The sequence below is a fragment of the Lycorma delicatula genome, chromosome 3, assembly GCF_047948215.1.
Source record: "Lycorma delicatula isolate Av1 chromosome 3, ASM4794821v1, whole genome shotgun sequence".
In the NCBI taxonomy this organism is placed as follows: domain Eukaryota; kingdom Metazoa; phylum Arthropoda; class Insecta; order Hemiptera; family Fulgoridae; genus Lycorma; species Lycorma delicatula.
The window spans coordinates 207,077,580-207,221,758 of NC_134457.1; the positions used below are offsets into that span (position 1 = coordinate 207,077,580).

Below are 144,179 nucleotides of genomic sequence, written 5' to 3' on the forward strand. Positions count from 1 at the left end.
TGCGAAACGTACATCTGGAACTGTTAGATTAGGGACAGGATGGGTAGATCCTTAGCGGAAGAAAAATGTCGGTGTGCCCTAGTGAAGTTGGGGAGACCCCGGTGGGAAAGCCCCAGAAGGCGGCTTGCTAGGGCGGACAGAGACTGCTTCCACGACACTCCGAGGAGACTGTGTTTTGCTTAACGACGAGAACCGGTTGAATTGCGGGGTGTAAAAAAAAATAAAATAAAAAAAAGGTTCGTCTTTTCTTTTTCTTTTTTTCTTGATTGCTCCCCAATACTTCTTCATTCTGTCAGATCTTGCTTTTTTGAGTTCTTCTGAACAAACCCTTATTATTGTTTTCTTTTCTTTAATTTTAAATCTGGAGTTTGCTTCTTTTAGTATTTTAATATTGTCAATTTTGTTTGTAAATCCCCTATTGTGATTTCTAGTTCGTGTGTATCTTGTTTAATTTCGGTTATCCATGTCGTCGGTGTTTGGACATTTTCCAGTATTTTTCGACCAGTTTCCTGACGAGCCTGTTCGGTTCTGTTCTTATTATGTGTCCAAAGAAGGAGATTCTTTTCTTTCTAGTCTAGAGCTGGTTCTACGTCTTTATGTAGCTCTTGGTTTTGTATGAGTCTCAATTCTCCCCCATCAGAAAGTCGTCTTTTATTTATGCATGTATTTTAGATTAATTTAGTCATTTATTAAGATTTATTTATGCATGTTCTTAGAATTCTTCTTTCTATTCTTGACACCTCTGCTGAGTAGGAAATGCTGGATTTTAGTGTAAACAGTGTTTCGTTTCCATATGATATTATAGGTCTGATTACAATTTTGTAATGTTTGAATTTGGTATCTATTCAGATGCATCTTTGGTATATATTGCTTTTGTGGTATTTTGTGCATAATTGAACATTTGTATTCTTTTTTTCCAGTTTATTTTTTCTTTGAGGTCATGTGTGATATATTCTCCTAAATATTTAAACCATTCGATTAGCTCGACTTTGAATCCATTTATGATTAGTTGGTTCAATACCAGGGGATTCATGGCCATTATTCCAGTCTGTTAATATGATATTCTTAGGCCTATTTTTCCTACTAGTTCTTCCAATGAAGTTATTTGGATTCTAGCTTTTACGATGTTATTGGCTAGAAACGCTAGGTCATCTGCAAATCCTAGACAGTTTTACTTTGATATGGTTTATATATTTCCTTGCTTCAATTGTTTACGTATGGTTGGTCTTTTTTGTACCACTTTCTCATTACATATTCTACAGCGCAGTTGAAGAGCAGCGGGGAATAGTCCATCTCTTTTTCTTAAACCTGTTTTGATTAGGAATGGTTCTGATATTTCTCCTTTGGATTTTATTTTGGATTATGTGTCAGTTAACGTTAGTTTAATCATTTTTACTAGTTTCGGGTGTAATCCCAGTTTCTTAGTATTTTAAGTATTGAAGGTCTATGAATACTATCATAGGCTTTTTGGAAATCTATGACTGATATTATTAGTAATTTTGGGTACATCCATTATTAATTTGAGAGTGATTATTTGAACATAGTTATTATAACTGAATAGAGTGAACTGAGGAGAATTATTATAACTTTATTAGTAGTAGTTTATACTTTGACAAGTTTTATCATAAAAGTTTGTCCAGTAGATACGTCTTCTGGTGGAAGAGAAATAACCCAAATAAAGATAATGTATTAGTAATTAAATAATAATTACTTAACTAATTATGGAGCTGTCTCTATTATATTTCACTGTATAAATGTGTTGAGAATCATACTAATTAATTATTACGACAAGATTTTAACTTCAAGCTATGCATTTCTGTTGATGTTTTAAGTTATTACCAGTAGGAGGAACGAAATAAGGAGATAAGAAGACTGTACAAAGGACACAATCCCTGTTTAACCGTAAACAATTTATACAATATATTGCTTCGAACAGAAGAGCTACATTAGTTGTTCCTTCACATTATCTACATCAGACCTAAACTGTAACCCATGACAACCATCAAAGGAATTATTAGCACTATGAAAAACAACTTTCTGTAAGATTAATGATTTCCATTGTGCTGCGAGTCCTTGCGGTGAATCAAATGAAAATGTTACTTGTAGATTTGAATTTCGGTTGCTTTTCTGTGGGCTTGGCCTGTCGATTCGCTGAAGAAGGCAACGGTAGCGTGTTCGCGGATCGACAAGAATATTAAGAGACTTACACACATAAAAAGTTCTTATAAATACAATTTATTATTCTCAAATATATAGAATAAATAATAATAGTATTAAAATTATAATATATAAACTAGTAATACAAATTAAAAACAAAATTGGTTTAATAAAAATTAATATATAAATAGCAAAATACAGTAAGATAAATTAAAAACTTTATAACGACTGATAAAAACTAATATTGAATTCACAATAAGATAAAAATAGAAAAACTTACAATTCACTTTCTGCAATTATTTATTTCTACTGTTTACAAATGAACTACTCTTGACTTTATTTATTAATGAACAGAATAGTGTCACTTATACTAATGTTCATAAATAACTCACCGAACAGGTTCTTGTTTCAACCACTGTCCGTAATAGAATATTTTCAACGTACTCTTCATTCTTGTCGCCAAATACACTGTTATAGTTTTTATCGCACTCTGCACAGTACTCGATTCCGCTGGTCCCGGGCAGCACTTATACCTCCTGGCAGTACTTGACCCGTCCTTTTGATTGATTAAGCGTAATAATTTTCATTGTCTGCGCCTTCTACGCTTTTCTATAAACTTTTTTTCTATAAAGAATTCCTTTGTCGTTCCTACTAGATTCTTCTTTCTTCATTTTCTCTCTCTTTCTTCTTTCTGGAAGCTTCTCTACCCGTTACAAAACACTTATCTCATTTCCCATGATAAGCGTGATGTAGGATTATTATTATTTATTAGGAATGCATTGGATGAATAGTAATTAACTAACGTTAAACATGGATGAAACTGTTGTATTGTGCCTCGTACGTAGACATAAAATTGCTGATCGCGTGGACTAAATTTCCTTTAATGATAACAATATACAAAATTACAAATATACTTAAGTTGCTCACAAAGCAAAGTTTCTGTGTTTTATTAGATACAAGTTTGACAGGATGATCAAATTGATCATTTTACAAACTTTTTTTGTTCTTTTTTAAGTTTAAATAAGACTCTAAGCTTGTCATTAAATAAAATATTTGTTGTTGTTACGTATACCCCGCGTCTTACGTGTAATCTCAGCTATTAAATCTAATAAATCAGAAGAAGTTTTTAAGATACAAAACGGTGGACTGTCATATCACCATTTGGCGCTCATAAGCACTAACATTTAGAAAATTAAATTTGTTTACTATCCTTGCACTCCTTTTTTTATTTATGAACGTGCAATCTTAGATAAAAAAATAGAGACTAATTCTGAAAAAAATAAAATATTCATCCTTAGTTAACAAGACAATAGAAGTGTTTTCATGTAACACAATCCAGTACTTCAGTTTCTGAGAAAGGGTCTTATTATGCTTGTTCATATTGGACATTATGCGATGTTCAGATGTTGGACGAGTCCATTTCAGTAACGAGTAGGGGAGTAAGCTTGACTTTTGAAATTCCATGGATGAGTGATTGATTAATGGGTTGCATTTTATATGGGACATTCTGTATAACGTAACAGTTGTTAGACAACTTAAAATGAGATAATATAATAAGTATCTTCGAAAATGATATACTCATTTCCATAAATAAAACTATCCTACGTTAGGTTCAATAATAAAGGTTTCATCCTTTAGTTGTATTTGTATATGCATTATTGACCAACAATATGCCAAGCGCTATGAAATATAGGTAACATTCTGCACAACAAATCATCCTGTTCGCTACAGCGACTTTAGGTATAACACCATTATTTTCAGAGAAAGCAATTCCGATCAGTAGCCGCTTGTATATGAGATGTTTTACATGTCTAAGTCATAGGGAAATACGATTTTTCTTAAAACTGAGATCTTGTCTTAAAAAAGCAACAAATTCATGTAATCCTTTGTTTAGGAAAAAATATATTGTATAATGTTGACCTTGTTTCAATAGCGTTAACATTTTTCAGAAAATGTAATATTAATTGTAAAACCTGATTAGTTTATTTATTTAGAATTTACAGAAAGGAACGTCGTACATTTTACTCATGATGGTATGCCGTAGATATTAATTTTATTAAATGCTATACCGGATGAGCCGGCTGGTTTTGTTGTACACAGTCCTTTAAGGAAATAGGATCTCAAACTTCCACGGGTGTTTGTTGCGTTAGTCTGTTTTGTTGCTTGTTAGGTTGCTTGTTATACCTTCTGGCGGTAACGCTTTTGTTTTAGCTATAACCAAGTCTTAATTCACCAAAATCCGTTCATACTGTAATACTTACTACTATATCCTTCAATCTGGCTTTTCTAACTGATTTTCTTACTTTCCCTTTTGACTAGTCTTTGTGTCCAGCTCAGATTCAGTTTTCCTACCGCTACCCCGAGCGTTACCTTAGCACTATATTCTCATTATCTTTCCCTTCCTTCTGGTTTTCATATGGTTTCATTGTTATAAATCTAATCTTTATACAAGATTGCAGATTAGAGGCGACATAATATATATTATTTTTCACGTAAGACAATAACATTCAGTTTGTGAGCCGTTGACTAATTTGTTCTTGATAAAAATATTGCTTTCATTGTAAATCAGACCTTATTTTGTAAAATAAATGTCATTAATGCACATTTTTTTTTAGTTGAATGAAGTATTTTACGTTTACTAACATTTAAATTATTTATTTTTCAAATAAAATAGATGTCCCTCGTTTTTTCATGTTTATTAGGAAATTAATACGAATATTTTTCGACATATTTGTTTTCCGGTATTTTTATAAAGTGGTTTGCGGTTGTTTTTATTTAATAAGCTATTGAAGTATTACATCAAGCATGAATGTATTTATCGTGAAACATTTCAGTGCGGTTTTATTGAGTTGTATAAATCGAACCTGTTTTTAATTTATTTTAAAAGGATTTTTTTATATATTGAATAAAAATATTTTACTGAAATTTTTTCATTTCATTTTTACATAATTTTTTAAGTGATTCGGAACAGACGGGTTTGATCATTACCAGTGATTTATTTGCAAACTTCACAAAACATTTCACGTGTTAAAACATCCATTTATTTGCGTAAATAAAAATTTTTTTTGGTTTTTTTATTTTTTTAGGTATCGTTCCTGAACCACTTGTCACTTTTTAATGAAACAAATAGTTTTCTTCTTATCCTTGAAATATTTGAGCTTGCTTAATTAAATCATGAATTTAGTAAAATTAAACTCATGTTTAATTATTTACTCTACTATTTTAAACGTTTAAGGTTGTAAAGGATTTTAAAATATGATTTTTAGTCTATGTTAGTTTTAATAATTAAGATAACAATCTTAAACGATTAAAACTTTATAAAGTTAGAAATTTTATAGATTCAAAAACTTATTAATATAAGCTTATTAATTTACATAGTATGCAAAGCTGATTGTATTATAAATAATAATTTATTGTAATCTAATAAAATTTGAAAAATTCCTTCGATTTTTACAAATTATATTCATACATAATTGTAATCAACATGCATATGAACAATAATATTAATTGTGATAATACTTCATCACTGGAAGGGTTAAACGAATTATCATTAATCTTAGAATGCCTTGTAGATTTTCTAATTTGGTTAGTCTTCAAAGAATCGTAATTCATTAATTTAGTCATTATATATTAAAATGAGTAATGAGATTTTTATTGAATAAATTGAGCAAATAAAAATCGAGATTTTTTACCTAATATTTATTTCATGTGTTTACTTTGAAACGCAATTTAATATTATTGCGTACTCCAAAAAAATAGAATGGAAATCAAACCATTTGACCGAAATTTAATAAAATTAAATATTAAGGAGAGATACTTGTATTTCATGCCGCGGAGGAGGTATAAATATAAAATTCTATACGTCCGATCAGACGTTAAATTCAGTGCCGAGAATCAGAGAAAATTTTACGGCAAATAGCTTGTTCTATTTATACATTTACATACATACAGAGTGTCCCATATAAAACGCAACGCATCAATCGCTCATCCATAAAATTTCAAAAGTCAAGCTTACTCCCCTACTCGTTACTGAAATGGACTCGTCCAACATCTGAACATCGCGGCGACGCAGAAGAACACAACCGATCGTAACAACCATGCAATCATAACGTTCAATGTATTGCTAGAGACAAGATGGTGTATTCGCTAGATGAACGTGTTTTCATTGTTGAGTCGTACTTCAGCACGAAATCAGTGGTTGCAGTGCAAGATTTGTTCTGTTAATAACAAGGAACACAGATCTGCGTCAGTGTTGAATACAGATACAGTCACTGAAATCAAAGACCGATTACTTGCCTCACCAAATAAATCGATCAGACGTTTGTCAGCTAAAATTAATTTGTCTAAATCGACTGTTCATCGGGCGACCAAGCAATTACAATTACGACCTTATCGCATTCAAACGGTTCATCAACTTCTTGAGCCCGACAAAGAAAAACGGCTACAATATTGTCAATGGTTCCGTCGATTTCTGCGTGAGGGAATTAATGTTATGGATTCGTTATTTGTCACAGATGAAGCACGGTTTCATTTGGATGGCTACGTAAACAGCCAATACAATAGAATTTTGAGTGCTGAAAATCCCCACGTTTATCACGAAAAACAATTACACCCGCAGAAGTTGGGCGTGTGGTGTGCGATATCGCGGAAGAAAATAATCGGTCCTATTTTTTTCGAGTACACCATCAATGCAGAACGATATCAGGATATTTTATTTCAGTTCATCGCACTCTTGGAAGAGGAAGATAGACACTGCTGGCTACAACATGACGGTGCGATATCGCACTACGCAGGTTCAACTTCTGATTTCGTCGAGGAATTCTTCGGTAATCGTGTTATCGGTCGAGGCTTGTGGCCACCAAGATCTCCAGATTTGAGTGTGGCGGATTTTTTTCTACGGGGTTACCTCAAAGAAAAAACCTACAGCAACAAACCACGAACACTTGAACAATTGAAAGTCAATATTGAACAAGCTGTATTAAATATCCAGCCACAAACTTTGAAAAAAGTTGCAAGAAACGCTGTAAAAAGAAGTGAAGATTGTATTCAAGAAGATGGCGGCCACTTCCAACATTTACTCTAAATGTAAGGTAATGGATGGTAATAATAAAAAATACATTTACATTTACACATGCCTTTTTATTATTTCAATACCTACCAATATAAGGTTGGGTTGCGTTTTATATGGGACACTCTGTATATTTCATTTATCTTGTGCATACGATAACTGCCGTAGTTTTGCGCCAATTACTTTCAAATTGTTTCCTAAAAATAAATCGTTCCAAAATGTCGGTTGAGTTCGCTAACGGCCAAAATCGGATCATGGGGGTGGAATGAGGTGGCTTTTTCGCATAAAAAATACCGCTATAACTTTCTTAATAAGTAAAATATTAATTCGTTTTAAGTTCCTACTATTCTTTGGATAAGCAAGTAAAGTTTTTTTATATCCCCCAACCATTGGCCCAAAGGGTGAAAAAAAGGGGTTTTGAAGACCTTCCTTTTTATGCACATATCGAATCGGTTTAAAGTCGTCGTTAATCCTCTAAATATTACGTAAAACATTTTTCTGAAACAAATTTTGATATGACCAACCCTTACGGCAAGGGATGACTAAAATTTGCTGAAATTGTAAATGGGGCTTGTCGTATGCTAAACAAGTGAAACTTTTTTCACATGTAACCATTGTCGTATTGAGTAAATTTGAAGTTTTTCTTAACATTTAGGTTTAAATTTTTTAGCACCGATGAAATCTACGATGAAAGGGATTTTTTTTCTAGAGGATTTTTTTAGAGGATAAAACTAGATTGATTTAGGATTAAAATATTATCAATATTTATTAGTGGCCCCCTTATAAAAAATCATATAAAGAATGAGATAAACTCAAAAAGAAAAAAAGATTATATGAATATTAAGGTTTGACCTCTTTCATCGTCTTGAAATTCGTTAATAAAATAATTAAGTCATGAATTATTTATTTATTTGGTAGAGTCAACAAAATCGGTCCTAGTCGTTGTGAAGATATAAGACCTTAATTAGGCGAAATCTCGAGATACTGAGAGTGACCTTGCTCTACATACAGCCTCATCCCCTTGACATTTTAATAAGCCCCCATATACAGAGATAATCTGACAGTTTGTTCAAATCGGTCCAGTAGTTCTGGAGATATAAGATTGAGACACACAACACACACATGTACATACGAACATCCGAAAAATTTCCATCCGGTTATTTGGGTTCTTAGGTATCAAAATGTCAAGAGCCGGTGAAAACTGCATATGCCAAAATTGCACCGATTACAATTCTTTCCTTCTACAGCTATAGCTCTGTTATAGCGCTAGACGGGAAAGTAAAAATATAAAAGTAGAATTGATCTTTTTGTATTGTGGTCTTGTAAAGAGATATTAACAAATTTTAGAATCAAAATATTCAATATAAACTAAATCCAGTGTCATTGATTAATTTACTCGAAGGTAGGCGGCCTTAGTTTTTTCATCATCTTTCCCTATCATGAGTTCAATCTTTCTTCATATCCGTGTAATTTCCTTCTTCATTCAAATCAGTTAACCTTTTTCATATTTCTCCGCTTTTTTATCAGCTTTCTTTAATTGTATTATTCTTTTTTGTCTATGATAAAGGTTTAACGAAATTAATAAAAATACTAAAAGTTTTTTACTTAAAAAAAAAATTGGAATAAGATAAATAAAAGATGTTTTTTTATTTATACATTTTTAGTAACACAAATCAAACTCCAAACGTCTTGAAATTATGTAGAAGTTAATATTTTTCTTTTTTTAAATGTAAAATAAATCGCAAACATTCTAAATTATTTGATGAACATATTTTTGTTATCTTGAGATGTACTACGGAAATATATTATAATAAAGAAAACCCATAGGAGATGCTTGAAGTATATTTATTGAAATACTGAACGGTTAAAAGGGTGAATTTTTCCCGCCTGTTCGGTTACAGTCAACAAAAGTAGTCTCGCTTTATCAACGTAAGTACAATAAAAGAAGAAAACTTGTCTACTCTAGACACTAGAGGGGAAAAGTAAACACTAATAATAAAAATAAAAAGCATAGTTCTCTTAAAAAAAAATGAATTTATGCATTCTCTTACGTTATAGAATGTGCTTCTACAATACACTGCTATGTAAAGAGATATATATTCTTCTTTTTTTTTAAATACAGGTAATATTATTGCAAGGCAATACTTTTCTTAATATTTAGACGCCATAAAATTCAACAAGACGTTTCATATAAAAATTGATTTTATGAAAGTAGCCATATTTATGCAGACCTTAATTATGTGATTTTTTTCTTAATAGTTTAATGTTACGAAAGAAGGTAAAAATAATATTAAATTTTGTTTTATAAAATAATATAGTTTTAAAAATGTATAAACAGTTTACAATAATAAATTTTTTGTTTAATTTTTCGATCTGTAGTAAAATATCTTTTTAAATACGGTAATTATCTTGTACAAAATTAATAATACAAAATAAATAAATTATATGAATAATATCGGATATATATATATATAAACCACATTTTTTCTTTAACTTTACATAAAATTGGATAATTGTAACATATCAAAAGAAATAAAAATATTTATTTACGTAATTATATGCTACTAAAAATGGATTTTTCAAACATTTAAAAAACACTAAAGAAATAATTAAATTATTACATATACGCATATTGTTTTACACCGAATCTATTATCAATTCCGCCTGGTAGCTGTTGAGCTGTGTGTCTGCGGGGAGGTCCAGTCAAATGAACACCTAGTGTTTGTTTGCTCTGCTCTTGGGGGAGCCAGAGACCGAGTCACTCTGGAACTTAGAGTTCAAGAGGAAATTTGGCCATTCATAAGCGGCGAGTCAATGTGGCAAGAGCCGCATTGTCGGTCCATGTGGGAGTTCCTTGATGCGGTTGCTTTGTTCAACCGATGTCAGTAGTTTCCCTAAGGGAAAAGACTCCTAACGCGCTGCTGCAGGAAGCTAAACGAGAGATATGGCTTGCAACCAGCCAGATTACGTTTTTCTAGCGCTTTAATGGTAGACAGGTACTTGCTGGCATTCAGCGGCCTAGGCGTGGCAGCGAATTGCTGTCTTTGACGAGATAAATTTTATTATTGATAGTCATACATGTTTTAGTAGTTGACGGGGTGCGCCTACCAGTTTTAGTGATGTATGACAAGCGGGCGGTGGGATTCGCAAGCGAATGGTGTATGGTAACATGCTTATTCCAGTCACGCTTTTAGATTAGCTCTAGGAGCTATTTAGGACACTGGTCGCTAAACTGATTCGAGGTTCAGTAGCCATTTTTGGCACAGACATTCGTCTTGCCAAAAGAAAGTCTTATGCTTTAGGGCGACCGAATGGGGTGGTGGCGGGAAAAATGCCAAGCAAACCAATCTGTTATCAATTAAATGGAAATTTTATGAATACATTACAAATTATATAATATTAGATTATTTGTAGCCAATGTTTTTATCATTATCAGTGAGAAAATATATGCAAATTTTAAGTTTTTAAAATTTCTCTGTACTCTTAAAATACTCAGTTTATTTTAAATTGAATATGTAATGTAAAATCAGTACAATTAAAATTGTTGAAATAAATGGTTTTATATTTTTTTTTTTTTTTTTTTTTTGTTTAAAAAAAATCACTTTTTTGCAAAATCATCTATTAATTAAAGTTTTTTGTAGACTATTTATAAAATTATTTTAACATTAGTTATGTTTGAGTAAAAAAGTCATAAAATAAATTTTTTTCATAAAATGTATTAATATTTACAATTATAAATTTGACTGTGATTTCTTGTGTGTTCTATCTTTTACCTGGGGATAATTTTACCTGCTATTTTTAATTAGTTGATTTCCAGTTTAGAAAAAATATTTAATTACAGAATTCTTTAAAATAAAAAACTCTGACTTGTAATACTTTCCTGCATTAGTTATTTATTCTTATTTAGAGGAAAAATAACATTATATGAAAAAATATCTAAGATTTTTTTTGGGGGGTTAGGGGTAATTTATGATAAAATATTATTGTAAAGTTATCATTATATGTTTAAATGTATAAAAAAAGTTTAAAAAATTAAATAAAAATAATCCGTATTTTTTTCTGCTCACCATCTCTAAAATCATCTTACACGAAAATATTTTGATTTTTGACGTTTACTATGTTAAATTGAAGAAACTAAAAAAAATCCAGGAGAAAAGTGTAAAACCAATAAAAAGTTACCTAACATTTCTTCTTAGAATGTGAGGGTGTATTATGAATAAAATTTTATCGTAATATTATTATTAAAAGTTAGAATAAACCAAAAAATATTTTAGAAAATTAAAAAAAAATTGATAGTTTAACCTTTGATCAGCTCCCCCATCCCTAACATTGTCCCCAACGTTTTTTTTGTCACTTTCACTACTTCTATGCCTGGGAAGACAAAGACAATTTGTTAAAAAATATATTATAAATTAAAAAATAGCTTTTTCAATTTTGGAGGAAGGGAAAAATTTGAGGCAATTTTTTTTTAAATGTTAATGTATATACACTCATGTACTAAGCTAAATATAAAGAAGGGTTATATGTGTAAAATTTGGAAAAAGTGATCACCAAAAATCCCTACCCCACCCCACCCGTAAAGATATTGACCCAAAAATTTTACCAATAAATTTCTTCATATACGAGTCATTGTAAAAAATTTCACCCAAATCGGTTTATCCAGTCAAAAGTTATTACCCTTCAAACATGCCTTGATACGTACATACGTATTAGAAAAATTACCCCTCACTTTTTTTGTTCTTGGGGTCTCTGAGTCCGATTTGTTATTCCAGACACCCCTTCTATTTTGCAGTCAGAGACGCGCTGATTTTCATAGAATAACTCATTACACACGTTCGATTAAGGAATAGACCTTGCACACAACCATCAAGTTTCGACTCGATCACCACTGTGACTCAATGCATCAGCCTGTATAAAAAATATACCACTACACAGTCAACATAATCTCAAATTGAAGTTATATTGTCAGTTGTTTTCATTAAATTGAGTGTAACTGAAGAACAATTTAACCAATCTTCATTAAATTTTCACAGGCACAACTTCAGATACACTAATACAGCATATCTAAAGTTTAGTGAAATTGATATAGTAGTTTTGGAGATTTTCGAGCCACAACTTTTATAAATAGGCATATATATATATATATATATATATATATATATATATATATATATATATATGTGTGTGTGTGTGTGTGTGTGTGTGTGTGTGTGTGCGTGTGTGTGTGTGTGCGTGTGTGTGTGTGTGTGTGTGGAAACCTGATTTTAAGTGTATGGTATTTTCGTACTCCTGATACCAGAAAACGTCCTTTTCTTTAAAAAGTCGGTAAAAAACCCATACCCCAATTTTTGACTGTTACCATACATTCCTTCTTGCAGAAAAGCTCTATAGCTACGATGCCAGGAAAAAAATAATAAAATGCATTTTTTATGTTTAATATTTTTAATTATAGATTTAAATGCGGTTGCACGTGGGTTTTATTTTACTCCTGGGTTAGTTTTACCTGTTATTTTTAATTCTTAGTAGATTTCCAGTTTAGAAAATATTTAATGCAGTATTCTTTTAAAATATAGAATTGAAAATTACGTTAAAATGTTAACGGTTAAATTAATAAATATGATAAAAGAATCTTATTTAAATTTGAGAAACCATCTTGTTACTGGTCTACTGGTAAAATATTTTTTTAGAAAATGACATTACGTACATATTTTTATTACTTTTTTGGTTTGTTAATTTAAATAACGATGATGCGTCATGAAAACGTATTTCATAATTGTATATTTATTTTATGTTTCCACTAGAAATATGTTTTCCTAAACTTTAAATATATATGGCAAGATTTTATGAGAAACAAGAATATATTTTAATAGCAGAATAGTTTTTATCATTTTAGTAGTGTTAGATTACAATTATTAAGTGGTTTATTTGTATACATATTCAATTAAACTTTATTCATGAAATAATTGTAGCACTCAAATATAACCTTGTTTAAACACTCATTTACACATATTTTAATTTTTAAGAACTGCAAACTAATTTTAGATGAAAATTATTTTTTAATAATCAAAAAGACTGTTATTTTATTCTGTTAAAATTATTTTTATATATTATTTTTAGCGAAGGTTTATTCCCAATTTTTTTCTTATCTGAAGTATTACGTTTATTTATTTTATTTTAAAAAATTACGATTTTTTTATATATATAGCTTTTTCACACATGTCTTTTGATAATATTAATATTTTAAATTAAAATAGTAAAAAAATATTAATTTAGTCGAAAATATCATCTCGATACCGGAAACTGCAGTATTTTTACTTATACATATGTATACATATGCGTATGTGTATAGGCTTACACGTATATGCATACATATATATATATATATATATATATATATATATATATATATATACGTATAATTAGCCCTATACAGATACAGAGTGTGTCAAAAGAGTGACTCACTGTACGTTAAATTTAAACTTACTTTTTTACGAGGGTTTCTCGTAATCTATTTACCTTAGAAATTGGTATTGGTTAATTTTATTTAAATTTCTAATTATCGTTTCGGCTCCCCACCAGAACTTATCTGTGTTTTTCGATGTATCGAAGGTTCAAATAAGCATATATTTCGATATTTCACCGACGTTTTTAGTATGTGTCGACATTCATCGAGAATATCAATATTTGTGGGATATCGGCCTTTCACGGTAACAAACACACACACACACATTTATACTTATATAAATTTATATATATATATATATAAAAATTCTGTTAAAATATTGATCTTTTGTTGATTATCAAATAAGTCTTTTTGATACTCGTAGTTTAACGTCTTCCATTTGTTTCATATGTAGATCTTCCAAGTTAAGCTGTCGATTTAAGTAAAGGCCAAGCAAGATATTTAGCCTTGTCGGAATGTGAATTTCAGTCTTGATTATAATCAGTGGTGGTTCAATACATAGGCACTTTTTTCGAAATAAAGACAAGTAGGCGATATTAAATATTTGATTTTATTGATAAATAAAATTTTATTCAAAATTATTGATATTTTTTAAATGTTTTAAAGTAAATATTGTGTAGATAAAAATCATGTGAAAATATTGATCAACGTTCAATCTGTTAATCAAAATATTGCCAATTAATTATTTATTAAAAATGTTATCTTTTCTTAAAGGGGCAATTAATTCTTAGACTTTTTTTCTATTAATAACCTTTAAATGCATACCATCAACAGCGCTTAATATAAATATTTTTGGATTGTTTATTGGTGGTACTGCAGTTTTCTCTGATATCTCAAATCTAAATTGTGATAAAAGTGTAAATAGAGTCAGTTTTGTCTGCATTTTTCCAAATCTTGTACCTGAAAATTAATTAAATTAATACGTGTTACTTCTATATGTATTTAAGATAAACTTTTAATGTTTTACTTACCTTGCAACAATATGTTTTTGTCCATAACGTTCGACAATGATAAAAATTAAAAATACAAACTTCTAAAACGACAAACCTTACCAAACGTTTAACAACGTATTCCAAAACATTTTATTTTCTCTTTGTGACCATCTTCAATGACTGTTTTGGTGTTAACACACTGGCATTATATGATGATACTACTGACGGGTGTTTTTTTTTTAAATTAACCAGAACATATCTTTGGAATATGGTCAATAAATTTATTGTATTCTAATTTTTTTTTTTTTTAAATAACGTCAACTATTACGTTAGCATCAACATCCTAATTCTCAGAAGAGGAGACAGTTTTGTTTTATTTTTCATTAACCTACCGTTCACGTGCTTTTACGAAAGAATTCCTGTTAGCACAAAAAATGTACTAATAGGAACATTTTTAAACATAAAAATGTTTAAAAACATTTTAATGTTTTTAAAATATTCACCACATCCCTCTCAAGCGGGTCCCCAGGGGTTCCTATTGTAGAGTAAATTTTAAATTGAAATGATAGGTTTCTTACAGATAATTTTAAAGGTAATGAAGGCAACATTTTTGACATAAAAAGCTTCGGACTAGGATAACACTAATTAAAATGGCAGCCATTTAATGCTTTTCACAGTTACGTTCAAAAGTGATCTCCAGTAGCTCTTAAAAAACTGTCAAACAGAAAAACAAAAAAAAAGTTTAAACAAATTGCTCATACCTCAAAACGATCTACTTTTTTCTATATGGTACTTGTACGCCGTTTGTGGAACTAATGTAAGCCATTTTTGAAACTAGCTGTGAAAAATATTCAACGGAGGCCATTTTGGTTATTATTGCAGCCTGACGATTTTTATGTCAACATTTTTTTAAACTGTTTTTTCAGTTCTAATTAAAATTATGTGCCATTACCCTACTTCTTTTATTTAAAATATTTTGAGTTGCACTTTGTTGGAGATCCCAAGAGGTTTAGAGATTTTCATTTCATACCAAAATATAGATCTTTTTTAGGGAAAAGCAATTGCTAAATTTTACTTTTCTATGTTTGGCAATTGTAATCATATATATATATGTATGTTTTACCTTTTGTTTAATGAGGGAGTTGACAAATGTATTTTTTATGTAAGACAAATTCTATTCATTTTATAATTAGATCCATTAATTTTATTGGTTTATCTCTCGAAAAGTGCTAGTGAGGTGGAAATCTATACTAAAATATAAAATTTATACAACTCCTTTGCATAAAATACAATGAAAAACAAGTAAAAATTATTGATTGTATCCCCAAATGAACTAAAACTTGTTAACATGTATAAATCAAACGACACGTTTACATATTACTGATTTTTCTAAAGCCATATTTGAGTTTAGAATGTAATTAAGGTACAATTAAAAATTAACTTTCGTTAAACCTTCCAGAACCCGTAAGAGTAACTAGAGAATTTGGTGGGAGTTTTCAGAGCTCTTATAATTGAGGATAAGTCTTTCTTTTAATTTTTATTCTTGGAAAATTTGAATTTTACATTGAGAAAAATTTCTAAATATTATACCTTATTTCAGAAAATAATTTTTTTGAGTATTAAGTAAATTCACCAATTTAAAATTCCAATGTTCTGATTGAATCTTCTAAGCTGATGTTTTACCAAGGTTATTTTTGTATTTTAACCACGACTTGAAGTCATTCTTGTAATTTTAATCATCAGAAATGCAATTTTCTTTAAAAAAATTCAGCTTCATTTACATACATACAAATATACAGTTGGTCAGGGAGCTCCGCTTCCTGGCCTCCAACGAGTTCATTATCCTCATGGCTGTGAGAAATTATTGCATTTATATATAAATATACGTAATGTGTTTATGATAATAAATAGTGGACTGCAATGAATATTTTAACTAAAGTTTATTTAACAAATAATACATGACAATAAGTAATGTAAGGTAAGTTTAATATTCTTCAATGATGATTTTATCAGAGCCTTTTTATGTTCAATGTCATCAATAAAATTTTTTAGATAAGGAATTACAATTTTTATACTATCAGATTAACAGATTTTTTTAAAGATAGAAAACAGAAGTACATTTTTTAATAAGGAAAAACGAAGTGATTATAAAAAGGTAGTACAATGAAAAAAATGAACCAATAAGAAAATAATAACCTACAATTTTACGACTGTGTACTGAGTTCTTTAGGATATACCACCTTAATTGTTTTCTCACTTCTTTTCTTCTCTTCGCCAAGAGAAAAAATTCATGAGATCCGGTAATTCTAGAACAGGTAACAGTTGACCATGGAAAAAGTATGGTGTTCGAAGGGAGATGTCTTCAAACACCATACTTTCCATACCTTCACGAGACATGTCATGTCCCGCGATATTAAGTGTTGACTTTGAGCCTTCCTAAATTCGATCTCTTCTTAGAAAGCATAATCAAAAAGAGTGAAAAAACTACATGAAAGGAAGAAGAAGAAGAAGAAGAAAGATGTATAAATGAAAGGAGACGTTATGTACAAAAAAAGAAAATAGGAAAAGAAACAAGTAGACAGACTTTACAAACTTGAAAAAAAACTAGATTACAAAAAACAGAATAGTAGTAACTATAGGAATGTGAATATGTAATATTTTATAGATATTGATAAAAGAAAAAAGAATTATTAATCATTCAATTTCATTTGTTGCCATGATGAAAAAATATTATGAAGTGAGAGGGTTAATTTTTGTTTCTTTAATTCAAAACTTCACCCTGAAAGGGGCTAGGGCCTCGATCTACGGCTTAAAACCTTCCCTGTTTAGCAGGAATAGTATACATTCCTACCTGACAGTTTTTTGAAAGTAATTGGTCGATTGGTTCTCGCGTGATGCTGTTGCAAACGGATAGACAGACAGAACCTGCCACAAACTTTCTCTCTCACTCTCCCCCCCCCACACACACATACAGAGAGAAAGAGAGAGAGAGAGACGCGCGCATGCATACATGCACAACATTGTTTCGAGTGACCTTTTCGGGTACTTTATGTAGAACTGGTCATGTATTTTTGGAGAATATGCTTGCGATAATATCCACCTATATTCCTATAGAACTGTTTTCTTTTTTCTTTTTTCTTTTTTTGCGAACTAAGAATTCTCAAATTACATCACATTTTCTTAATGAACTCCCTAAATCAATCAAAAATATAGGATAGGGTTGATTTTCTGAAGTCAGGAAAAATATAATCAACAGATTTGATGATGCAGACTTTCTGAAAGCTACTCAGGAACTTCCATTAATTTGAGGTAAAATTTTAGTGTGATTTTCCACCTTTTCATTTTAAAACGTTTTCTAATTTCTGGGACTAATTTAAAATTTAATGATGACAAAAACTTGATTCCCCTTACGCCAGATCTTTAAACTAGATTTTTATAAGAATCGCTCTTTTGTAAAATATAATTAGTTGTGGAGAGAAGTAAAAGTTCTATGAAATCAAGCACTCCAAGGTCTCATACTATTCCATACGTCACCTTCAAGTTATAAAATCTGAGGGCTTGGGACTTACTCAAAATTAAATTAAGAAAAATAATCGTTATTTGACAATATTGTATTACTTTCTCAATTTTTACTGAAGATTTATCCACCACACTTCAATTAATTTATAATACTCAGAATTCAATTTTCTTCTGATTCACAAAAACTAAACAATATAGACAGCTTAAAGCCAATGTTATTTTAATCTCAGTTTGTTTTTTCTCTTCATACAATTACAACGGAACTATTCGTAATAAAACATTCATGAAAATCTAATTTTATCCATGGGTAAATGCAAGAATATTTAAGGGAAAAATATCTTCTTTTTTTTGAAAGATTTATTTTTTGGGAAAGGAATTTAAGTACTCGGAATGCATTTTAAAAGAAAATTATAAGTATATAAAATTTTCAATTTTTTTAGAGAATGTTTTTTAATTTCTAAAAAATCCTGCTCCATTTTTAGTCACCTTTATTAATTTTTTATTACTTAAATCTACTTTCCGGATGGATTCTATCAAAAAGATTAAGTAGACTAATAAAAGCCATTTTAATTAACTATTAAAAACGTATTTTACTGTAATTTTCACCGAGGGTTTCCTCTTTAATGTAATTAAATTTATCTCAGAATTGTAATCTTTATTTGGATCTAATTTTAAAAACATTTTCTTTATGGGAATAACAGTTAACGTCTGTAAGGAATTGGTGATAGAATAGCAACCACTGATTACTATTTCCGAATTTTCTGGTGTGAAACATAATTTCTTCAGAATTTTAAATTACAAAAACATGTTTATAGTCCTTTTTACACTTTGGCTTCCCTTCTAACTAACATTCTAACATACACTCTCATGTATTTTTCCGCTTCCAAAATTCACTAAAATGTAAAAACAATGTATCATTTGAAAACTCTATTTTTAATTTATCATTAATTTAGTAAATAAAAAAATTATTGACGCGTCGTAGTTGTGATAATCAAGAGTTATTGAATAAACGGATTAATTATATATCAGAAAGTTATGATGAAACTAAAATATCACGATGAAGAATAGATGAGAGATTAGAACACAACCAACCTCTACCTCAGGATAAAGAAAAAGAGAAAGGGATTAATTTGTACCCTTTCTTTTGAACTTGCTCATAAATGAAAAAATAAAGAAATTAAAAGAAAAATTTGAAAGCAGAGTAATAATCCATGAAGTTGATTTTTTTTAAATTACCTGTATAAAATATACATAATGATATGGATTTATTTCTGAGAGAGAAATTCAAATTGAAAATAAAAAAGAATATGTATCATGATGTGTTAAATAGTATAATTAAAATGAATATTATAAGTCAAAAGCAAACTACTTTTTTTTAAATTAGTTTTAAAATTAAAAGACCATGTAGAAATAAAGAAGGCATCAAAAGCAGATTAATATAATCAAAAAGAGCTCTCTAGCAGGAAAACGTTTGGTGAGTACCGGTTTCATTCTAGGAATTAGAAGAGTATTTAAAAATACTTGTTTAAAGTATAGTTTTTTATGGTAGCGTTAAGATATTATGAAAAAATCAGAAAGGAATAAATCAAAACGTTTGAATGTAGTATTACAGAAGAATATTGAAAATAATATGGGTTAATAAAAAGGAAATAAGGAGGACTTACTATGTACAAGAAAAGGATAAATTTGTGTTAGAATCTTGTAAATACATGAACTAGATTGATTGGTCACATATTTTTATATTCACTTAATTAATTTAGAGTGCTTGACGAACACTGTTGAGTAAAACAAACATTAGAATATATATATATATATATATTCTAACAAGATAACTAAGATCGTAAGATGTAATAAATATTTAGGTTAAAATTAAATAAAAAAAATAGAAATGAGTGGAGGATATCGTTAATCAAATCAAAAATATTTATTATATTTTTTTTTTTTGTGAACAAAAAAAGAATTAATAAAATTATTATAAAGTAACCATGCTTACCGATACAGAAACGCGGTCCATCACCAAAAGGTAAGTAACTAAAAGGTTTAACTATTTGTGATGGTGAAGATTTGTTGAATCTTTCAGGATCAAACTTATCCGGATCTGGAAAATGTTCAGGATCCCTATGAAGTCCATACAATGAAATAATTGTTGTTATACCTTTTTCCAAAATCTTTCCATCTGGAAGTTTATAATCTTGGGCATTTTCTCGTACCAAAATTCCAGCTGGAGGGTGCTTTCTCCATGTTTCTGAAATGAAATTAACAAAGTAATTGTGTAAATAGTAGTAATGTATTTATTGCTGATAATAAATTAAAAATGACGGAAATAACGAAATTAATATAATTATATTGATTTATAAACAGTTTATTTAACCTGACCACTTACATACATACAGAGTGTTCTAAAATGGTGGACTGGCTATAATTTTTCGATTCTACTTGTAAAACTAAACAAAAAATATGCTTAGGAAAAACGGCAATTTCTCCTTCTTTTTCGCCTGTCCGCCATTTTATTATCTTAACATAAAAATATAATTATATATCTCACGTTTCTGATAAACGAATCACATTAATATTTGATAAGAATCTTGGTAATAACGTTTTAAAATTAGCAAAAAATCAAAACTTGAATACCTTCACAAATTACAAAATGGCAACCATGTTTATTTTTCAATCGTTTATATCTCCATAAATATTACTTTCATCAAAATTTATGTTATTTGCTAAAATATAAAGCCTTTTATTTTGACCAAAATGACGTTTTATTTTTTTAAATCGGTTTGCAAATAGCTGAATTATGGCAGAAAATTGATGTAATTTTGTGTCAATTATTAGGTTTATTATTGTAAGAAGATTATTACTTAATTTGATACTAATTTACAATACTAGAATTAACAATAAATAAAAACAATTAATATTTAATCAAATTGAACGTAAAGTGGAGGAAATGAAAACGGATATAAAATTACAACACCAACTTTCTACCATAACTCGGTTATTTGTAAACCGATTTTAAAACATGAAACGTCATTTTATTCAAAATAACAGGCTTAATATTTCAGCAAGTAACATTAATTTTTATGAAACTAATATTTATGGAGATGTAACAGATTGAAAAATAAACATGGCCGCCATTTTATAATTAGCAAAAATATGTAAGTCCTGATTTTTTGTTAATTTTAAAACTTTATTACCAAGACGCTTATCAAATATTAATGTGATTCCTTTATCTGAACTTGAGATGTAAATTTTTATATAAAAATAACAAAATGGCGAAAGAAAAATTAACATTTTTCCTAAGGATATTTTTTGTTTATTATTAGAAGTAGAATTCGAAAAAGTATAGCCAGCCCACCATTTTAGAAACACTCTGTATATACGTATACTGTATTTAATACTAATATTTTACATTTAAACATTACTTTTGAATCAAGGCAAAAATATTTATTTTAATTTAGATGCATGTTAGAAAAGCTTCTTTTAGATTTTTGTGAATTTATTTTCTAACTACCCTTACACTACGTGGTTTAGTTTGAACTTTGAAAATGAATTACTAATAACGGTAACTCAACTACTGCTAACAAACTTTAGGACATTGAATCCCTTCCAAAGTTCTAATATCTTAACATCTTAATTATGTAAATAGTTGGAACAAGGTGTAGATTTTTTTTTTAATTTATCATTTACCTAAAACAATCGTATAAATATTTAAGGTTTACAGCTATATTATTATAAAGCCAAACTATAATTATTAGAATAAAAAATAAAAATAATGGAAGAATAATAATCGGACAAAAATATGTAACGCAAAATTCACATAATTTTGTTTGTGTGTCTGTCTGTCTGTGTGTGTGTGTGTGTGTGTGTGTGTGTGTGTGTGTGTGTGTGTGTGTGTGTGTGTGTGTGTGTGTGTGTGTGTTGGGTGCGCGCGCGCGTTGATGGAGTGGAATAGCTCGCTTTCTTACTCTTCCCCTCTAAAAAAATTAAATTAATCTTATTAATATTTGGAGTTAACATTTTTTGAATTATTAAAATATAAATAATAAAAATAGAGATATAGGAATGGCACATTCCCTTCTGGGATCCATAGGGCGGAAGAGGTAAATTTTTAAACATTTTCATTTTTTTTTATATGATAGTAAGTATTTATCGGTTTTTTTTAGTGTGGATAAAAGAGTTAGTTGATCCCTTGGATATTTGCGACTGTCATATCAACCCAGGTACAACCTAATAGAACTTTATATGGTAGACCTAATTTACAAAAAAAAAAAAGACATTAAATAAAATATATATATATATATATATATATATATATATATATATATATAGGGCGTCCCATATAAAACGCAACCCAACCTTATATTGGTAGGTATTGAAATAATAAAAAGGCATGTGTAAATGTAAATGTATTTTTTATTATTACCATCCATTACCTTACATTTAGAGTAAATGTTGGAAGTGGCCGCCATCTTCTTGAATACAAGCTTCAATTCTTTTTACAGCGTTTCTTGCAACTTTTTTCAAAGTTTGTGGCTGGATATTTAATACAGCTTGTTCAATATTGACTTTCAATTGTTCAAGTGTTCGTGGTTTGTTGCTGTAGGCTTTTTCTTTGAGGTAACACCGAAGAAAAAAATCCGCTGCAGTCAAATCTAGAGATCTTGGTAACTACAAGCCTCGACCGATAACACGATTACCAAAGAATTCCTCGACGAAATCAGAAATTGAACCTGCGTAGTGCGATATCGCACCGTCATGTTGTAGCCGGCAGTGTCTGTCTCCCTCTTCCAAGAGTGCGATGAACTGAAATAAAATATCCTGATATCGTTCTGCATTAATTGTGTACTCGAAAAAAATAGGGCCGATTATTTTTTTCCGCGATATCGCGCACCACACGCCCAACTTCTGCGGGGGTAATTGTTTTTCGTGATAAACTTGGGGATTTTCAGCACTCCAAATTCTACTTTTGGCTGTTTACGTAGCCATCCAAATGAAACCGTGCTTCATCTGTGAAAAATAACGAATCCATAGCATTAATTCCCTCACGCAGAAATCGACGTAACCATTGACAATATTGTAGCCGTTTTTCTTTGTCGGGCTCAAGAAGTCGATGAACCGTTTGTATGCGATAAGGTCGTAATTGTAATTGTTTGGTCGCCCGATGAACAGTCCATTTAGACAAATTAATTTCAGTAGACAAACGTCTGATCGATTTATTTGGCGAGGCGAGTAATCGGTCTTTTATTTCAGTGACTATCTGTATTCAACACTGACGCAGATCTTTTGTGTTCCTTGTTATTAACGGAACCGGTCTCTCTAAATTTTGCGACTAACCTTAATACTGATGTTTTGTTAGGAGCCGGTTTATCTGGGTACTTATGGCGAAACAAATCTTGCACTGCAATCACTGATTTCGTACTGAAGTAAGTACGACTCAACAATGACACGTTCATTTAGCGAAAACACCATCTTGTCTCTAGCAATACACTGAACGTTATGATTACATTGTTGTTACTATCGGTAGTGTTCTACTGCGTCGCCGCGATGTTCAGATGTTGGACGAGTCCATTTCAGTAACGAGTAGGGGAGTAAGCTTGACTTTTGAAATTTCATTGATGAGTGATTGATGGGTTGCGTTTTATATGGGACACTCTGTATATATATATATATATATATATATATATATATCTTTTATAATTTTCCTTCTCTCTAATCATTTTTGATACTTTAAACACCTTATTGCTATTTTCAAAAAACCTTAGAAAAGAAGGTGTGATTAATTCACCTGAAAAAGGTTTACAGCTAGAACGTTACAAGCTTTTAGTTTTTCTTATTGATATAGAATAAAGTGTTGTTGTGGATCAGTATATTTTCACCGCCCTAGATTTTAATACGTTTTGAACAGTGGCGGTAACAAACCGATTTCAATTTGATGAAAAATCAACTTTCTCTTTCCCTCAAATTCCTGAAACAACTTAGTGTTTTTTCTATGTACCTCCATTAATTTTTAAAGAAACTTTTATTGTTAAACCCAAAATATTTGTTTAAAAAACCTCACTCCTTTAGATTTGGCGTAAATCAACTTTGTTTAAATTACTGGCACACCCGTGTCAAAGTGGTAGCATTCGTTTGTTTTTCATCTCTGCGATTAATCTCTGGGAAAAGTGATGCATAAGCTAAAACGATTCGTTGTTTATAAAATGGCTCAAAGAATTATTGAAGATAAAACCTCGTGAATGATTTTGTAAAATAAAATAATTAAAAAATATTAATTATTTTCTTACCAAATGAAACAGAGATGAAAATTCTGTGCTCAATACAAATTCTGGAAGAGTTAATAGAATTTTCCATTTCTTTTTTCTATTTTGAATTTAAATCTTATTACACGATTTCAGAAAATTAAAATGTAAGATTAGTAACTTCAATTTTTTTAATTGATTATTTTCTTGTGATAATACTAGCTATAAGTAATCCTGATGGAGGTGACCGAACTTAAAATTGTATTCAGAATTAGGTTAAGACCCATGTAACACGGATTCTTGCAAACATTAAAATTATTATTTGTAATGGAAAAATAATTTTAAGTTTTATTTTTGAAAAGAAAATTGTGTTATTGCTTCGCTTACCGTTAAGTACCATTTCTAAGTACGGTAAATTGTTCAATTCGTCATAAGAAATATCTCCATTAATACTATCAACCTCATCTATTAACTTTTCCTGGACATCAGGATTTGTTGCCAGTTCATATAAACAGTAACATATTGTGGAAGAACTTGTTTCATATGCTCCAAGAATAAAAACAAATGTCTCCGCTGCTAAATCCTTTAATGAAAGTTTTCTGCTGTCTTCTGAAAAAGAATAAATAGATAAATATTTTATTTTCGAAAAAAACTTTTTCTTCGAATTCATATGAATTGATAATTTAATTAATAACTAACTAATAATTGGTTATTTAAGTAATAGCTATTTCTATCCTTAAATATATATTTTTTCTTTTTAATTTAACGTAACAATATTTTAACTAAAATAATAGCATCGCACCACCGGGTTGGTCTAGTGGTGAACGCGTCTTCGCAGATCAGCTGATTTCAAAGTCGAGAGTTCTAAGATTCAAATCCTAATAAAGGTAGTTACTTTAATACGGATTTGAATACTACAAGGTGATTTTTTAGTCCTGTTACCCAATTGTTAATGTCTGGTAATTTTTTTCTAAAAAAGGTAAATTTTGTTTTTTCATTGGTAGTAGCGCAACTACCGAAGTTGGTAGCGCTACTCAACCGGTATAGATACGGCAGTGTGAGTTGATTCTCCTTGAGCTATGTAAACTTTTGTGCCGTTTCCAGTCGTGTTACGAACAGAATATATTTTACCATAGAACTAGTTTTCATTCTTGAACGATATTTCGCTACGAAATCATACACAAGTGTAAAAGAATCATTTCAAATTAAATTTTTTGGTGTTCCTCCGCCAGAAAAAATGTCAATTTCTGGGCTAGCAAACCGATTTCGAGAGACAGGTAGTGTCTGCGACAGAAAACGTAGTGGTCGACCAACTCGCTTGACAGATTACGTTTTAGAGAATGTGAGAACAAGATTGCTCAATTGTCCACGGAACAGTTTACGAAAACTTTCCCCGCAAGTTGGTTTGTCATATTCGAGTGTTCAGAAAGCTGGTAAAAATTGAAATTGTATCCGTATCGCGTACGATTAGTCCAACAGTTTCAACCTCCAGATTTAAACAAACGATTGCAATATTGCCGTCAGTTTAGGTCTCTCGTAAATGATAACGGAATCGAATTTTTAAACACAGTGTTCTTTATTGATGAAGCTTGGATCCATCTCGATGGTTATGTGAACAGTCAAAACTGTCGAATTTGGGCAGTTGAAAATCCTAACGCTTTACAAGACAAATCTTTGCATCCTGAAAAAATTGGTGTGTGGTGTGCGATATCTCGTCATCATATAGTCGGACCCATATTCTCCGAACAGACAGTAAGTAAATAGTGAAGTATACTGGAATATTGTGTGCCAATTTGTGTCCTTCCTGGAACCTCAAGAACGGTTTCAGCAAGACGGCGCTACATGCCACACGTCTCGAGAAACCATGGATTTTCTGCAAGAGTTCTTTGATGATCGAATAATAAGCAAGGGCTTAGGGCCACCAACGTCCCCAGACCTCACATCTCCTGACTACTTTTTGTGGGGCTATATTAAGTCCGAGGCCTTCAAAAACAATCCTCACACTATTAATGAACTTAAGTCAATATTACAGACTTAATCACGAATATTTCCAATGCAACTCTTAAAAAGGTTTCTGCTAATATGCTGAAAAGAGTCCGTGTGTGTATAAGCGCAAGGGGTGAGCATTTTGAGCATATTCTTTAACAATTATGTAAGTAATAGCTTTTTATTAAATGTCTTTTGTAAGTAATAAATACATTTTTTTATTCCACCTAAATTTCCCTTTCTTAAATTACATTTAAAATTGGGTAACAGAACTAAAAAATCACTCTGTATATCACGGATACCGGTGTTCTTTGGTGGTTGGGTTTCAATTAACCACACATCTTAGGAATGGTCAACCTGACATTGTACAAGACTACATTTCATTTACACTCATACATATCATCCTCATTCATCCTCTGAAGTAATCCCTGACGGTGACTCCCGGAGGCTAAACAGGAAAACCAATAAAATCAACACATCTTTGACGATCCGTTTGAAGCTCAACTTGCTTCATAATAAAATTAAAAAATCTAAATTGATTTTATTTTAGTTCAAAAAAACATTTCTGCAAACTTACATAAATATACTTCGTTACTGAATATATTCTTTAAACAAGACTATCCTTTTATATAAAATTTAATAACTCAAATTTTTTAAACGTGCGAACGCGCAATAAACCCAAAAAGATTATACCTTTTTCGATCTCGTTGCTTTTCCTTTTTTCTTTTTATTTTCTTTCCATTGTTACCAGTCTTTTTCATTCTTTCCGAGAATGTTTATTTTTGCTGTTCTGTAAATTTTTTGGAACTGTTCTACGGTTTTTTCGTTTCATGTAGGTTGAAATTCTTATTTGTTTTTCGAAGTATTTTTTTTTGTTATTGTGTTTTCCAATCTTTATTTAATTGTTTTAGGTCTTGGTTTAAGTCCTGGTGCAATCTATTTTTGTTTTTCTTTCTTCGTAAAAGTTAAACAATTGTTTGTAAATTTATTGTCACTTATTTTTTAAATATGGTCAGAATCATTCTTCTTTTCCGCATTTCCGTTTCTAAATCTTTTATTTCTTAATAAATCTTTTTGGTAGACTTTAGCCTACAACCTTCCTTTGTTCTTTTGGGTCCAAAAATCTTTTTTGAGATTGTTTTTCTTCTTTTAAAAGATTTCTTACATTAAACTTTCCTAAACACTGGCTTCTATGTAAGGCTTCTAGACAAATTTCTGTTTTGTAGCGTCGTAATTTAGCCTTATAACTGACTGAAGAATTTCTTATTGTAACCATCCGCCTTTAGTCTATAATGTGCTTTCATTTTACGAATCCTACTTTTAATTCCTTCTTTTTCGAGTACAAAAGTTATGTCCTATTATTACCTAAAAATATTTTCTCATTTTCTTCGCTGATAGGTATTTTTAGCATATTTTATTTTTCGATTGACAAATTGTTTTTCATTTATCAGTAGTAATTCAACTAATAGCTATTTCAGTGGACAATAGTTATTTTTAATATTAAAATACTGTTATGATCATTTAGAAGAGAAATAATGATCATAGTATGAGAATATCTTTAGAAAAAGATATTTTATCACCAATGAAATTAAATTTTAAAAAAATAGTACGAGTATGATACTTTTATTGTGGCCATACATGATAGACCACGTACTTATTTTAGAAATTAATTCACTGTTGTCTTATCTTGCAAACAAAAGGCCACAGTAGCAGTTTCAAAGGGTAATATTTTTAAGGAATTTTACATTATAATTTTCCTATTTTTTAATTATTTTTTGTGCCCGCCTTAATAATGGTTACTTTTAATTGCTTTATAAATTGTCTTTTTCAGCTTATTTAAACCCAAATTTATCATTTTTTTTCTTTTTAATTACCATTTTGGTCTAAAATAGTAAATATATGATAACTGAAAACCGTTAATTCAAACAGTGATATAGTATTAGATTAGCCCTTTTTTTCTTTGGAATTTTTGTTGCACATTTAACAGGAGAAGTTAACAAGTGCTTATTGGGGTTTGGAAGACTAATAGTCCAAAAGATATTTTTCTTAAATTTGTCTTAATTTAATTGTTTTATGAATTTATCATTGAAATTAAACTCTGCATAACAAAAAAGTGATTAGGGGAAACTAAGAAACCCTCAACTTTTTTACCATTTTAATAAAACAAGTCTTTCTTTTTTCCTGTTTAACCTCCGGGAATTACCGTTCAGGTATTACTTCAGAGGATGATGTGTATGAGTGTAAATGAAGTGTACTTTGTACAGTCTCAGTTCGACCATTCCTGAGATGTGTGGTTAAGTGAAACCCAACCACCAAACAACACCGGTATCTTCAATCTAGTATTCAAATCCGTATAAAAATAACTGACTTTACTAGGACTTGAACGCTGGAACTTTCGACTTCCAAATCACCTGATTTGGGAAGATGCGTTCACCACCAGACCAACCCGGTGCGTTTAATAAAACAAATCATTAATCTTTAAACTTAACGCAAATAATGTAGCTTGATACGTGTTTCTGAGCCTTTCTATTCTCCAAAAATCTTGTAATTCCCAATTACTTACCATGCTCTTAATTTTCGGCTATCTCGTTCATATTTTATTTTTTTGTGCTGAAAAAATTAATTAATTGTGAAAGATAACTATCATTAGTCATTTTTATTTACTACTTTGACTTCATCTTCTTTTTGCAAGGTTCTCATCCACTGTAAACTTATGAACATGAGTTATTATTTAGTTGTTTATATTTGATTACATTAAATACAGTTGTTTATATTTGATTTTTGTCTTGCACAGTGCAGATTGTGAATAATAATCCGTATCTTAGCAGACTGTTACATTAAGTTAAGAAAAGAGATTGAAAAAGAAAATCTAACGGATTATATTTTTTTGTTCAATTAGTTATTTAAATTTTATAATAAACTCTTAAGAGAAAACTTAATGTACCAATTAAAAAATCATTTATAAGAAATAAGTTTAACCAAATAAAAATAAAACCTTAGAAAAGTTCTTCTTAGGTTAATATCATTTTCTTTTTTAATACGAGTATGTGTAAACGATATATTCATAACACTACTAATTGCGTGAATAGCATATCTCTCATTGGCAAAAATAATACTTTTGTGACCCAATATATTAGCTCTATCTTGAAAAAAAACGAACTTGTCAGTATCTTCCTCGAGTTGAGGCGTTAGCCATTCGCTCAACATGTCCAGATAAATTACTCCGGTTATTGTCAATTCGTGAAAAAAGAACGGCCGTCCACCCTTTCACGAGACACAGTGTAAAACACGTTCACTTTACGGCAATCGTAAATATGTTGTAAACTTTCTCTTGGGTTTTTTTTACCCCATATTTTTACATTATATCTATTAAATTTTCCACTAATTTGGCCATTATGTCTATTAATTTTTCCACCAAAAATTAGGCGATGAAAAAAACTATCGTCATTTTCAACACATTCCTGTAACTCCACACAAAAATTTTAACGTAAGACTTTATAGTCGACATTTAACTTTGTACTAACTATAATTTTTAAGGCATCATTTTCAAACGTTTCAACAGAATTTTTCTTACAGTTGGTTGAAGAATTTGCAATTTTAAACTTGCTGATCTAGTCGATTTGCCTTGGCTACGTTGATACAAATAATGAACACGATCGATTTGTTTTTCTGAAACAGGAGGTCTTCCAGTACTTTTCTTTTTACACAGATACCTTGTGTTTTGAAACTGTTTATCCACTCATAGATTGATTTTCTTGTTGGTGGTAATTTTTGTTTTGAAACGTCGCTGTATGACAATAACAGAGATTTTTTGGCTAATTCTAGTACACAAAAAGCTTTCTCTACAACAACAGCGGTCATATTTCCAGACTGTTAACATGGCACCAATCAATGACATTGAGAATCAATCAATCATGCATTAATCATCGACATTAGCAGCAGAGCAGATATACCTACATAAACTTTAAAAAAATTCCCTGTAAAACTATATCATTTATTGTACTCACATACACCAGTTTAATTTTTCATAAGCTATAGAAAGTGTTTATTTCATTTTTAATCACTTTGTATTATAATTAACTTTTAATTTTTTTTCATTATATGAATTGATTTTAGTCATTTCATTTATTTATAAAACAATTACATCACTATTATCTTACATAATCTGTAACCATTAGTTTTTGTTTTTTTTGGAATTTAATAAATTTGCCATTTTTAATGTTCATTTAACAAAGTAACTTTCAAGGAAAAGTTATTCGTTTTGTTAACCAAGTGTAGTAGCATACCTATCAATTTTTTATGAATATGTATATATAATTAAATTTTAATAAGATTTTTATTTATAATACGAATATATATTGTATACTTTTTGGTTCTGTTTTGTTTTTCTAGTACAGATCTTTTTAACCCACCGGGTTGGTCTAGTAGTGAACGCGTCTTCCCAAATCACCTGATTTGGAAGTCAAGAGTTCTAGCGTTCAATTCCTAGTAAAGTCAGATATTTTTACACGGATTTGAATACTAGATCGTGGATACCGGTGTTCTTTGGTGGTTGGGTTTCAATTAACCACACATCTCAGGAATGGTCGACCTGAGACTGTACAAGGCTACACTTCATTTACACTCATACACATCATCCTCATTCATCCTCAAAAGTATTATCTGAAAGGTAGTTACCGGAGGCTAAACAGGAAAAAGGAAGTACAGATCTTCTTACATTATTATTTTTCCCAATTGTTACAGTATATAATAAGTGAGATTACTTTAAGAAGTGAAAATTTTGGTTTCATAGTACTTATATTCTTAATGTGTTAAGGTTCTTTGAATAAAAATATGTACAACAAAACTAGGACACAATTTTTACTTCTTTACGCCTTTTGGTATGCATGTCTCTTGTTGCCGTCTATTTTACTTAGGATTTCTGTAACGGGTGGAAGGTGTAATGAAATTATGAAATATACTAACGTGTTCTTGCTCATAAGGCACAAACGATATTAAGTTTATATAAAAATTGGACTATAATTGGAATATATGACGTTTTGTTGAAAGGTTTCCTGGGTTACTTTTAAAAATTTGCTTTAGTAATGTAGAAAGAAAATAGAAACCTTCTCTAACCCCAACTCAATTTGCACCAATTTGGGCGCATATGTTGGATAGAAATAGAGCACTACTTCAAAATTTAAGGAGTGCCCAGCGCAGAGCTTTGATAGTATGCACTGGTGTTTTTAAAACAACCTCCTACAAGGCTACCACCGTATTGGGAAAAACTCTCCCGATCGATTTAGCGGTGAAAGTTCGGGCAGCCATGTGGAAGTTGCGAAGAGGTCGCGAAGCCAAGGCATTTGGGATGCGGTTTCGAGCCGGGCTAGAACCGGAGCGGAACGGCGATTACAATGCACCGGATCTAAATTTCGTTCAGTTGCCCATTTCCCGCCTGCGGAAGAGGCTATGGAGCCTCGCGATGGAGGCATGGCAGCTCGAATGGCACACCACGACTAAGGGAAGATCCTTATATAGGTTTATACAGGATCCGGGGGGGAGGGTATATGCCTCGAATTCATTTTTAAGGGCAGCGGGTGCCCAAGTGCTCACCAACCATGTGGATTTGAAGCAATATCTGTTTAGGTTTCGCCTAGCGCCTGGTGAGTTGTGTGTCTGCGGGGAGGTCCAGTCGAACGAGCCTGCTCTTGGGGGGGGCCAGAGACCGGGCCACCCTGGAACTTAGAGGTCAGGGGAAAAACTGGTCGCTCATAAACGATGAGTCAGTGTGGTGAGAGCAGCATTGTGGAAACGTGAGGGAGTTCCTCGATGAGGTTGCTAAGTTCAACCGTCATCGCTAGAGTTTTATAATTAATCTGGGTAATACTGATTCCTATAGCGCCGCTGTGGGAATTTTTTCTGAGATAATGGCTGGCCACCAGCCAGATACAAACTCCAAGCGCTTTAAATGGTGGACAGGCACTAGCTGGCATACAGCGACCGAGGCGTGACAGCCTAAATTGCTGTCTATTATTATTATTATTAACTTTAATGACTTTTAGTAATTAGTAACAAGGGGTGCGCCTCCCCGATCTAGATTTAGTTTGACAAGTGAGCGGTTAGGACACATAAGCGGGTGGTGAATAGCACCCTGCTTAATCCGCTCACGCTGATAGGTAGCTCACTAGGAGCTTTTAGGTAACGAGGTCGCTAAACTGTTTAAGAAGCACAGTAGCCGTATCTTGGCACTGACATTTGGTCTATGCTCAGGGCGACCGAATGGGGTGGTGACGGGAGAAATACCAGTTAACCAATCTAACCCCAACTCAGAATTCAACAAAATTTTAGGTAAAATTTTCATTATTTAAAATATCGTCCAGATTATTCATAATATCCTTTTAAGGATAAATAAGACTGCGGTACTGTATGGGTTCCTGGCCATTGTGGCATCCTCGGGAACGAACGGGCTGATGAGGCTGCCAAAAGAGCTGCAATAAATGGCATCGGAGTACAATCGACATGTGATAGAGACTTCATGAGATCAGTCCAAGTAAATTTGCGGGCTCAGTGGAATAGGTTCTCGCTGCTGAGTCCTCCCACGGCATTACATAACATCCGGGGGAATGTGCTCGAGAAACCTCTTTCCCCAAGCAATAGAAGAGACCAAGTCCATCATCGGCTAAGGATTGGGCACAACAGGCTTACTAACGCTCATTTATTTAGTTCTCCTCAGAAGATCTGTGAGGCTTGCAAGGTCAAATGGTCCATGCACTATCTGCTCTTTGATTGCCCAATCTTTGGAACAATCCGACAAAGACCTGGGTTCACATATAAAATTTCTACTAAACCAAAAAGAAGGTATAAAACGTCTGTTACGGTTCCTGTCCCGCAGTGGAATGAAGAATATAATTTATTAGTTTTGTCTGTTTTGTGTGTTTTAGTTGTTACTTGTCTATATTTATTCTTTATTGTTTATTTTTTTATTTATGATTTTTGTTGTTTTATGTAACACAACATGATAGTGTTACTTTAGTCGCTAATAACTGTGATTGTTTATGCGGCTGTAAATAAAAGCAAAAAAAAAAGTTAAAATTTTAAAATATACATTTAAAAAGTGGTATACATACCGAAATCCCCTATTAGTTTGTTTGAGAAGTGTTCATTTTTTAATTTTTGATTATTGCTTATTTATTTTTAAAGAATTTTCTAGAATGAATTTTTGAAATATTATCATCCCTTGTTCAAATATGTTGTAAATAAATCCCAGCTTTTTTCCACCCATAATTATCAGCCTAAAAGCACTGGAGTTTTTTTTTGCATATTCAAACAGTAGTCTTCCACTGTTATTAACTATTTTAATCTACGAAAACTATAACTACATTGCAAAAATTTAAGAAAAACTTGAATAAAATTAAAAATAAAATAAAAACTCGAAATACCTGGTATTTCACTAGGTTGTTCATCGTAGTTGCTGTTCTTATCCCATACCTCCATTAATAATTGCATGAAATCATTTCGTACTACATTATTTTTTGTCCTGTAATCTACTATTTTTTTAGTTAAATTTAAGTAATAATTTTCCACTTCCTTCGGAGTAAATCTTAATTTAAGAAGTCTTGCTATACTTTTACTGACCAAAGGTAATGTAAATCTAAATGATTGAATCAAATCCGGTGCTGTCACTTTAAAAGCTATTTTGCTTAATTCACTATCGTCTTCCAGCTTATGTCCTTCGATTCCAACTGCTGTATTTGCGATTACATTCACTCCATGTCTCGCTAATAAATATTTAAAACCGATTATATCTTCATTTCTATCTAATAAATCGATTATATAGTTTTTCAGTTCGAGAGCACAAATTTTCATGGTACTATACATAAGTTTCATTTTTCCGCTTGAAAAAGCTGGACTGATTACATTACGGGTATTTTTCCATTTCACACCGTCTAAAGCGAATAGATGAGCGGATAAAGAATCAACATTATCGTCATAGTATACTCCTCTGTTAGAAAAATACTGAAAATCTTTGACTAGAACGTTTTTAATTAAATCTAAATCTCTTACGACCAAAGCCGGTGATAAAAATGAATAATATCCTATATATTTATGTCCTTTTCCTTGTTTATAAATATCAGCTATTGTTTCAGCAACCCACTTTTTAGCTAGAATAAAATCACCTAACGATCCAAATGGAAATTTTCCAGTAACGTGATGAAAGCCTTTGCGATTCCAGTACGAAAATTGATATTTAATATAACCGTATGATATTATTATAACTGTCAATAATAATATATAAAATTCCATGCACCAGGAGGTTGAAACCATTATTGAGTTTAATGCCCTAAAACATAATTTCATATTTGCATAAATATAAATACTGTAATATGAAATTAAACAATCATTTTTTTAAAATTATTACATGAAATAAAGTAAAAAAAAAATCATTACTGTGCTCCTTTTATGTCCTTTTTTATGTTGAAAAATATTATTTACGTTCAGAAAGTTACTGTGCATTGAGTTATGGAAGTGTAATGACGAAATTCTCTTAATTATTACTTTGTATTTTTATTACATTATTTTATAAAAACGGATATTAAAGTAACTGGATTAATTTATAAAAGGTGTTGAAAATTACCTCCTACAACATTAATACAACACTGCACACGTTTCGATTTATTTTCGAACACTTTAACCAGCTGAGGTACTGGAATGTCTCGTACGTATGTCTTTGTTGTTTGTAGTTCATTAATCGGGCGCGGTTTGTTGCGATGCACTGTTTGTTTCGCTACCCCCCCCCCTCATGGTAAAGCAATCTGATGGGAGGTGATTGTACAGGCTGCAAACCCCTTGAAATGATTCGTTTTCCAAAGACATTTCGTAAAAACATCATTGACCTGTGTTAGCAGCGACGACATCTTATTGGAACCAACCGTGATTGATTTTCACTATTGTTAACTGACTAATGATGTTTTTTCAAACAACACAATAACGATAAATTATTTTCCCACTCTATTTTCAAAAAAGATTGGATTCACAATGCGCATTCGACTCGCAGCGACCCAGACTCCAATTTTTGCTTCGTGTAATTCATGAATATTAGTTGACTACAGTCGTATATTTCGTGAATTAATATATCCTCCCACAAGAAATCGCAAAAACCACGCTTTATCTGCAAAAAACCTACGGAATTTTGGTCAATAAAACCTTGACAATAATTTTGTCTTTTGGCATGATCTGTAGATTTCAGTTCTTGAATACACATTGCTTTGTAGAAGAAAAGTTTCAGTCCTTTTCTTATAGCTTTAGTGCTGTAGCAAGTCCGATATCTTGCTGTTGTGCTAATTTACGCATTAACTTTGATGGACCTTTAGCCCTCGAATCCGAACTATCAAGCAGCTTCTTCAGCTTATTTTTTGATCATCGATCAGCGTCTTCAATAGAGCCTGTTATCCGAATTCTTTTGATAAGAGTTCGAACTGCATTGCGGCGAGGAACAGGAGTTTATTAAAAGAAACTTTTCAAAACTTGTGTTTCAATAAATATTTGTCAACTTCACGAAAGCAGAGTTCAACGAGAAAAATGCGTTTCTCTACCGAAAGAACAATTACGTTTCCGCAACTATTGATTGCGATAAACGAAACGAAACCCGGCACGTTAAATTATAGCACAACACCTGACGTCTCTCGGTTTATTTTTGAGTACCGCCAAACGAAGAATTCACAGGGAAACAAACCTAATGCCGAAAGAACCGAATGCACCACATAATTCTAAAGCACAGCGACTTTCCGAACGCACTGTATTTAAAAATATTATACATGTCTACGTGCATCGCAACTTAGTACCCAAAAATTATGTTGATTAATATATGTAGAGGAGTCTTAATGACTATAAATAAAGAGGAAATATTTAAGACATTCATACTAGAAGAGATTTTGACAAAATCTCAGCTTTTGTAGTTCTACCGCAGCCACTTTATTAAATTTAACTAGAATTTAATTTTATTTAATTTATCTACAACCAACAAAAAAGAATTAAACAAAAAGGATAAACCTAGAAAGATACATAGTATTATTATTAAATCTATTAAAACAAAGAACATGCTTTACAAAACTTGGAAAAAAGTCCTCAAATGGTGAATTAAAAAGAAATTATACTTGTTATGCATACAAATTAGAAAATTACTGAATTAGTTAAGCTGAAATATGATAGTGATAGGTAAGGATAATAAAACAAAAACGTGAAATTTTGTAAAGGTAAAAATAGATTACTAAGGCTAAAAGTCTCACAAGAAAAATGATTTTTTGAAGTTAACTGAAGTTGTTAAAGTAATATGGGAACCTGCTTACAATAATGCGTTATCACCCATATTTAACTTGCGTAAAAAAATTTAATAATATTTAAATAAAACGAAAATAATGACATCAAAATGGTATTAAATCACGTTAAACTAATAATCTACGAGTATTATTGTATAAGTACGATAATTTAAAACAATTGCATAACTTGTCTAAAAGCAAAACAAGAAACAAATCTATTGCTTTACCATTGGTTGCCATTCGAAATGGGCAAAAAGCACTTCTGCAATGCTACAAAACTATTTAATAGTTTGCCAGAGATTTGAAATTATTAGATACAAGTAAAAATATACTTAAATCTAAACTGCGGAGATGGCTATTTGTAAGTAAATAGAATAATTTAAAAAAATAATTTTTTTTTTTATATTTGTAACAAATTATATAAGAAGTATTTTTATTAAGTTAATTTTAGGTTAAATTGGAGTTATATGGACTTCTGATATGAACTGCAGTATACATAACTTTTTTTTTAGGATAAGATCCTTATGTTTTATTTTTTTTATTTTTGATTCTACATCCAGGCACGAGCTCAGGTTTATACACTTCCTACCAGGTTTATAACCCTACCAGGTTTCGTATAACCAGGTTTATACGAGTTCCAGTGCTGATTATGTATGTGTAATAGAAGGTAATATTATTATTGTGTATTGGAATATTGCAATAATACCTGGTAGATAAATAAATAAATACATTTCTAGATTTTTATCTCAACTTTACATTCTTTAACTTGTTAAGATCTTGATAATAAAGATACGATACCGATTTTTTACCATGAAATTTGTCCACATAAATTGTTGCTTCTTTTCTCTTTACTGTTGGTTCTTTTCATAGGCTTTTTCAATAGGCTCTTTTTCAATAGGAAAATATGAATGTTTTCTTCACTGTCTCCAATTTTAATATTTATATACAGACTGTATCACGAAGTTCTCCTGGGATTTTCATAACCTATTCTACTCGTGGAAATAATTGAAAAAGACCATATAAACATATGTTTTAAAATTCTTCCTTTGTGAGTTACGACGAGTGAAAGATTTCGCTAAAATTTCAGCTACCCTAGAGAAAAAAGGTCGTACTAAAATTTCTATGACGCTAATTAAGGGGAAGAATTGGTGATTCCTTATAGTTTTTTTGACCTGAAAACTTAAATAATCTACGTTCCAGAACCAAAGCCCTCTTGAGGAGAGTCATCATGGCAACTGGGAGGGATCTTGTGATGTCTCAATAATCCAAGAGGGACCTCGTCGGGAGATAAGCTTCAAGCTGCACTAAGGGGGGGCTAGTCTTCAGCCACGAAACTTGGGACTGACCAAAGTAACGTTTTGTAGGCGGTTACCGGTTGCTCTCATGTGGTTAAATAAATAAATAAAAAAGAGGTTCCAGAACCGAATCTGCCATAGTTTTTGAGAAATTTGGAGTGTAAACCAATAAATTAGTGTAAAAAACCCTTTTTTTTTGTTTAATATACTTTGTTAAGTGGCTAATAAGCACATAAAACTTTTAAACAAAACATGTACAAAATTTAATTCCGAACAAATTGGTTTAAGTTAAGTTGAATAAATCAAAGAAAAGTTAAAAAAATTAGAATTTTATCGTAGCGAAATCTTTTACTAGCCATAATCGTAAACGAAGCATTTTAGAAAATATATTTAACTTTTTCCATGATTTTCACAAATAGAATAGGTTACCTAAGTTCCTGGAGAACTTCATGATACACTCTGTATATATTTCACTTAAGTGGAAAATCTTTTAAAAAAAAAAGAATATTTTATCATCGCAGACGATTTGAAGTTCTTTTTTTTAATTGTATTTTCCAATAAAAATTTGTAATCAATTGTATGATTATCCTAACATGTTTTCGAATATTAGAGTTAAGTAATACTCAAAAATACCTTAATATTATATAAAATTAAAACCTAATATTGCATGTAGTATTATAAAATACTATATTACATATAAAAAAAAATGTTAGGTTAGCTGTAATTGATGTAGACCAGTAATTATGGGATAGAGAAAAAATTAGTATGTTTATTTTATTATATATTCGAACGCGAATATATATTAATAATTTTTAATTTCTATCTACAATGACAAAAAAAAATTATCTCGTTCATCGGAACAGCTGTCCAGTGTCGGTTTTTTCTATTAATGAGAAATATTGAAAAAGTTATCTGTTATGTGTAATGTATGAAAAATAGAATGCTACAACTATGTTTCTAATATCGTGAGTGTTTGGTAAACAGATTGTTTAAAATAATAAAACAAGCTTAATTTTATTTATAACGATAATTTTACATAATACATATTTTGAGGCAGCTGTATTGCAACATTTATATTTGTTTACAACTGGAGAGATCATACGGTGATACTGTATAATTAGTTTACATTTCGTAAAAACTTAATTTTTTTATCTCTAGGGATTAACAAGATTTATTTTATTGTATTCTTCAAAAGTAACAAAGAAAAGCTTAATAAAAATAAGTTAACTAATACTACCTATTACTTAAGATAATACTATCTCAACTTGAAGATAATGTTATATTTTACTTGACTAAAAGGTCATTGTAATGTTTTGTTTTTTTCTTTCTTTTGCTACTTATTATCATACGAAACATATTTTAATAGAAGATTAAAGTCTTTTTTTATTTTCAAATTATCCTACCTTATAAAAGAGTTGAAACATTTTGAAACTATAATGAATACCAAATTAGATTCTTTTATATATTATTTTATTTACAACTCGTTTGTATAGAATTAAAAGTGTTATTGCCAGAAAACCATTGGAAACGGTTGTAATTTCCATCTGGTGTTATCTTATTGGAATATTTTTTTAATTACAGAAAACAATTTTACTATATATAATAAAAAAAGATTCATAATCTATTATCTTATATGTGTAGTTATCTTGTATGACAATTCTAGTTATGATTTTTGATGCATGACCAGTTAAACTAATTGTTCTGTATTCTTCACATTTATCTGCTCCTGCTTTCTTTGGTATCATGACTATAACACTTTTTTTGAAGTCTGACGGAACTTCCCCTTTTACATAAATATTACACACCAGTTTGTATAATCTATCAATCTCTTCCTCACCTACACTGCGCAGTAATTATACAGGTATTCCGTCTATTCCAGGAGCCTTTCTGCCATTCAAATCTTTTAATGCTCTCTTAAATTCAGATCTCAGTATTGTTTCTCCCATTTCATCCTCTTCAACTTCCTCTTCTTCCTCTATAACACCATTTTCTAATTCATTTCTTCCGTATAACCCTTCAATATATTCCACCCACCTATCGACTTTACCTTTCGTATTATAAATCGGTGTACCATCTTTGTTTAACAGATTATTGGATTTTAATTTATGTACCCCAAAATTTTCCTTAACTTTCCTGTATGGTCCGTTTATTTTACCAATGTTCAGTTCTCTTTCCACTTCTGAACACTTTTCTTTAATCCACTCTTCTTTCGGTAGTTTGCACTTCCTGTTTATAGTATTTCTTAATTTTCGATAGTTCCTTTTACTTTCTTCATCACTAGGATTCTTATATTTTCTACGTTCATCCATCAGCTGCAATAATATATATATGTATATATTTGCTTATATAGTTACATTTATTTTTAATAAATGTTCGAAATGTCCTGCTTCTGTTGTTTGACAGTGTACCAATCTGTTGTAAAAGATATTGCATTAATCAATGATTTACTAGTGATATTTTGTACTGGTTCTAGAATTATATTTTGTAAATCATCGATATCATGAGCCTTATTAACAATACTTTTTAAGTGGCCCGTAGAAAATAATCCGATGGGATAAGTCGGGTGATATCGCTGACCACTCTATTTGACCCCTTCGGCCAATTCATCTTCCAGGAAAAATTTCACGTACCTGAAGATCAAAATCAGGCGAGGCAATATCTTGTTCAAACCGAATGTTTAGGAAGTTGATTCTCACAACGTTTTTGAATCTTTGGAATGATTCTAATTGTTTGGACGCGAAGCAAAGCTTCTCAATCATATCAATAAGTTTACGTTTCCATATAAATAAGTATATATGGAAACCAGTAATGTCGTATTTCATAAATATGAATTTCTTAAGTATGGATGGAAATATAATGCAGTTCCATTTTTATGAGAAGTGCTGCTTTACCTATGTCCTATGCGCTGGTACATATCAACACCAGTTAAATTTGGATGTATAAATATAGAATTTATTTGAGATCAGAACAGGCGATTTGCCTATACTCTGATGATGAGAAGAAGGAGAAGAAGCAAAGCCTCAATTTCATTGTGTTTAAATTTCCATCAATCGTCCCTATTAATCGCCTACTGACATTACCTGCCCAAACATTTACTTTGACTGGATTATGTATATTTGCCTCACGATACCGATTTGGATTAATGTCAGTCCATTATCGACAATTATGGCGATTTACATTACCATTTAAAAGAAATGTGAACTTATCATTAAAAACTATGTTGTTTAATAAATTAGGATCTGCACAAATATTGTTCATCATAATTTATCAGAACTCAAGTCTTCAATCGTAGTCATCTCCATTAAGTTCTTGCACCATACGAATTTCGAAAGGTTAAAATTTTCATTTTTTAATGTTCAAATGACTGAACTTTGGCTCTAATGTTATGTTTTTGTGCTGCTGTTTGAGTCGAGGAATGAGGATTGTCAATAAATTCTTGCATAATCCCTAACGATATGTTATTATTTGCAGATTTAAGCCTTCCTAGTTTCCCCATTATTAATGCTTCTTGTTTCCTCAAATCGTTCTATGGGTTTTGACATTGTACCTTTTGAAATAGGATTACGATTATTAAACGTTGCAATGAACAATTCACAAACTTCATTATATGATCAAACTCTATCATAAAACCTTTCCATCATTAAAAGTGTGACCTTCTCCTGTTTTCTAACTGACGTGTTGATAGCAATGTTAGGAGGACAGAAAAAATTAATTAAGTAAAAGCAATTACAAAAAAAAGGTAAAAAAGATGCAAATAATAAAAGTGGCTTACAAATGCAATAAAGATAAGCAAAATCAATTATCCAACCGATTATAATAAAGTCTCATGTAGTAATGAAGACTAAATAGACTATTACACAATAATTAACTAAGCGTCATTTTTACAACATGGATAATAGACCATCAATGATTAGCTGATCAGTATAATTAGGTGATAATTTTTTTTTTATTTTCTCATTAAATTAAAACAACAATCTTTAGGTTAATTATTTCTTTTATATTTTAAAATTGAAATTTAACTTTTAAAATAAATTTGAATGTATTTCAGTTTAAATTCTGTTTATTTAATTTTATTATTCAAAGTTACTACTTTTCAAAATCCAAACTTTATTACTCCGCCATTTTGGGTTTAGAAATCGTACCGACCTTCTATTTATACCATTTTTCTTGACTTAAAGAGACCTTTAAAATGATTTATTACTAAAAGAGTGTTACCATTTAAAATATTTGATTTACAACTCCAGAGCCATCTCTCAATAAGGGATTGAAATTCTATTTTACGTCAAAAGGTAAAGTAGTTGACCGATACCTTATCCTGGAAGTTACAGTATTCTATCTGGAACGTTTTTAAAGTTGATGAGAGGTTTCCATACTTTTGACTCATTCTGTATATATATAAAATATTATATAAAGAGAAAGTTTTCTTGTAGTTTTTTTGTTCGGGATAAACAAAAAACTACCCGCTCTATCGCAACCAAATTATATATATATATATATATATATATATATATATGTGTGTGTGTGTGTGTGTGTGTGTGTGTGTGTGTGCGCGCGCGCGCGTGTGTTTGTATACTGCAGTTTCCGGTTGAAGCACAAACTTAATGAACTGTGAACTGTGAGTGTCTATAACTTTGTGAGCTGGGTATGAAACTGAATGATTATGAATATCTAAAAAGTAATTTTAGATTTTTTTGAAATTCCGAGTTTCAAAGGTTGAAATGGATTTTTTTATTTATTTTCGAAACTCTCTTGTTCTTTTAATTTTTAGGTAACAAATGAAGAAATCAACCTGATTTTTGGTCAGTATAATCTTCATGTCAATAAACAAATTTCTACGTTTTTGAAATTCGACCATGAAAGAGGATGAAGAAAGATAAAAACAAATTTGAACAATGATTGTAAATTTTTCCAATCCCGACTGCAGTAAACGAGATATTCATTAGATTTGGGCTTGCATATTCTCTTCCGATAAATATTTACAAACCATTTTCGGAGTTTTTTTTAATACCAATTCTTTTGGGGTGCGAAGGTATATGGGGCGCTGTGGCTTTTCTAACACAGCCAATGCCACCGTTACTGTATGTGTGACTGGCTACACCTGCCTCCGGTTGCTTGACTAAAAAACATATGATAAAAGATTGATCGCTACGAGATACGCAAGTAACCATATACCTCGGGTAAAGTTGCGATAGGTTGCTAGTAGCTACATATATATGTTACGGTGGTTATAATACAATATCTTTTTATATTTAATTATTATTTTTTCATATGCCCTATTTAGTATATATAAAAGTTTCATGCTATTTGTAGATTAGTCGTTACATGTATGTTTAAATATTGGTTGAGAAAGGTTAGAATTTAGTTCATTTTTATCAAATACTGTTGACCTACAAAAGTTGTTCAAGCAGTATAACTTTTCAATTGTATAAGAGATAATGTTCTTGAAATTCATGGCAATAACATCAACTTAAAGACAAAAAAAGCTGATACTTACTTACTTATCGGTAACGCATAAAATTCTTAGTTGGGCAATAATTGTTATCGCTTCAGACAAAATTGCAAGATAAAACTATTGTTGTTTGTAAATATGATGTTAATTGTTTTCTTGACAGCTGAATGAAGTATTAAGTTATTACGCTTCTAATAGCGAACTAACAGATTATATCAACAATGTTGATTATTATCTTAGACTACAAACATTTATAGACTGCAATTTACGCAGACAAGGAAAGTACTTCAGTTAACCGAATAATCATCGGAATTTAAATTTTATTTAATAGTAACCTCATTTATGAATATCTATTGTAGAACTGTCTACTGCTTTAAAAAAAACGTTGATACGATCACTGAAAAATAAAGAAAACAATTTTTTTTTAAATGTACTGTGTCGCAGTAAAATCTATTTTTCCAGTGATTTTCTGCAAATATAAACGACGCCTTTTTTGCTATTTAAAGAAATTATAATAGACAGAACGAGAGTTAATCTATTACGATTTTTATTTAGCTCTTAATTAAAAAATTTAAAAAACCTCAAGGTTAGGTTTTGTCCTGTTGCCACGTTAATCACATTTATACAATTTCATTCCGAAATCAAAATTTCTAAGATGTGTCGTTTCATGAATCCGAAATGCTGACCTAAATATTGTAAAAACCTTCAATTTAAAATAAACTGTATACATTATAAAATTAATATGAAAATAAGATTGGATACTTTCAATAAAAGTATTAAAGCTTAAAATTATACTTAAACAGTTTTAGAAAAATTCATTTAAAATTTTTTTTTAATATTTTATAATACATCAATAATTTTTGGAAAATTGCTTGCAGATACTAAAAACGTACAATTATATGGACACAGACTACAATTCAAATAAATGGTGTAACATCGAGAAATAAATCTGGGCATTAAAATATCAAAAGCTATCGTAAAAACCTCACTATCAATATTTTTTTTTTAAACAAAGATGCTATTTCAAAAACAAGCTGAAAATTCTTCCTACATTTTTTACACACGTTTAATTTTTTTCAGTGAACCATAACCAAATCTATCTTGATAAAATTTTCAAAATTGTGAGAATTTTTAGTTTTTGACTCATCAGTGCTTCGGGAAATATTATTTTCTGTTATTCAAATAAAACTTCAAACAGCTGAGAAACAATGGAGATCATTGAACTGTATTGATACTAAAATTCCAGTACGATAAAAGGAACTGTATAAAACACAGTTACTTTTATACTGATTTGAACACTAGATCGTGGATAACGGTGTTCTTTAGTGGTTGGGTTTCAATCACCCACATATCTCAGGAATGGTCTACTCGAGACTGTAAAAGAATACACTTCGTTTAAATTTATACATATCATCCTCATTCATCCTCTAAAATAATACTTCACGGTGGTTCCGGAGGCTAAAAAGAAAAAGAGAGTTCGAGAAAAATCGAACAGAATTTAAACCAGATCTTCGTTTCCACCACTATATAAAATCAAATATATTTATTCATAAATAAGCTGTAAACATACTACTGTAATAAACTACAAGTCAGAATGTAGAAAAATATTTTTTTACAAGTAATGAAAAAAAAACACTATTTTTTTAGAATCTGCGTGTCAGAATAAGATAATTTCGCATAAAGTAAAATATGAACAATTAAAGACGTTACTGCAGGTATCATTGAATAGATAAACAATACTTTATTCCAACGTGTTGAAGAAATACAAATAGAAATCGAACAGTAGTTACAAGGAAATGTTTGTAAAACTACTTTTTTTTTTAAATATTTAATTGTAGAAAATTTTAAAAATATATATATTACATTTTCCGGTAATTATTATTATTTTTTTTTTTAATTACATATATTTATTGTATGATGATTGATTTATTTTATGATGATGACTATTAAGCCTTTACGACATAAAGATTACATTAAAACATTTTTAAAATTGACCGAATGAATTTTTTATTGAAAATAGAAATGACAGTTACCGTTTAATTATGGTAAGAAATCTGTACTTTCAAACTCTTTGTTAAAGTTTCTTTGCCAGGGACGTCTTGTGACTCCACATGACATTACTGTCGCTGGCTTCTGATTTTCGCCTCCTTGAACCAGACCAGCGCTTCCTTGTGGCATAGCGAATAAATTCATGTTGGGTCTATGTGACTGATCGCTTTCGATGGAACAGTTTTCCCTCACACTGTGAGTAATTGAAGTCTGGTCAACTAAGTATTAATTATATCCAAATCTTATGTTGTGTTCAGACTATGATGTCTCTGACAAAAAAGTGTTGACTTCGACAATTTTCTATTGAATGGAAAAGGGATAATCCATTGGCATCTCGAATGCCAATAAATGAACAACATTTTTAATGATTATAAGAATGGAATACATTGAATTCATTGAACTGGAATGGAATACATTTTTAAATACAATTGGAAGAATATCCAGTGGTCTGCTAAGGTGACTCAGCAGTGCAATTCAGATGTGCTACAAAAGATTCACATGTCACATCAACGTTCAGTGGTTACGGTCAAGCTATCTTTCTTAAAAATTTAGCTTGTTATAGCAATAATAATTTCACTTATTTTTTTTTTATTTATTATTTTCATAATCTATAGTTACTCAACTAAGTTTATGTATAACAATGATTGCAAACGTTTTTTAATTGTTTAAAATGGAAAAAAACTACTAAGGTGGCTTAAGAACCGTTTACCAAAAATAAAAAGTAAGAAACTAACGTTTTTTTTTTTATTGTTAAATAACCACTATTAGCAGTTAACAGTAGTATAACTACTTACTACGATAGTGTAACACATTTTATGCAACATCAATAGTAACTAAGAACAGTAATCCATTTAAAATATTACTGTAATTAAATTAATCACTTACCTGAAAACCATTCTCTTTTACTCATATAATAGTTAGACGTTACAATTCTCACTGTTGAACTTGTGAATGCTGTTATTATCAGCCGAGTTAAGAAGTAGGAATTTCCCTGCTGTGGAAGGGAGATACCCCTTCCAAATACACATGAATAAAACTCATTGGCCACTGCAAATCGAACGCAAAAACCGTACTTAATAAACTTAACTCAGACTGTACCCTTTACTAATATATATTAAACCAAATTAATTAGTTATTTGTGCTCGTCTTACAAATTATTAAATATAAAGGTATAATTCGTGCTTTTGATGCTAAGAATAAATTTAAGTATTAGTACTACGGATTTTTTTTTTTTTATGTACTTAAAATCACTTGAGTATTTTTCACTTGAGTATTAGATATTATTTGTCTTCAGGAATATTTTCAGAACGTACAGAATTGTATATTATAAAAATGATCGAATTTAACCTTTTACCTATTATAACAACGTTTAAACATCCTATAGAAAGCGATATCTACATATGTATATATGTATGAATGTATAGTATTCCGTATCAATTAATCCCAATGCATAACTCTGTTAGCGAGTTGTACACAATTGTGTGCTTGGAGAAGTTACCTATGTAGTTGTTATCCAATTATGTCTACCACATCAAGTTGTACCTCTCTACTCTCAACAGTCAGTAAGAATTTGTTATTCGGTACACCTATACATTTTGAATAAATAAATATTTACAAAAATGTTAATATAACTCATACCCCACAACGAACATATAAATTAGTCCTTCTATACATGTTTAACGGTCTAAAAGTCCTACGTATTTTCATTTGACAATCGCGTGACCAAACTTGCCGGTTACAAGTAGTAGATGTATTAAAGTATTTTTCGGAAGATGCCTGATCATAAATTACACTAAGTAAGTAATTTAAGTTCACATCTTCATCAATATTCCTGCCCTAGATCGATTTAATATTCAACCCTATAGATCGATTTAAACGATTAGATCGTTTAAAATACTAATCGGAATTATAAGTAAAAAAAAAAAAAGAAAAGTTTTTATGAGTGAATTTATTATATATATATATATATATATATTTATATATTTGCAGAATTTCGATATCGGATTTTTTTGAGAATGTCGACGTTTCACCGTCTTCTGAGTCCAAAAATTAAAAAAAACCGTAGAAATTTCTGGAAAATGTATGTACGTACTTTAGTGTGTTGGCCTGTATTTTGATTACTATCTCCGGACTGGCTCATAAATACGCAAATTTAGAACCTTCTCAAAAACCCTTGCCAACCACGGGTAAGTTTGTTAGTGGACGGTAAGAAGAACTAACAGTAGGAACTTTGTCGCCACCTTTGAACAACAACACCAAGTCACCACGCTTCCAACAAACCGGAAAGTGACCGGTGAAGAGCAACCTATTATATATTCTAGTTAGAGGGCCACTGGAAGCGCTCGGACGTGAAGCTCCACTGTGATACAATCATATCCGGGGGCCTTGTGCCGTGCCATGCTACAGATCACCTGGCGCACTCAAAAAATCCGATATCGAAATTCTGGACGATCTATATATATATATATATATATATTTCTTTTATAATTAAAATTTCTGCATAGCAGTAATAGAAATATAACTGGGAAAATAAAACAAATTATACCCTATTAAATTCAGAAAAAAAGATACTTTAAAAAGGGGAAGCGTCAAATTCATATATTTGTAAATTCCCAAAGAAAGACTTTATTTATAGCTATTTCGTCTAATATGATTTTTCAAATTGTGAAAGAACTTTAAATTTGTGCTGAAAAATATTTATATTTCATGATTTGTATGTGCTTTTTACGATTATCTTTATTTACATTTTGTCTTTAAAGTGACTGTTTATTTATTTTACATTACGTAAAAAATTTATTTTATTATTTTTAGTTACTTCATTTTTTTACAGTTTTTTTATTTTATTTTTATTTATTTTCATTATGTTTTTATCGCTTTACTTTAGAAATAGTAAACAATTTATCTACAGATCAATGTACAACAACTCCGTTCTCCGTAAATCAAATGCATGAAAATGGCAAAAACCATAACCTTTGCTTATTAACCATGAATGACAAGATAAGAGTACTTTATCTTCTCTTATTCATACGTCTTCTCTTCTTAATCAGCTACAATGACTAACAGTTTTATGTTTAATGAACTGTACTGTAATGTAATTATACGTTTAATTATCTTTTAGTAGTATACAATTAAAATTCTTAAAAATATTTAGTTGTTTAGTTATCGTACAAGTATTCTATACACGTAAGTTTCTATTTTTATTTTATTATTTAAATTAATTGTGAAAGAAAAGGAATTGTCTATCTATACAAACGCATAACTGTTTTAAATATTTTCTTATACATGTCATGATTTTTTCTTGTTCCCGCTTTTGTTAAGTAAACATTTCGGGTTAAGTAGTGTTTTCTTGGAATTTGCAATCAAAAGGAAAAACCTATTTAGTTTACGTTTTAATTATTCATCCAATTTTTATCTTCTACGTTATCTTTATTACGTTTATTTCATATATTCGTATTTTTTTTTCTCTTGTGTTATTTTTTCTTTTAATCTATAGAGCGGTTCTTATTTTTAATAAGCGTGAATTACTATTATTATTTTAGTTTATATATATTCAATCATATAATTCTTTACCAAATGGATCAATTTCATGATTATCTTTTTTATTTGAAGAGAAAGAGGTTGTACCGATTTAGATGTATGATGACCCCGCGTTGGAATCCTTATGTTACCAGTAGTGGCATTGGTTGTATAAATATTAATACATATATATATATATATATATATATATATATATGTTTAAATAAATTTCAAAAATTAAAAAAAAAATTATCCTACAGTTTATATAAAAATATTATGTACAACATTGTCATCCGTATATTTTAATTATCCTATATTAAAGAGCAATTTTTTTATTTTTGGCAGTCGTGTTTTTTAGTTTTTAATATTTTTCTCATCTTTTTTCAATAAATTATACTTCTAATACTGCATAATTTTAAGTTAAAAATTCATTTGTTCTAGGTGGTCAATCGGAAAATGCCATGCCTGACCGGCATGGCATTTTCACACACGCTAAAAATCATTTATCTCATCCTCTTAAGTAATGCTTAACTGTGGACTCGGAGGTTAAACAAAAAAAAAGGTGGTCAATCGAGCCCAAATGTTTTTTATTTAAAATTTTGGTGTTTCTAACAATACTATTCTAAATATTGCAAAATTAAATCTTTCATATTTATAAACCGTAATTGAAATTATTTCAAGAGCAAAGCCGACAAAGTTAGTAACCATTTGTCATCTTTTTTTATCTCACAGAATAAATTTCTTTAAGATATTCTTTATTCTGTTATAATTGATGACATACATGTCTACACTGTATTAAATCTAACGGTTGATATAGATGGGGCCTAATTTCAGATCAGTATTTGAAAGCATCAAAAAGTAGTAGCATCATACTCATTCTGTATACACCCACTTTAATGAATTGAATTAATGAATTTTGAATTGTGAGTGTCTATCACGGTATGACCTGGATTTGAAACCAAATGATAATGAATATCTAAAAATCAATTTCTAGATTTCGTTAAGTTCCGAATTTCAAGGGGATGAAATGGATTTTTGAATTTTTTTGAAAACCCTGTTGTTCTTTTAATTTCTCGGTAAAAAATGAAGAAATCAACCTGATTTTTGGTCAGTATAATCTTCATGTCAATAAACCAATTTCTAAATTTTTGAAATTCGACCTTGGAAAGAGGATGAAGAAAGGTAAAAAAAAATTGAACAATGATTGTAAATTTTTCCAATCCCGACTCTAGTTAAAGAGATTTTCAGTAGATTTTGGGCTTGCAAATTCTTTTCTGATAAATATTTACAAACCATATTCAGATTTATTTTAATTCCGATTTTTTTAAGGGGTGCGAAATTATATAGCGCTGTGGCTCATCTAACACAGCCACTGCCACCGTTATTGTATGTGTGACTGGCTGCACTTGCCTCCGGTTACTTGACTGAAAATTAAAAGTGTCCGCCACGAGAAACGCAAGTAGCCATATAGCTCGGGTAAAGCTGTGACGGGAGGCTAGTATGTGTGAATATACGAGGTGCGACAATAAAGTAATGAGATTGATTTTTCTTTGCAAGATGTGGCAACCCTGCACTTGCGTACGCACACCATCTTTGACCTTGGTCTATAAGCTACTTCTAGTCCAAGCAGCACATTGATGCAACTGCTCAGTCGTGAGTTGTGCTGTAATAAGTGAACACGTGTTTGTGTCTCTCGTCACAGAAATGAAACCGCAAAATATTGCGCAACGGTATGCCATTTCTTTTTGCGTTAAATCAGGTGAAAACGCGACGACAACTTATGGTAAGCTTCAGAAGGCTTTTGGAGAGGAGGTTATGTCAAGAGTTCAAGTTTTTCGGTGGCATAAAATTTTTAGTGAAGGCAGAACGAATGTTGAAGATGAAGACCGCAGTGGACGACCATCAACTTCACGGACAGATGTCAACTTGACCAGGGTGCGTGAAATCGTACGATCTGATCGAAGATTATCCGTGAAAATGTTTTCAGAAGAACTCAACATCAATCAAGAAACGGTTCGTCTAATATTAACTGAAGATCTTGGTACGAGAAAGATTTGTGCAAAAATGGTCCCCAAAAATCTCACACAACAGCGAGAAACACGGAAAAATGTGGCAGCAGATCTGTTAGAGCAAACGGAAATCGATCCAGATTTGTTGAGCCGTGTTATCACTGGTGATGAAGGTTGGTTTTTTCAATACGATCCAGAGACAAAACGCCAAAGTTCGCAATGGTGCTCAAAGGGATCACCCAGACCAAAAAAAGCTCCCATGTCAAAGTCAAAAGTGAAATGCATGCTTGTGTGCTGCTTCGATTCCAAGGGAATTGTTCATAAAGAGTTGGTACCTCTTGGACAAACAGTTAACCAATATTTCTAGAAAGAACTTTAGAAAGACTTCGTAAACGAGTTCTTCGTGTCCGTGCCAACATTGCTGATAATTGGATTCTGCATCACGATAATGCGCCATCCCATACTGCTCTGTCGGTACAGCAATTTTTAACCTCAAAACAAATTTCAGTACTACCACAGCCACCTTATTCACCAGATATCGCTCCGTGTGACTTTTTCCTATTTCCAAGAGTCAAAATGGCGGTCAAGGGACACCATTTTCAAACAACACAAAATGTCCAAAAAGCTGTGACGAGGGTCTTGGAGGATATTACAGAAGATGAGTTCCAGAAATGTTACCATCAATGGCAGAAGCGCTGGAATAAGTGTGTGCAATCAGAGGGAAACTACTTTGAAGGAGACAACACTAAACATGACTAAAACGGTAAGCAACATTTTTTTTCACGTCAGTTTCATTACTTTATTGTCGCACCTCGTATATATATATACGATACGGTTATAATACAATATTTTTTTTTTACATATACTTATTATTTTTTTATAAGCCCTATATTTATATATATATATATTGTATTAAATTTTCATGCTACTTGTAGATTAGTTGTTACATTAATATTTTAAATACTGGTTGAAGAAGATTAAAATTTAGTCCATTTTTATCAAATACTGTTGACCTACAAAGAGTGTAGGTGATTTGTATAACAGATAATGTTCTCGAAATTGATGGCAATAATGTCAAATTAAAGACAAAAACAAACAGAAAGTTACTTATTTATCGGAAACGCATAAAATTCTAAGTTGGACAGTTCTTGTTATCGCTTCAAAAAAATTATTGTAAGACAAAATTACTGTTGTATGCAAATATGGTGTTAATTGTTTTCTTGACAGCCAAATGATATGTTAAAGTTGTTGCACTTCAAACAACGAACTAACAGTTTGTGTTAACAATAGTTGATTATTATCTTAGACTATAAATATTTATACACTGCAGTTTACGCAGAAAGGAAACTTCTTTAATTAACCGAATAATCATCGGAATTTAAATTTTATTTATTAATAACCTCATTTATGAATATCTATTGTAAAACTATCCAGTGCCATAAAAAATACTTTGATACGATCACTGAAAAATAAACACAACAATTTTTTTTAAATGCAATATATCGCAGTAAAATCGTGTTTTACCTGTGATTTTCTGCAAATGTAAATGACGCCTTTTTTTCTATATAAATAAATTATAATAGACAGAACGAGATTTAATCTAATACTCGTATTTTACGATTTATTTTCTAGCTATTAATTAAAAAATTTATAACACCTCAAGTTTAAGTTCTGTCCTGTTGTCACGTTAATCACATTTAATCTAATATCATTCTGAAATCAAAATTTCTAAGATATTGTCATTTAGTGAACCCGAAATTCTAACCTTAATATTTTAAAAAAACTTCAATTTGAAATAAAGTGTATACATTATAAAATTAATATTAAAATAAGATAAATAAGTATGATTAAACAAAATCATACTTTTTTAATTTTTTAAATATTATATAATATATCAATAATTTTTGGAAAATTACTGTCAGATACTAAAAATGTACAATTCCATGGACACAGCCTACAAATCAGATAAATGGAGTAACTTCAAGGAATAAACTCGGAATTAAAATATCAAATGCATTCCTAAATACCTATATCTATCTGTTTTTAAAACAAAGATGCTCATTTCAAAAACAAACTGAAGAGTTCTTCCTAAATTTTCTACACGCGTTTAATTTTCAGTAGAACATAACCAAATCTATATTGATAATACTTTCAAAATTCTGAGAATTTTAGTTTTTGATTCATCAATGCATCTGGAAATATTATTTTCTTCAAGTTATAAGGTAAAATTTGAAGCACATTTTAATAAAAATACTTTTCTATTATTGAAATAAACTTCAAATAACTGAGAAATAATGGAAATCATTAGCAACAATGGAGACTGTAAAATACTACCCTTCATTTACATTTACACATATCATCCTAATTCATCCTCTGATATAATACCTTACGGTGGTTCCGCATGCAAAACAGAAAAAGAGAATACGAGAAAAATCGAACAGAATTATAAGCCAGATCTTCGTTTCCACCACTATATAAAATCAAACATAGTTATTCAAAAATAAACTGTAAACATAATACTCTAACAAAATACTGATCAGAATGTAGAAAAAAATGTTTTACAAATAATGACAAAAATACTAACTATTTTATTAGAATTAGCGTGTCAGAGTAAGAAAAGTTCGCATAAATTAATATATGTACAATTAACCTTACTGCAGGTATTATCGAATAAATAGACAATATTTTATTCCTACATGTTGAAATACAAATAGGAATCGAACAGTAGTTACAAGGAACTGTTTGTAAAACTACTGGTATTTTTGTATAAATATTTAATTGTAGAAAACTAAAAAAAAATACTTTTATATATAAAACTCTCGTGTCACGATGGATGTTCGGGATTAACTGCGAAACTACTGAACCGATTTTGATAAAATTTCGTAACCATCTGTAATTTGGTCCAACTTAAAAGATAGGATAGTTTTTATCTCAATTATAGACCTCAATATTTTTTATTGCAAATTAAATATTTACAATAGTGCATATTTATTGGTTAGTTCTATGAATTCCTAATAGATGACGGTGTAAGTTAATTCATCGATAGAACTCTCTAACATCTTTTGACATCTAGGTTGCGTAGACATTCGGTAGATGGCGTTGTTTCGATTTCTAGATAATACATTCTATTCCATTTCATATTTGTTTATGTTCATACATAACCGTACTATTTTAATTTTTCGTGAATGATTTTTATACTTATTCTGTGTATTGTGTTATAATTGTGTAGTGTATCGTTTGGATATTATTATAATTTTATAATAGAAAAATAATAATAAAACTTTATAGATAACTTTTTTTGTCTATTAATCTTCATAACACCACAAAAACGTGTAAATATTTCTTGCTTGCTTTTTATTTTATTTTTCTGGTATTTTATTTTGATTTTTTAATCTGTTAATTGTTAATTAATTCTTTCATTAATTTTGATCTAATTTATTTATTTAAATATAATCAATTTTTTTTTCAATTTCAGTATAATGCCGCGGAAAAAATCTAACCTTAAAAATGCGTATAGCAAAGATGCACGACGCATGCGTGTTAAGAGAGCTCATGAATCGTAAGAACAAATTGTAGCAAGAAACGCATCTCAACGAATCAGAACAGCAGAAATTCGTAGACAAGAATCTCGAGAACAGCGTGATGAATGTCTACGACAAAATATCTAAAAACCATGTTCGGGTTTTACTGGGTTTTTATTTTTTAAGAAGTGCGATAATGACTCTACCAACACACAGCCCCTGTCGTGTTTGACTCCGCATGACATTACTGTCGATGGCTTCTGATTTTCGCCTCCCTGAACCAGACCAGCGCTTCCTTGTAGCATAGCGAATAAATTCATACTAGGTCTCTGTGACTGACCGCTTTCGATGGAACAGTTTTCCCTCACACCGTGAGTAATTGAAGTCGGGTCAACTAAGTATTGATTATATCCAAATCTTATGTTGTGTTAAGACTATGACGTCTCTGACAAAATATTGTTGACCTCGACAATTTTCTATTGAATGCGGAGAGGAATAATCCATTGGCATCTGGAATGAACAAAATTTTTAATGATTATTAGAATCTCTATAATATGTGACGATTGGAAGAATACCCAGTGGTCCGCTAAAGTGACACAGCACATGCAATTCAGATATGCCACAAGTGATAAGATGTCACATCAAGGCTCACTGGTTACGGTCAAGCTATCTTCCTTAAAAATTTAGTTTGTTATAGCAATAATAATTTAACTTATTCTTTTTTTATTTATTATTTTCATTATTTATAATTACTCAACTAAGTTTATGTATAACAATGATCGCAAACGTTTTTACTACGTAGACAGTAATAATTTCTGTAATGTTCAATTAAATCTATGAATTAATTTAATTGTTTAAAATGGAAAAAAATTACTAAGATGGCTTAAGAACCGTTTACCAAAAATAAAAAGTAAGAAACTAACGTTTTTTTTTTTTATTGTTAAATAACCACTATTAGCAGTTAACAATAGTATAACTACTTACTACGATAGTGTAACACATTTTATGCAACATCAATAGTAACTAAGAGCAGTAATCCATTTAAAATATTACTGTAATTAAATTAATCAGTTACCTGAAAACCATTCTCTTTTACTCATATAATAGTTAGACGTTACAATTCTCACTGTTGAACTTGGGAATGCGTTATTACCAGCTGAGTTTTTTCTTATTCTTCTTCCCCGATTCTTGCAGTTAAGTATAACACTGCCCAGGGGAGTGTCCTTTACTCTAACGGGACTCCACGTCTCGGCCCGCCGGTCGGATCTCACTTTGCGCCCGCCTCAAACCCCCAGAGTAGGATCTACCAGGCCCGGTTATGCCGTCCCCACTCCGAGAGGCGGCTCTCGGGTTTATGCCAGTGCCTCTAACGGGGACACCCCGAGTGGGGCCTTTCCGCCGGGACTCGATCTTTTTTGCTGTGTTGCTATTACCAGCTGAGTTAAAAAGTAGGAATCCCTTACTGTGTAAGGTATATCCTCCTTCCATATATACACGAATAATAGAAACTCATCGGTCACTGCAAATGTAACGCACATAACCGTACTAATAAACCTAACCCAGACTGTAAGCTTTACTAATGTATATTATACCAAATTAATTAATTATTTGTATTCGTCTGACAAATTATTAAATAAAGAGATATAACAGGTCGTTACGAAACTAAAAATAAACTTATTACTGCTATTTAATTTTTTTATGAACGTAGAGTCACTTGAGTATTAGATATTGTTTGTCTTCAGGAAAATATTCAGAAGGCACAGAATTGTATATTATAAAAATGATCGAATACCTTTTACCTGTATAACAACGTTTAAACATCTTCCTATATATGTATATATATACACACATATATATACATACATATTCATACATATATATATATATATATGTATGAATGTGTAGTATTCCATATCAATCAATCCCAATGCATAACTCAGCGAGTTGTACACAGTAATTGTGTGCTTGGAGAAGTTACCTATATCGTTGTTGTTATCCAGTTATGTCTACCACATCAAGTTGTACCTCACTACTCTCAACAGTCAGTAAGAATTTGTTATTCGGTACACCTATACATTTTGAATAAATAAATATTTACAAAATGTTAATATAACTCATACCCCACAACGAACATATAAATTAGTCCTTCTATACTTTTTTAACGGTCTAAAAGTCCTACGTATTTTCATTTGACAATCGCGCGACCAAACTTGCGGGTTGCAAGTAGTAGATGTATTAAAGTATTTTTCGGAAGATGCGTTATCATAAATTACAGTAAGCAGGTAATTTAAATTCACATCTTCATCAATACTCCAGCCCTAGATGCACTGACACGTTTTTGCTATTTCGCTTTATTTTTAGAAAACCATTCTAATTTGGGAAGAACCGGTACAGCATAACGGATCTCATGATTCGATTCCGTTAATTTAATTTTCAGTTTTATTGGGAAAAGATCTGAAAATATTTTGGGACACACTTCAAATAAAAGAACCACCGGCAGTAAATCAAAGTATATAAAGCAAAAATTTATTACAGATGATCTCTGAGAGCCAGTGAAAATGTACTCGCCTTGATCACTTCCTACCATCAATCCATCCAGTAAGTACAGATTAAAACCATAAAAAAGGACATCAAAGTTTTCCCATATGCATTTAGAACATTATCCTTAGAATTCCTATTAAGTTTCTTCAAGTGATGAATATTACAGACAATTGCCTCCGAAGTGATTCTTTCATTAAAGTAGGTTGGTAATAAAAAATTCGATCCTTCTAACTTTAATGACAGAACGTATAATGAATTAAAATCTTGAGATCACTTGTTGCAATTCAGATATATTGGAGTTAGGCAACTTATTTGATCCCCGACGGAGAGTCTTATTCTTTAAGACTTTGGGGGTTGGCGTCCCCACGGGCCTAGCCTCCGCAGCTTTCCTTCCCACTATACAATGAGCTGCGGAACACTTTACATTATACACATATACTACACCAAGAACACTACATAAATTACAACATACACACATACACAATTACACAACAACAACCTACACTGATATTTCTTACATTTACACTCGGTGGTGTTGCGACATCTTACGAAACGCAACCGTAACCCATGGTGGGAACAAATCGTGCCGATGGGTGAATGGCTCTACGTAGTGAGTCTCGAACGATGTCCTCTGGGCACCAGGGCGAACCCAGTTGTATTTAGCTCTAGCTCCAGTACGCGTGCGGTCTGCTGGAGTGGTCCATTTTTCGCCGGTACTCGTAGGACCAAAATTTCAGTTCCAACAATAAACACAATGATGGTTGGTGGTCCATCTGAAAAAACCACCAAATCCAGTCTTGTGAAGAGACCTCGGTCAGCTTTATCTGACGAGGATAAAAGTCCTACTGAAGAGAACCACAACTTGTTAGAATCGAAATATAAAAATATTAGATTCGTTGTTCTCAGAAATGGTCAGGAGGGTGGCACCCTTCAAAGGGTTTCGCCTTTCTTAATTAACGGAACCGTAACAGGTGCAAGTGGCTCCCCGAAGAATATCAGGAAGTTGCGCGACGGATCGATTCTGGTTGAAACATTCAACGATGAACAGAGTCGATCTAACTTGCGTCTCCGTAATATGGGTGGTGTAAATATGGGTGCAGAATGCCACAAAGCGTTAAATGCGAGCCGGGGTGTAATTTTTTGTAGAGACCTTCTAGATATAGATATCTCGGAGGTAGTTGATGAGCTTTGCCACCAAGATGTTGTTGAAGTGAAACGTATGATGAAACGGCAGAACGGAACACAAGAACCGACACCGTCTCTTATATTAGCATTCAATCTCCCAGTTCCACCAGAGAAGATTAAAGTGGGTTACCTCTCGGTTCAAGTACGACCATTCATACCCAACCCACGGCGATGTTTCAGATGCCAAGGTTTTGGTCATACTACAACATCTTGTACAAAAACTGAGATCTGTGCTCGATGTGCTAAAGAGGGTCACAATGACACTAACTGCGAAGAAAGTGAAAATGTGCAAACTGCAGTGGTCCACAAAAGGCAATTCTCAAAATCTGTACGGAGCAAAAACTATCTTTTCCGGCTGCACGTAGAGAATATAAAAAGCTAAACAATTCACGGAACCTGGCTAAACCAGACGTATCTTTTGCCACCGCTACATCTAATAAAATTCCTACAAATGTTAATAATCAGCAGTGCGGATCCTGCAATGAGCTTAAAAAACTTGTTCAGATGCTATCTGATCAAGTAGCTTCACTTACAGCCACTATCTCAGAGCTGACAAAAATGAATAAAAAGTCCTCCGTCGCAGTTAGTGAATCAAACAGTGTGATACATACGAAAGTTCCTGTTCCCAAAGTCGTACCGGCGCGAATGGCGACTATCACAGCTGGCAGTAGGCCACCTGATGGGCTCCCCGTAGGGGGATCCCGCGTAGCTATCTCCTCTGGGATGTCAGCTTCAGCGTCCCATTCAAATAAATCTCCTCCACCATCACCTCATATACTGGAGGATATGGTTGAGGAACCACCTGACCCTAGGGCATCGGAGTTCTTTAAAATAAAAAATACAAAAAAGAAAAACCGAATCCACGTACAACTAATTTTTATATAATTTCCGAAACTTAATTTTTTTATTTATTTTTTTACACTTATGAACATTATTCAGTGGAATGTTAGAGGTATTCGGTCCCGCATTGAAGATATTAGAGTACTGGCGCACGCACATGATCCACTAATCATGTGTTTCCAAGAAACTCACCTTCTACAACATGACCCAGTTACACTCAGAGGATACTTCTGTGAGAGATACGACTGCCTAGTAGACAGTAGGGAGAGTGGTGGAGTAGCGATTTTCATGAAGAATGGGGTGTCTGCTACAAGAATTCAACTAACCGCTGTCATCCCTGCTATTGCAGTAAAGGTCTTTATTCCCTTCAAATTGCATATCTGCAATCTGTATCTCTCATCGAACACTGAGTTCAGTGCTTTAGATGTCTCAAATCTCCTCACGCAAATACCATCTTCATCGTTAATAGTAGGAGACTTCAATGCCCATCATATTTCCTGGGGCTCAACCTTCTGCTCCACTCGAGGAAATATGATAAACAGATTGAGACAAGACTTTGAACTTTGCCTACTGAATGATGGATCACCCACATTCATGTCCTTATCAACTGGTACTGTATCTAACCTTGATCTCTCCATATGCTCACCGAATGTGCTCCCTCATTTTAATTGGTCTGTTTGTGATGACTTTCACGGCAGTGATCATAGACCAATTATTATTGGTTTCGGTGTAGACTGCGAGATTAAAAGAAGGCCACGGAGATGGATTGTTGAAAAGGCAGATTGGAACGGATACCATAAAGCATTCCAATCTCAGTATGACGATGAAGCGAACATCCTCGACCAATATTCTTCTTTTACGTCCATGATACTTGAGAATGCCAACAGATGTGTCCCACAAACATCGGGTAATCCTAGACGTCCTTTCGTTCCATGGTGGAACGATGATTGCAAATATGCTATTAGGAATCAACGACAGGCACTACGAAGATTTGATCGTGGGCCTACAACAGAGCATCTAGATTTGTACCGCAGGGCTAGAGCGGTGTGCCGTCGAGTATTCTTGGACGCTAAGAGGAATTCATGGACGAAATACGTGAGCACTATCTCACGCACTACTCCCACGTCTACTGTATGGAAGAAGGTTCGTGCAATTTTCGGATCACCGAAACAATCTATTCTTGGTCTTATTGATGAAGGAGAACTCCTTTCATCATCCTCGGAAGTGGCAAATAGTCTAGCAAAATCTTTCCGCTCGGTGTCTCTCACCTCATCATATAATAACGATTTTTCAACGTTACAAGATACAAATAGTATTATCGTTAAACATTGGTGATTCGGTTGGTGAATTAAACACTCCATTCGTATTTAAAGAATTGTTACATGCACTTAAAAACTCACGGGACACTTCCCCAGGACCGGACAACATTCGCCTTTCCATGCTTTCACACCTTCCTAATTCGGCACTACTACAACTTTTGAATATTTTCAACGGTTTATTCTCCGAACAAGTCTTCCCACCCGGCTGGTCTGAAGCATTTGTTATACCAGTGCTGAAGCCTGGTAAAGACCAAACGAACCCCTCAAGCTACCGCCCTATTTCGTTGACAAGCGTTTTGTGTAAAATAATGGAGAGAATGGTAAACCGCACACTTACATGGTACTTGGAGAATCATGGCTTTCTATCTCCAGAACAGTGTGGTTTTCGACAAGGACGATCTTCTATTGACCATTTAGTGTCACTGGAAACAGCCATACAAAACGCTTTCCTAAATCGGCAGCACCTCGTCGCTATCTTCTTCGATATAAAAAAGGCGTATGACACAGCCTGGCGACGTGGTATTCTTAACACTCTCAAAGAATGGGGAATCAAGGGCAATATGCTTGCTTTTATCCGGGGATTCTTAAATCACCGAACGGCTCGTGTTCGTGTAGATGATTCGCTCTCAGATAGTGTCATCTTGGAGAATGGAGTGCCCCAAGGTAGTGTATTAAGTGCCACCTTATTTTCTGTAGCCATAAACGATGTTACCAAATGTGTGCAGGCTCCTGTCTCATGTTCTCTATTTGCTGACGACTTTGCTATCTATATTGCAAGCCGTTCAACGCCTACAGCAGAGAGACTACTGCAGAACACTATATCTCACCTTGAAGCTTGGTCCAGGATTACTGGTTTCACATTTTCATCCGAAAAAACAAAATGTGTAGTTTTTTCTCGGCTACGAAACCCGTCTATTCCGGAAATATTTCTGAACGGAGAGACTATTACTATCTCTACTTACAAGTTTTTAGGTTTATTTTTTGATAGCCGTCTTACTTGGGTCAAACATTTAAAAGTATTGAAAACAAAATGTTCCAAACTTCTAGATATGATGCGAGTCCTTACTAACACCAACTGGGGAGCCGATAGGTCATGTATGATACGTTTTTACTATTCCTTTGTTCGCTCCCGTTTAGATTATGGTTGTGTCACCTACTCTTCAGCTCGTCAATTCGTGCTTAAAATGCTGGATAGTGTACATCATACTTTCCTTCGGCTTGCCACAGGCGCGTTTAGATCAAGTCCTGTCGCAAGCTTACTTGTAGACTGTGGTGAACCATCACTTTGGGATAGACGAGACCACCTTTTATTATCTTATTTTGCTCGTATCAGAGGACAGCCAAATCACCCGGCTCTTGACTCGGTCTTTAGAAATCCTAATCTAGGAAAGTATGAGGTTCATCCACGTCGTACTGCACCTGTAGGTGTCCGTACCTGGCGTCTGCTGCAGCATATAAATGTTGACACACCGTCATTCTTTCCTATGTATCCTTGCTCATATCCTCCATGGAGAATAAACCTTATAAATTTTGATTATGACCTGACTACATACAATAAACAATCAACAACATCTATTGTCTTTCAGCAAATGTTTCAGTGTGTTCTCTCCCAAGATGAAACCAGACGCGGTTGTATACCTGATGGATCGAAACAAAACGATACAGTTGGGTGTGCATTTGTTGTCAATGAAAGAACTTATATGTTTGGTCTACCCGGTGTTACGAGTGTGTTTGCCGCTGATCTGTACGTTATAAGTAGGGCTCTAGACATCATTAACCCTAAATATGGAAAAATTCTTATTTGCAGTGACTCGTGTAGTGCTCTCCAAACCTTAAAAAACTTTTATTCCAAACATCCTATCGTCATTGAAATTTATAACGCAATCGCTGAGTTGAATAATCGCAACACAGAGTTGAGTTTTTGCTGGGTCCCTAGCCACGTAGGGATTCCAGGTAATTAACATGCAGATTCCGCTACCAAAGAAGCATGTAATCAGCCTCCTTTCACCACCCGAGTTGCTACTTCTGATTTCATTAACTATGTAAAACAATTATTAAGAACAAGGTGGCAAGGTGATTGGACAGCTACCGTTGATGATAGACTCCGTCGGATTGGGGATTCTGTGTTACCATGGGACTCCTCATACAGAAAACCCCGGCGTGAGGAAGTAGTTCTCTGTCGATTGCGGATAGGACACACGAGGGTCAGACACGAGTACCTGTTTACAAGAGGACAACCACCTCTATGCGCAAGATGCAACTGCCGCGTGACTGTGCGCCACATACTCGTGGACTGCATATGTTATGCGGCATTGCGTCGTAAATTTAAACTACCCAGAAGCATCCGTGGTGTCTTGTGTAATGATAAAGAGGTTTTAAACCGGATGTTTCTGTTTTTGCGTAGTATAGGGTTAGTACAAAAATGTAATTACTCTGATCTTATGTATTGTTTTTGTTATCCGAGTGGCGAGCCTTTTACACTCCCTATCGGAATTTTGTTTTATGTATGTATGTTCATGTTTTGTTGTTGTTTTTTTTTTTTTTTTTTTTGTTTTTAAATTCGTCTGTGATATTGGTTTTAGGATTTTTGTGATATTAGTTGTAAGTTTTATCTCTTTTTTTTAGTTTTAAGTTTTATTTAGTTTTAATATGATGGTTTTTAACGTAGTTTTGAGTTGCATGTTAGTGTTTCTGTTATCCGAGAATGGGCCTTATACGCCCATTCCGAATTTCGCTTACTGTGATAGTAGTTTTGGGTTTTGGTTACTTTTACTTTTATTTATTAATTTATTTTCCGGGCGATGATAACGACCGCTCGTTTTTCGCCCTAAAAAAAAAAAAAAAAAAAAAATTATTTGAGAGTGTAGATCAAAATCTATAATACTATCATGATAATACTAATACTAATAGATAATGACTATAATACTAATAGAGTATGACCTGATTTCAGTAAGGAACTCTTCTTTTCAAGCAAATCTTTTCGAATTATTTTACTTTCTTGGTCGAGATCCGCGGAGAAAATATTTTAGTACACTTGAGTCTTGCTCAGTTTTTCACAATTGCAGTTTTCTTTAAATTGGATAAAAGGATCAATAAAACAGGGCGATTCTTATCAGGTACATCACCGAGTTTTCTCAAAACTAAAATTCAGAATCTCGTAAGTTTACCACCATAAACCCAATTATACAAATCCAAAATTGTTTCCTTTCGTTTCCCATTGTCTTCATCTCCATTTATAGACGCGCCGTAAAATATTAAATTGTTTTCCCTCATTGAATCACTAATTTTATATTATTTAGATAATTGCAACCCGACACCTTCATTTTCCCTACTTAAACCGTCTATAATTTTGTTTTGTTCCTGGAGTAGAGAGGCAATATTTAAAGAAGCGATCTCCTGCTTAATCACTTGCAGAATATTTTCGTTGATTTCCTCTTTCAATTTTTTGTAGTAATAATGATAATTGTACGAATTCCACTGACGTTTTAAAGTATGACAGTGAACCAGTTGTTCAGAGAAAAAATAATAATAACAGTTGTTAAATATTATGCTCAAAAATATAATTTCCGAAATGTGCAAAAGAATTTATAATCCTGAAAATTACAAAAATAATCAATTCATCACGTACAAGTAGTTATGTTTGAAGACAAAATATAAACAAACAATAATAAAAAGAATAAACAACAGTATGTTTTAATACATATGTCATACTAAGATAACGCATGCATTCGAACCCTAAACTAGTTCATACCAGTACCAAATACATATGTAATGTATAGTATTGATTCTCAATAATTAACCAAAAAATTTGAATTTTGATAAAAATACAAATTATTCTAACTCAATTATTTCCAACAAACAAAAAAAAACAAAGATTTACCACGCTGTAACAAAAAACAACTAAGTAAATAACTTACATACGATCGAAAAACACTAAAATTAACATAGCGATCTAGACACGTCCGCTCTCAATCCGATCAGAAACTCAATCTTTTGTCAAAAGTATTTGAGAGGTTATTTATTCAGATGATGAGGCCTATTCTGGAGCATAGTCACGTTATTCCAGATCATCAGTTTGTTTTCCGTAGTGGAGACTCCACTATTGAGCGAACTCGTAGACTTATTAACGTCATCAATAGGAGCTTAGAGAGGAAATAGTTACTGTTCAGCAGCCTTCCTAGATGTCCAGTAGGGCTTTGAGAAGGTCTGGCTGCCTGTACCTCTTTGCAAGTTGAAAAGAACTTCCTTAAACTGTTCTATCTTGTTCTTCGTAACTTCCTAGATGGTCGTTTTCCCAGGTAAAATATAATCAAGATTTAACTGCGTGTTTCGAAGTCGAGGGTTCCGTAAGGCTCAGTTAAGGGTCCTCCTATATCTTCACTGCAAACCTTCCGGTTGAGATGGAGTCACTATCGCTTCTTTTGTCGATGACACGGCTATTCTGGCAGTTGATGACAACCAAACTGTCCCCTCAACTAATGTACAATCTGAATTAAATCTAGTCAGCAGGTGGCTGGGTACATGGAAGATAGAGTAAATCAAAAAATGTCCAGCTGTGTGACATTCACAATGAGAAGAGGAGACTACCCACGGTTCTACCTTGGTGACATTTAATCTCGTATACTGAAGTTTAGGTACCTGGCTATTCACCTTCATGTAGTCTGATGTGAAAGGTTCATATGAGAGAGAAAGAAAGGAACTTAATTTTAAGGAATTGTACTGGTTCCTGGACAGAAGGTCTGAGTTACATTTGTCTAATAAACTACTTTTATACTCAGAAATTTTGAAACCAATATGAACATACGTTGTCGAACTATGGGGCACGACAAGCCAGATAAGTATTGAAATCATGCAGAGGTTTCGGAACAAACTAGCAAGGTGTGTTGCTGAGGCTCTGTGGTTTGCTAAAAATAGTAAAATTCACGAATATTTGGGTTTACGGTACCTAAAGTCAAAAGAATTTTTTAGGAAGGGAATCAGTCCTTCATTCCCTTCCTCTATGTTTCTATTTTAACTTTCATTTTTAATTTTTTTCTCTTTTTGTTTATTTTTTCTTCTCTAAATGTTTCATATAAGTGTTTTTCTATTAATCCTTGTTATTGTTATTGTTTTCTACTCTGCTACTGATAGTACACGTCTTCAAAAGTACCTTGGGTACGTTCTAATTAAAAAAATTACCATTAATTTTCTATTGCTTAATTTTGCTTCGAATTTAAAAAGTCGTAATTCAAATAAGTAAAGTGTTAGAATTTTAAAACTTTTTTGTTGATTTTTTTGGTGGGTTTTATTTAATTTACTTGTAATTTTGGTTTGATTTTATATTTAGATTGACATGCAAAAAGGGGACTTTAATCAAAACAAAAATCTCTAGGAATAAATTTAAATATTTTCGTAAAAATTAACAAACAACCCAAAGGGACCTAAAAAGACTGCTACCGAACGTGTACTAAGGTTTTCTCGAGTGTGTGATATATATATATATATATATATTATTTATAATATATATATAAATATTAATATATTATATTTAAATATATACATATATATATATATATATATATATATATATATATATATATATATATATATATATATATATATACATATTAACTTATTTATATTTATTTATTCATTTCAATGTATAAACAGGTTTATGTCCACTTATAGTCACTTAATGATAAATAAATTTTGTAGAGTATGAAAATCTCTGACCCGAATTCCAACCAGGGACCTCAGGATATATATATATATACCAATATAGAATTCTTTCTGTATTTGAAATGAGAACCCTCCTCTGGCTGAAAACTCAACTTGAAAATTTTCAGCCTAGTGCTACTAACATGTGCTCTACTAACATGTGGATTTAAGTTTTAAATTGTATAAATCAATTCTTTACGGGATATTTTTTTAGAAAGAGTAAATAAATTATTTACTTTTCTATAGAGCCTGGTTTTTTTTATCGTCTATTATAGGATATAATAGAAGATTCTTTCTTTTTATAATCTGTGCAAGTCTTAAATTTGCCAATAACGCTTGTAAATCATCTGTGATTCAAGAAACACTAGTCACAATTTCTCTCTCTGAAAATGATGATGCTTATTATAAATCAGATCCTGTGATAAACAACATGATGGTGTCACGTGAAGAGCAGACTACCAGCTTATTTGTAATCTGGGCAGGCTGATGTAAAAGAGTTTATTCGGCTAACTGGAAAATGTAACAAGAAAACACTTTGCTTTACTTATTTTAACCTATTAACTCTGGAATAGAATGCTTATATTGTTAAGTATTATTATGTCTTCTTATTTTTCAGGAATGATTATTTAATTATGTAGGGTCATCTTCAATCATTATGATTACATAATCTAACAGAATAGAGAAAATATGTGGTGAACTTCTGAAATTTTTTTCTACTCTACTAAGTTTTGTAGAGTAGAAAAGATTACTTTTCTTGTAAATATCAGCCTCCAATCCGGAAAATTCCCGTACGCTTTAAAAAAAAGCAGTAGTAATACCTGTCTTTACAAAAGGAGATAAACTCTGTTACTCAATATAGACCAATATCTGTACTCTCTATCTTCTTTAAAATCTATGAGAAATGTATGAAGAACAGATTAATATCGTACCTCAATAAAACTTTTTTTTTTAGTAAAAACCAATATGGATTCATGGCTGGGAGCAATACTGAAAAGGCACTCTTAAATTTTACTACCCAAGTATTTCAGGGCATAAATGATAAAAAATGTGTGAGCGGTCTATTTTCAGACATAACAAAAGCTTTTGATTGTGTAGACGACAATGTCCTTCTACGCATTCTGTGGATGAGTGGCATTAGAGGTGTTTCATTTGATTGGTTTGAGAGCTATCTGATCAACAGGCGACAGTGCGTGAGTATAAAAGGGGGTTTAAGTAACATTGCTGGGGTACAATATGGAGTACCACAAGGATCCATATTGGGAGCCATACTAATCATAATATATGTAAATAGTGTCTGTTTGGCCCGCTTAAAGGTAATGTATACGCGTTTGCAGATGATACTGCCTTGTGTTATATCCACAACACCTGGATAGAAGTGGTTGATGACATGCAATCAGATTTGGACGCACTGCGGTTATGCTTTTTAAATCATTATATGATCTTGAGCGTTGAAAAAACTTTGTATATCAACTTCTGCTAAAGGGGAAAATAAAATTGCCACTTACAACAAAATATAAATGTAAAAAATGTGTGATAAATAAATCCGACTGTTTAGAGTGTAGTGAGCTCGAACAACGTGATATTTTTAAATACTTGCGCATTGTGATAGATAGTGGTCTAACCTGGAAGAATCATATTGCGCTATTAAAGCAAAAACTTTTCAACTATCTTAGGATATTTTATTTTTTAAACAAACTATCCCCAAAAATAACCATCAGAAAACTTTATTTTGCTATTGCGCATAGTCGACTAGACTACGGCATCAGCAGTTGGGGAGGAACTTATGTTACAAATTTAGATTCCATAATCAAAATCCAAAAAAGATTCGTTAGAATGATAAGTAAAAAAAGAACTACGGATCATTCTTTGCCAATATTTAGGGTATTGTCTATATACCGCTACGTTATTTATATGTTTATAAAGCAATGAAAATTTATCAGAAGTGGTCATAGAGATAGTATGATAACCGAGTATGAACTTAGAAGAAAAAGGAATGTGTATGTCCCCAGAGCAACTAAAACGAGTTATATGAAGTTCTTTTCAAGTACTGCTCCCAGATTGTATAACATACTTCCTAATCGTATAAATACCAGTAGGAACCTAAACACTTTCTTAAAGCTACTAAGACGATGGCTAATTAATATTGATGACGCTGAAAGTATGTTCCATGTAATTACATGATTTACGATTACATATATAATTAATTATAATGCTTTATACTATTAGTCTTAACATAGTAATAGATTTTTACATATATAACTTAGCGGGTAGCACTGGATGAAAGGTTTATTAGTAAACATAAATATTTGACGACGATTGATCTTCTCTATACTTAACTCAGAAAAGATGAGTTTCCACCAGAGTAAATCATGAATTGAACCAAAGCTAATCCTCCTGTATAAGATAAAACTGTTTACTTTTCCCCTTACTCTAACTAAAAAGATTAATAGAAAAGGGATGGTGCCACAAAACGGGCAAGACCCTTGTGGACGCCTAATCTTTCATCTTTTACAAATAATATAAATTAAGAAATATAATTAAGTTAAGTTAAGTAATAAATATTAAATTGTATTATAAAACAATGTTAAATGTTAAAAGTATGATTAAGTTAAGTAATATTATAATTAGTATTAGGATTACTCCATTAATTATTAATTCTGTAAAAGTGAAAGAAATAAAGTATAGTTTTTGAAACGTAAGAATATGAAAAGTTCGACATTTGAAAAAAACGGTGTTGATAAATGTATTTATATCTGTAGTGTTCATGTGGATTTGCAAATATGTGTTGAACAGTTTTCCCCAAATTTCTATAGACTTTTCGATATGAAAAGTTTTTGGTAGTATGCGTGAATTACGATGACATTTTATTGTAATATTACTATTAAAAGTTTAAATAAAACAAAAATTATTAAAAATTCAGAAAATCGATGTTTTTAAACATTGATCAACTAACTTCCTCCCTCACCAACAATATCCCCTCCAAAATATTTTTTTTTTTGGCCAGTTGCATTACTGCAATTCTTAGAAAGACATAAAAACTTTTTGGTTAAAAAATATGCAGTAATTAAAAATACAGTTTTTTAATTTTTTGAGAAGGGGAGAATTTGGGACCAATATTTTTAAATGATACAATAAAGAAGTACGCATGTACTTCTTGATATTAATAGAAAGTGGGATTATTTTTGAAAATTTTTTTCAAAAATAATCCCATGTCGGATAAAACTATTTATCCGACACCCTGGAGATATTAATACCAAACCTTTACCAACAAATTGCCTCATATACACAAATCTTTGTGCCAAATTTCACAAAAATTGTTTTATCCAGTCGAAAGTTATTAGCTTCAAATAGGTCAATACATAATACGTACGTAAGAGCATTACCCACCATTTTCTTTTGTTTTTTGGGGTCCCTGGAACGTAAAACATCAATAAGTGAGAAAAATCTATACCCTTTTTTTTGACTGATTACCATACTTTGTTTCTTGAAGCATATCTCTAGAGCTATGATACCAAGAAAGTAATATAGTGTCATGACAAAAATATGGTTTTGCAATACAGCTATTTCAAATAAAGCAAGCGAGTATAAAATTTAAATAATATTTATTTCACGTGTAAAATAATTACATAGATTCAAGTTCAACACTGTTTATTCTTTAGGATTTAGCCTACGTAATTTTTCTCAGAGATTATAATAAGGATACAGAACCGTACCATAATATTATTGTACAGTACAGTAATAGTTTTCCATTTGTTTTAATTTTTCAAGTAAAATAACATATTTAACCATAAATATTTCTTCATAATTTGTATCTCTAACATAGCATTATTTTTACCTTTGGAGCGAAAAAAAAAATCAAAGACAACATTTTACCAGCTGCAACTTTAGAACAAAGAGTTTCAGGTTATATCTTCATCTAAAATTTTCCTTCAATGACTACGAATATTTTTCATTCAATTAATTTAGGTTAAAACATCTTGAAGTACTAGATATAATTTTTTTTCTTTAATAGAATAAAGAAGTCATCTTAAGTTAAACTGATTTGTACTAAATGTATTATATGAATAAAAAAACATAAATGCAAAATAACTTTAAAATGTTTATTTTAACATGTGAACTTAAAATTATAAAATATTTTTTTATTTATTTTTAATTTACAATATTTTTTTTATAAAATAGATTTTTGTAAAGGAGTTAATTGTCGATATTTTTACCTTTTAAATACTTTTAAATACATTCCACCCTCTGTTTGAGTGACAAAGGTTTTTGGATCGATTTTAAGAGGTGCTGCAGTTTTCTTTGATAGCTCGAATTTAAATTTCGACACAAGTGAAAATAAAGTTATTTTTGACTGCATTAATCCATATCTCTTGCCTGAAAAAATAAAACAAAAAAAGTTACTAATATAATTGTATTTATATATATAAACTAGCTGCAGAGGCGTGCCGTAGGAACGCTCTCCGCAGCTAGACCCTCCGAGCGGGTTGCCCTGGAGAGCGGCGTCACGGAATAGGATTTATAAGTGTCCAAAATTGAAAATTGATTACCCTCTTGTATAAAAATATTTTTTTTTGAATGAGAATTGATATAACGAAAATTACATTAGAAATTTAATTCTAGAAATTGATACTAACGAATCGGGATTTTTCGCTAGTATCAGTACACTCTGGTGCTTACTTTTTGGTTATAGTTCATTGTTTTATGAAGAAAAATAATCAAAAAAATAAAAAGAATCCCTTTCGGCATGCCAGAAGGCGGAGGTAGATGACCGTTATCCAAAGAATTGTTAAATGCCACCCATATCCACCCCCATGGTGCGATTTTGGCCGTTAACAAATTCGACCGAGATTTTGGAATGAGTTATTCCTAAGGAACAATTAAAAAGTGATTAGCACAAAATTACGGCAGCTATTGTACCCACAAGAAAATGAAATATATATATATATATATATATATATATATATATATATATATAAACGTTTGAGCTGACGGTGGTTTTGGAGTCTGGATGATGTGAAACGCGAAGATATGTCGAAATTTTTCGGAAGTCGAATCATGATAAGTACTATAAGTAGGTTTCCTAATGAAATCTATCTAAAATATATTATTAATATATATTTCATATATATATATATATATATATATCGATATATAATCATACAACAAATATACACCTGATCATCACGGAAAATGTACTGTCGAGTCGGAATTTTCCGCTAGTGATCGGTACAATCCGGAGATAAGCTAATAGGGAAGGACACATACACAACAGACACACATACAAATGCCCTTTAGTAATGTGAGATAAATACGCTTTTATATTAAAAAATGATATATATACTTTTTATATTGTAAATTTTTCGTGATAGTTTTTAGGAAATTCTGTGGACATGAATGCAGTTTCAATAATTTATTGGAAATTTTTGGATATTTGTCTGACTATCTATATCGTCTTTTTATTACTTTGTTTCAAATTTAAAAACATCAAACTGCAGAATAGATTTTTATGCAACTTATAGGAATATTTCTTATCTTATCTCCTACAGTCTACTCTAATAGGCTCAATTATACTCTGAAAACGCCATAAAACTGTACATAATAGCTTTCTACTAGGCATTCGTACTAGGCATCCAAGAAAAAAGGAAATATGAATGAAATTCTATTGCCTTATTTAAGCTTAAAATAGACGTATATCAATCAGATTACACAGTTCACCAAAATTCAAGGTATTTTAACTCTTATAAATACAACTTCTCTCTTACTTATTTATAGTCCTGGCAGTATACTCAACAACATTACTTTAAGAACAAACAAAAGACTGGTATTCTTTTTTCATCTCAGTTTATTTTTTTGCACACGTCACTATCTTAATAAACACTGGAGTATACAGCGTAAAACAAAAATTTAATGTTTTATCCATTTTTGTCAATATCTAATCTATTAAATACATTGTCTCTTTTAAAAATAAAGTTCTTTGGATAAAAGCTTAAGTAATTTTATTCAGTTTTAACGTAGCCTACATTGACCAGTAAATTCTATCTGCAGCTTCAACCAACCCTCTCTCAATGAAAAATGATTGTGTGATATTCAGCCATAAGTTACATTTATTTACAACTTTACATTCTGTATCGCTGCTCTGATAAAGCACTTGATTTGTTCAGCTAGGTACTGAATCGATTCCTTTCTTTATTCATAGAAGATTTGAATAAAATATTTCTTTGTTATTTATCTAGTAAGTTACATATTTTAGAAAGATGAACTTATTCTTACTTAACCATTCATATTTCTGACTTTCTCTGTCTCAAACAAAACAAAATAGCTAAATTTAATTTCTATGAAAATTAAATTAATGGTTGTATAAACTAATTCTCGTATGTAGAAACATTTAGTTTCTTCTATACAATCAACAATTATTTTTTAATAAAAAAATAATTCGATTTTATGAATCCTAGAAAAAAACAGTCAATCTAAAAATTAATTAGATCATTTAATATACTAATCGGAATTATAAATAAGTGAAAATTTTTATGAGTGAATTTATTATATAAATATATTTATTTACCTATACAAAAACGTGGTCCTTCTCCAAATGGTAAATAGCTAAAAGATTGTATCGGGTGTGAGGGTGATGTTTTGTTGAAACGTTCTGGATCGAATTTTTCTGGATCAGGAAAATATTTAGGATCTCTTTGAATTCCAAGTACTGGTATGTTCACAATAGTTCCCTTTTCCAGAATCTTTCCATCTGGTAGTTTGTAATTATTTTTGCATTCTCGAAATAGAAATCCAGCGGCTGGATATTTTCTCCATACTTCTGAAAATTCAAGAACATGGAAATTAATAATATTTTTATTTTTTATTATTATAATTACCCGTTATAATATATAACAATGCATTAATTATTTGTAAAATCGGTAAATTTATTGTTAGTTTTATTGCAATACCGTTCTCCTAGAAGAAGTGGTAGCGTCTTTGCTTTTCATTCGGAGGTTCCAGTATTTTATTGAATTTTTAATGATTTTATATAATTTTAAATGTTCCTCAAAGTGGTCTTATATTTCTGCTATTCACTTCTACATACCGATTTAGCAGGTTTATGTAAAAAGAAATGTGACGACAGAGGTACAGAATTGTAATGCAATTGCAAAGTCCTGGGTTCAAATTCCGGTCAGGCAAGGTATTTTTCATACGCTACATAATTACATATTCTCACACAATTTTCTGGATAATGTAATATATTAATCATCCACCAGGAAAAAAAATTTTTAATTAAAAATTACTTTAATTTAATTTAAAACTAAAGCAATCCAAATTAGGTTCCAAAAACCATAGTTTTATTATCTATTGATAATTGACGGAAGTGTATAAAATTGATTATGTATATACTATATAAAACCTAAATAGAATTTTTTACATATGTGTACCATATTTATTTACAAAGTGTTTATAAAAGCCATTTCAAGATTCAGGTGATGGTCCCACACAACAAAAAAAAACTTTTTATCAACATATGTCTGGAAACTCTTAGTTTACCAGCTGTCCGCATTTTGTATTTTTAACATAAAAATTTATTTTTCAGGAATGGTTGATCGTATTAAGCTGAAATTTCGTATACTATTAAGGTATCTAGATGTTTTCTAATATAAAATAATGAACCTGATCTCTCAGTCCATTTAAATTGTTGCCATGTAAACTTTTTAATTGTTAATATGTTTGCAACAGCTGGTTTATTTAAATTTTTTGTTATACAAAAAATGTTAAGCGTTTTACGACAAAGAAAATTTTACGTTATTTATTCAGATCTGTTGATAAATAACAAAGTTATGGCAAATATTCTTGAATTGTGTCACTTTAAATTAAAAACCCAGTTTTAATTTCCTCCTGAATAAAATTAAATAATTCGACAGGAACTACACTGGAATAATTTTATTAATGTTATTATGTAATAAATTATAATAATGTAATAATACAATTTTACAATAAAAAATATTACAATAAAAAGAAAATATTACAATAAAATAAAATATTACTGAAATCATGAAAATAATTAATAATATTAATATTGAAAAATAGATTGATGTAATTTAAAACAGATATTGGAATTAACAAGTCATTGTAGCAAATGTAAATAAAAACTAACATCCAATTTGTCTTTTCCTATTGACCAAGTGAATTCAGTGATCTTTGCGGTACGAGTATATTAATTACTTTTAAACGTTCTGCCTCGTCGCCTACGTTGTGTTAATTAAACTTAAGCTTGTGAGAATAATAATGATAAATAAAAATTAAATTCTGTTCACTTTATAAAAAATATTACTGTATTGTAATTTCTTTAGAACAACAGTTTTGGTCAATACATGATTAAAAACTTTGAGTGATCTAAAAATGTTGGTTTCAAAATAGTAGTAGACCTCCTTCTTAAAAATATGTTGTAACTTGTCACCCGTACTTGGTACTGGTAAAAATTATTTTCCCCGGTTCTTAGCGTTACCTAACAACCACCAGTTGAACGTACTTCGTTTCTCATCTTTTTTTTAATGAGTTTTATTTTATGTTTTTTAGTCAAGTAACGGGAGGCAGATGCAGCGAATTGCGTTGCACATGCAGAACAGTGGCTGTGGTAATTGTGCCGCCACACCATCACACTTTTTAAAAAATAATAATTCTAAAAAACCCGAAAATGGTTTTTAGATATTTATTTGAAGATATTTGCAATCCCCAATCTAGTGAATAGTATAGTCGAAAATGGGGAAAATTTTCAATTAATGTTCAAATATTTTTTTACCTTTTTTCACCACTTTCAAGATCGAATTTCAAAAATTGAAATTAAAACCACATGAAAATTACACATACTAGAAATCTAGGTGATATTTTAATTTATCGAGAAATTAAAAAAAAAAATTGTAAATTTCATTGTTACTCCATTGTAACCCTTTAAACTCTTAATTTCAAAAAAATCATTCTTAGAGTGTACTTAAACGTAAGAAAAACTTGTATAAAAATTTTCATAAATTTATTTTAGGTAGATTTTGTTGGGCGTTGATGAATCAATCAGTCAATCAGAACAAGTTGCTTTATAGGTAGAGATTATATTCTGATGCTAAGTTCCAATTTGCTAAATTATATTTTAAGATTAGTGTATAATGTTGCAGCATGAAACTTGGAATTTTTTTCCAAGAAAAAACAATTATTTTTATAAGATAATTTAAAGAAAATTTATACGTTATTATTTTAAAAACAATTAAATGATTAAATCAGTTTTGAAAAGTCATGGGTTGGTTCTCTGAGATTCCCGGCATTGTGAGATTATGAGAGATAAAATAAAATTTATATGTAGAAAAAATTTGACTGTTACATTTAATAGTCTAAAAATATGTAAAGATTAAATTGCGTCCCTTTTTATTTGAAAATGAAGATTAGTTAGTTAAAAAAAAAATTTCTTTCGGCACGCCGAGATGCGGTGGTAGATTTTGCCGGTGCCAAGTAGGGGATAAAAGAGACTTCCAACTTAAAGTTAAGAAAAACTAAAAATTTACTCAATACAACGGTTGCATGTGAAAAATGTTTCACATGTTTAGCATACGGCAAGCCCCATCTTCTTACTATTCTAGCAACATTTTGGTCATCCGTTACCGTAAGAGTCGGCCATATAAAAAATTGTTTCAGATAAACGTTTTAGGTAATGTTTAGAGGACTGACGACCACTTTAAATCGATGGATGCTATGTCTATTAAGGGAGGTATGATTTTTTTTTGTCATCGAAACCCCATTTTTTCCACCCCCATGGGCTAACGGTTAGTTATATTAAAACGTTTTACTTAGATAAGTTTTAGGCCCTTATCCAAAGAATAGTAAGCACTTTAAACTAATTAAATATTTTTCTTATTAAGAAATTAGGTTAATAAGGTTATAGCGATATTTTGTTTTTTTTCAAAAAAGCCTCTTCCCCATTTCCACCCCCATGATCCGATTTTGTCCATTAACGAACTCGACCGTTATTTTGGGTCACTATATTTTATATATCAATTTGAAAGTGAACTTTTGAACTGACGGTGTGGATTTGGAATCTACGGGATGTGAAAATTTCGAAATTTTCCGGAAGTCGAATCATGGTACCTTTCTTATGAAATCGACTTAAAATATATTAACTAATAAATTTTTAATAAAAGTATATGATAAAAAATAAAATAATTTAAATTATCTTTTACTTAGATCATCCTTTTACACTTCAAAGTAGTAATTATAATTCGTACTTAGAAAAAAATATTTTTTTATAAAATATCAAAATTATTTTGAATGTATTTTATTTATATGTATATGTTTATTACTTAAAAATAATTTATACCGTCATTATAAATGAGTAGATCGGACCCAGTTAAGATTTCTTTGAGTCCGATCAACCAGCCAACAGACTATTTTATTGCCGAGTTACGATTGGAATCGATGAACTTGCTTACATCGTGTCTGGCCTGACACGCGTACATTATTACTGGACGGATGGGGCTGGACTCTCTGGAAAAAACCCCAGAAAACTGAAGGACTAGTGAAAATATTGAATAAAAAATCATCGTATTTGAAATAAAACTTACCTGATATAAATATGAGAAGGGGAAAAATTAATTTTCTGAAAATTTAGAAAAATTTTTATTTCGGATGGTATAATCTGCTGATAGTGAGCCAAGGCTCACTGTAGTAAGTAAAACAATAAGTGTAGTAAAGCAGGAAATATAATTCTTATCAGTGATTCAGAAATGCAAACTATTGGATTTTATTACTGACCTTTCTGTTAACGACCTAAATATTGGTATGAATATAAAAAATATACTTTAATTATATCATTAATTAAAATATTTTTTTTTATCAATTACAAAATTTAAAAAAATTAAAATTGAATGTAATAAAAAAATGAAAAAAAAAATCTAATTAATGTTTAGAGAATTCTAAATATAATAAAAAACGAAACGTGAAAATCGGTCCAATATTGATCCATTATTAAGATTAATATCTTAATAATGGATCAATATTAGTTTCGAAATTTTGAAAAACTAGGAAAAAAATTAAAAAAGATCTTAATTCAAATTAATATGATTTTTGTTTTGATAGATCTAAAATATTACAAAAGAACCTTTTTGTTGTGGGATCATTTAATGAATCATCTTTTATCTTTCTTTCTCCTGTACAAAAAAATGGAAACCATAAAATTCTACAATTTTTTCAAATTTAATCGCATACCGGGCTAGTAATCTTATAATAAAAATCAAATTACGACGATTTTGAAAATCAGTTCAAAATAAAAATATTTTTTTTCGGATTTATTAACAATAATAATTTCAGTAGTAACAAAGAATTACAATTTGACCAAATTGTTTTTTTAAAGAAAAACCTTTACACTTCTTGACTCAAGGTTTATTACAAAATAAAGTCAGAGTACAAGTAAAATTATAAAATACATAACTAGAAAATAAAAAACATGGAATTCAGCAAAATGAGACGGTTTTAATTGTCATTATATCATTAATACTTAAGTAAATAGTTTTTTAAACACAACAATTATTAGAAGAATAATTTGTAATTAATAATAAATCGACAAACAATTTTTACTGTAACATCTGATTGAAAAAAAATAGAAGATTTTATCAGTGTAAGATTAAAATTCTGACTGAAAAAGACGTATTCCAAAAAGTATTTATGGATTGTTTGTGGCTGGCCAAATTTACTATTCATAGAACATTAAGTAGGAGACAAACTATTTTAATATTATAATACCTGTTACAGATTTGGTAATAAATGTGTGTTTGTGTGATCGATTTACCGCTATGCTGCTTCTTCGGAATCATTTCTGATTAGGTGGGGAACATTCCCCACTAATCTATCTAGTGATCTATTGAACATTTTATCTTGTTGCTTATCGATTGTAACTTATCAATTATGTTAATAAAATATATATATTATTTTATATATAAATAATATATTAAAATTTAATATTATAAGCGCGTGCGCGTGTGCGTGTGTATCTGTAATGTAAATAATAATAAATTATAAATATTAAGTAAGCTAACATTGCAAGTAATTTTTCTTTTACCGTTAAGAACCATATCCAAGTATTTCAAGTCGTGTAATTCTTCGTAAGAAAGATCATCACCAGCTTTTTCAACTTCTTGTGCAAGTTTTTCCTGAATATCTGGATTATTTGCCAATTCATAAAGGGCGAAACATATTACAGAAGAATTTGATTCATATGCAGCCAATATAAAAAGAAAGGTTTGAGAAGCTAAGTCTTTTAAAGTCAGTCGATTTTCATTTTCTAAAACAATTTAAAAAGTAATTAATAAAAATGTTATTAAATAAAAATTATTTGCAGTTTGACTTTACAAAGACGAACTTATTATTAGTCATTTTATTATTTACACATTTTTACAGTAGATTTCGATCAAGGATAAACTACATCTTTAAAAGCAAATAATTCTAGAATAAAGTCATTAAATAATAAATATAAATCAGTGCATCAATCATAAAAAATTTCAATAGCGTAAAAATTAAGTATTGCAATCGCGAAAAATTTCGGTTTTCTGATTTTTGACTAGTTTCGACACTACGTCTGTATGTACATACGTACGTATGTATCTCGCATAACTCAAAAACGATTAGCCGTAGGATATTGAAATTTTGGATTTAGGACTATTGTAACATCTAATTGTGCACTTCCCCTTTTGATTGCAATCAACTGAACGAAAAATGTCCAAAAAAGCTCTAAAATATATGGATTTTGGAATTTTCTTAACTGTAGTAATAAGTCCTCCTTAAGAGCTTTACAACGATATATATATCATAAGTGGTACTTATTTTCGTTGGTTCCAGATTTATAGCCAAATAAAATTTTTTTTAATGAAATATTTGAATCTTAGAAGGGGAAGGCACATCGGTTCGGCACTGCATTCCTTTTTTAAACTTTTTTTCTTTTTAATTTAAATATATTGATTTATTTATAATTATTAACCTCGGAATGTAAAATAACTTTTTAAAATAAATAATAATTCAATAATAACAATAAAAATACAAAAAAAATTCGAAAAAAAAATATTTTTTGAAATAAAATTTTATTTACTTTTTAAAAAATGTGTATGTGTAATTTAAAAGGAGTAAATCTGGCGTTCACATCAGATTCTTACATATTATTTAGATGGTGAGATGTTTTAGTTCCATGGATCTGATGTTATTTGGTCTAGACTCCACATTTAACAATCCAAAAATAAAAATTAAAAAGTTAAATTAAATTTTTTTTGTCTATTATTAGCACAACAAGCTATCATTATTCTACCAAACGTTTAATTCATGTTTCTTTAAGGTTTTAACTTTAGAATTTATCTTAACTGTAAAATTATAAAAAAATTTCAAAAGGAGTTCGTGTGATCTGCCTATTAATTAATAACTACTGTAGTTGTAATAGTAAAATTCATTTTAATTTTACATTCATTTATATAAATTATAATAACGTGTTTTGTAATTATTAATAAATCTTAAATAATCTATTCTATTCTATTACCTAAATAAAAAAGGAAAAATACTTTTTGCTTACTTTGTCCTTGCTAATTTATATATATAGACTGTTGAAAATCCCCTTTGGCGATTAAAACATGCTAATCACCTGTAACGTTATTATTTTCCATATGGATACGACATCTTGATCATAAAACACATACAGTTTAATTTTTTCATATTCTTAGGTGATTATTTCACTTAAAACAAATTAACCTCCAATAAAATACCTGACTGAACGGTTTATAGTTCCCCTGTCAAATGCTACAACTTATCGATGAGTGATTCTGTTCCTTTAGGATGTTTCAATCATCTGTTCTTAATCTGTTGAAGTAAAACAGTTTTTTGCAGTATAGTATACATAAAAACACTGGACAACGGAAAATCGGTTGATTAGTAAAGTACAGTTCTAATTCTGGTTAAAAGTACTTCGATCTCCCGTGGGATTGTAAAGGGGAATGAGCGCCTACCTGCCTGGAGGGAGGTAAATACTCTCTTGTGGTGAGAGAATTTGTCTCTTGCTTAAAATTCTGCACGAGTAGATATTCCTTTATTACTATCTATTCCTTGTCATTATCCTTAATTCTCTTCCGCCATTTTACGTTTTATGAGTGTAGATCAGACCCGTCTAGAACCATACTGAAGATACCAGAATTTATAAACCCAAGTATTGTTATATATAAGAATCAAGTATCCTGTGATTTGGTTGGGAGCAATTGTATGTGGCTCTGTATAGACATTTTTTTTCTTGTCAGACGAGTGAATATCAAGCCGAGGAACAAATTTAAGTATAAGTTTTAATAAAGATACATAATCTAGCTGGAAGTAAGCTAAACTACAGCTAATCGAAAGAAAAATTAAATTGAAATCTTATAAACAATATGAAAGGAAGATATCCTTTTTTTACTTATTGTAATTAACTTTCCTTAAAAGCAATGCACCTGAGTCTTCTACTTTTTGTCGCTCTTTCTTTTCGGCCTATGTTCATAAACACGGGTTTATTAATTGGTTTATTCCTGCATGTTCATATAGACTATTCAGTACCAGATATCTCTTGCTGTATAGGTTTCCACCCACCCACGATATACGTTACTGCTACGATGAATTAATTATTTTATTCAACACTTTCATTTTTTTTAGCCTGGGTAGTAGCTTCTATGAAAACCATAGTTATTCTAATCTCCGTAGCGAAGTGATAGAGTCTGTGTCTTTAACTCGCGGAAGATTTAGGGTTAGAATTTCGACTAGGCTTGACATTTTTCATACTTCTTCAGTTCACCACTCATATAAGCAAGAAGATAAGATAGCAATAATCTGGCTTTAATAAATAAATAAGTTTCAGCTGTTTGTATATGGTCTCAATTTTTTCTTCCTTCTCAGCATTGTGACCCACCCACTCTTATTTTCCAGTTAATCATGGTATTTTATGACTGAGCATTCGAGACGTGTTGGTACGAATGAGTTCGTAAGGGGGCATACACATCTCGAAGTTATGGGTGATTCAGGAATGCGTAGGGTAACTCCAAAGGGGGGTGGTTTTAGTTGGTATTCTGTTGGCGGTTGCATTAGACCACCAGCAGGAGTCCGACACTTTGTGCGTAAATGCATTTCCACCTCCGTCGCAAAAAATAAGTAACCATGGTATACACGTAAACACATGCACAAATACAATATATTTTTTTTTAAATAGATTAATACTAAAAGTAACAAAAATTCAAATAATACTACCTTTTATAATATTAGGATTTTCATCAAAACTGCAGTTTTTATCCCACATCTCCATTAATAATTGCATAAAATCGCTGCGTTTTACGTTATTTTTGCTTCTATAATCAACTATCTCCTTAGTTAAGTTTAAATAATAATGTTCCACTTCTTTAGGTGTAAACCTTAATTTAAAAATCCGTGCAATGTCTTTACTTAACATAGGTATTATGAATCTAAATGCTTGAATTAATTTCGGTTCAGTTACTTTAAATGCTACTCTACTTAATTCACTATCATCTTGTATTCTATGTCCCTCGATTCCAATCGAAGTTCTTGCTATAACATTTACACCGTGTCTAGCTATAACATATTTAAAGTCAATATCTTCTTTATCGTTTAATAAATTATTTATGTATTCCGTTAATTCGGACGCACACGTCTTCATGGTATGGAACATAAATTTCATTTTTCCACTAGCAAATGCCGGAGTGAGTTTAGTTCGAATAAATTTCCATTTTGCACCGTCTAAAGCAAACAGATGACCGGAAAGGCGATCGTTGCTTTCGTTGTAATACATTCCTCTATCACAAAAATTATCAAAATCTTTAACCAAAATATTTTTAATTATATCTAAATCTCTTACAACTAATGTAGGAGACAAAAAAGAATAATATCCTACATATTTATAATCTTTTCCGCTATTATAAATGTCCGCTATTATTTCACCGATCGATGTTTTACTTAAAATAAAACTTGTAATTGAACCGCATGGTATTTTTCCTGGTACAGAATAAATCCCACGTCGTTTCCAGTAAGTGAACTTGTAATTAAAATATGCAAAAGTAACTAGTGCAGTTGTAAAAAGTGCAAGTATTATTTCTTTCCAATAATTAGTAAAGATATTGTGCATCCCCATTCTGTAACAAATAAATCATTGTATAATAAATGATATGTTGAATGTAATTTAGAAATAATTTACATAATAAAATTATGTTGCTTAACTTACCAAAAATAATTATGCTAAAATAATAATTATATCCATTCAAAATCTTTGATATTGTTTTTTAATGCCATAGACTGATAAAATGTTCAGTAATTCAAGGTAGATTTTTTCTGCTGAAAATACATGGAGGCATTTTAGCATCCTAACGTTCGCACTGTTGTCTAGCAGATTCAAAGCAAGATGATTATGCAGCCTAGACACATATGTACCTTGAAACTAGACATCCAACTTCTACTCGAACGTATGGAATGCCTTCGTAATCGTTGATCAGCATTGCTCGTGAACTACAGTGCGTGGGTTATGTTCCATAAAATTTGAAGTCTAAAAAAATAGTTTGGAAGAAAGATTGAAAAAACAAGAATGTAATTCAGTAGATTTAAAGACGTTGTAAAATTATAGTAAGAGATTCTCACTTCTCAAAGATGTGATTTTGCTGCACTATTTGCCCAAAAAATAAGATTAACAATTTTTTAAATCCACGACAGAAAACCTTAAAAAAGTAAAATAGCTGTATTTTTACTTTATAATCCTCTGTGGCATTGTGATATTGTTCTAAGACGATAAATTTTAAGATTCTGATTAACCGACGTGCGTGACTATAATGATAATTAAAGCTTCCCTATGCAGTCTACGGGTCACGCACAACGGTCAATCAAAATCTTAAATTTTATTATCTTTAAAACAGTATCATAATGTCACAGAGAATTATAAGGTAAAAAAATACAGTTATTTAATTATTTCAAGTTTTTCTATCGTGGGGTTTTTTAATCTTATTTTTTATTTAATATTTTTTAAAGATTTAATAATCCTGTGCCCGACAATAGGACGTTTATAGGGTGGTAATGAAAGTTTAACATACTTGATCAGCGCAAATTATTTAATAATCCACAGAATAATGTAGCCTTGCTGGAGTTAGACCTAGAAAAATTCAAAAGCAATTTTGAAAAAACATATTTACTGCAGCGCCCCTGGCGGCTTATAACCGTAAACTAATCTAAAAACCTGCTCTGAAATGATTCCTATGCAATGTACCGCATCGAATCGGTCCAGTAGTTTTTAAAGAAAATAGTAACAGACATACTCATACAACCTCTTACACCAAATGCACATCGTCTCCGTTCCGTCGTGGGTAGAAAGATAAAATTTAGTTTGTAAACTAAATTTTAATATATTAAAATAAAAGTACAATGGAAGAACTACATTAAATGTTTACTAAAATATATTCATCGTAGAAAGTCCACAAAATTTGTTTGCAAACAAATAATAATTCTAAAAAACTAAACGCGCATTTCAACTCTAAAGCATTCATCATTAGCAAATGGAAGAAAATTAATTACGAGTAAAATAAATAAATATATATATATATATATATATATATATATATATTTACTTTTGAGGCCACATTAGACACTTTAGTCGTCCATGTTTCAGTTCCTCGTCAATTTCTGTATTAGTCAAGCTTTTCGATTTTCCCAGTATTTCTTCATTCTATCGAATCGTTGCTTCCTGAACTCATCTGTGACCTCCACTGTGTTATGCCTTTCTAATTTTTTAACGTTGAATCCATTGTTTTGAAGTGCGTAGTTAATTTTCATTTTATCACAGGCATCTTCAACTCTCAAGCCAATTTCTTGAAGATCTCTTTAGATTTCTCCAACATATTTTACATAGGTTTTTTTTTTGTTAATATTCCTTGTGACCAGTTGTTTTAGAATTCGGTTCTCAGGTATTCTTAATACGTGGAAGAAATGGTAAATTCTTCTTTTTTTCATTGTACTGAGAATCGGGTTGACTTGCTTTTAGACTGTTTCATTTGTGGCAATTCGCCAGACTCCATCCTTTTAAAACTTTTATTTAAACAAGTAATTCGCATTAGCGAATTATCAGAACTTTATTATTTCATATGCATTAAGATTCTATTAATAAATATTAATAGAATTTTAAAAAAATAGAAGGGAAAAATATGATAATGATAATAGTAATTAATTAATAGATAATAATAAATTCTCACGAAATACCACGAAAACAGATTTCTTACCTGTGTTTAAAAATAAAACTGTGAAGATAGTAATAAAAATTCTAAGATGAAAATAACTGACGATTAAAAATTTATGTAAGTCCTACAGGGCAGTCCTAAAACGTTGAGTAAGCTTAAGAACAGTTTAGACTACAAATACTCCCCGCAGATATTGGCCGCCACGTCCTAATGCTCGCCCCTTAAATGGGCCCGGATAAGATAAGAATTATAACAAATAGAAATTCAACAATTACCAATACACTCATTAGTTTAAAACGTTATTGTTATGAGTCATAATTTATTCGAAAGAAATCTATAGGACTACTCTAAAATTACGTATACAAAATATTTCGCTTTTTATCTTATAGTACAATTTTAACACGAAAAATTATATAAAATGTAGTGTAAATAAGGCCGTACGTAATTACAAACATAGATTCATGCGTCGTAGGCGTCCTTTGAAAAGATTTTTGATAGAAATCAATATTTCTTAAATCGTCTAAAAATTTACTTACAGAATAGTATCCCACCATAATTTTCTCTCGATATTAAAGCAATAAAGAGCTTTTGAAACTTAGTTATTCAAAAAACTTAAAATTAAATTCAGATAATCAGTCATTTTACTTCAAAATAAAGTTTGTGAAATAGTTTTTTTTTCTATAAAACTGTTATTTTTCCGGTGAATATAAGTAGCTATAGCTAGTATCGGGGTTTTTCAAATTTTTAGGTTTTACAATCCCAACTAGTTCGTTTAGACCAAAAAAACATATGTACTTACATTTGCGTGTCGCACTGCTTTTGGTTTATATCTCAGGATTAACAAAACCGATTTTCTTCAAATTTGTCTCAAATATTTCTAAATGTGGGGCATTTATCATATTAATTTTTTTCAAAATTCGTTAAGGGAGTGAGTTAGGACATTACGAAAAAATCTATTTCAAATTCCTTAAAAAATATTTTAGAGAAAACTTAATTAAACAAATTTATTACTTAACGTGCATTTATAAATAATCCAAAAAAGATTTTTTTCAAGCAGTCAATCCCTACCTCTTAAAATTGAATTTATATTTTTTTTTCTTTGCCTTTATCTCCCTTTGAATTAAATATATTTTTAATGTTTTGAAAGTTTATAATTCATATATAGATCTAATCAAGAAATGTCTGTGATTGATTTTCATTCTATGAGTAAAACCGGACCGAAAATGGCAAAAGGTTTTTTCCAATTTTCTTTTTCTTATTTTAGTGTTTATTGCAGGGATTGTTAGATTTAGAGAAAAGTTTATTTATAAGGCTAGTTGTTAAGATTATCCAGTATATGATTATTTTTCGAAAAACGTTTCTTAAAATTTATTCCCTGCTTCTAAAAAATGAATATTATTTTTATTTTTTTTTTTTTGTTTTTTTTTTGGCTTTATTAATTTTTATAGCAGGGATAATGATGCAATAATTTTCCAACTTTTTGTATGTTAATTTAAATGAAAATATTTTCATTTAACAAAAATCTATCAAAACGTAATTATTTATATAACTATTAGCTGTTTTATTCTTCAAAAAATATCTACTATTGGCAGCATTGCAAATGATCTACATTTCTTAGAAAATTGGTGAAATCAAATTTTTTAGAGTTGATTTTTACAACATCGATATCATAAGCAAAAAAGTTAAAAACTACGTATTCAGGGGAAAACATTCAACCATTTTATTTGCAATAAAATTCAATATTTTATTCAAAATTTGATTGTAGAAACTGCTTATGGCCACTGATTATTATTTTGGTAAAGAAATAATTCTGTTGTTTAAAAAAAATGATAGGAAAGTCTATATTTATTAATTTTACAACGCTTTGTACCACATTATGTGTATACGTACGTTATTTATTCTCTAAGTTAATAATAATCACAGGTAAAATGATAATCATGAAATTTTGTAAACAGAATATCCACGACCAAAAATATACAATACAAAGAATGTGCTTTATCACCTATTCTTATGAATGGCACATTCTAATAACAAAGGAAATAATTCATCTACGTAAACATTATAAAATTTAAATAAATATTTAGACATACAATCTATATTCATTGTTTAGACAAAAGCACGATAAACATTTATATTTATAAAAAAAAGAAAGACTAATTATGCACTATTTTCCAAATTTTAGTTATCTTATCTTGAGATAACATGTCCAACGCTTTCTGTATTAAAAAACAGAAAAACAAAGGTGAATTAAAATACATTATTAAACACTGATCTGCAGAAATATTAATCTTTTACCGAATTTTCGAAGAAAACTACAGTATTACTTTCGGTCGCATGGTAGGAGCAAGGGGTAAAAATGAATTTTCTTTAAGTTTTAAGCTATGAGGAGTAAAAAAATACTATTCAGTTAAATTGTTGTTTCCTTATATATTTATATTTTATATTTAGGTCTATGTACAAAATTTTGTATTATGAAAATCTCCTAAACTACTAGATCAGTTTCATTGAAATTTAGTTATTCTGTAATAGTGTGTCTGAAGTTGAAACTTTGATGAAGATTAGTTGAATCGTTCTTGAATTACGCTCAATTTAATGTCGAAAAAATTTGAACAGGACAAGTTAGAAGGGTGGTACGTTATGATGCTGCAAGCTGGAGCGTTTAAGTTTCTTTATTTGTGGTAACTATTGGTAGACTCGCCGTAAACATTGTCATTTTCTATATGTATTTTGTGGTGTAGTATTATATAAAAAAACAGGTTCCATAAACATGCTGCAGCAAGTTTGAACCAATATCTGTTTCGGTTCCGCCTGGCAGCTGATGAGCTGTGCGTCTGCAGGGAGGTCCAGTCAAATGAACAACTGATGGTTGACTGCCCTCCTCTTGAGGGGGGCCAGAGACCGAGCCACCCTGGAACTTAAAGGTAAAGGGGAAAATTGGCCACTCACAACAAGCGGCGAGTCAATGTGGCGAGAGCCACATTGTCGGACCGTGTGGGAGTTCCTTGATGCGGTTGCTTTGTTCGACCATCATCAGTAGTTTACCTAAGAAAAAGACTTCTACCCTACTTCTGTGGAAAGCTAACCTAGAGATATATGGCTGACTACCAGCCAATTAAGGTTTCAAGCGCTTTAATATGGTGGACAGGTACTTACTGGCATTCAGCGGCCTAGGCGTGACAATGAATTGCTGTTTAGACAAAGTAAATTTCAATTTATAGATGTCATATATATTTTTAGTAGTTGACGAGGTGTGCCTACCCATTTTGGTAAATATATGGTAAGTCAGCAGTTGGGACACGTAAGCCGATGGTGTATGTCACCGCGCTTAGTTCGCTAACGCTGTTAGGTAAGCTCTAGGAGCTATTTAGGACACTGGTCGCTAAACTGTTTCGAGGCTCAGTAGCCGTTTTTGGTACAGACATTCGATCTTATGCTTTCGGGCGAGCGAAAGGGGGGTGGCGGGAAAAATTCCAAGCAAACTTGCTGTAGCGTATGTAATTGTTGAGTTTTGTTCTAAATTATATATTGATGTAATCTAGACCTACTTCCTATTGCGTAGCAACTAATAATAGTAGAATCATTCATGAATCTTACATGACTAATGTGCTGTTTATGAATTGTTGTAAACACAACACTCAGTTATAAGAATTTCATTTACTTATTAACCTACTCTAATCATTGCACTGTAAAGAATCATATGTCACACATCGCTGGTAATTATGTATTAGAAGTGGTTATTTTAGAAAAATTTATTGGGGAGTATATTTTACTTAATGAAATGAGTAGCTGTTAGTTATTTATTTTTACTGTTTATTGTGTTGTTTTTATTTAAGGCTTTGTCATAAATTCTGTTATGTAAATTTTTAATATTTCAATACCGTTATTTTCTTTCAATATACCAAAGTTAGGAGGAAAAGGTACAGTTCATAGTCAGGAGAGGGTAATTGTATACAGTATTAACAAATTTCTTTCTACAAAACAATGCCGGAACCGGAATAGTGAGGAAAAGTGAAGTGCTGAATATAGTTGTTCAAGCGACAAAATTATCAGAACGAACGGTCCAAAGAATTATAACAGAAGGGAAATCAAATGAAACTGAAGTCATCCGTGTTCATTTTACCGAGAAAACGTCTAAATCGCCCCAGCACTGTGTTTTATTTAGATTCGTTTGACACGGATGCTTTGAGGGGTTTAATAAATAAGTTTTATGTAAATGAAAAATGCGTTCTTACCGTGAAGAGAATTTTTCAAAAAACCCGCGAACGTGAAATAATTTCAAAGGGAGTAAAAGATGGTTAAGGAGAAGTTTACGTAAAATGGGATTTAGATGGTAAAAAACAGAAGACAAACGGAATATACTGATGGAACGGCATGACATTAAAATGCAAAGAATGAAATTTCTACGACAAATTCCCCTGTTTCGCGAAGAAGAAAAACCGACTATATGCAGAGATGAAACCTACATTCACAGTAATCATGCACCATCAAAATCGTGGGTAGACACAACAAAGCTTTATGAGGACTGAAAAGATTAGTATCCAAGGGCTGATAATTTATAATTGTTCATTCCGGCTGTAATAAAGGATTCATTAACGATGCTTTACTTATGTATGAGTATTTGACTCATACAGAAAAACTCATATAGAAAGGAAATTAACACAAATCAATGGATTCCGAAAAGTACACGAAATGGTTACGTGAGAACTGTATTCCTAACTTGCCACCTCGATCAGTCATTGTACTAGATAACGCATCATATCATAACGTTCTTCTACAAAAGCAGCCAAATTCTAACTCTTTAAAAAGCGATGTGATGGTTAGCCAAACAACGTATTAAATGTTCTCCTGCTCTGACGAATACTGAATTATATGATATAAAATTTTACAAAGAAAATCAAAAGAAATTTCTAATAGATGACATTTCGAAAATTATGGTCACAACGTTCTACGGTTGCCACCTTATCCTGACTTAAATGCATTGAAATGATTTATAGTCAAGTAAGAGGGCAAATAGCTAAAAGAAATACAACTTTTAACATGTCGTTCCCGCCCGATGTTGCACTAGTTTCGGGATACTTCCAGCTAGGATGGAGTATCGATGACTAGTTGGCGATGTTAGGGCGGATTCTGGAGGGTCTCCCGGGCATTAGAGTGCTGATTGCTCTGGACGCTAACGTCAAGTCTTCCGCATGGGGTTCACCACTCACCGACCCCAGAGGCGCTGGTCTCGAATATTTCGTTGAAGGCAGAAACTTCTACTTGCTTAACGAGGCAGAACAACCGCCGACTTTCTCTTCCGAACTGGGAGAAAGTTACATCGACGTCATCTTGGTGACCGGCGATCTGCTTAGGTGTACAAGTAGTTGAACCGTCTGGCCCAAGGCCAGTGTGACTGATCATAGTCTTATAACCTATGAGATCGCTTACGATGGCGGTCCAAGAGCTCCAGATTTGGATCGCTATAACCTAAGGGACCTGGATCAGCACAGGCTGCGGCGTGAGTATGCGGCTGCCTTACAGGGGTTGGAATAGCTCATGGAGCACAGGGAGAAGGTGAAATTGATGACTGAACTATTCAGCCGGGCCATCAAGACTGACTGCGATTGGGTCCTACGGCGGCCTCGGCCAATGGACGGACCCTTAGGAAGCAGCCAGTCCGCTGATCGGAGAGTGCCTGGAGCCGTCAAGACCGTTGCTTCCGGGGACCCATCTGTTAAAAGCAGGCGGATACCCAGGAAAAAGTGGTAGTCCTCTGACCTTAGCATGCTGCGTGCAAGAGTTAGGTCCGCTAGGAGAAGATACCAGCGTCGCCACCTAACGGGGATTATCGTTGATGACGTGCGCGCTGAGGGTCTGCGGATCTACTGGCGCGCCCGTAATGAGAGTACATGCATGTCATCAAGGAAGCCAAACTCAAGTTTTAGCGAGACTCTATGCGCGAGTTGCAGCGCAACCCCTGGCAGCTCGTGAAATCATATTACCGGCCAAAGCCATTGCAGATGCTGTCCAATGTTCAGATTTCAACGGAAATATCCTTTTTTACCATCCCTGATTCCATTTTGACTTGTTTCGGCGTGACGTCTGCTATAGGATATTGAAATTTTGGATTTAGGAGTTTTGTAACATCTACATGTACACTTCCCCTTTTCATTGCTGGACCAAAAGTCCATTGCAATCGACTGGACCAAAAGTGTCCAAAAAAGCCCAAATTCCCAAAAAGTTGGATTTTGGACTTTTCTTAACTGCAGTAATTAGTCATCATTGAGAGATTTTCAACGATATAAGTGGTATTTATTTTCATTGGTTCCAGAATTATAGCCAAATAAAATTTTAATTAATGAAATATTCGGATCTTACCAAATTTCAGATTTCGACGGAAATATCCATTTTGACTAGTTTTGGCGTGACGTCTGTACGTATACACCCTATGTATTTCATATAACTTAAAAACGATTAGCCGTAGAATGTTGAAATTTTGGATTTAGGACTGTTGTAACATCTAGTTGTGCACCTCCCCTTTTAATTGCAATCGACTTAAACAAAGAATGTCCAAAAAACCCAAAATCTCCAAAAATTGTATTTTTGTTTTTTTTTTTAACTGCAGTAACAAGCCCTCATTGAGAGTTTATCAACGATATACGAATATATTATAAGTGGTACTTATTTTTATTGGTTCCAGAGTTATAACCAGTAGTTAGTTATATAAAATATTAATTAATAAACTATTTGAATCTTACAAGGGGAAGGCACATCGGTTCGAGTCAGAATTCATCTCCGTTTTCAACTTTTTTATAAAATTTAAATATACTGATTTATTAATAATTATTAACCTCTGATTGTAAAAAAAAAATATATTTACGATAAATAATAATTCAATAATAAAAAAATTATGAAAAAATAACAGAAGTTATTAATGAAATATAATTTTATGCACGTAATTTTTATTTTTAAAAATGTGTATATGAAATTTAATAGGCGTACAAGTCATTTAGTGTCCACATCAGATTTTGATTTTTATATCTGAGTTTTTCTTTGTAATTAGATTAAACTTTTTGAAATATAAACATTAAAATAAACATAAAATCAAATACAATGTAGTACAGTATCATATAATGTAAAGCAATTCTTTATTAAAAGATATTTTGTAGATGTTTTGTCCTTATGCAAAATGAACGATAATTTTATCCTTGGAAAAATCTTCTACTTCCTAAGAAACGAAATCATCATAACCAAAAAAATATAACAATCCAATTTTTTAATGTAAAATTGAATGAGATCACGTAGTACAGAAACATTCATTATTTATTTAATAGACATATTATGTAAGTAATTTTTTGCTAAAAAGAAAATTTGTTTTATGAACTAAAGTAAATATATATTCCTATAAACTGTTTGTTATTAAAAATTATAAGTAGATTATAAACACTTTAAAACTACAATTATTAATTATTAATACAACTTTAAAATAATGCGTCAGATATAAAAATAAAAATAAAAACAGTAAATACTTTTATAATTTCCCTTTTTATTTCCACTTAAAAAAACATTCTTCAAATCAAAAAAAAACTAATATATACTTTAAACGTTTTACTTTCGCAGAGTTCAAAAAGTCTACATTTAAAAAAATTGTGTACTTTTTATTTTTAAGTCACTTTTTATTATTTTTTAGTTATTTATTTAAGAGTTTATTATTTTTTATTTAATTTTATTTTACTTTGCATTGTTGTTTTACATTTATCTAAGGGTGCAAAATGGAGGCCATATAAAAAAAATATCTGAGTGCAGGAAATGGAAAACCAAGAAAATTTTTACTTTATAGACATTTAAAAACGATTGAAAAATTATAAATAAGATTATTATAGTACAGTGCGCGAGCTAAGACTCCCTAAATTATGAGAATAAGTATTACTTTTTTACCTTAATTGTTCCAATTAATTTTCTTAAAATTTTTCTTGAATATTTAAACGACATATCTATACATCATCATCATCATCATTAATACTAAATCATCTATGTAAACAACGAAATTTTTCGTAAAAAAATGTTTCATTCAAGAGTAACCGGGGGTTAAAACGTACAACCAGTGACTACCTCTTTCTCTTCAAATAAAAAATATAATCACTGAAATTGATCCATTTGGTAAAGAATTATATGATTGAATATATATAAACTAAAATAATAATAGTAATTCTCGCTTATTCAAAATAAGAACCGCTCTATAGTTTTATTAAAAGTAAATATAATACAAAAGGAAAAAAATAAATACGAATATATGAAATAAACGTAATAAAGATAACGTAGAAGATAGAAATTGGAATGAATAATTAAAACGTAAACTAAATAGGTTTTTCCTTTTGATTGCAAATTCCAAGAAAACACTACTTAACCCGAAATGTTTACTTAACAAAAGCGGGAACAAGAAAAAGATCATACATGTATAAGAAAATATTTAAAACAGTTATGCGTTTATATAGACAGACAATTCCTTTTCTTTCACAATTAATTTAAATAATAAAATAAAAATACAAACTTACGTGTAAAGAATACATTTACGTCAACTAAACTAAATATTTTCAAGAATTTTAATTGTATATTACTAAAAGATAAATAAATACATTGTAATGTAATTGATTAAACATTAAACTGTTAGTTATTGTAGCTGATTAAATGAAGACGTATGCATAAGAGTAGATAGTACTCTTATCTTGACATTCATGGTTAATAAGTAAAGGTTATGGTTTGCCCAACCATATATCAAATACATGAAAATGTATTTGATATACGGAGAACGGAGTTGAACAATGACCCGTAGATAATTATTTGCTAATTCTATAATTAACTCGATAAAAATATAATGAAGATTAGAACAAATAAAATAATTAAAAAATAAAAATAATAAAATAATTTTTTTACGTAATGTAAAATAGATAAACAGCCACTTTAAAAGACAATATGTAAATACAGATAATCGTAAAAAGCACATACAAATCATGAAATAAATATATTTTTCAGGACAAATTTAAAGTTCTTTAAAAATTTGAAAAATCGTATTAGACGAAATAGCGATACTTAGTGCAACGATAAATAAAATCTTTCTCAGGGAATTTACAAATATATAAATTTGACGCTTCCCTCTTTCTAAAGTATCTTCTTTTCTAAATTTAATAGGGTATAATTTGTTTTATTTTTCCACTTATTGTTTTATTACTGCTATGAAGCAACTATAGGTATAAAAGAAAAAAATATATATAGATCGTCCAGAATTTCGATATCGGATTTTTTTTAGAATTTCGACGTTCCACCGCCCTCGTGAGTTCAAAATTGAAAAAACAACCATAGAAGTTTCTGGCAAATTTATGTGTGTACTTAAGTGTGTTGGCCTGTATTTTGATTACTATCTCCAAACTGGCTCATCCCAACCCCGTAGTGGAAGACACCCGCCTAGTGACGTTCCGGTCTCCATACCCCCCCCCCCCTCCTCCCACGACGTTCCTAGCCCTTGTTGGGCTTTAACGGGAGTCGTCTATCGCCCTCTGACTTTAACATCTCATAGTAATAAGCCTGGCCTTGTTGGGATGCCACCGATGTAAATGCCTCGGTAGACATTTACATTTTGAAGTCAGCTTTTGCCTTCGTCGTAGACCTCGTCCGGACATCTTGAATATCCTACATCGTATCATTCTGAACTAGCTAACCGAGCTCGCGGAATCGCGAACTCCGCGCCTAGTTCTAATTATTATGAACCAATTTCGTGAATGTCTCGTATTTCGAGGCAATGAACACAACTTACCACCAAAAATGTTGATCGCAAAAACGAAATTTAGTGCTAGTTCCCTTAGTGACCAGACCAAAAAAATAAATTTTTCTAAAATAATAAAAAAAATTTTTTTTCCAAAAAAATTTATTTTTTTGGAAAAGTTTATATATGAGGCATTAATGGCATTAAATATTAGGCAAAACTAAAAAGGAGGAGAAGTAGTTCACGCCATTTTGAATTTTTCATTTTTTGTATAGTGGTCGTAGAAAATTGAGCTTTAACACAATTCATTCATAGTGTTCTGTTTTAGGGCAGGTCCTGTCATGGCGGCTGCTCTTCATATTTTTCTACTCTTTTTTAATCTCTTTGTTAATCACATCCACTAATAAACACCTTCTTCTCATACAATACCCTAGCCAATTCCTATTCTTATATTCCGTCACGTTTAGCATTTTCCTGTTCTCTCCGATTCTTATTAACACTTGATTTGTTACATGGTCTTGCCAATCTGACAATCATTCTGCGCCACACCCATATCTCAAAAGCTTCAATCGTTTATTGTCTGCTTTTCTCATCGTCCACATTTTTACTGGTCACACTCCATATAAAACATTTTATTAATCTCTTCCTTAACGCTAAATTTAACTTTCCACGTAGCATTCTACCCTGCTTATTAAATTTCTGCTTACTTCTTGATATTCTTGTTTTAATTTCTGCTGTGCAAGTTCGATCATGAGTTATAAAGCTCCATAAGTACTGAAATTTCTTCACGTGCCCTAAAAATTCATTTCCTTTCTTAATCTCAATCCTCTCCACTTTTCCGCCTATTACCATACACATTGAATCTTTTTGTTTATCCTCATAACCTAACTTTCACAAGCTTCAATTAAGTCATCAAGAATTTCATTTAGTTTACTTGGACTCTTCGCCAGTACCGCCATGTTATCAGCAAAACATATATTCTATTCTTCTTCCTCCGATCTTTATTCCTCTTTTCCCATTCAGACAGCATTTAATTATTCCTCCAGATATATACTAAACAGTATTGGTGACATACAGCATCTCTTCCTCACTGCCCTTCCAATCACTATTCTTCCTGTCATTTCGTTTCCTACTCTCACTTTCTTAGCACCCTATAACGTCTCTTGTTGCAACACCTCTTCCATTCTTTGTATTTCTTTTCTTTTCTATTGGTACCCCGTTATTGTACACGTATTCCGGAAGTCCTCAGGCCACTTTCCTTCTTCAAGTATTCCATTGCATAGATCTAATAATAACAATTCCCCTGTCTCTCTTATTGCTTTGAACAGTTTAATTGGTATTTCATTACACCCTACGCTTTTCCTTTTTTATCGTTTTAATTGCGTCTTTTATTTCACTTTTTAATGCACTGTATCCTTTTTTACATACTTGTTAACTTATTTAAAAATCCTCAATTTTAAGTCAGTCGGATAATAGAGGTTGAGGAACATTCAACATTATTTGTAAACAATTTTTGCCCTATATTTCGATAAACCGTTAACTAAAAGAGTTGAAATTTGGAACAAATATTATATAATATGTATCTCAAGTTTGGCCTGATTTTCGACCCCATCAGACTAAACACCAGTCATATAATTTTTATTTTCTCCCGCCCGGAAATAGCTAGATAGTGTCCCAGAAAGTACTGTCCAAACTTAAGTCATGAAAATAAACAAAGTTCATGTTGACAAATTCCTCATCCTCCTTTTTCCGTCTGACCGCCTTTCTTTGTGTTATTTTTTTACAATAAAAATTTGTATGTTAAAATCAAATTGAGATAATTTAATGAAATTTGATGTATAAGTGACCAACAATATCTTCTAAAAAATAAATAAATTTTAATAATTTACCTTCGGAAATTAGAAAAAGGCGGCCATTAAAATCGTGTAATCATTAATAGTTCCATAAGTATTAGTTATATCGAATTATTTTTTTTTTGAAATGTTAAGCCTTTATTTTGAACAAAATGACACTTTGTTCAAATCGGTTGATAAACAGTTGCTCCCAAAAATTATATCTAAAAAAGGTATAGAATTGTTAGACAAAATATAATTTACAGTCTGCAACCCTATTCTCAAGCGGGTAGGGCAGTACCCCTTTAGCAATTATATTCTAAAAAAAGTATAATCTTGATGATAAAGAAGTCATTTGGTTCAAGGTAGTCAACTGGAACTCCAAATATTTTGCTAAGAATTTTGACTATAACACGACTGCCCGAAAAGGAGTGTAATGTTTTTATTTTAGTATGTATGTGTATACATACACACAGACATACATACAAAATCGATAGTATTTTCAGTATCGATTTATCTGTATCGAAAATAGTTGTGTAAATCTACTACGATATTGAATAAATCACGGTAGTAAACTTTATTAATTTATTCTATAATTATTATTATTACTGTCGTTATTTATTATTTATAAACATTTAAGAAAAATGTAATGATTTTTTGACGGGCAGTATGTTTGGCCATGTAAGCATGTTTTCTTTTTTTGTTCTTATATCTCTTTGTGTTGCTTCTTCTAATTGTTTATAAATATTTAAGAAAAAAAATCATATGATTTTTTACGAGCAGTATGTTCGATCATGAAGCATTTTCTTATGCTAAATATTAACTAATAATCCCTTACTTTAATTTATATTTTGTAATACGTAATAAGTTGCTGATTTTATCTATCGCTGAATTGATTTAAAAAATTTGTTTTTGTTTGTCTGTCGTCCTTCAAATCTTCTTCAATATACAAATATTTCTTCTTCAATAAATCTTCTTCAATATACAAATATTTTAATTTTACAAAGAAAAAGTCATCCGTCATTTGTAAATAAGGGCGACGGAAAAAGTTCCGTCGCGCTTGCTTACAGATGAGCAATCAAATTTTTATTAAATAACTGAATAGAAAGAAAATTTCCTAGAAGAAAGTTATATCAAATATTATTTTTCTTTGCTGAATTCTTTTTACATGATTGCCCAAAAAGGAGTGTAATGTATTTAGGGTATATGTATGTATGTTTATTCCACCTTAGCAACTCAACGGTTGAACCGATTTAGATGTATGATGACCCCGCGTTGGAATCCTTATGTTACCGGCAGTGTTATAGGTTGTATAAATATTTATGTGTATATATATATATATATATATATATATATAGTTATGCTATATTAGTAATTATCCTAGATTAAAGAACAATTTTTCTGTATTTGGCAGTCGTATTTTTTAGTTTTTAACAAAAAACTTCTTAAAACTTGTTTTCTCAATAAATTATACTTATAATACTGCATAATTTTAAGGTAAAAATTCATTTGTTATAAGTGGTCAATCGAACCCAAATTTTTTTGTTTAACATTTTGATCTTTCTAACAATAGTATTTTAAATATTTCAAAATTAAATCATTCATATTTATAAACCGTAATTGAAATTATTTCACGAGCAAACCCGACAAAGTTTTGCAACCCTTTGCCATCTTTTTTTATCGCAGGGAATAAATTTCTTTAAGATATTCTTTATTCTCTTATATTTGATGGCATACATTTCTACACTCTTATTAAATTTTACGGTTGATGTAGATGGGGCCTAATTTCAGCTCATTGTTTGAAAGCATTAAACAGAAGTAGTATCAGACATAGCTAAATTGTTTGAATGTTACGTGACGGATTTACGATTCCTCCGTGTCTTATTTACATTTTTTTAAAGCGTTAAATATAATTTTTTGATTTTCTATTAATTCATTAGTAGTAATCGAATGGTAAATGTTGCAAAAAATAATCTGGATGAAATATTGTATCAGTAACATAATTTTAAGGAATGTTCTACATTTTTATTTTAAGGTTACATTTAAGTATACACCACAAAAAAAAAATTATTCATATCTATTATTAACAGTTAACTTTTATCATGTTAATTACCTATTATCATTTTATTTTATTTATATTTGTGTACTTTTTACTAAATAATATTAAAAATATTTCATTTTATTATTAATAACATGCAATTATTATATCATTAATAATATTAAAAATCAATTAAAATAAATGTCTACTACATTTATTAGCTTAATTGAACGTAACGTCAGAAAAACTTTGTCAATAACAAATTAAATTTCTCATAAATGAATAATGTATATTGAGAAAATCAAACGTTATACAGATTAATTATTTTTTTGTACTTCACATTTCAAATGAATTTTTACAAAATTATCTCCTGGCTTGATTTCTCATTACCACTTTTAAAATTTTATTTTTAATATAAAATCATAATAACAATTATGAGACGGAGTTCGTGTAACGTTTTTGTTGTTTAATTTTAACGATAATTGTCAAAATTTTAGACATCAGTTCAATAAAACATTATTAGACGATTATATTCCGTAGCGGATGTTCAAGTTTGTTTATTTTAACTTTATTTTAACAGCCTCAAATTACACATTTCTAAATCAGTTATTTTAATTAATATCTCTCGACCGGAGAGTATTCTCATAAAATTTAACCGATTAAATAAGAAATCATAATATAATAAGATTCTTAGAATTTTGAGTGCGGTTTTTCTGATTTATTCTCTAATAATAAGATTTGGCAATTATTTTTCTTTTTAAATATGTACTAATAATAATAATTACATTAATAACTCTGAACAATAAGAGTTTTGTTTCACAGATAATTTTACTATTTTTTATGTTTTTTTTTCGTTGAATCCTAATATTATCTCAGAATTGTCCTAAGGTCTTCACTGGTTTGTAATTTTCACTCTTAAAAAAAAGAAATTTTATTTTCGATTTATTTTCCGTATTAAGACAAAACTTGTAAAATATTTTTTATGAGTTAATGTTTATATTAATAATGACATATGAATATCTGAAGATATTTATAAATGACACAAGAGTGGAATTATTTAGAGGCGTAACCAGTGTGAATAATATGATATTAAATCATAGAATTATGTCTATACTAACTATTTATTATAACTTATTCCTTCTAGAAAAAATAAATTTATCATAGTAATATGATTTAAATAATTCCCTTTATTAATTATATCATAATTGATATGGACACTTTAAATATTGCTGTAATGTGGAATAACCTAGACAAGAGAATCGGTTTATTTTTGCCCATGTGAACACCGCGAGTTCGGTCTTGTTTTATAGCTATGCTTTCTTATTCAGAGGTGTATTGTTTCTGTTGTGCTTCATACAAACTGTTAGTAAATTATATAAAAAGCCTCGTAGTTATATAAATTATTCTAACAATTTTTGCTTTGTGTGGTGATTTAATTTTTTATCTCAAAGAAGAGATATTATTTGTTTCATTAAAAAAATTGTATGAACTCTATTTTGGATGTAAAGTAGGAAATTATAACAAGAAGTCTTGGACCCCCTCTCATCTGCTAGAATTCTTTTATAACTTTACTAAGCTGCTGACTCAAAAGCGAAAAAATAACACAAAAAAAAAAAAATGACTTAAGAAAAGTTATTGCTTTTTCGACTTAGACAACTAGGGCTTATATTTTTTTATTTTTTGTTTTAATTCTTTAATTCTTTGTTTTCTCCATTTGTTAATTCATGTTATATTTGAGTCTATTCTTTTTTATTAGCTGGATTTTTATTCATTGTTTTTTGGTAATCAAGATATTTGTTATATAGGAGGAATAATTAGGCATGTCCTTATACAAGTGTAATATTTTGATTTTAGTTATTTTTTTAGTTCTACATTATTTTTAAAATATTTAAAAAACATATAAAATAAAAAAATTCAAAGATAAAAAAAAACATTAAAAACCCAAAATCCGTTTCTAGATACTTCCCAGTACATCTACTTTTTTGTGACTTAATTTATGAGATTCGCGGGCCTTATATACATAATTAAGAGCTAAATTCAAAAAATTAATTAAAAAAAATTACTATTAAATCCAAATTCAGATAATCAAAATAAAATTCAAAAACAATAATTAATGTAACCCTTAATAACTTTTAAACAGCCGCATTTTTTAAAATTATAGATGGTTCTGAGAAATGGCATTTGCGCACCCCCCCCCCCCCATTTACAATTATTAAATCAATATATTTAAATTAAAAAAAAGAAAGTAGATGAAGTCTGATTCGAACCGATGTGTTTCCCCTAAGATCCAAATATTTCATTAATTAAAATTCTATTTGGCTGTAACTCTGGAATCGATGAAAATAAGTACCATTTATTTTATATCGTTAAAAAACCTCTCGGTGAGGGCTTATTGCTGCAGTTAACAAAAAGTCCAATATCCAATTTGTTTTGATTTTGAGCTGTTTTGGACACTTTTGGTTTATTCGATTGCAATCAAAGGGAAGGTGCACAACTAGATGTTACAACAATCCTAAATCCAAAATTACAACATCCTACGGCTAATCGTTTTTAAGTTATGCGAGATACATACGTACGTACATATGTACGTACCTACATGCAGACGTTACGCCAAAACTAGTCAAAATGGATTTTTTTTTTCTAACCTCCGGATCCGCAGTTATGCATTACTGCAAAGGATGAAATGAATGATCTGTAGCGTGTGTGAAAAATGCCATGCCTGACCGGGATTCGAACCCCGGACCTACGGGTGAAAGGCCGAGACGCTACCACTCGCGCCACGGAGGCCGGCAGTCAAAATGGATTCAGGGATGGTCAAATGGATATTTCCGTTGAAATCTGAAAACGTAAATTTTTCGTGATCACAATACTTCCTTTACTTCGTACAACGAAGTAAAAAGAAGAAGAAAATAAAGTTTTTATTAAAAAAAATAAATCTAAAAAATTAATTATATTGTTAATTATTAGATGTGATACAAAAAGACAAAAAAAAATTATTATTCTTAAAAAAAATTAATTATCTGATAGAGTAAAAATAACTAAATTATAAAAAATCAAATTGAAAGAAGATAATACAAAAAAAATTTTTAATTAAAAAACCTATTAGATTCAAGTGAATTGAACAGTAAATTTACTTGTTGAAAATAAACAAAAACTCAAAATCAATTTATATTTTTTTTAGTTTATTTAAAAACTTTTATCAATAAGTTTTTTGAACAAAATTTAGACAGTTTGTCTAAATGACTATGGACTTACGTCTTTTTTTGATGATTTAACTATTGTTTTACTTTCTTATTAGTTTTTTGGCACTTTAATTTTTGATTTTTAAAAAAGTTTATTTTTAAATTTGGCTTTAAGTTTATAATGCATGTAAATTTTTGTTATTTTCTTCTTAATAAGAAAAATTAAAAAAAATTTTTTGTTCAAAAAAAGTATAATTGACCTCCAACCAAAAGATTAATAAATTTAAAATGTAATTAAAATTCAAATAATAAAAAATCAAATTAATAACAATTATATTAATTATAATAACTATTTAAACAAAAACAAAAACAAAAATAAGATTAGAAAAAAATGCGAATTCTCAGAAATATCAAAAGAAATCATTATCAACTCGCTTCTCTTTAATTGCAAAAATCTTCTTCTTAATCTTTGGCATTGAAATCGCAATAATTATACCAATATTTTCAATAAAAATAAATGAATGAATAATTTTATCAACATTAATAACATAATTGTAATTTTAGGATTAATTCACGAATGAAAAACACGAATACTTGAATGAAGAAAATAAAATAATTAAAAAAACAAAATTAATAAAGGAAAGTAGTTAAAAGTAAAATTTATTTTCTAATAAAAAGTATTGAAATAAAATACAAAATATAAAAGCTCGGGCCTCGCAGACGCGAGTGGTAGCGTCTCGGCCTTTCTTCCGAAAACCCTTTCATCCGGGATTCGAACCGGGGCCTCCGGGTCCCGGGTTTAAATCCCGGTAGGCATGGCATTTTCACACACTACTTGTCATTAATCTCATCCTCTGAAGCAATACCTAATGATAGTACCGGAGGTTAAAAAAAATTTTTATATATATTTTCAATGTATAAATAATACTAATAATTTATAAACAAAGTATGTTTAAAAATAAAAATCATAGTAACATTATTAATATTAAACTTTAATTAGTTACGCTATATATATGAACTAATTATATATATATATACTACTATTATATATATATATATATATATATATATATATTAATTCTGTAAAATTTTTATTTTTAAATTTATACATATTTAGTTATTATTCTCTTCAATGTACACCCATCCGCGAATTTTCCATTGTTCGAAACAGTGCTGGAAGTCTTCTTCTGTGAGCTCTTTCATGACGCGTGCCGCTTTTTCTTTCAATCAATGCCATGAATGTGGCATTTTTTCCCCTTTTTCCCCATTTCCCTTTTACCCTTTTCCCATTATTTCCTTTTAGATTTTCCCTTTTTCTTTTTTCCCTAGTTCCATTATTCTTTTTTTTCGATTTTTCCCTTCCTCCCTTTTTCCCTAATTCCCTTTTTAGGTTTTCCTTTTCCCTTCTTTTATTTTTCGCTTTTATCATTTTTCCCGCGAACTTAGTCTAGTTAGAATATTAAGTCTAACTAGACTAAGGCGAACAGTTTGTCGGTTTGGGAAGACTGAATCAGACGATAACCCGCTATGATGTAAACATTAAAAAGCACATAGAGACTGAAATAGTGAATCTGGCCGATGAAACTACAAAGTTTATAAGCGATGCAAATGTGTTGCTGAAAACAAAAGTTGATAAGGATATAGATGATAAGTTAAATAACCGCGTGACGAAGATCTCTTGCAATCTACCATCACGACATATGTAGAAAATAAAATGCAAGTGATTAAATTGATTATCTCAGAATTGATTCGCGAAAACGAAATAACAAAATTAAAAGATAATATCATTCATCAAAAGTAATGTAAATTTCATCAACCGGAATTCCGGCCGATGAAATAAAGTATTATTAGTTTATGTTAACTTTTTGGTTCAACCGGTTTAGCATAAATAATATGTGTTATCGTTAAATTTATTGTATTTTTTGCTTTATAAGAAATATTTTGGTCGCAGGAATTCCAGCTACCAAAACTGACATATTAAAAAATCATCAACCCTGAAAATGTTGTCGTTAATTTTTTTGTAAAAATGTGGTGAAAAAATTACTTTAAATGAAATATTTTGGGGGTGGAAATTCCCACCATCTAATTTAGATACATCAAAGAATCATTATCCGTGAAAATGTTGTCGTTAATTTTTTATTATAAAAATGAGGTGAAAAAATTACCTTATACGAAAATATCTCATCGGCTGGAATTACAGCTGATGGAATGAGTGATACATTAATGAATCGTTAACCGTGAAAATATTGTCGTTAAAGATTTCTGTTAATTGTAAAAATGTGGTAAAAAATGAAGTTATTTCATCGGTCCGAATTCGGGTTGAAAAAAGCCGCGGCTCGGATGTGAGCTTCGGCTTTTTCCTAGTTTAAAGTCGATCCAATGTAACCAATAATGTATTTGAATAAAAATAAATTTTTTTATATATAGATATGAAGAAGAAGAATACGATCGCGGTATTATCGGTTCTGTAGTCAATAAATCTGTACATTTATAACCGTTTGAGATGCATATTCCGGGTTACAATTATTGCAGTCCGGGCATAAAATAAAATAAGAGATTAAAACGCGGTGATAAAGGCAAAAGGTAATAGTTGAAGGATTAAAAAAGCATTTTTACCATCAATAGACCTTTCGAAAGGGGAGTACAAATTGGGTTTCAAATGGTTGATGACGGCTAACACTATTCCAAATGTTGAAGAAAATAAAAATAATTAATTATATTTTGATGAAAACGTGAAAAAATAGGAAAACAATAATAATTATGCGCTAACTAAAGAACATTACATAACTATACCGTCAGGCTGTTATGAAATTGACGATGTTAGTGAATAAACACAGACAGAGAAATGAAAAATTTTAAACAATCTATTGTAATTAAAGCAAACAGCAACTGAAATTAAAAGCACGTTGTGGATAGATTTTTCAGATAAAGATTGCAGTATCGGTAGTCTGATGGGCTGTGAATCAAGACCGCTAAAACCGAAATGTATCAGATAAACTGATAAATATCGCCCCTGTAAATAAAATAAGTGTAAAATGTAATGTTATTTCAGGTAGTTATAAAAATTAAAATCTAGATCGTATTTTATATGATTTTCCAATAAGTGTAGATCCGAGTAATATGCTGGAAAAATATCCACATCATATTGAATTTGTGCCGGTAGATTTGAAATAAATTTATGATTTAATGTTACAGTTGACTGACGAAAATGATAATTTATTAAATCTACGAGGCGAACGAGTGCTCTCTCTTGTTGTTGGTATTGAAACAATGTAAATAAATTATTGTAATTTAATTTTTGTTTTTGCTATAGATACGTAAAAAAATAATGCCCTTACGATACTCGATCCTGAATGTGATGATAAGTTTTTTTATTAAAAAACGTTACAAATTGACAGAAGAAAGCATTAAAAAATTAAAATCTCTAGAATTTGAAATCGTTGATGTGAGATTAAAATCTAAAAACAATACATTATTGAAATGAAAAATTAAAATTTTTTATATAGATTCTATAATGAATTATTTAACCGTTAAAAAAGTTGCGCGTGCAGATGAAACGTTAACATATAAACAACACACCACAAAGATTATCCATTTTTAGATAACTTTGATGTGGGTAAGGATATTAGAATCGCTATAAATCAAACGGATCTGAGTACTGTTCCGGCGATAATTGTTTAATCGTTTGTGGGAAACTTGTAGGCGAAGACGGGAAAAAATCAACAACATCAGAATTGGTTAATTTTGCGGGTGCATTCTTATTCGAGGAGATAAAGTCTCTTATAAACGCGCAAGAAATAAAAAAGAAGCCAGCATAAGAAATGTAGGCATGACAACGATTATGACAAATGCGATTTCAATGACAAACTCTTTAATTTCATTGGCTAAAAGAGCGGATGGGTTAATAGTAAAAAAAAATTAATATAGACGATGATACTTTATGTATACCATTATCAATGTTGACGGGTTTCGCCGAAGACTATAAAAAAATAATCATAACAATAGACAAGAATTAGTGTTGAACGTAGTAATAGCAACTTGAACGTGCTACAGTTTCAGATCATAAATCTAAACTAGAATTAACAGAAATCGTATGGGTTGTACCATATTTGAAGGCGGCGTCTGAATATCAATTGGAATTGGTTAAATTTAAAGATAAAAATCAAGATCTGTGTATAGAATTTAGAAATTGGGAACTTCATATTGAGGAATCTTGCAATTTCTCAAACAAATTCTATGACGTGGAACGTGAAATCATCGTCACAATTAGACAAACCGCGATATGTTATTGTAGGTTTTCAAACCGATAGAAAAGATAAGGCTACTAAAAACGCGTCAAAATTTGTTTCTTGTAACGTGAAAAATATTAAAGTAATGATAAATCTTCAAACATCCGAATGAATATTTACGGGGAAATCGGATGTTGATGTATAAATGTTTATAGAATTTCAAAAAACATATTATAAAAATATCGATTCACCGTAAACGTTTTCAGATTATAAAAATAATTATCCGTTAATGTGATCGATTGTTCCCAACGATGAATCTATAAAAATAGGCGTTGTCGATTTGAAAATTAAGATTGAAACCGAAATTTCAAGCCTAATACAATCGCGTACTGTTTAGTGATGTACTACAATATAATTACTTACTCACCATGAACTGGTAATGTAATAAATCGATTAAATATAGTAATATATCTTATTTAATTCATACAAAAAGATGACCTATATTCAGATAAATTTATAATCAAGGTCGCTGTAGATAATTTAATTTTTATTTACATTATCATATTTTATTCTTTTGTTAAAGTGCATATAATAAAATACATCAAATAACAAATCACGGAAATTGATTCAGAACCTGAACTTATGTTTCCTATGATGAATATGTGTTTATTGTTAAATTTATTAATAAAATAGTGGATTTACTGAAAAAATATATGGTGAGAGAGGGATTGAGATGAATGCAAAAACATACGTTAAAGAATGCATTAAAAAAACATACTATGAAAACTGTTGCAGAACCTCGACGTATACTGCATTTCCGATGATGAATGTGAGTTTGTTGTTAAATTTATTTGTAAAAGAGGATTTTGATGAAAATATATCCGAAAGGGGGGGGGGTAAAAAATTACTTTCTCTGAAAATAAGGAAAAGTCATTCTTTAAGTATATCCTGTTTTTGATGTAGAACCTGAGCATAACATAGTACTATTAATAATTATTAACCTCTCATTATGAAAAAAAATTTACGATGAATAATAATTCAATAATAACAACAAAAAAATATCAGAAACCTTTAATGAAATAAAATTTTATGTACTTTTCATTTTAAAAAAAATTTGTGAATTTAATTTAATATGCGTACAAGGAAGTCATGCGTTGTCCAGATCAGATTTTGTATTTAATACTAAATTATTCACGTTGAGTACCAATGCAATCGTTTTATGTACGCAACAGTAAATGTACCCGTAAAGATGTATCAAATTTCCTCCCTGTGTATCATTCTTTTCATTATAATAAGTTATTACTCTATTACATGTAGAATACGTCAGGAATATAATTTTTTTTTTTTATTAAATCCAAACTTTTTATAACTATATAGTTTTTAGCGTAGGGAATGACATAATAAACATTTTATTTATATACGTTTCTTGTTAAATTATTTTAGAAATTAACAAAATCAATTATTAATTCAAAATAAATTTATTCAGAAACGGAATAACTTCCGGTTATAAAACATGAATTTAAAGTAAATAAATGACAATTTTTTTAAATAATGTCAACTTTTTTTTAATTACATAATATTTGTTAAATAAAGAAGAAATTAAGAAATCAAACATTATACATTAACGCTCGATCCGATCCGTCTTAAAATGGTCATCCACTTTATTCTATACGTACGACATTTAAACGTGTATATCGGAATTGACACGTTTTACTAGTATGTATGTTTGAATTCGCTGCTATAATTTACTTTTGACCTATAAATACTGAAAAAGGGTTAAAGCTTATTTTAATAAAAACTTTTAATTAAAAGCTAAAGTGCTACGTGTTTTTACTTATGTTCAACTTTCTTTCTTTCTTTTTCCTGTTTAGCCTTCGGTAACTACCGTTTAGATAATACTTCAGAGGATGAATGAGAATGATATGTATGAGTGTAAATGAAGAATGTGCATTCTCAGTTCGACCATTCCTGAGATGTGTGATTAATTTAAACCCAACCACCAAAGAACACCGATATCCACGATCTAGTATTCAAATCCGTGTAAAAATAGCTGGCTTTACTAGGACTTGAACGCTGGAACTCTCGACTTCCAAATCAGCTGATTTCGGAAGACGCGTTCACCACTAGACCAACCCGGTGGGTTACTATGTTCAACTGTCCAGGAGTAAGCCAACTGAAAAACAATATCATAAAACGCTTACTTATTTTTTCATCATAATGAATTTTCAATCATGAATTACCAGTATTCCATAACAGGCTTACTATAAAAACTTAATTTGTTTTCCATTAACTTTTTTCACCGAACCTAATGTTACTCATGCATATCATCAGATTGACTTGGCCAACAAAATGCAGCTGATGCTTAGCTCTATAAATTATACCTATGTTCTTTTCACCATAAGTCCTGAGTATATGGTAAATATCAATTTTCTTAAAAAAAAAAAAAAAGAAGAATGTTATTGTCTCTTGCATCTCAGATGTTTTATAAGCGTTACAGTTATATCAAAAAGGTTGATATAGATAGTGTAAATCAGCAGCCTCAATAGCAAAAATGAACTTGTTTACAAGATTACTGATTTCTGTATGGTTAAAAATGATTTAATACGCACATAAAAGTGCCTGCAACTTATCTCGTTTATATTTCAGGAGTTTTTTTTTATTTTATTACAATATGATTATACTTATTTATAAATACTTAATATAAGTATATCTTTCGAACTGAATTAATGTTTGTTATTAAATATTAAACTAATATATTTCAATTTAGATTATTTCATTTTTTTCGAAGATAATTTATTTTTTTTTATTTTTTAAAGTAAATTTTCACTTCTTAATTAGTAATTTCTGGAGATATTTACACATAATTTTAATTTTTTTTATATATCAGTTTTATTTTATGATCAATATTCGGTAAAAAAAAGTTTTAAAAATGACGTAGAATTAAAATTAATGTTAACAGTATAATGACATCAATGTTTTATAAAACTTTGACTTTAAACTAAATTTTAATAAACTTTCATTTTTTCTACTGTGCATATCCATATTTGTTCCTTTGATCTTATACATTATTAGTAAGTTCTTTGTAAAGCTTAAAAAAAATAAGAAAAACTTAACCAATTACTCAGTTTATAAATTAAAACACGACAAAAGTAAAAAGATTTTTAAAAAAATCCTTTCAAGAATTAAAGTTTGACATTTCTGAAAGAAGAATACGAATGATAGGAGTAACCAGAAAAAGAAGAAGAAACAGAAAACTTTTAAAGAAGAAGAATTAAAATGAAAAGTTCACAAAAGATGTTAAGTTGGAGAAGAGAGTCAATTAATTTTTTATGCCGTCGATGTGGGATGCGTGAGGAATCCTGACAGTCGAAATGAATTACGGGTTTGTCCTGTGTCAAACTGTCAGCTCTTGCATCAATACGTATCCCTACCCCCTATCACTCATGCTATTCCCACAACCGCTGTACCACTATACTGACACAACCACTGCTGCAATACTCAGCCGCACAGCCACTACCCTGCCACTGGCTGTAGTATCTCATCTTTCATCAGAAAATTGAATAGCTATACTTCAAAGCCGTTTATGCTTTTCTTGTCAATAAAAAGCATGTTTCCTAAGGCTTATAAAATGTAATTACATTTTAAATGTTTTTTTTTCTTTTTCTAATGTACTTATTTATTTTTGGTTATGTGTATCCATTAATTAAATAAAATTTACGGCAATATTATCGTTACAAACAGAAAATAGAATTTTTTAATCGCAAATATCTTACTTATTAACAATCTGAATTATTGTTTTTTTGTGATTTCAATCAGCTCGCAGTAGAATGGGTAAATATATCCGTTTAAACTGTAATTCGCTTAACGGTTTATTTAATAGCAATGAAATCTTCTAATCTATTAATTGTAATCATTTAATCGGTAGAATACAGATAAGCTGAACAGTCCTAAAATTTTCCAGTTTAACATAAAATATATACATATATAAATTGTTTATTCTCTACACTAAGCAAAGTTTTATTGACCGTACAGTCAAACTTCTTTGTTTGTTTTTCTCTTAATTATAATTAAAGACCGATTCTGAAAAGTGTTTGGGTGTACTATGGTACCCTCTTCGACGTTGACTTAGAAAAATAATTTCGCTGTAATAATATTTCCAAATTTCTCTTAAAATCTTCCGACTGGAAAAATCGTGTAATGTAAGAAAATTATGATAAAAGAAGTGAATAAAAACTATTTCTATTTTATAACTTACAAATTAGTTCTAAAACGTTTGTAGAATTTTAAAATTAAGTTGTTATAGGCTCGTACGTAGTAGATAATCAAAGGTGAATAACAAGGAAATAATTCATTAATTTATAAAAGACAGTCCGCCGTAAACATGTACACTGTTCTTCTGGATTTATACCTGACCATTCAATAAAATCCTCATATCTGTACCTAGAAGCATCTACAAAAAAAATTTAAAAAATATATCAATTGATAGAATTAAAAAACAACCTCAAAGAACTTGTGACTGTGTTTTTTTCCCTGTATTAATAGTTAAAATAAAATCAGAATTCACTTCAAATGAAAGAAATTTTTTTCTTATTTTAAGAATACCAATAAATATAAATCAGTTCTTACTCTTATTGTGTATGTTTTAAAGTATAATTAATAACATTAAGTAAGCTCGAACCAAATGCGTAAAGTATGAAATGAACTTTTTAGCGTATGAATAAATGCGAAGCCCGACAAGGATTGAAATCCGGTACCTACCGGATGAAAGGTAAAACTACATAATACCGCCATGGAGTCGGCATATTAATAGGCTACTTAGAGTACTTGAGCGTATCGGCTCAATATTTGTCATCATTATTCTTGTTTAAGTTGTGAACAGACAAAAAACTGTACCCATCTCGGCGCACAAGATCTATTACTTTACATCCGTTTTAATCTCCGTATCGTAGATTAGCGCTCTTCTCACAACCAGTACCTACCGACTAGGTTCTAGCAGGTTGCTCCTCAGGAGCAACCTGCCGGCCTCCATGGCGCGAAGGGTAGCATCTGGCTTTTCATCCAGAGGTCTGGGTTCGAATCCCAGTCAGGCCTGGAATTTTTCATACACGCTACAAATTATTCATCTCATCCTCTGAAGCAATAACTAACGGTGGTCTTGGAGGTTAAACAAGAAAAAAGAGAGGTTGCTCCTTAGGAGAAGGACAAGGTTAGAAAATCTACATTTATTTCAATATTTGACACTGCATTATGTATGTTGAACAGTCACTACTTCTTTTTAGCATGAGAACAGTCTACATAGAGTTTCACCATCAGAGTTCCATTGTTATTAACCGGTTCCTGAACCAACTGTTTTTAAGTATCATCAAGTTAATATCGCCTCCTTTCCATGAAAAACAGGAAGCAGTACAGATATATTATTAATTTAGGATTAATAATTATTAATTTTAGGATTAGTAAGGCTTTAACTGGTATACTCCTATCATTCCCTTTGTTGTTTCCAGACTTATAGACTGTGATTTCTGATCCTAGCCAGATTTCTGATTCTAACGGTGCTGACTTTACCCACAGTGTCGAAATTGACGTTTTCAGCAAGCCCTTGTTTCCATTCAACACTCTGGTAGCCTAGAATCCAGTGATTAGATTACATCAAAAACAGATTTCGGTTTTAATAAAGTTATTGAAATAATATTTCCAAAAAAAACGTTTATGGTTGAACCCAGAGCACTTGATCAATATAAAGCCCTGTTCTGATATATAAGATATCAAACATAAGTTTTTCCAATAACATAGTTGGATGCACTGTAAAATTGATAAAACACCCTCCTTAAAAACAATGAAGTATCTTCCAAGGACTTGTTTTTAACTTACCCTTGCTTTGGGGTATTTCCATTTATTCTTGCAAACTTGTATCTATAATCTTACAGCGACTAGGATTTTTTTAAATATATTGTTTGTGATGCACCTATTGCAAAAAGATTTGTCGAATGGCTCGATTTCCATGGTATCATTGGCTAGAAAGTTAGTAATGATGACTAATTACATTCAGTGGCTTATCACATTATTCATCATGTACCTATTATGCTACAGCGACTAGGATTTCTTTAAATATATTGTTCATAACATACCTATTGTGAGAAGATGTGTCCATTAACCTGATTTATTATCGTCCCATTGTCTAGAAAGTGTAAATATCTTATACCTATATTCTTACAGCAAAAACTCAAATGCAACAACTAGGTCAGTTACCACCTTTCAAAATAGTACCTTGTCATCCGTTCTCTGTCTTTGCAATAGACTATGGAGGTCCGCTTACGATTCGTCATGGCGGGCAGCGGTCCAAAGCCTTAAGTAAATCTTATATAGCACTTTTTATATGCCTCAGTACTAAGGCAATTCATTTAGAATTAGTCTCTGATTTGACTACACAGTCATTCATAGCAACACTCAAGAGATCTACTTCACAAAGAGGTATTCCTAACCAAATTCTTCCGATAATGGTTCCAACATCCATTCTGCCAAAAATATTTTGTATGACTTATTTGAATTCTTAAATTCGGAAAATTTTAAATCAAACATTCAAGTCTTTTCATCCAAATAAAACTTATGGTCATTTATTCCACCTTCTTCGTCCCATTTTGGTGACTTATGGGAGAGTGCAATTAAAAGCATAAAATATCATTTACGAGAACTGTTCACCAATGCAATGGAAATTCAGAATTATTACTAAAGTTTTTCCAGGTCCTGACCGATTAGTTTAAGTCATAGATTTAAAGACTGCTAATGGTCATCTCCGAAGACTTGTCAGTAAGTTTACATGTTACTAATTGAGAATATTTCCAAAATAATAATTGTATTGATTGATTTTGTACTTTATTATTGTAATTCATTTATTGTATTTTGTTGATATGCTTTCAATTATAATTTATATTATGGTCATAAATGTTATTATATATTGTTATTATAATGTAATATTCTGTATTTATATCAATATATTTATGTATTTATCAATATATACCACATGCAGGCACATATGCAGACAACACATACAACATAAACACACACACACACACACATTATATATACAACACACAGATATTGTATATTAGTTGCGATAAGTCACTAAATATGCAATAAGTCATCATTGTTTACACTTTCTAGCCAATGATACCATGGTAATTCGAGCTAGTGGTAGTCGAGCTCGCAATAGGTGTATCACAAACAATATATTTAAAGAAATCCTAATCACTATAAGATTGTAGGTACAAGTTTGCAAGAATGTAAATATTTATGTATATTATTACAAAGTTATTAATATTATGAGGATTATGATTATTATTCTTATTATTGTTATATATTTATGGTTCTCATATCAAGGTGAAACCTTCTCATATGGTTCTGATGAAACTATGAGCATTGACATTATTATTCTTATTATATTATTCATATAGTATTACTATTTTTATACATTTTCATTGATTTGTGATCACTTGGTTTGTGTTGTACTACTGAATCATATTAATGACAATCTATATTTGTATTATTATAATACTTATGTACCTTATGTTACAACTTAATTATATTGAAATTTTCATGTTATTATAAGAAAAAATAACTTTTTTGACAGGCAGTATGTTGAGATTTATTCACATTTTAAATATATATTAAATATGTCTAGCCAGAACGATAAAGATTTACTGATGTTGTTGCTAATACTTCTTAAAAGAAAGTAAATTTATATAATTAATTCTAATAATAATTAAGATCAGCTGGTTCATTAATAAATAAGAAGAAAAAATATGACAGTAGATGTTTACATTAAGCAAGAGAACAAAGAAAACAAATAAATCTGAACATCATTAACTATAGATTCGGCCACAAATTAGTTCGAAAATCAACTCAGTACACTGTGTCCTAAGAGAAAATTCAGTATATATTTTTTCATGATTATGTTGTGTTTATGTTTGAATAAACTAACCCTTCGAAGAATTAGATAACTTTACATTGACTTCCTTTGGCTTGAAAAGATTATTAATTTAGTTAAACTTTATAGTAACAACTATTGAAGGATTAAACCAGTGAAGACAAAAAATTAAAATATTTATTGGTAAATAACAAGCTTGGGAAGTAGTATCATAATTTTCAATAATAAAATGTACGTATAACCACATTAAAAAAAAATTACCATTAATAGAAAAATGAGATATTGTAATAATGTGATAATCTGGAATTATTCGTACAAAATGTGTGGAAAATGCCCCTCTTATTTCATAAAACCAAATTGCATTAAAATAGGAGAGAGCTGATCATATAGAAGGGGATGAATAGAAGAGGTGGTGGATGGGTTCCGTTGAACATGGCAGCAGCAAACCAATAGAGATGACAAGAGACGGGAGTCACAGAACGTGTTTAGGGAATTATTACGCCTGCACCAGAACTCAATAATCTCGTACAGTGCCGGCATGCAAATCGAATGCACACCAAACACAACAGACATAATCAGTAGATGACTGCAGCCTCATGCTGCTCTCGCTCATCCCTATTTTAACGTCGTACTAAAATCCTTGTTCACATACATTTCTATCTTTATAGTTTCCAATAATTGTAAATAAAGTAATAAACAGTCCCTCTCATAATGCAAATGGTAAAACATTTGTTATATATTTTCTGTTTCACTGTTACAACATTTATGTTAATAGTTAGTTAAAAACCACATTCAGTTGTCAATGCAACAAAAACCTGATGGTAAGCCATATTATGTTGTTTTGACAGTTAACAAATATAATGATAAAAAATTATAAAAAAGTTTAATTTAAAAAAAAAATTATGGATTTTAATGTTTTTGGATAAGAGGTTAATGATTACTATTTGAGAATGTATTTATTTAAAAAATAATAATAATCGGTAGGCTAATTAGAAATTTTATTTTTGCACTAATAAAAATATTATCTCAATATTTTTGCTGAACAAATAATTTTACTGGATTAACGTGTATTTGAATATGTACATTTATCTCTACTACTATATTAAATAAAATTTATCCCAAGCAACAGAAGAGACCAAGTTATCCTAACTAAACTGAAGATTGGACACACAAAGCTAACCCAAGCCCATCTATTTGGATCTCCTCAACAGAACTGTGAGACATGCAATGTAAAATGGTCCTTAAACCACCTGCTCATCGATTGTCCAATGTTCGTGTCTGGTTGACAACAATTAAACCTGGGTTCAGATGTGAAGTATTTACTAAACCAAAAGGAATACTTAAAAAGACTGTTGCAGTTTCTCTCTGATAGTGGGATGAAGAAATTAATTTAGCAGTTTTGCTTACTTGAGATCCCTCGCAGAATACTGTATGCGCAGTGAAAATAAACCAACGATAGTGTTCCAACATTTATTATTTTTGTTCTAATTTTTGTTTATTGTTTAATTATTTATGAATATGTAGTTATATTTAAGTCACTAACGACTATAATCGTTGATGCAACTATAAGTAAACGATGAAAAAAAAATCAAAGTTAATACATTTCATTACATTTTCTTCCATAAAGAATTTTTTATGTCTATGGGAAATCTGTATACGAAAAAACAAAATCAAATAAACTATTTTATTTAACTTGAGTCCCAGCTGTACTTTTACAGTACACAAATATATTATTATAAGAGTAAGCGTTCTATCTCTTTGTTAAGAGATTCATCTTATCACCTCACTGGTAAGATAAGATAAAATATTAAGAGAAGGTTTTTATCCACTGGAGCGAAGAAACAAAAAAGCTCTCATGATGAAACATGTACTTAAAATTGAAAAAAATGTATGATTCCACATGACAAACATTATAATAGAAATTTACATAATAAACTCAAAAGATAGCAAAATTTATTTTTTTTATTTTTTTACTCGATAGGATAAGAGAAGCAACAGAAATGAAGTTATTTGACAGTTTACTCGATTGTGCCTGATTATGAATAATCATAATGTGGTTGCACAGGGGCTGTGTACATATCATGTGGATTAGGTCTGTTCCCTGCATGACGAAAGGGGAGATTTTTTAGTGGGTGTGAGCCCTGCACTTGCTGTCAGAGCAAGCCTGGCAGAGCTTTTTCCTCCTCCTATGGAAAAAAAAAATTGATGAATAATCTAGTTTCTGAGTAGGGTAAATTTTGTTGATAACGAGTACACCAAAATGTTGTTACAAACCATCTCTGCTTTGGACTTCTTTATTGAACATAATCAACTTGAGAATACCTTTACAAGAAAAGTAGGAAGTCCAGCGAGAAAAATAACTAAAAAAAAAAACAAAAAGTAGATGTAAAAATCTGGATGAGTTAGGATTATCTTGAAGATAAAGACAGTATGAAAATAAAAATGTTTAATATGAAAGTATTAATTTTTTTTTTTTTTACTTTTAACTAAGCAGCAACTACTAGTTTTTCTATGTAATCCAACACTAATGTTGGGTAATTTCTTATACGACTTCAAGTACCCTTTTGTGGAGGTCATACTACTTTGCTACTGTTTCCATTTAACCTCTATTTGACAATTTCTTTATTTTTTCATATGTATGAATCACTTGTCGTTCAAAACTTCAACTTTTTTATTAGACGAAACTGTGTGTCTCATGTTAATTTTAAGGAAGGTGACCTAAAACGTCCAATCCGAATATTTCAAACTGTAGTGTAAAAGTTGAGAAATGTAGATGAGTATTACTGTACAACAACAAAGATACCCTAGTCACCGAGTTTATTGTTTGTCAAAAATTCCAACGCTTACCCCATTCACATTTTTTTATGGTATTCCGCTAATTGCGGCTAGCATCCCTTGGAGCTACCCAAGGGAAAAAATCTCGTTATAGCCTAAATCTCGGTGAACAATTTTACAAAAAAACATCTAGAAATAATCAATTCCTAATTTTTGATATTATCTCAATGATCGCTTTTTTTATTTCACCAACGTGTTTTTCAATTCGTTTGTGATGACCGTAGTCATTCAGAACATTTTTCCTCATGTATGTTCGTTCTATCGTTGAGAAATTTTTATCCTTTTTATACATATTGTAACAAGACCGGTGTAGTGAACCTGAGCAACAGATTCCTGCCAATTAAGAAGAAAGTAGTAGAAGATATAATAATGGGAGGAATCCAAAAAGGAACCCTTTTAGTAAAGATAACGAGTCCGTTTAACAACGGTCTTTGAAATACTGCACACTGACACACTAAACACATGTCGTTTCGTGAGAAGAGTTACCGGACCAAGGTTTGGAATTTCATGAGAAATTGAGAGGACGATCGATCATTCTCACGCTTCAAACTGGGTCCGGTCCGGCAGGTAAAGAAGATAGAAGTATAAGTACTCGGGGAAAACTAGTTAAAATTCAGTTCCGCGAGGAGAGTCTGCGATGTGAGCCTGCGAGTATGAGTTCTGCGAAATCAGTCGAAGCGAGACGATATGATGTCAATCAGCGAGAGTATTCTGCGAGAAGATTAGTGAAGTAGCGAATTTTTAGTTTAGGTTCGATGTAATTACGGTGACGATACAAGTAAATCCAGTACATGAAAACAAGAAATGGTTCGGTGAGTTACTGTAAGACTATAAGTGAAAGAGATAATGTACTAAATTTCCTTTATAAATTGTTAGGGTAGTTTTATTTGTGAACAGCAAAGTTATTTGCAGTAAAAGAATTTTATACTTGTCTTATTTACTGTTGTTAACACAAAACTAGTTGAAACGTTTAAGACTAGCGGTTCTGTTACGTCTTTTGTCAGTTGGACTGAATTCTGGTTTTCATTATTTATTTGTGAATAAATCCGTTTATTATTATTGACATTTATGGTTATTTGTGAGTTATTGGTATTTTTTGTTGTTCACCTTTATTTACCCCGCCCACCAGAACCGGAGCAGCATCTAAGCGTAACTCAACTCCGGGGGGTGCCTTCGCCTCAAACTACCTCGGCAGAACACAATGTCCCGCTCAGGTAGTCGGGACCCATGGCGCGAGTGGTAGCATCTCGGCCTTTCATTCACCCGCAGGTCCCGGGTTCGAATCCCGGTCAGGCATGGCATTTTCACACGCTACAAAAACATTCATCTCATCCTCTGAAGCAATACCTAACGGTGGTCCCGGAAGTAACAAAGAAAAAAAGGTAACCGGGACCGGTCTTGCAGTATATACCACGTCTCTAGTGAGAAGACCCGAAAGAGGTCCCCTCACCGGGACTCCGGTCTTTACTTGTAGCGAGTTTTAAATAATAATTTCATCTAATGAGCTATTGATAAGTTTAACAAATCTTGATTACAGTATTTTTATTTTTTTACTTTTTTATTAAATTAATAGCAACTCAATTTGTCTAATCAAGTGGAACTGCCTCCAAAAGATTTATTTTACCTTCTTTTTGGCTTCTTCTTTAATGTATTTTAGATGACTCTGTTGTTAACCCGTTTTAAAGTGAATGATTTTTTTTTAATTTTTTTCATAAAATTCGTATTAATTTCAGAATATAGAATTAACTGATGTTTTTGGCCGATTTGCTTCTCATTAACAAAAATTTTGATTTAAAAATGTACTTATATTGTAGTTAGAAAAAATAAGCCTCTTGATCAGTTGACAAATTTTTTCATTTGACAAACAACCTTCAATTGAAAATCAATAATTGTTATCAATGTAGCAGCAATCTGATCGGCCCGACGCACAGTGGTAAATAACTGCTTTTTAATTTATATCTTGTGTTACTGTACATGAAACTCGTCTCAATAATTTTTAGATGCTGTTGTTAAAAAAAACCATTTTGTTCTAGCTTTATACTTTTCAAGAATCTAGTTCTATTTTGAAGAAATATTACTATTTATAGTTTATTTAGAGTTTTTAAAATTATTTTGAACTTTATGTTTAGCATATTTTTCTTCCTTAGATTTAAAAAGTGATTTTGGTGTATCCTCGTCTCGTAAATAACCAAAGGTTTAGTCATAAAACAGAGTTGATCGTGTGGATGAGCCTTTCATATAAATTTTAAATATATTTTGTTTCTTGCGCTGAAGTTAATTCCTAATTAATACCTTGAATATATAATTTAAATGTAATTTGAGATAAGCTTACTTTGGTTAATCCGTAATTTTGAAACTAACATGTACTAATTACACAGTTATAATTACATAGTTCTATGGGAAACTGAAAACTATGTGTGTTGATAGTTTGAATTACAGTTATTAAGAACCGGTGTAGTGTTCAACATAACACTAGCTATATACTGTATATATAATAATGGGTGGGTCGGGGTGGCTAATGGACATAGCTGTCAATGACTATGATATGAGTTGAGATGAGATACAACAACCTCTATCAAGTACCTCTTTCTCATTCCCTCTCCTATCAATCTCTCACTCACTCCCTCTTTCTCTCTCTTATTGTCAAGACTTTGTACCAAGCACAAAGCGCTTGGTAAGAAACTTCCTTACCCTGCAGCTCGCTCATTAAGAGTTGATACTAAGCTCTCATAATTAATCACATTTGAAGTGGATAACAGCCATCAAAATAATTAATGTTATACCAACATCGAAAGTTCTATTTTATCATATAATTCACAAAACTGAAAACTACATCATGTTAAATTTAATTTAAATTAAATTACTTATATAAAGATTAAATTATTTAAGTTATAAGTTACAATGCGGTTTTTTTAAAGAAAAAAATATATATAAAACTTTGGATTATCTGATAATTTTACAAAAGTATTAATGCCCCATTTTGTTGTCTATTTTTATAAATAACTACCTATCTTACCTTTTGTTAAGTAAACATTAATCCCTAACGGGTTAAATAAAAAAAAGAGTTGAAAAGATGTGCCGAGACTGAAATATATGAAAACTTGAAATTAAACACAGATATCCTTTCAGGTAGTAAGGCATTGCCAAAAAGAGATTTTTCTCATCGTTCATAAGTTGGCGAAAATGAAACAAATGAAAGCAAACCAATACTCCAAAACCGTCATATTGCTCCAGTTGTGAGGCGAAAAATTTATTTATCAGAAGAATTTACTCCAAAATTATTCAAAATAACATATTCCAGTCCAAGAACATCCATTAAAAAACCACTGAAAATAATAAACTGGATTTTAGTTGTATTCTGTAATCTCCATCAAGTTCAGTACGGATAATAACTTCAACGTTACAACACTAGTCTGCTTCCAGGTACTGTTAAAAAATATCTGGGTGAAAAACAATTATGCATATTCTTCTACGCTTGATTGCTTCTTCATCAGGATCTTCTGTGGATTTTGACGCTCGCTGAATACTGGCTAAGGATGTGGAACCAGTAGAATTCCCGCGTCTTTTGCATTTACGTGATTTCTTGGAAGCGATTCTACTTATGAAACTGTCAACCCAAAATCGTAGATCTGTTGCGTGCTGTTCCCATTTTTATTAATATACCGTAATACCGGAAGGAAGCCTGAGCTGGATTGAGATACATTGTTTTTGGTGAATTTTTCTCGTTCATTGTTTCTCTTTGGCTAGGTCTCTTTGGATAGTAATAAAGTAAGGACTTTATCACTATCCACCCTCTATCCTTCCTACCCAATTGAGGTCTTAAAGTTTTGTTTAAGCGCTCGCTTGCCTGAGGACATGGAAAAATATTAGAGATACAATTGCTTGGTATTTCTGTAGTTTGATGTGGCCAGCTCAGTTTAAAGATCTAACTGGGAGTTTTGCTTACTATCCGGTGGCTATATCATGAACTAACATTTGAACATCGTCTCCCAATTTCTTATATTATACATTTAATTTATATTCATTCTGAATGATTTTTATGATATACAAAATCATTTTAACCAACATAAAAAAAGTCCTGTCCAATGCAATAGATTGTACCTTTTTACAACTTAATCTTGGAATGACCATTTTATTTTGTTAAGTCTTATATGATAGACATTACATTCTCGTTATTCCTGCAGATGATGCATATTCTTATACCTTTTTCGATCTTTAGCATATATTTTCTTTTAAAATCTTTAGCGAGAACTCTTCCTGAACGTTTTACATTCCAGTATGTTACTTCCGCACGCCAGGCTAATTCAAAAACTTAAAATTGTAAATTACAGTGTTTTCCAAATTAAAGCACATACAGCTTGACTTTCTCCAATTTAAAGGCCAGGTGAACCCTGTTTTTTACACGGTTTGTTTCCAACAGCAGTCTTCCAATTTGTAATGTTTTAATGGGAATGAATATTTGGATAGGTAAATGTAAGCATTTATGTCTGAAATATTTTCTAATTCCATGAAGCGCTCACATTCATGAATCTGCTCACATTTCTAATAACGCTGTCTTTTATGCCAATTGTCAAAAAATAATAAATTTTAAATTATTTTTCTCTTTCCTTTTATAATCCTTACTTAAAAATCAGGATTGTAAATCCTTAAATTAAACGAGTAAACAATTGTTATCATGGTTAAGATTGTTGCAAGTACAATGTTTTCATATAATTTCAGTGTTATTCATGCAGAAACCTGAATCACAGATTGCAATAAAGATAAATGATTTTGGGTAATTAGATTCTCCGAAACGATTTTATTTCTAAAATGTTACCATTTTATCGGAGAATGTTTTGTGAGTTTTTAGTATCCATACGAACAAATTACAATATTCTAGTATAACAATTCTATTTCTCTTGATTATTCAGTCGAATCCTTGGCAAATAATATAGTTATAGTCAATCAAAGACGTAAACTACTTCGTAGAACATACAATAGTATACATTTTTCACTTAAATAACATGAAAAATAATATTTTATTGAGATTCTCTGTCCTTCAACCAGAAGTTCCTGGATTCGATTTTCAATCAAGCTTGGCTTTTCATATTCAAAAAATGTATCTCTCGTCGAATAAAAGTATGGCACTTATAATTAGACATCATCTTGTAATTAAATAAATAATTAATTTTTAAAATGGATTTTAAAAATTTATCATCTTTACAAAGTTATAATTTATAAAATTACCAATATAATTTACAAAATACTCGAATATCTTATATCGGCAAACAATTATGACATTTCTTTATGGACTACATTTCGACATTATATTTTGTAGGAAAAATTGATTACATTACAATTTAAATAAATATTTTATTCCCAACTTTTTTTTAACATGATTATTTTAAAATAAATTTATGACCAACTTATACCATACTAATAAATACAGTCTAGCTCTCGCATTCGCGGCTTACCGTTTCCTGAAAATACAATTTTTTTAGAAATGATTGTTAAATTACAATAAACAGTAAATTCCTGACAATTTTTAATGGTAAAATTTGCTTTTGAATTAAATGAATTTTTTTATAATTATTCAGCATGAGTAACATCGAAATTATGTGAAAACATTGTATTTGTAACAATCTTAATCATATTAATAATTGTTAATCCGTTTAATCTGAGGATTTACAATCCTTATTATAAGCAGGGATTATAAAAGAACACTGAAAAAAGAGATTAACAAATGATTTGACAGTTGGAATTAAAGACAATGCTATTAGAGATGTGAGAATTTTTTAATTATTTTTGCGCCATATGTTGGTTACGCCTTAATGTATGTAACTTATCGATCTAATATTTAATTGATAATAAAAGGATTTGAAGGCTACGCAAACTAAAATCTACTCTCGTTTATACTTTTCTACTATCTTCGGTAAGTTTTGGAAAGTATTACCTAATGATATGAAAGATCAGAACAATAAAAAATATAAATCTGATAGTATAGAACGAATCTTATGAAGATAGTTAGACGTGCTTGTGATTATAACTTCAAATATACGTGTGTCAAATCACGTATCTCCAAGAGAACTATTAAAGAAATCTATTATAACATCTTTTAAGTTATACAATTAAAAATCTAAGCTGATTAGTTTATTGTTTATCAATAATTACCACTTCAAATGGCAACTCCATTAAATCTGCCCTTCTCCTCTGTGCGTAATCTTGATTTTTATCGTGAACAAAACTCTTTTTTATGGTAAAAATGGCTCTATCCATTTTCCCTTCGGTACAAAGTTTTCATGTTTGATAAGCATAATATTTCCTGGGAAAAAATAATTGATTAACATACAAAATTGAAAAAATTTCTTCATAGAAAAGAAATCACTTATATTACAAAAAAAAGATACTGTTAACTTAATTAATTATTTTAAGTGGCTTTTTTTTAATTATGAAGTAATAATGTTTAAAAAATTCTATGATACAAAGTTCACCTTAATAATGACTTGAAAAAGTTTAAAATAATAAATATAATGACTTGTAATTTTTTTATCAACTATATTGAAGTAAATAAAAAAAGTAGGCGTATTATCTAATAAATAACACATTGTTATGAATCAAATTATCACTCAAACAGAATTAATTTTCATCCTGAATAGTTCAGTATTTAAAAAAAAATTTAATTTAAAGAAAAATATAACGTGTAAACCTTTCATGACTTTATAAAATCAGGGAATAAGATGACATCACATTGATATTCTACTGGCAGAGGTTTAAGCGAAGAGAAGTGCAGTCTCTAACTCCTTAATTAATTACTCCCAAAATTAGGAACATTATGCGCCATGAATGACGTGTGACTTAATTGAATTGCATTTTGTAGCTGTCTTCCGCTAATGCCGCTCTTAATCAAGTTTTGACTCCGACACTGTCGTCTTGTTCTAAGAAGAGAGAAATGTTGAATGACGTTACCAGTAGTCGTTTAAGCCAAGATTAAATCATTCACTTACTATATCAATTAAACGCTTCTACCTTTATTCTTACTTTAAACCGTATTTTCCTAATGAATTATAAGATTTCTGTCTTCGCCTTATTAACTTATTAGAGATAGAACTCTATCAAAGAATTATCTAAAATCTGAATATTGGTTGTGCAGTAATACTGTGTAAATCTTTTTAATAAACATCTAGAGAAGAAAAATTTAATAAAAACTTGTAATAAATACTGATTCTGAAGTATGAGAACTTTTAATTTTATCAGTATATTTAAATTGTATAATGACATTAACAGACATTATATCTGTAATCAGAATGATTATAATTTTTTTAACTGATCTGACTCATACTTCTCCTCTAAACACTGTAATTATTATTTTTTTTTAGATTTCCTGAATAAAATCTTAGAAATAAGATTGACACCTTATTGATAAGAATGATATCTTAGAAATAAGATTAAAGTTAAAATATTTTTTTGCAATTAATCACCATATTTTACTTTTTTTTTCAGAAATTTAGATGATCAATACAAAAGATCATCTTAGATCTCAGTATTTTAAGATTGAAGTCATTTTTTTAACTGAATATAAAAAAATTACTTTCGGCACGCCGGATGGCGGGGGTAGATTTCACCGGGACAAAATAGGCGTAGGCGAACTCGGATTGTACGAGCTCCTATCAAATATTAGTCTCCATGTTTTACGGAAACTACGTTTTCTCATTACACTACAAGCTATTGCTAAATTTATCAAGACTTCCTTATGGTTTTTCCTGAACTGCTTGATAACACACCGATTTGAGGATTAGCGGGGGATTCCACTTTGTCTCTTTTATACTGATAAAAAACGAACAATGTTTTCAGAAAGTTTTATTTAAAAACATCTATAAATGTAACAACAGTGATGCTAAAAAGATAATTTGAAAGTACAATAGGGCTACATTACCACCTACATTAAGTATCACAACTTAGATCGATACTCTCTACCTTCTTCGAATATACCGAAAAGAAAAATCTATTACCTCATCTTCCAATCAATTTAGGTCAAAAAATCACATGATGTAAACTGATGTTTGTGCAATATTGAGCACAAGTCTTGAATGTCTGTCTGTATAACATGACATCCCTGTAAGTTTCTTGAAGAGTCTTTCCTTGTGAACCGTTACCTTGTTTTCGCTAGGTGCTGCTGCCGCTGTATTCCTTGAAAATAGAATTCAATCGAATCACAAACATGATTTTTGATTTTGATCACTTGTCGTAAGAGTTGATCATATCAAAAATTGTCTCAGACAAAATTTTTAGGTAATTTTTACTGGATTAATGACCAATTTAATCTGATTCGATACTGTGCCTAATAAGGAAGGTATGATGTCTGTTGTATTCGAAAACTTTTTTCCAACTTCTAGGCCAGTGGTTGGCGATATCAAACAACTATACTTAGATACATTTTAGGCCCTTATCCAAAGAACAGTAGGAACTTTAAACAAATTCGATATTTTACTTAATAAGAAAGTTATACACATATTTTATTTTTTTCGAAAAAGCTTCCGCATTTCCTCCCCCGTAGTCCGATTTTGTCCATTAACGAACTCGACCGAGATTTTGGATCGTTATATTTTATGTATCAATTTGAAAGTGATTGGCGTAAAATTACGGAAGTTATCTTGTCCGCAAGAAAGTATAGTATATAAATGTATATATAAACTTTTGGACTGACGGAGGTTTTGGGGTTGGGGAGTGTGAAACGTGAAGATATGTCGACATTTTCCGGAAGTCGAGTCATGGTACCCATTACCGTAGGTTCTTACGAAATGTACCGAAAACGGTGAGTTTTTTTTATTAAAGAAACTATTTAAACTTAATTTGATGGTAATATATGTTTGGTTCTTTGAAAGCCTTTTAAAGAAATTTGATGTGGACACCACATGACTTCCTTGTGCGTCTATTAAATTACATATATACGTTTCTTTTAAATGAAAAGTACGCAAAGTTTTATTTCCCTAATAACTTCTGATTTTTTTCATATTTTTTTATTTTATTGTTATTATTGAATTATTATTTATCGTAAAAAATTGTTTACAATCACAGATTAATAATTGTTAATAGATTAATATATTTAAATTTTTAAAAAAAGTTGTAAACGGTGATGAATTCTGACACGAACCGATGTGCCTTCCCCTTGTAAGATTCAATTAATAGTTCATTAATTAAAATTTTATATAACTAACTACTGGTTATAACTCTGGAACCAATAAAAATAAGTACCACTTATGATATACTCGTATATCGTTGATAAACTCTCAATGAGGGCTTGTTACTGCAGTTAAAAAAAAAGCAAAAATCCAATTTTTTGAGATTTTGGGTTTTTTGAACATTATTTGTTAAGTCGATTGCAATTAAAAGGAGAGGTCCATAACTAGATGTTACAACAGTCCTAAATCCAAAATTTCAACATTCTACGGCTAATCGTTTTTAAGTTATATGAAATATATAGGGTGTATACGTACAGACGTCACGCCAAAACTAGTCAAAATGAATTCATGGATGGTCAAAGTTGATATTTCCGTTGAAATCTGAAAACCGAAATTTTTGGCGATCATAATACTTCTTTACTTCGTACAAGGAAGTAAAAAAGAATGGATCTTTTTAGAAATCCAAACTCAATACGAAATAGTACAGTACGGCATATAAATAATAACTCAACAGGCCCTATACAGCATTTGACAATTTTAGGTAAATTGTATGAAAAAGGGTATTTTTGTATGAAAAAAAGGTAAATACATTTTTTCATACAAATCAAGTGGTGAATAAACTGTTAATTAAGTTTTGGATATTATGCCTAAATATTTCCATCTTTCAACCTATTCGAATTACACGTACCACTTGTATCGATAGGTTTTACACCAATTCACTTGCTGATAATTTTATATTTTTTATGCAGATTATGGCTTTCAGAACAAAACTTAAATTTAAGAAGTATCATTTACAAGTATTAGAAAGAAGCGGGCCTACCACGAAAATTTTACATGGTTTATGTTTCATTACACGTAATTTTGTTAAATGTTTTTTCCAATTTAATACCGTATTTAATTCCCACGGGTGTGGCGGTACTAGTGGCTACGGTCAGCACTAACTAAACTAATGTAATTACATAATTTACATAGAACAAATTTCGCTTGTACGTCCGGCAGACTGGTGCAGCTGTGAGGCTTAACGCACCAAGTCGGTACTTGAGTCGGTACTCAACCAGCCGATCGAGTTCGAGATCCAGTCAGAGTTAGTTAATTTTTTACACTTTAAATATTATTCATTTATTTAATTCTATCGCTCACCTGTGACGTTACAATATAGCAGACGACTACAACAGCATTATTTTGGATAGGAGTGCGATTTTGCAAAAACATTTTTTTCCAGATATTGTTATTTTTCAGTTGTTAATAAATTTGCCTAAAAAAAGTATGACTTTAATTAGGCGAAATCTCGAGATACCGAGGGTGACCTTGCTCTACAATCTCATTCCCTTGACCTTTTAATTTGAAAATTTAATGGCATCAATGCCCCATATATAGAAGTAATCTGACCAAGTTTGATCAAAATCGATTTAATAGTGCTGGAAATAAGGTGATTTAGAGGCAACACCGAACACACACACACACACACGTACATAAGAACATTAACATCCGGAAAATTTCCATCCGGTTTTTGGCTTTTGGGGTTCCTTAGGTGTCAAAACGTCAAGATCCGGTGAAAACCCTACATGCCCAAATTGGTCCGATTACAATACTTTCCCTTCTAGAGCTACATCTTTGCTACTGCTCTACCTACATTGGAAAGTAAAAGGAATGACAGTTATTTATCTACCATTATAAAACCCGTTTAGTTAAGTTTATTAATTTCCTTATTATAGGAAAAAGATTGGAAAAACATCAATAAAAATATTACTATTAATGAAAAGTTTATTAATGTTATTACTGCTTCTCAAAAAGCAGTTTTTTTATTGTTTGATCTAATCAAAAAGAAAGGGTGTAAAATATATTTTTTTAAATATAATGATTGTTAAAGGAATAATAGTATCTAATTCAAAAATATCCATAAAATCTCGAAGTTTAATTTACCCACCTAACTTCTAAGATTAACTGAAGAATTAAACAAGAGATAAATATCAAAAATTAATAAACATGACTACCAAAAAAAAACATTGCTTGTTTGTCAGCAATGTTTTTTTTTTTTTTTGAAAATAAACAAGACCAAAACGAAAGTAATGAAATGTAGTAGAAATAACGAAGATGGACCACTGAATGTGAAAATAGGAAGAGAAAAGATTACGGACGTAGAAGAATTTTGTTGTTTGGGAAGTAGAATTACTAAAGATGGACGAAGCATAAACAATAGAAAATACCGAACAGCACAGGCGAAATGAGCCTTCAGTCAGAAATATAATTTGTTTACATCAAAAATTAATTTAAATGTCAGGAAAATATTTTTGAACGTATATGTTTGGAGCGTCACTTTATACGGAAGTGAAACTTGAATGATCGGTGTACCTGTGAAGAAAAGATTAGAAGCTTTTGAAATTCGGTGCTGTAGGAGAATGTTAAAAATCAGATGAGTGGATAAAGTGACAAATGAAGAGGTGTTACGGCAAATTGATGAAGAAAGAAGCATTTGGAAAAATATAGTAGTAAACTAGGTACTTATGAACTCTAACTCGGCTGATCACACAACCTTTATACTTAATGTGGGGGTTACGACTGTACAATAATTTGTCTGCACCCTTGAGAAGCATAAACTTCGTCTTGGGCACAGAAATCTTTAAATTTTGAATGTCCATCCAGCCCTCCGCGGTCGACAAAGCCGCCTGCGCCCGGTCTTCTAGATACGGTCGTGAATTATCACGAACTAAAAGGAGACAGTCATCGGCGAAAGCCTGGGTTGTGACCTCTTCTGGGAATGTCAGTCCTAGAAAGCCGTCAAATACGAGGTTCCACAGCAGGGGACCGAGAACGGTACCCTACGAGCTTCGCCTGGTGACGTACTTTTCCACAGCCAGGTGCGCATCTCTAAACGTTAGTTAAAAGAAGAGACAAACTTATAGACCAGATATTATGGCATCCTGGAATAGTTGCTTTGATATTGGAGGGAAACATTGTGTAGGCAGATAACCTTTGGAATATGTAAAACAAATTGTTAGGAATATAGGTTGTAGAGATATACCGAAATGAAAAGACTGGCACTAGATAGGAAATCTTGGTGAGCTGCATCGAACCAGTCAAATGATTAAAGAAAAAAAATAGACTAATATTCAATAAAAATTATAATTAACTAACATTAATTAGTAAAATCAAAGACGTAAATTTGTAAAGGAAGAAACATTTTAATATACTTTTATATTTCAAACCTGTTACATTTTCTTAAAAAGAAATCATTCGCTCTTGGTTAAAAGTAATTTTTTCTACATCAAACCGCGCACAATAGAGAACAATACATCGGATAATCACCGGAATGTGAATACCACACGGCTATCAAATGATGGGATTCACTTGAAAAAGCTTAAAATTATAGTCGAAACGTTGTATTTGGTATTAGTGTGTAGGAAATGTCTGGTTAATTACGACATTGAAAATAAATATAATAAAAATAAGAAAATAAATAATATCTTTTGTTTTATTTTATACATAATGGATTAAAGATAAAATTAATTCACTTTTCAAGGATATTTAAGAAAAGTTTAGTTTACACAGCTTAGAATGATCATCCCTGAAATTGACATTTATTGTGCTTAAAAGATTTAATATCCATTATAATAAAATTGTTGTTTTATCGTGTAAATATTGATGATTTTATCAAAAGTATAACCGACTTCATACATAAAAGTAAACCAGTAAACTTATTTAAAAGATTTCTCACTTGAATAGTGAATTGTAATGACAATAAATATAACAATAATAATAATAATACAAAAAAGTCCGATATCAGATTGATGAATGTATGTGTAATTCAATGGAGTGTGTCGTAACGTATTGGTCTGGGAAATGACAGATGGGGGAATCTCCAGTCAGATAGCATTAACTGTGTTCTGTTCAGACACGAATCTAGCCGGTTCTGGGACCGACAGGAAGCCGCTGCAGCTAGCTATGATCCACCTTATCCCCCACTAAATTCGATCTCTGATAGGCCAACCCATAGAATTGCATTATTGTTCCACTTTAGATAATAATCTACTTTACTTTCTTACAATATTTTTTTTTTTTCTTCTACGACTTCCGTTGTCTTTTTGTATGTCAAATTATTTTTATTTAACAGAAAAAAAAATCGTGATATAAGATGATTTATATAAGTTTTATTTTCTTCTAAAACGGTTTAAAATGTTTAATTAAATTTTAGTTTAAGATTAAAAATTTATATATTTTTAAAATTATTTGAAAAATGTTAAATGTAATTTAACGATTTATACAATTTGGAAATAGTTGAGGATAAAGGTATTTAGATAAAAATGTATATTAAACTACTTTATTCCTAGTGATAAATTCTACTAGCGTAAATAAATAAATACTTTATTTAAAGTCAGAAGCGCATATATTATCTCTATGGATAGATTAGAAACTGTTCTAATATTTGCTAAAACGGATCAATAGTAATTACGGAAAATTCTTGTTCAGAACGAAGACACAAAATAAACAAATAAAATTATAAACAGACACTATCGGTTAAATTCTATCCAAATACATTAAACTAATAAATATTCGAAATATAATAGTGAATCAAATATCAGGAGAATAAAAATTAATGTACAGAGTACAAAGTAAAATAATAATTTTTAAATAGGTAATTGAAATTATTCAATTTTTTCATATTATCGCCTTATTATTATTTTTTCAAAATTACTTTTCCGAAAAAATTTAATTTAAAAAAATGCTCGAAAGTTCTTAATTTAATTTATTCGGAATTAATAATTTATTAAAAGTTGAAACAGAAGCACGATTAGATCCTTTCCTGTAAGATATCTTGTACCGTATTAAGCAAAACTTATTCCATTGTCTGATTTAATAGAGCTGGAAATCGTATTTTTTCTTATGAATAATTTTTTTATATATTTTTAATTATTATTAAAAAAAACAATTGACAACACAGTTGTAGGACTTTCTCGTCAGTGACTTTTTTCTGATGCACGGCTTACACACACATAAATTAAAAATGTTTATAATTTTATTTAAATACAATATTTTTTTGTTTATTTAATTCAATTATTTTAACTAAAGCGCGCGCGCATACCGTATTTCATTCGCGCGGGAATGGCGGTACCCATTTTAAATAAATATTTATACTAAATATTATTATTCATTTATTTAATTCTTTCGTTCACTTGTGACGTCACAACATAACAGACGACTACAGCAGTAGTCCAGACGCTAAGTGGGATGTATGGTTTGAACGGGGAGGGATAGGCTGGGTTAAAAGACCCCACTTTGATGGGGAACAAATTTGTGGATCCGACGAGATGCTAATAGAAAAAAACTGCAACTATAAAGACCTATTGTATTACCTTCTACAATGTTTCAAAATTATTACTATTTTTTTGTAATGGAGGTGCAATTTAGCAAAACATTTTTACACACAAGATTTTTTTTATAACAGTTTACAAAAATATTTTTTTAAAAATGCAACGAAAATCACCCCTTGTATTGCCTTCTATAACTCTTTAAAATTAAAACCATTTTTAGGGGTGGGGGTGGAATTTTGCAATTTTTTTTTAAGTTGTTTATTTTATTAATATTCACGACTATAAAAAAAAATATATAACCCTAATTATGCAAAATATGGAGGCGATTTCCTTTACCCCCCTGTACCCCCATTCCATGACTTTTTGAATTGAAAATTAAGTAGCATCAATGCTCTACATTTAGAAGTAATCTGATCAATTTTGGTAAAAATAGGTTGAATAATTCTGGAAATATAAGATGATTTATAGGTCAACACCGAAAACCATTTTTAGGGCGGGATGAAATATAGCAAAAACTTTTTTTCGCAAAGGTTGTTTACTTTATTAATATTCACAAAATAATATTAAAAAAAATATTAACCTTAATTATGCAAAATCTGGAGACAATTTTATTTTTCCTTCTGCAACCCCACCTCCTGACCTTTTGAATTGAAAATTTAATAGCATCAATGCCTCTACTACAGAAATATTATAGCCAAGTTTGGTGAAAATCGGTCAAGTAGTTCTGAGGATATAAGGCGATTTACACGCCAACATACGTACGCACATTTTGTCGCTGAAATTTCGATGCCATATTTCGGTTTTTGGGGGTCCTTAGGGGTCAATTCGTCAAGATTCGGTGTAAACCGGATATGCCAAATTTTGACCGATCACCATACTTTCCCTTCTATATAGCTATAACCACTACATAGACGGGAAAGTAATATAATTTTAATTATAATTTTTTAATACTTTTTTAATACTTTTTTCTTATTATTTTACTAAGTTTAGTGAATATAAACGAATGCTGAATATATTTAAAAAAATATTAGTCAACGAGATTCATATTTAAGAAATCTCTAAATAATTATGTCAATATAGAAGGTTTCGTGTAAAACCTGTTCATTTGATGGAAAATAAATAAAAAATGATAGGGAAAAATCGAAAAAGATAAAACGGTAGAAGGTAAAATGGAAGAACGGGAAAATGGGGAAAACGTGGAAAAGGATAAACGGAAAGGGGGAATGGGAAAGCGGGAAAATATGGGGAATAAAATGGGGAACTGGATAGCGGGTTATTGTAAAATTAAAATGGGGATGGGGGAAAGGGGAGAAGAAAATGGGGAAAGAGAGAAAGGGTAAAAAGGAAATGTTAAATTTTCTGAAGTTCCATAATGTTTATTTTGTTAATGTTTTATAATACTTTCAATTATGTTAATTTAATCTATATATAGTCAAATCTAGCAATAGCGAAGCACTGCCGGGTCTGCTAATTGTATACTAAATAAAGGAAGAAATATTAAATTTTACTTATGTGATGTTATGGAGAGAAATATTTGACTATTATGAAGATATAAACATGAACTCACAATACCACACTGATGTAACAAAATAAAACATTTTAGTTTTTTTTTTTTTGAAAAAGTTCATAATAAAAGCGAAATACAGGATATATACTGTATTGAACAATGGTTTTACAAAGAAAAAAAAACTTTATAATAAACTTTGTTTGAGTTATGACCAGTTCGCAAAATAAAAAACTAACAGTACATCAAAACAGATTTATTGTAAATAGAAAAATCTTTAATTTCTTTTTTCTTTTATTTTAAATTCGACATCCTGGACTTGACTGAAAGTTGCTGTAATTCTATCCTTTGCCAACTTGGTACCAGTAACATTTTCAAATATTGAAGCAAGAGTTCTTTTCAGAAGCGTTTTGTAATTTAACCCTCTCTCATCAATATTGTATAATTGGTCGGTTTTCAGATTGTTATCTTCAACTAATTTTTTAATTTTACCACAAATTTGTTTGCAGCGGCATCATCAACTGACAATTTTTCCCCAACAATGGCAACTTGTCGAAGTCGAATTTCTTGGCGCTTCTTCCACGTATGAAGCCGTTCCTCACTTTGCTGTAAACTTTTCATCTTTTCCCTCCAGTTTTTGTACAAAACGGTTGCTTTTTCTTTAATAATTAATCCAGATAAAGGAGTTCCTTTTCGGCGTTCTTGGCAGAACCAAAGCCATAATGCACTCTCTAAGAGTTCCAATTTAGGCCTTCTTAGCACTCTTCGGTTTTTATTAACGTATCTTTTCCTTCAACGTTCAGTGTATGTACTACAAGGACCTTTTGTTTTTCATCCAGTCTTTAATTACAGTAATGCCGAATCCCAGTTCTGAAGAACGTTTCTCATTCTTATCAAGTCGTTCAAGCACTTAAAGCTTCTGTTGCATATAATACACTATGCGTTTCGATTTTGAGTAGCCATTAGTGAACGCATACAATAAAAATTAGATTCAATAGCCTGCTCTCAAAATTCGCGGTAACAGTGACTATCAATATGCTAATGTGCGGTAACAGACAAACAAGCACTACTGTACTGTACTCGTTAAATAAAAATAAATTTTTATTCCAGTACGTATACGAGTCTGTACAGTAGTACAACATGTAGTTCCCTTGATACGACGCGATAATATGACATATTCAATTATGGTGATTCAACACACAGACAGGTTTAATCATCCAAATACATGTCGAGCTACAGTACTGTACTTATTCGGTCGGATGTACAGAGGTTAAATATGGGAGGTGCTATAACTTATTGGTAGCAAGTACTGGTAATACGTAGCCTGAAAGTTTCACCATAGATAAAAAATACGTCTCCACACAATGGAAACTCTGCTGATCTGTCAGCAGGATAAAAGGTATTTCGAATAACGGCTTGAAATACGACACTAACCTTTTCAAACATTGGATTTTCCCCAAAGATTTATTGGTTACGCAGAAGACATGTAGAAGTCGTGCTGAGTATTGATATGAAATAATGTATTCACTTCCCTACATGTACACTTTTTTCTTTCTTTTTTTTTTTATTGATGAGTCAGGGAAATGCCATTTACGCACGCCTCATAAATGGAGCAGTGTCAGACTCGTACAGGTTCCTCTAGATGGTGTTAAAATTGTATGTATACCTGCACCCTACCGACTAAAACTCCTGTCTCACCACTTCTCCACACCGGCCACAACAAAGCACTCTCAAAGTCTCAAAGACTGTTTATGCGATGATCATTCAATCGAAAAGTTTAGAACTCTGATCCACTGAATTAAAACGGACTAAAACAAACTCATTTTTTCCAATTAAATGCCATTTTCAAATCACATTTTTATTTTAGTAAAAAATAAATCCTTAAAATTAGATTTGGGAGATTTTTGCTTAATTCTGGATAAAAAAATAAACATTAGAATCAAAACTCTTCCGAAAAATCAGGGATATAGTTGTCATTGGTATGTATTTACCATTGATTCTATAAAATGTCTCTATACACATTCGTGATTGAATATTCAACACAATCTCATTTTTCCTAAGAGAGAACGGAAAATATATTCATAAAGAAACGTTTTGCCTTTAATTTTGCCTTAATTTTAATTTTTGCCTTAATTTTTTTCAATTAATCCCCGATATGTTAACAGTTGAAACTTTCTCTGATTACACTTTACATATTTCCTTAAAAATACTACCACTAGATTTCTGCCATACAAATTCTTTCTTCTGGACAACATGTTGTTTTCAACAATAGTACAGTTTCGTTTTTAATAACAGTAATAATAATAATAAACGAAAATTAAAGGGATTATTTCCATGGCAAGCAACACCCCTTCTATCAAGCCATCGTAGCGGCAGACCAAAACTATGCCATTAAACCTAGCCAACAGGATTAAAAACGTAGAACACAAGAAAGAGAGCAATGCAGATAAAATTCTAGATTGGGGAAGGAAAGAGCTGCATGGGAGATATAGGCACCGTCCAGACCAGGAAGGAGTCGACAAAGCAGCTTCAAATAATTGGCTTGTGCAAGGAAAGTTACATTTCGAGACGGAGGGGTTTATATGTAGCATACAGGATCAAGTAGTAGCAACAAGAAATTTTAAGAAATTTATTCTTAAAGAAAATATCAGCAATAAATGTAGGCTATGTATGTAACACAATGAAACAATAGACCGTATAATCACTGGCTGTCCGATTCTAGCTCCGACGGAGTACAACAGGAGGCACAACAACGTGGCAAAAATTTTACACATAGAACCCTGCAATAGATACAAGTTAGAATTTCAAAATAGGCCCTACTATACTTATGAATCAGCCTCCTTTTTGGAGAACAACAACGCAAAAATTTTCTGGAACCAAGGAATTGTAACAGCAAAACCCATCAACTGTAATAAGCCAGATATAGTAGTAGTTGACAAAATGGAAAAAGTAACTTACCTATCAGACGTAGCCATCCCATCAAGTCAAAACCTCAACATTAAACAGAATGAGAAGCTGCAGAAATATACAGATCTTGCTTTTGAAATTAAAGAAATGTGGAATCAAAAATAAGTTTATATAATCCCAATAATTATATCTGCGAAGGGAATAATACCATCTACTTTTCACTACAGTCTTGAAAAACTAAAGATCCAGTGGAAGACCCACGCGCTAATGCAAAGGAGCGTGATAATTGACACCTGCCATTTTGCCCGGAAGACACTCAGTCAACAATAGTAAGCCTAATCTCGTTGGTATAAATTACTCCGAGTTTAAGGAATGTCACCGGCAAAAGAAAAAGCTGTGAAGGTGTGGGTAATAACAGTTATTATTATTGTGTTTTTATTAAAGAGTTGTTTATTAAGCAAATTTGAAAAACTCAATTATTTAAGTGAGGTTTTTAAAAAAAATGAATTATCGTAGGTTTCAAAATGTACAATAAGTGAGCATTTGATATACAAATATTTTATGCTATTTACTTGTATTAATAATCGGATTTTGTCATTTTCCTCTTGAATCTTTACCCTCTGTCCACATCCGCATATTCACAAATCGACAAATTCACTAACCTATTGTCTCGTGTTCGCAGCTCGACCAGGATATTGAGAGATTAACAAATACAAATATTTATATAAATACAATTTGTTGGTTTAAGAATATAGAACATATGATAAATCAATAATAATAATAATAATAAACAACAAACAATAGTAGTAATAGTAATAAATCAACAATAATAATAATAATAGTAATGAATTATTGCAAACAAAATAGTATTTTATTTTTTTTTTTTTTTTACAGAATAGTATTTCAAATAAGAACAGGATTTATTTAAAAGCAGTTAATCATAAAAACCAGAATTCAATCCAATTGACTAAAGACATAATGACTATTAATATTAATATCTTTAACAACTAATATTTCATTAACAACCAGATAAGATTAGACAAGTCTAAAGTTCAAACAATTCCACTCATGCAAATACCTTTGCTGTTTACACCATAGACCACCATAAAATTTATGAATGAATTTAATACTGTCACTCTAACAATAAACTCACCGGAAAACTTCCTGTATTAACCCATATCCACACTGGATTGCTTGTGATGTCACTTTACTCGTTGTCATTAAACGCTGAATTTTAACGCTATCTTACAATCGCATCAAACACTCTTCGCAGCACCCACTTAATCTCTACTACAGACTGTCTTACTGGTCCGAGCAGTGTTTAAATACCCTGTTAAAGATTGAGAATTGTCATCGTCCCTTACATTTTTCCATGTATTTCTATTCTGGTCCGGTAACTCTTCTCATCGAACATCAGTTATTGGAGGTGTTCCATTGACAGTATTATAAAGAACGACTGTTAAACGGATCTGTTATCCTGAGAAAAGTCCCTTCTGGATTCCTTCATAAATATTTTCTCATACTTTAAGAAGAAAGTAAAGAAGAAAACTGGAAGAAATCCTTACTCAGGCCCATTATACTGGTCTTGGTACATTATGTACCTTGTTTGTCACTCTTAAAGATTCTGTTACATATTCCTTTTTTCCATTTCTTTTAAAATCGTTAGTCTAAAGTAGAATTCCTTGGATCTGCATTTTATATCAACAGACTTCTTTTCTACCAGAAGGCTTTCTGCTTACTTGTAACAGTCTGCGTTTGATATGTAACTTATTTCTCCGCTTCTTTGTAGTATTGCTTTCTAATTAAAAAAACGTTAATTTCCAACGAAACACTGGTATGTTTCCCTGTGTAATATTAATATACTTTTTTCCATTCTCTGTTGTATTACGCTCTCTGTGACATTCCTTTTTATTTTCAACCTAATTTTTCTCTTAACAATAAATCCATGACAATCTTAATCTCTTTTTTTACTTTAAAAAAGAAGAAATTTTATCAACGATAACATTATTTTGTAATTATTATGATGATAATAATAATAATTACAAAATATAAATACTTATAGTTATTTTATTTCGTATAAATATCAAATTTCAGATTTTCAAGGATGCTTATTAAATTAAAATTTGAAGTACTTGAACCTAACTTATGAAATTTATCTCAGCCTCTCCAAATCGTCACAAACCGTCAGTTTCATTAAACTCTGCCCTTCAAGAACATATTACTTTATGAACGATCTCTAAAACACTTGATTAGAGTGGGCAGAAGTAAATGAGAATATTCATTACTTTCATTTTCAATTATATTTATTTTAAATAATTTAACTCAAAATTACTACGCATTTTTTACTGAATTCAGGAGACACTGACTGACTTTATTTAGGTTAATATCTTACAAATGAAACATATTTAATCAGACTTTTTACAAAAAAAAAGTTTCATATTTGGCAAATTACACAAAATTAATCTAATTATTTTTTTTTTTTTTACTTATATTACTAATATGTAAGAAAAAAAAATTTGTTCGTACGAATTAACATATTCACCCAATAATGTATAGTTTCTGGAACTGACTTTTCTAACCGTTAAACTATTATTACTGTTATTGTTTAATGAACACTATCTTTAACGTGCGCGCGCACACATATCTATACACACTCGCGTGCATTTACACTCCCAAAGAAACACATACACATAGTTACATGCAATTTAATATATGTAATAATATTCAAGTCATATACGTGAGGAGACTTTGTAATATATGAAGTATACAACTGAATATAAATTAGTACGAAATGAGAATTAACTGTATTAAATGAGAATCTCCCTTCTCTCTCTAGCTTTCTCGCTCGGTTTATGTGAGTGTGTATGGATATCAAAATGCATTATATATAGCCTATTCAGTAGGTAATTTTAGCTATTTACTTTTAAAGCTGTAGCAAATGCGTAGAATTTACCTGCATTTATCAGAATTCACTATAAAGTTATAACGTTAAACAATGAACTTTTTTTTTAAGAGTAAATAAAAGGAAACTTTTAATACTATATACTAAATGTAATCTCACGATAAAATTTTTAATGGCAGTCTTCTTTTATTACAGAAATAAGTTCTTCCCTTCGAAGTAATTCATTTGTAACATATGTAATTGTAATTATTTTTAAAATATGCATTCAATAAAATTTAAGTAAATTAATAAATTATCTTTATCAATTTAAGTAACAAATTTTAATTGCAGATGACAAATTAGAAAAAGAACTGGACGCAAGAGTTCAAAACGTTTCTACGTTCAAAACGTTTCTAGTAAAACGTTGTTTTACTAGAATCTCAAAATTAGTATTATAATATGTATGAGCACAGTGTAAAGAAGTGTTTTCTAAAAATTATTACTGGTCAATGCTCATATACGCTGCCAGAACCTGGTTTCTGAAGGGACGAAATAGAAGTAAAATTCAAGGCAGAAATTAAATCTTTAAAACCTTATTGAGAAAAATAATGAGAGATAAAATCAAAAATGAAAGGGCAAGAAAGTAGGTGGATGTGAACAAGAGTACTTGACAAATCTTGAGAAAAAGAAACTAATCTAGTTTGAACAACTAGATCTAGGAAGTTACAAAAACAATTAGAAGAAAAAAAAAATTATATTAGATCAGCAGAAGGAAACCGAAGGGAAGAGTTATGATATGGTGGTATAGGATATTGGTGGTATAGGATATTTCATATGTGAAAGATGGGCCGCCCTCAGATTTGACATGGCGATCGACGGGATGACTCCCGAAGCTATAGTACCTTTTATGACTAGTCGGGAATCCAACTGGAAGAAAATAGCGTGTTATACCAGACAGATCTTATCGCAGAAAAACATCGACGAAAGGAGACTAGGTTTTTGATTTAGGTTAGGGAAGGGAGGACAGCCTCAGCGGGGAGGGCCGGCACGCCGAGGTGTGTCGGTTTCAAGCTGGAGACTCCTGGGGATATAGTTTAGGGAATAATAGAATAATAAAACACAAGATATAGAGAAAAGACCTCGACACCACGTCACGACACTCCAGGTATGGCGTGGTGTCTGAAAGAGGCATACCGGTAGGCCGACCTGCCATGCCAGTATATAGCTGGTAGGCGGGAAGGCCTATTTGAGTATAAAGACACTCCCCTGGGTGGCTAATACCAACAAGTCGGTCCGGCCCAGGGGAGCTGAGAGAAAAAAAAAGAAAGGATATTGCAAAACACCCACCGGGTTGGTCTAGTGGTGAACGCATCTTCCCAAATCACCTGATTTGTAAGTCGAGAGTTCCAGCGTTTAAGTCCTAGTACAGTCAGTTATTTTTTCACGGATTTGAATACTAGATCGTGGATACCGGTGTTCTTTGGTGGTTGAGTTTCAATTACAACCACACATCTCAGGATTGGTTGAACTGAGAATGTACAAGACTACACGTCATTTACACTCACTCATACACATCATCCTCGTTCATCCTATGAAGTATTATCTAAACGGTAGTTACCGGAGGCTAAACAGGAAAAAGAAAGAAAAAGATAAATCTTGGAAGGACTAATTTATACTGCAGTTATAATAAGAAAATCGGATTTTGCCTTAAACTATTATTGATTACACTTATATGTATCATGCTCATTCATCCTCTGAAGTATTATCTGAACGGTAATTACCGGAGGCTAAATAGGAATAAGAAAGAAGGATATTTCAAAACAACGTCAAAAATGAAGAAAATCATGGATGATAAATGATTTCGAGACCCAAAAAATTTTGTTTGGTAAATTATTTAACCCGGGGAAGCTTGGAAATTGAGAAGAAATTGAAGTAAGTAAATTAGTAAGAAATTTATTTGTTTTACATCAAAATTTCAAATATTTGACAGACCAATTACAGAAACCATATGAAAAAATATTTACTTATAATCAGAGTGGTAAGATAATGAAAATAACAGAGGATAGCTTCAACCCTTACCTATTTATCCTTACGTCATATTCGTACGTACTAGCCTATTAGTCATAATTGTAATTATCTTTCTTTTTTTCTTTTGACTTTTTTCTGTATGATTTTAAGCCATTTGGTTTGGTTATAGACAGCTTTTCTCAGCCCGTAATCAAATACCATCTGAAATTCATTTCTACATGACAGCAAAAGCAGGAACAGATCCAGTATGGTTGGAAAAACATATCCAGACCGTTATTAATACTGGATAACTGATTAAAAGACTTCTGTGAGAAAATTCGGCAATTTTTCGGATTGATAGATCTGTGAATAGTTGTTACTTCATATAAATAAACCGAGAATAGTTCTGACTATTATTTTAAATTAAAGATATTTTATTCGGTTCCGCGATTTGATGTAAGTGTACCCTACGTATCTCAGTTCAGCATTTTAAGAATAATATATTTATTCCAAACATATTTGATGATCGAAAATTTATACAATTAATAAATTAACCAGGTACCGAATAGAAACGTATACAGATACCAAGATCAAAAACAATAATTAAATCAATGACTCATTTTACAGAAATGTTCATGTCAAGCTGTAAATCATTAGGTTGACCCCTTCTTGAAATATATAATGAAAGAGAGGCTACAACACACACACACACACAAGAGTCAAGAGTAACTTTTTTTATTCGAAAGCAGTAGTTTCTCTCTATTACATTCTGTAACAGACGTAAAGTAATATTGGAAAATATATTAAAAACCAATGTTTTAATTATTTAATAGCAATCTTCTGGTATTAAATTTAAGCCTTTGAATGTACCAGTAATTAAGTGACAGTTAAATATTTTCAATATTACACAACTCATAATTGCGAGAATTATATCCTAAAATAGATACCTTTTAATATTTTTAATGTATTACTTCGTGGTATTACTGATAAGTACTTTTTATCACTACTTCATTGCGTTTAAAATTATTTTTATTATTATTTACTGAATCAAAAAGAAATATTAAAAAGTTATTATTAGTGACAGTTCAATATTTTCAACATTACACAATTCATAATTTCGAGAATTATAGCCTAATATAGATACTTTTTGGTACTAATTATTATTAGCGTACTGAAATTTTTTTTTCCTTTTGATTAATCTCCGGGTTCGCAGTTAAGCAATTTTTTTCCGCAGAGGATGAGATGGATGTTTTGTAGCGTATGCGAAAAATGCCATGCCTGACCGGGATTTGAACCCAGGAGTATATAATTTTTCCGCGTAGTATATAATCTGCGTTAAAACATGCATTGAAAATAATTCGAGGTCTTAAAGAATAAAACAAAATTATTTACGATACTGTCAGAAACATGTTCTTCAATTTCAACCCACTTCAGTCAACGTATTTCAATTACATTCGTAATATCTTTAATTAGATTTTCTTTCGTCTATTTCTTGGGTATCGTTGATAATAGCCATATTTATCTGTACCATAATATGCGAGTTGTAGAGGGATTTTAAAGTATTTTCAAAAAAAATATGTAATTCTGGTTGAGGAGATAAACTTTTAAAAATGAGTTTTTCATTAAAAAAACTCCTATAGCAATTCCATAATTCTATCAGTAGCATGAGAAGTTACTCTTGCTATCACAATTATCCATATGCAACAAGTTGATTCATATTTTAATAACTACCTGGTTGGTATCAGAATTATCGTGGGATATAAGAGCTATATCGTAGGAATTAAGAGATGTAAAAAAAAATAAAAGACAAAAGTTCTGATTACTGATCGACTTTAATCAAATATCATACGCCAGATGTTTGTGGGTAAAGAGGTAATTCAAAAGAAATTGCGTCAAATTTCGGTACACACATAACTGTCACTTATTTTGATGTAAAGGTAAGACTATTTGACATACCAGTAAAAGAACCATGCTTCTTTCGTGAAAATCGTGACACCTAAAATGTGTTGTCTCAGATTAAGTTTTTAATTTTTAATAATTTTAGCATCTTCTAAAAAGGATTTTGATTTAAATATCAGCAAACTGATTAGTACACACTTTGAGTACTTTATTAAACTTAGTTTAAAATAAACAGTTTATTACATCTTAAATCGTTATTAGTTTACCAAAAACGTTAATATCTGTATTATATAATAAGTTTAATGCTATAAAAAATATATAATCATTAATAAAATTTTTTTTAGAAGTCAGTTAAGTGTTTACAGGTTTATTTAAGAGCCGGCCTCTGTGGCGCGAATGATAGCGTCTCGGTCTTTTATCAGGAGGTCCTGGATTCGAATTCAGGAGGTTAGGCGTGGTATTTTTCGCAAGCTACAAAATTACAATTTCATATCTCATCTTCTGAAGCAATGCCTAACGGTGGTCCCGGAGTCTAAAAAAAAAAAATGTGTTTGTTTATTAAGAAAAAAATAAATGTTCATACTGATGTAGACCGATTCGTCTTCATACTAGTAAAGTAAAATATAGTGAATGGAGATGTACTCACACAATACCTCACTTAAAGATCTCAATAAATAGAAGTTAATTCGAGAAAATCGTAGATCCGGTATCGATAGAATTTCAGAAATTTCCTCGCACGGCTTCTAACTAAGAACGCGCGTATACCGTATTAAATTCGTGCGGTGGTCGGCACTAACTAATCTAATCTAATTAGATTCACAACTTACATAGAACATATTTCGATTTTACGGTCGGCAGCTGGTGTAGCCGCGAGGCTTAACGCACCAGGTACTAAGTCAACCGGACTATCTAGTTCGAGACCCAGCCAGACCGAGTTACTTTTTTACACTTTAAATATTATTCATTTATTTACTTCTACCGTGCACTTGTGACGTCACAACATAGCGGACGACTACAACAAAATACTTTGGAATTGGATTGCGATTTTGCAATTTATTTTATTTTTTTTGTAAATATTGTTACTTTTTAATTGTGAACAAATATGTCTAAGAAAAATATGACCTTAATTAGGTGAAATCTCGAGATACTGAGGGTGACCTTGCTTTATAGTGTCTCCCTTCACCTTTTAAGTTGAAAATTTAATGGCATTAACCCCCAACATAAAGAAGTAATCTGACCAAGTTTGGTCAAAATCTGTTCAGTAGTTCTAGAGATAAAAGGTGATCTACAGGCCAACACCGAACACACATAAGTATATACGAACATCCGGAAAATTTCCATCCGTTTTTTTATTATTTTGGGTTCCTTAGGTGTGAAACGTAAAGAACCCGTGAAAACCGCACATTCAAAATTGGACCAATTACAGGACTTTTCCTTCTAGAGCTATAGCGCTAGACGATTAGTTCAATAACGATTCAACTATCTTAGTTGTGGTATTTATAATACGAAAGTTGTAAGCCTTGTCATTTTATTTATAATTATTATAAGTATTATCGTTCTGTATTACGACAAAGTAACATAAAACGTAGTTGAACTTTTACGTAGTTTAAATTATGAAGTTCAAGAATGAGACTGCAGTTAGTTTAATATTCCAACAGAGAATAAAAGCAACAAGTCAAGTAAGAGTCCAATTCAATTACAATCTGGCGCCGTCTTTTCTTCTTTTTAAGATTTTTTTTATAGCCTATTGAAGAGTAAATAAAAAATAAAATACAAATTCTATTATTTTTAAAGGAAATTCGTCTTGTTTATTTTAATTAATTATTTCGCGATTACTGTTTAATTATATTTATATTATACTAAATTACATCAAATAATAACAAAAACCCCAACACAACATACGAATATCAAAAAAAAGTTATTTTAAAATTATTATAAATCTGTTTAGTATTATAAATAGATTTATAGAATTAGCAATTTTTATTTCAAAGTAATTGATGGCCCCTAGTTATTTAGTTATAACTAGGGGCCGTTTCCAAACTTTTTATATTCTTATAGTTTTAATATATAAATAGAGGTCTTATTGGTTTAGATTATGTTACGCCCACCAATTATGATAACGAGGAATAGGAGGAAGAACTAACCAATCAATATAAATTACGATATTCTATTTCTAGTTTCTAACATATTTTGTAGTCATCTCATTTTCTAAAATTATACAAAAGTAAATGGAATAAATTTGTAAAAATGCTTTCTTTTTTCATCTCTTTCATGTTGGTTAAATAATATTAATAATAAAAACGCGAATAAAAATCTCTCTTTTCATCTTTTTCTTTCTCTTTTCCTGTATAGCCTCCAGGAATTACCGTTCAGATATTACTTCAGAGGATGATATGTATGAGTGTAAATGAAGTGTAGT

The 144,179-nt window shown here is 30.8% G+C and overlaps 1 protein-coding gene across 1 annotated transcript; it reads right to left on the reverse strand.

Moving 5' to 3' along the window:
• Positions 1-14,387: 14,387 nt before the first annotated feature.
• On the reverse strand, positions 14,388-93,022 carry LOC142321295 (uncharacterized). Its single transcript, XM_075359292.1, has 10 exons — positions 92,854-93,022; positions 81,342-82,237; positions 78,160-78,381; positions 72,640-72,891; positions 70,289-70,451; positions 69,554-69,637; positions 33,780-34,681; positions 24,763-24,984; positions 20,133-20,384; positions 14,388-14,588 (listed from the first exon to the last, which is right to left on the reverse strand). The coding sequence occupies exons 2-10, from the start codon at positions 82,234-82,236 to the stop codon at positions 14,416-14,418; spliced, it is 3,165 nt and encodes a 1,054-aa protein (XP_075215407.1). The 5' UTR covers position 82,237; positions 92,854-93,022; the 3' UTR covers positions 14,388-14,415.
• Between the last annotated feature and the right edge of the window lie 51,157 nt (positions 93,023-144,179).

Coding starts and splice junctions, on each gene's coding strand:
- LOC142321295 (XM_075359292.1), bottom strand. CDS start 82,236: ATGGGGATGCACAATATCTTTACTAATTATTGGAAAGAAATAATACTT. Junction 70,452..72,639: donor AGGACCACGTTTTTGTATAG/GTAAATAAATAT, acceptor TTATTTTTTCAG/GCAAGAGATATGGATTAATG. Junction 20,385..24,762: donor CTTAGAAATGGTACTTAACG/GTAAGCGAAGCA, acceptor ATTTCATTTCAG/AAACATGGAGAAAGCACCCT.